Source organism: Lontra canadensis, unplaced genomic scaffold (genome assembly GCF_010015895.1).
Source record: "Lontra canadensis isolate GAN:19392208 unplaced genomic scaffold, GSC_riverotter_1.0 scaffold8, whole genome shotgun sequence".
In the NCBI taxonomy this organism is placed as follows: Eukaryota; Metazoa; Chordata; class Mammalia; order Carnivora; family Mustelidae; genus Lontra; species Lontra canadensis.
In genome coordinates, this window is record NW_022631002.1 from 6,024,261 (window position 1) to 6,146,156 (window position 121,896).

The following is a 121,896-nucleotide window of genomic DNA, read 5'->3' on the forward strand; positions in this document are numbered from 1 at the left end:
AGCATCCATCCATCTCAGCTGTAGCTTGACTTCCACAATCATACATGTTTCCTTAATACTTGATTTCCGCATTCTTTTTCTTTCTAAGGACTTCCTCCATCCTTCAAAAGGGTCTTTCAGGTTTGGACATAGTGGCTTCATTTGTATAAGCTGGTCATTTTTTAAATTTTTTTCCTTTTCATAATCCCCATGGCAACTAGCTTCTTAGGAAACTTCCATGGAAAGTCCAAAGATATATCTTTTAACTAAATAGAGTATTTTGAATAGACAGTACAGGAAAATAAGCTGGTTTCATTACCACATCTTTGGCCTTTCATTATTGTTTTGTTTTGTAAGATGAAAAAAAAAATTTAAATATCAATTCAGCTAGATAGAACTGATTAGGTGTTCTGGGGCTTACATGTTATTAAAGAATGTGAATAATTTTAAAGATGTTGTGTCACCCATTTTAAACAGCAGTTTTCACATATCCACTCAATAAGAATTAAGTATTTAACTGCCTGAAGCTATGAAAGATTCAGATTAACTATAAAACTCAGAACTGTCCTCCTGCACCTGCAGTCATGTTAGGTAACAATAAAAGGTAGTATAAAACTAAACCCTGAAACTATAAAACAGCCCTATCAGCATTGGAATGAAAACGGAAATGATCATTTTCAGTTGATGTAAGAGGAAGGCAAAATCTGAATCGGGTTCTGAGTAATGTTGAAAGACAACATTATTCTAGGCATCGTTCCAGAAATAGAAGACAGTAGGAATGTTTACATGGGGGCACGGGTACATATGGAATGTTTGGAGGCACACTGTCTAGATCAGTTTAGCTAAAGGGCAGTAAATTAAGGTATACAAGACAGGGTTGGGAAATAAGGCTAGAGGACAGGTATTGGAAGCCGTGACTATTAGCCTGGATTTTATCTCGTAATAGGATTAACTAGTTTAAAAAAAAAAATTAATCTAAAAGAAGTAAGAGTATCTAAAAGAATTTTTGAGATGACTTTTGTTTTTCCTTTCTCCATTTCCCTACTCCACTTTCAACCAGAGTGACCTCAAAAATGACATAACTCTATCGTACAATTTTAAAGTGTCTTTCTCCTCTTTAAAACAATTCAGTAGCTTCAGTGTCTTTGGAAATCCTACTGACTTAACATGGGGCATTTAGAGATCTGGCCCTACCTTGCCTCTCCAGACTTGTTGCTTATACCATGGGTATCATTCAAACCGCTTTCTACCTCCCTGAAACACTCCTTTGTCCTCTCAGTCCTTTCCCTTTCTGGTCTCAGCTTAAATGTCACTTCCCCAAGGAAGGCTCTCCAGGCTCTTCAAATCCAGATTAGGTTTCCTGCCATAACTCTTATCTCTTAGTCTTTAGGACCTGTATCTTGTCTGTGGCATATCTTCAGGGAAGAAGCAGTTCCCCTAGAACCTATCAAAGGGCCAAGAACAAAACAGATGCTCAAAAATATTTGTTAAAGAATGAAAAAGACAGGGGGTATAAAAAACAGAAGGAGTCTATGGCTATCACACAATCATTAGTAAAAATCAGTCATTAAGTTCAAGGATAGGCTTGTGACAATGGAAAAGAAAGGATGAATAGGGGCACAATAAAAAAGCTAAATGGAGAGTTCACAGACCTGGAATTCTGAGTTGATGCAATTTGGTATACACAATTAGAAGATTCACCTAATTCAGCTGTGTCCAAATCCTGACTGATCTCACAATCATCCAGGAATAAGGATGATTTGGGGTTTGATGTATTTTAATTTTTCCTGATAATTCTGTCATAACCACATCTAACCAATGTTTAGGAACTATTTACCTAGATGTCCTGCAAGGCAACTTTCAGCACTAAGTTCTAATCAAGATAACCACAAACAAGTAAGTGGTAAGAGGACTTGGTAAGTAACTAAATCTAAGAGCAGAAAGGATGTATTATACTAACTAGATTTTTTAGGGGACTGACCTAGTCACAATTTGCATAGAAAAGGCAGCCAATAAACACTAGCTTATCAAATGAGCCAGGTGAGCAGTAAGAGGAAGGGTAGAGTTGATGTTGGACTTGAGTTTCCCAACTGAGGCTCTACCAATTATATGTCCTGCAGGGCTATGTCAACTGAACTCCCTTCCTTCTTGCCACAAATGGGTATTTGTACTTGACACTGCTATTTTGGCCATTACAGACATTATCTCTTCTTTGGTTTACAGCACCCAGTTTCCCTTTAAAGAATTACCCTCCCCCATTTTGTATAGTCCTACAAGAACCATAATTGGGTCTTGACTCGCTCTTAGACTTTGAAAACCTCAGTGTTCTTAGAGCAGAGAAATCAGTTGGTTTTTCATTATTGCAGGGGCACTAAGTTAACTCCTGCTTCTGAGATCCTTGGGTTGCCCTGGTTTCTGACCTTTCAACTTGGCCTTGTTCTTAGACCATTACTTCTAGAAACTACCCAGTATCCTTCTAATAAATCCCCATTTAATAAACCATTACCAATTTTTGATAGTTGCAAAAGAAAAACTAATAGAGAGGAAGAAATGTAAGCCATGTATGTAATTTTAAGTTTTACCACAGCCTCATTTAAAAAAGATAAAATTTTCATGCTAGATTTAAACTAATACATCTGAGCCATTATTTCACCATGTCTTCGGTATGAAAAAACATTGAGATATTTTGCTTTTTGTTGTTCCAAGTCTTTGAAATGTACCATGTATTTTTTTAAACTTTTATTTTAAGATTTTATTTATTTATTTGACAGACAGAGATCACAAGGAGGCAGAGAGGCAGGCAGAGAGAAAGGAAGGGAAGCAGGCTCACTGCCAAGCAGAGAGCCCAATGCGGGGCTCGATTCCAGGACCCAGGGATCATGACCTGAGCTGAAGGCAGAGGCTTTAACCCACTGAGCCACCCAGGTGCCCCCGTACCATGTATTTTACACGTATAGCTCACCTCACCTTGGGACTCTAAATTTTCAAAGGTTAAAGTGAAATGCAGTCCTTCTAAAACTAAAATGTGTATAATGAGAAAATATTTCACACTGCTCATTCTTAAATTTAACTAAAATTAAATATTCAGTCACAATAGCCACATTTTGAGTGCTCAGCAGCTATATGTAACTAGAATTACTGTATTGGGCTGCACAGCCTTAGATAAGATCTGCTTCAAGAGTGAAGGGACTCAGGGGACCTTTTCTTGATATAACTGGAAGAACTGAAAAGTTTTTCACACTTCCAAAAAATTCCATTATGAACAGATCCAGAATTATGTGGAGACCTACAGAATTATCTCTTCCCCCAAAATGCCATTTCCTTGACTTTGTAAATAAAACAGGTCAACACATTGAGTGTGAGACTTACTCTCTGTATTCTATAATCTAGTAGCATAGAGCATTCAAGTTTTCTTTTCCAGTCAGGTGGTTTAATCCAAAGTTAAAATTACATTATTACTCTTAAGTCACTTCTCATTTATTACATTTTGATGGGTAGGAAGAGTCTTTGGTGACCAGTTTTAATTACAAGTAATTTCATTGTCAAATAAAAATGTAGAAGTTTGAGGGTCAGGTTGAAGAAATTTGACCTTTATCTCTCGGACAGTAAGTTAATATAAATTTTGGAGTTGGAGAGTGACATGAGGAAGGCAATGTCTCAAAAAATGAATCCAAATCCAGTCTGTGAGTAGACTGGTAACGAGGGGACCATGGGGCGCATCCTTAGCTGATGTACAGATGCTCTTATTTCTGCCAGAAACTGTTTTCCTCTTAAGTTGACAAGACATGTGCTCATCCTTCAAGATCTAGTTCATAGTCAGGCACTGTTTCCTGGACGCAGAGAGCAGACTGGATCACGTCTTCACATCTGCTCCCACAGAACGTCTTTCAAAATTCTAAACAGAAGTCAAATTCAGAGATAAAAAATAGAATGGTAGTTACAGAGGAGGAGGAAATGGGGAATTATTGTTTAGTAGGTACAAAATTTCACTTTTGTAGGTTGAAATGTTAGAAGGTGGAGCAGAGACAATAAAGTATCCCCCACCTTGAGAAGGCACTTTGAGACTGGAAAATGAAGCAGGTCACTCCACACAGTTTACAAAGAGTTTTATTCAGGGTAACTTACTGACAACGGGGACTGGGCAGAGAACAATTCATAGCAGCTGCACAGTTACTCTCTGAAAAACCCAGACCTTAATGTACAGATTTTATAAAGGTAAGAAACATGCAAAAGGGCACTGTACTGAGATCAAAGGGTTCAAACACACCTCAAAGGGCTCGCACACCCCTGACAGCTAAACTTTAGTTATCTTATGGCAGCACCTGTGTCAAGAAGGGGAAACTACATTACCTCTAACAAAGTCATGGGAGGACAAAACAAGCCTCTCCTCATCCTAGCTTTTGTTGGCATTTCCAAGACACGTATATTCATCTCCAGGGGTCCTGGAACATATAACCCCAAGAGAGGCCACTAAGGAAACATGGACAAGATGGAGTCAGAATTGTCAGAACTCCTACAAATGCGTCCCATGTATGTATGGGAGTGATGGTAGCACAAAACGAAGACTGATTGGAAGGCTATTCCCCAGGCTAAATCGTCCCCTTTCAGATCTCAACTACAATGTCAACACTTTTCAGAGTCCTTCCATTTTCCAGGCCAGAAAGGTTTAGGTGCCTTTGCTATATCCTCTCATGAACCCCATACTTTTCTTACAGGATTCTTATCACTATAATTGCTATCTATCACTAATGACATGGTATGCTAGCCCGGTCAGGCTACCATAACCAGACAGTACAGACTGGGTGGCTTAAACAAAACTTTATTTTCACAGTTCTGGAGGCAGTAAGTTCAAGCTCGGGTGTCAGCAGAACTGATTTCTTCTGAGGCCACTCTCGTTGTGTGCAGATGGCCACCTTCTATGTCCTTGCAGTGTTCCCTCTGGATGCAGGCAACCCTGGGGTCTCTCTGTGTGTCCAATTTCTTCTTCTTATAAAGACACCAGCAGACTGGAAGAGGACCTACACTGGAAGAGGGCCTTGTTTTAACTTTAAAGGCCTTCTTTAAGGGCCCTACCTGCAAATACGGTCACATTCCACAACAAAACTCTGCTGAATTTTGGAGGGACACGATTCGACCCAAACATGATTACCTCTATTGTCCCCACTTGGGAAATGAGGACAACTCTTGTCTTGCTCTCATTCCAGGGCCTTTCAGTCGCTATCCCTTCTTCTCAGAACAGCCTGTCTCCAGCTCTTCGCGGAAGAGGTTTTTCTCAACTTTAAGCGTTAGCGAGCACTATCGTGGGGACAGGAGCCAGCCTGGACCACCTTACCCGAAGTAACCCTACGAGTCACTCTATCACAGCATCTTCTCTTCTTCCCTGGCAGTGGCCAGTAAGGTCAGCTGCAGGAAAGCGAGGTCGCAGCCCACGGCCTCACACTCAGCTGTGAAGGAGCTTCTCCAACCACTTACCGTATCACAATTGCTTTATGGACTCCACTGGGAAAACCTGCCAGGCCAGGGCCACGGTCTGGTTTGGTTTTGTGTGTGTTTGTTTTACCACCAAGTTTCCTGACTCTGGGCTCTCACAGCTGTGCAAACGCTGGTTCAGTGCCTTAACCTCCCTTCCAAGGCCTCAGGGTCCCTAAGGACACGATGACAACACCACGGTGTCCCGATTTCTAAGGAGGTGTAGGTAAAACCACGCAGGCGGGACAGCCGGCGCCAAGAACACGCGTGGGGCGTCCGGCCCGGGGCTTTCCTGCGAACCGTGGGGACCCCGTCTTCGGGTGGGCCGCGCAGCACGGAGGCTGCTGTCCTCCTGGTCCTTCGGGACGCGTGGCCGCCCGTTCTCCGCCTGTGAGTCCGTGCCGCGCCGTTCCACCGAGCGCTCACGCACAGAGGCGAGGGTGACTCCAGCAGCGTCTTCCGTCGCATTTCCGGAGCCCGGACTGCCTGGGTCCGCCCCCGCCCCCTCCCTCCGACTCCCCGGCCAGCGAAGCAGCCCTCCCCAGCGTCAGTGTCCTCGGCGTGAGAGGAACAGTTACGCGGGCCGTGGTGCGGGGCCCGGGAAGCCCGCCGTCCGCGATGGAAACGCGTGACAGTCGCAGTCCAGTCGGGACAGTGGGGCGAGCATCTCAGAGGTCTCAGCGGCTCGACCCGGCCGGCGACGCGCGACGACACTCGCCACCGGCCGCTCCCAGGTGCCAGAACTCGGGCCTCCTCCCACTGCGGCGTCTTTAGACGTTTCCCTCCCCACATCAAGTCGCTCTCACCCCTGCGTGGGCGGCCGTGTCCTTACCCCGAGCTCCTCCGTGAGGCGAGCGCTCCGGCGCGAACATCCGGGGACGCCCGAAAGCGCGAGAGACGGTGAGGTTAGGGGGGCACGGGGCGGGGCGACGCGAGTTGCGTGACAGGACGCCGTGACGCACGCAGCAGTGCGCGTGCGCAGCGGAGGCTGGCAGCGGTGCGCGGCTCGGAGCAGGAGCCAATATGGCGGCCGAGCGCAAGACGAAATTGTCCAAGAACCTGCTGCGCATGAAGGTGCGGGGAGCCAGGGAGGCGGGCCGGGCAGCAAGGGTACTTGGGCTTCAGGACCTGGCCGGGGCCTTGGCGGCAGACGCGCGGGGGCACCAGGGAAGACACGGAGGGCCTCCAGCTCGGACATTCATTCATTCACTTAGCGCTTGCTCTGCCTCGGGCACTGGGAACTGGGTTATAAATCCGGCAGATTCCCTCATACACCCTGCGGTGGGATAGGAAAGAGAGACACGAAAGCAAGCGGGATGCCGTGGCACCGAGTGCGGTGGTGCTCGGAGCGCCGTAGCCCCGGGAACTTACTTGGCTCCTGCGGGAAGTAGAGATTGAAGGATAGGTGGGAGAGTGGGCGCAGCCCAGTCTGAGACGAAAAAAATTGGGATTTCCAAGAACTAAAGGTAATTCAGTATGTCTGGAAGGCAGGTAGCAAAAAGTGGAAAAGTAGCCAGTGGCCACAACATGTGAGGGATTTTAAGCTAGATTAAGGATTTTTTTTTTTTCTTTATCTTGTGAACACGGGGAAGCGATTGAGCACGGGTAACAGCATCTTAGCTGTTCTTAATTTTCGAAGTTACTTTACCTGCCCTGGAGAATACATTGGTGAAAGAAAGACCAAACTAGAAGTTCTGATGATCTGATCGCAAGGTCGGTAGGAATAGAATTAGAACAGTTATGGTGAATGTCCTCGACTTCAAGCAAACTGGATTTTTAGATTCGAAATTGAATCAATTTAACAAATAATTTTAAAGTGGGGGAAACAAACAAACAAAAAAGACAAGGGTAGATTTAAAAAAGAACACAGGATTTAAAACAGGGGAAACAACCAGGCCTTAAAAACTTGAAGAAGAAGAATAGCAAACTTGTACAGTTTCTGCTGTGTGCCAGACAGCTGTTCTAAGTGCTTTGCATATATATCAGCCCTGATATCCGCCTGGTAACTGTGAGGCAGTTAAGTTATTACACCACTCTTGCAGCCGAAGCACTGAAACAGGCAACAAGGTAACTTACCCAAAGTTGCACAATCTAACCAGTAGTGTAGACAGAACCAAACTCAGGCAGTCTGGCTCCAGAGCCCCACCCCTTAACTGCTGTTCTGTACTGCTTGTCACTAACCACTACAGCACAGTGTTAGATACCATGTTTAGAGGGGAATTTCCAGAAAAAAAGGAAGCAAGGCATAATGTTTGGAAAGATTGGAGAGCAGATGTTGCACGTGCCAGATTTGGAGTTGAGCCAGGGTGTGCCTAGGGATGAACAGGGTGAGTGAGGGAGGGTAAGTCATATAACTTGAAGTTTCTAAAGTACTTCTTTCATACATATTAGCAAAATTTGAATTTTTACCCCACAGAGTCTTCTTTTGACTCACGGTTTGTAATCAGAGAAGTAGAGTGGGTTGGCGAAGCAGGCACGTCAGATGAAGATGTGCTGAGTGATTAGCTAGGACTCAGACCAAAGATCTGACTCAAGACTTAAGAAAGAAGTTACCTTCAAAAAAAGTATCAGCCCCTACCCCAGTGAGGGGAAGACTCAACAGGACTTTGAAAGCAAAGGAGTGGGGGAAAGTTACACAGTTTTTCTAGTTGGGTTAGCAGCTTCAGTCATGGATGAGAAAGAGCTTATTGGTGGGATAGCAGGAGTTAGTCTACGTACAGAGGGAAGTGTCCTGTGAGAATGAATGGAGCGGCTACATTAGGTTGCCGTATCCCCTGTAGGTGTTCAGCCAAAGCTCAGTATAGAGCAAGAGTGAAAGAGCTGAGGATTTAATACTGATAACATTTGTTTTCAAGTGTACCCGAAATCCTCTGACTTGGTCACCTGTTGGGGTCTGGACAGTCATCCTGCTGGGAAGCAGGAAGTGAAGGATGTAGGAAGCATTTCTGCCGGTGTGATGAAATGATTGCAGAGAGGTCATATATGTGCTTATAGCTCTTTGGGGGTCTTAAGACAGGAGTTGGTAAACTTTCTCTGTAAGGGGGACAGATAGCAAATACTTCAGGCTGGTAGGCCAAACAACCACCATTGCACCTGCTCACCTCTGCCATTGTACCTCAGAACCATTGAGCATATCTTTGTTCCAATAAAACTTTATTGACAATAATTGATGTTCAGCCTAAGGACTGTAATTTGTGAAACTTGCTGTAGGCCCTCACTTGTGAGTAAAGCCAAATCACTGAGCTTTAAGAGAGAGTTCTTAAATGCTGTAGAGTCAGAAGAATTGGATTGCTACCTAAGTTTGGAGTCGCTTGATTCATATTCACAGGGTGTTCTAGCCTTTCTGTCTGTAAAGAATACACACGCATGTGTGCACACATACACACATATGTAGCTATTTGACTAAATCTTGACTAAATATAGGAGATAGTATCTACTTGACTAAAAATAGGAGATAAAAAGGCAGGTGGGTAGGATTGGTGAGTTGTGTCTCCAAGAATATAAGGTACGAAATGAGGCATCTGGGTTTAAAGAGAACCATCCAAGAATGAGAGTCTGGGAGAATAAGACCATAGGTCTGGATTTACATTCAGAGAACCTTTTTTTTTTTTTCCTTAAGATTTTTTATTTATTTATTATTTGACAGAGAGAAAGAGAGAGAACGCATAAGCAGGGGGAGCAGCAGAGAGAGCGGGAGAAGCAGGCTCTCCCCTAAGCAGGGAGCCTGACGCTGGCTGACCTGAGCTAAAGGCAGATGCTTAACTGCCTGAGCCACCTGGGTGCCCCTCAGAGAACCTTTATTGAACTCTCGTATAAGGCCTGCAGCCTGACTGCTAGTAATAAAAGATGGGCAAGAGACATGACCTGCTATTTCAGAATCTCTGTCTTTTGGGAGACACAGAAGCAGCATACTGAATAATAAGCCAGTGCTTATAAGACTCTTAGATGCAGGTAAAGATGTTCTTTTATGGGAACGGGTCTGTGAAGAGCTTGACCAGACAACAGTCAGGGAAGGCCCAAAGGACATGTGCTCTGGGCCTTTACAAGTGGATATTTTGCCAGGTAGAAAACGGAAACATGATGTTGAGTAGTAGAGGCAGAAGGATTGGGAAGTACAGGATATGCATTCCAGAAACTGCCAGTTCTTTCCTGGGTGAGGATAGAGACACAGGTAAAAGGGTGAAGACTACAAAAGATTTTAGGTAGAATGCAAACATTTCCTTTACATTTATTTAAAATAATGTTGGGTTTATAGGAAGTTGCAAAAAATGTGCAGGGTGATCCTATGTACCCTTTACTCCCTCTCTTTTATCACTAGAGTACAGTGCAAAGCCAGGAAATCCACAGAGCCGCCATTTTATGTCACCATTTTACTCGTGTGTGTGTGTGTGTGTGTGTGTGTGTGATCTTTCCATACAGCTTATCATGTACAGATTTATGTAACTACCACCACATTCAAGATATAAAACTGTCCCATCACCATGGGGTTCCCTCAGCCTCCATTTGTAGCCACACCAAGTCTTTTCTGCTGTCCTTAAGCTCTGGGAAATCTGTTCTCCATTCCTGTAATTTTGTTATTTTAAAGATATTCTGTAAATGGAATTGTACAATATGTAACCTTTTGAGACTGGCTTTTTTTTTTTCATTCAGCATAATTCACTTGAGCTCCATCTAAGTTGTTGAGTATCAATAGCTCTTCCCTTTTTTTTTTTTTTTTTTTTTCTGACTATTATTCCATGCTCTGGAACTATCATAGGACTTAACCATCCCCCTGCTGAAGAGTATTTTGTTTGTTTTCTGTGCTTGGCTATTAACAAATAGAGCTGCTGTGAATATTCCTGTATGAGTTTTTGGGTGAACATAGTTTTCATTTCTCGGAGATAGATGCCCAAGAGGATAATTGCTGGGTTGTATGGTAAGAGCATATTTAGTTGGATAAGAAACTGTCAAGCTGTTTTCTACAGAGGTCGTACCATTTTATATTCCCACCAGCAATATATGAGTGATCCAGTCTCACCAGTTCCTCATCAGAGCTGGATATTATCACTGTATTTTGTTTGCAAATTTTTTCAAGTTTTGTCATTCCGTTTCTTTGGTAAAGCCCTTGTGCTGAAAAATGCTTGTGTTTTTGGAAGGGTTGGAATGGAGGGAAAAGTAGTATAGAGCTTGGACAAGGGAAAGAAAGAGGGATAAATGGAAACTAGTGGAATTCTAGACTTAACTTCCATAGGCTCCTAGATGTTTTCTGAATTTATTTTTTTCCCTTATTAATACTTTATCATTTTGCTGTGTTCACTGGTCCCCTGAGGAAATACTGTTTCTGGAGGGAAGCAGCTAGCAGCTGGACTGCCCATTTTCTACTGGCCTATTTCGAATTGTGCTTCTGCACATTTTAGAATAAAGAGCAGCCATAGAGGTGGTCGGCCTTTCAGGGGACAAATATTCACGAAGAGCAGGCTTATGGATACAGCTTTGCTTCGGTCTGTGTTTACAGACCCCTTACTACATATCATTCATCATGCTGAAACTGAGGAAGCAGATCATCTAGACAAAGTCCTTGCCCTCAAGGTCTTCAGAAGAGACAGATGCTCAAAACATTAAGGTGCGGTGAGACTGCTTGAAGATGTCATAGGAAGGATCTAGGAGAGAAATGCCAATTTGGCTTGCAGGTGTCAGAGATGGAGTAGCTTTTCCCGTGTATCAGAAGAGCTAGGAGTTGTCCAGGTGGAGGAGCATGAGAAAAGGCATTCCGGACCAAGATCAGCAGGTGCAGAGACCAGCGGGCTCCAGCGGGTCATCCAGGGATTCGGAAAGTATTGAGTCTCTGCCCTCGCTTTCTGCTCCTCTCACTTTCCAGCTCTACCAGCCTGGCCTGATCTGTGTCTTTTGTCTTAGCCCTTCCCCACAGATTACTGTGTAAAACTGAAATATTGATGAGCTACTAACTGAATGCAGTTTTTTACTGTTTGTTTTTATTAAAATAGACGAGCTAAAGTATGGGAAAGATCTTTCCAAAGTCTTCTGAAGGCAGTCCACGTTACCTCTTTGTGTGCTCTAGGGGGCTTCCCTGCTAGTCTGGTGTGACATTGTCAAGGGCAGAGCTAAGCAGCCTTGGTCCTGGGGGCTCCACCCTCCCCCCTGAGATGATGGAGAAATGAGGGAAAGCATGTGGAGGAATAAAGTTATTTGAGTTTTTCTCAATTCTACGTCGAGAAAACTAGCTGCTGACACTGGTTTGGTTTGGTTTCAACAGTTCATGCAAAGGGGCCTGGACTCGGAGACCAAGAAGCAACTAGAAGAGGAAGAAAAGAAAATAATTAGCGAAGAGCACTGGTATTTGGATTTGCCAGAGCTTAAAGAAAAAGAGTAAGTTAATTGGAAATTATATTAATGATGCTTTGGGTCTTCAGAGGGAAATCCCTGTAAATGGAATTCATTCCAGCGGCACAAATCTTGTAAAACGGTATCTGTTCGGTTTCTTGAATTAGCTTTGCAAATAGTTTTCTAAAATTATTTATCTGTATAAGTTCTACTTGGATTGATACATTTTTACTGGCCACCATTTACAGCACTGTTCTTTTTTTTTTTATATTGAGTAAAGGTATCCAGCCGCTCATCTCTGGTAATAACTGGGGAGCGTTTTATGAGAATCTGGGTGTGCTCCCCGTCACATTAAGTTTGAGGATTAAGTTGGAAGGTGTGTACTTTAGGCCTCTCCAGTTTTGTTTGAATAATATAGTTCTTCGTTAGGCTGAGCTTCTTAAAAGCAAGTAAAGAGTTTCAGGTGTGTTTCTTTTTCTTTTTTTTTTTTTTTTTTAATTTTTACTGCTTTTAATACCAATCATCTTAGCTGACATTTATTGAGTCTATAGCATGTGCCAAGAACTGAGCTCAGCAGTTTAAATCTCTTAATTATTTAATCCTCAGAGCAGACTTAGGAACTGGCTACTGTCATTCCAATCATCTTATACCTGAGGAATCTGAAGCTTGAGAGAGTAACTTGCCCAGAGTCAGCCACCTGGTTGTGCCTAATGCTGGGATACCATACTAGACCATTCCTCTTCCACCTTTAAGCAGGGTCGGCGCTCCAGAATAATTTTGCATAAAGAAGTGGTAGATTCATATCACCCATTGATTTTTATCTAAATTCTTCTTAAAGCTCTCCTTTCTCTTTGGTACTTTTCTCACCTTAGTGAGCTCTGTGGTATTTAAACTTTGTGGTATTATTTAAACTTTCTCACATGATGGAAGATACTGTTTATTCAGGCACATTTATGTTTTTTCTTTCTGTACCTAATATTTTTTGTTTGTTTGTTTTTAACATGTTGTATTCCCTTGTTCATTTGGCTGACCTTCTCTGGTCTTTTCTGGAAGGAAAGTACTTTGTTTTCTCTGCTTGCTTCTCTGTTTGCTTTCCTCTGCTGCTTCTCAGAGGAAGCAAGATGGCCATGAAGAAGGGGAAGACAATGCCAGAGACGGTGTGGATTTGGGGGCAGGTGGTGTAGGAAGGGACCATTACTGGTAAAGACCTATCATTTTATTTTATCCCTTGACTGAACTTGCACAAAGTATTCCAGACTTTTTTTTTTCTCTTTTTTTACTTATTGAGAGGCAGGATAGTTTCTATCTTGTTTTCAGTATTTTTCCCCAAACATAACATATTCCCAGAAAAATGACCTTTAGATTCCTTTCCTAGGAGACAAATGTCTTCATCCTTTTGGGCTGCTAAAACAAAATACCACAGACTTGGTAGCTTGTAAAGAACAGAGGAACAGCTGGGTGGCTCAGTTGCTTAAACCTCTACCTTTGGTTCAGGTTATGATCCCGGAGTCCTGGATTCAAATCCCACATCAGGCTCCTTGCTCCACGGGTAGACTGCTTCTCTCTCTGCCTGCCACTCCCCCTCCTGTGCGTGCGCTCTCTTTCTCTCTCTCTGACAAATAAAAATAAATAATAGCTATTAAAAAAAAAACAGGAATTTATTTCTCATAGTTCTGGAGGTTGGAAATCTGAAATCAAGGGACTACCATAGTAGTGCTTTGGTAATGGCTGTCTCCCTGGTTCATAGCTGGCACCTTCTCACTGTGTCTTCACCCAGTGAAAGGGGCTAAGGGTTTCTTTTCTTTTCTTTTTCTTTTTTATTCAAATAAGTTTATTTATTTATTATTTGAGAGAGAGAGCCGGGGGGGGGTGTTAGGGGCAGAGGGGGAGAGAGTCTGAGCAGAGTCCATGCTAAGCATGGAGCTGACCCAGGGCTCGATCTCCATGATGCCAAGATCACAGCCTGAGGCAAAACCAGGAGTCAGAGGCTTAACCGGCCGTGCCACCCAGATGCCCGAGGTCTAGGGGATTCTGTGGCGTCTCCTTTGCAAGGTGCTACACCCATTTAGGAGGGCCCCACCCTCATGACTTCAGCCACTTCCCAAAGGCCTCATCTCCTGATACGATCATCTCTGGGGGTAATACTTCAACATACATATCTTGTGGGGGATACGAGCAGTCAGCCCCTAGCAGTGAATAATAAACCTTTGCCACCATTCAGTGCCTGTTCGTGTATAGATGTGTATATTAGGTAAGTCGTTGGCAGGAGAAGATGACACTGCCAGATTGGGTGATTTGAGAGTATGACAGAGTAGGGCGCAGGGAAGCCACCCGGGATGGTGCATACCCCGTAGCTTGTGTGGTGGGAGTAGTTTCCTCTCCAGGCCCAGACGATCAAGGGGAGGAGGGGGTGACTGAAACAGAAGACGTCTTACAAGAGCTGCTACCTTCATAAGAGGGCACAGCCACCCTGAAGTAATCCCACAGGAAGGAAACCTGGTTCTAGACTGCAAAGGACCCCTTCCATGTGTAACATCCAAATCAGCCCCACATTGTGCTCCCTACTCAGTGGGGAGCCTTTTTTCCTCTCTGTCTGCTGCTCCCCCTGCTTGTGCTTGCTCTCTCACTCCTTCTCTCTCTTGTTCTGTTTCAAATAAATAAATAAAATCTTTAAAAAAAAATAAAAAAGGAAAGATAACTGTTTCTCAAGACCAAAAAATGTTAATGACAAGAATGGCTTTATCTTAACATTTCTGTGCATCTTAACAGAAGTTGGGTTCATTCCTGACTAGGTTCTCTCAAGTTCTGCACTCAGCCTGCTGTATCTGTTGTTGAGGCACGTACAGAAAATCCACCCTGGGGCGCCTGGGTGGCTCAGCAGGTTAAAGCCTCTGCCTTCGGCTCGGGTCTTAATCTCAGGGTCCTGGAATCGAGCCCCACATTGGGCTCTCTGTTCAGCGGGAGCCTGCTTCTCCCTCTCTCTCTGCCTGCCTTTCTGCCTGCTTGTGATCTCTCTTTCTGTCAAATAAATAAATAAAATATTTTTTTAAAAATCCACCCTTACACAGGAGATGTAATTGGAAGGGGATGAGTATTATAATAACCTTTTCAGATAATTGTTTTTACACTACTCCAAAACCCAGTAACTAATAGTTTCTTTAATGGCAGTGTGGAATCTCACAGTGTCGGTACATTTTTCATAATCGTCAGTCTACCTTGCATTTGGAATAAATCTTTTATCCATGCATCATTTCATAACATGCATTTCTCATTTGGAAAATATTAGTTCAGTGAGTTGTATAGATTTTCTAAATGTTAACTCATTTCCTTATAGGATATCAAAAACCACATTCATTAATATTACCGTGGGTTTCATCAGAAAAATCTCCCCTAACTATTGAGAAGCTCTCAAGTCCAAGATGACATACACAAGCTATTCAGAATTCTCATTTTTGCTCGAAAGCTTGAATTCTGTAACTGGCAACAAGTACTGTCAGTTGTTCCTTTGAAGTGACAAGTTCATTTGATTCATTTTCAGAAAAACGTCTGCCAAGTACCCAAGTCTGAATAACCGTAGTTACAGTGTTCCATGAAAAAAGTGGCTAGTTCAGCTCAGAACTCAGTCACACAAGTGCATTTCCTCAAGATGGTCATCATGCCTCACTGTGCAGAAGCACTTACCATTTTACATGCGGAATATTCTTGAGAAGTATAATCACGGGCCGAGATTCATGAAAATTAGTAGTTTTTTCCTGCTTCATCAAAAGTATTCTTACTGGCTTCTTTCCCTTTTTTTAGACTTTGAAAACCAGCAGTGACTACTAGCATAGTACGGTGTCCTACTGTCATTCATGCCAAGATGAGCTCTTACTGACAATTGCTTTTGCACCCGCCCTGTAACTGTCAGCACAGTGAAGAAGACATCACCTTAGTGGCACCATGAAAATACCTTTGACTTCCTACCAGTGTTCCCTTTTGCCACTCCTTCCCGGTCATGAAGGCCTCCTCACTCTTTCTCAGATGGGCCCCTTCCACTCCCTCTGAGGGTCTTTAACTGGTCCCACAGCTCTTCTTCCCCAGGCCTCATGTTGTGTTCCTCGTTGCCTTCTGATCTGGGCTGATCAGATGTCATCTATCCAAGAAGCCCGTCCAGACCACTTTTTATACAGCAACCAAAGACAAATTCTTTAGATAAAAAGAATTTGTATGAATTGGATAGATCCTGTTTTCATTTTGTAGCGGAACTAACTTGAGCTCACTCCTTTGCCGAGTTACAGGTAAGGACTACAGACCCGTAGAGTGGTCCCACAAAGGAAACTTTTTGCAGCAAATAAAGAGATCATGGAGAATAACTTTCAAAGCCATGATTCTCCCAAGTGAGGGTGAGTGGGTTTCTTTTATTTAGGGTTAGAATGAATATTCAGAAAGGGGGGCTTTGTCATCACGTGTAAAGGCAGACATGAGGTCCTGTGGGCATACTTAAAAAACAGGCCTGCGATGAAAAAATAAAAAAACACGCCTATGTAAATGTATCCTGTGACCTTAACGTCACAGGATACGTTTATCCTTAACGAAGCTTGTGCTCCTCTGAGGGTGGAGGCTAACTTTACTCCGAAGCCTCCCAGCCACCATAAGGGTCCCTCCAGGGGAAGGGGCTAATGGGAGTGCTCTGAGAGCTAGTATAATGTGGATGGGGCGGGGTCTTGGGCTCCTGATGCAAGGTGTTGCTTTTCGTTTGTTTGTTTGTTTTAAGATTTTGCTTATTTATTTGACAGAGAGAGGGAACACAAACAGGGGGAATAGGAGTGGGAGAAGCAGGCTCCCGCTGAGCAGGGAGCCCCATGTGGGACGGATCCCAGCACCCCAGGACAATGACCCGAGCTGAAGGTAGATGCCTAACGACTGAGCCACCCAGGTGCCCTTTGCTTACTTTTGAAATCACACAGGGAATCTTAGCAGGGATTAATGGTCTCTGATTTGATTAGGCTATTTCCTGGCGGGTAGAGTGTTAGTTTTTGCTTTCTCTTTGTTCCTTTAAAATCTTTAACTACTGAAGTTTTTGCATTTCTTTGTGATTCTGATCTCCTAGGAAGCTGTGCTGGAAGTGTGCTTGAGCAAGTAAAGGCAGAGAGAGTTCCCTGACAATAGCTGGGGGCCTAAAATGACTTCTCTGGTGTCATGTTATGTTTTGTCCTTCTTTTTGGGGGGGACCCCTAACTCTTTCCACTTATAGTTTCTCTTCGGTAAAAGTGGAATTGCTGGGTCATAAGGTTGGCATAGAGTTAACTTTATGAGAAACTTTTTATGTGAAACTTTCAGACTGGTTTCCACAGTGATTGCACTGTCTTATTACAGATTCACTAAGGAAATAGAATAATTCTCATTTTTCCATGTCCTTCTAGCGTTTGATGTTACCTTTTCAATTTTATCTATTCTGTCATTCTAGGGGTGTCTCATTATGATTTTTTTAAAAAGACTTTATTTACTTATTTGACAGAGAGGGAAGAGCCTCTCAAAGAGCCAGAGAGGGAACACAAGGAGGGGTAGTGGGAGAGGGAGAGGGAGAAGCAGGCTTCCCGTAGAGCAGGGAGCTTGATGTGGGACTTGATCCCAGGACCCTGGGATCATGACCTGAGCCGAAGGCAGAGGCTTTAACCCACTGAGCCACCCAGGCGCCCCTCATTATGATTTTTAATTTGCATTTTCCTGATGACTAATAATGTTAAAGAACTCTTATGTGCTTATTGGCATTTCCGTATCTCCCTTTGTGAAGGCCCTATTCAAATCTGTTGCCTGTTTTTAAAAATGAAATGCTTCCTTTTTTTTCTAGAGTCTTATATTGCATAATTATCCATCCCTCTATACATCTGTCAATCCATTTTATTTTTAGTGTATTTCAGAGTAAGTTGCAGATACGCATATCATTAACCAGAAATCAGTGTTTGTAGGGTTTTGTTTTGTTTCTTGCGATAAAACTTACATCCTTCTATACAGATAAGAGTTCTTTATATTCTGAGCACAGGTCCTTTAACAGATATACGTATTATGAATATGTTCTCCGAGTTTGTGGCCTGCCTATTTCTTTCTTTCTTTTTTTTTTTTTTTTTTAATATTTTATTTGTCAGAGAGGGAGAGACCGAGTACACAAGCAGGGACAGAAGCAGGCTCCCCACTGAGCAAGGAGTCCAATGCTGTGATCCTAGGATGCTGGCATCATGACCTGAGCCAAAGGCAGACTCTTCTTTTATTTATTATTATTATTTTTTTAAGATTTTATTTATTAGAGGGTACCTGGCTGGCTTAGTCAGTTAAGGTCTGCCTTCAGCTCAGGTCATGATCCCAGCGTCCAGTGATCTAGCCCTGTGTTGAGCCCTGCTCAGCAGGGAGCCAGCTTCTCTCTCTCTCTTTTCCCCACTCAGGCTCTCTTGCTATCTCTTTTGCTATCTCTGTTTCTCTCTCTCAAAAGAAATAAATAATTCTTTTTTTTTTTTTTTTTAATTCACCAGTGGGGAGCCTGGGTGGCTCAGTCGTTAAGTGGCTGCTTTCGGCGCGGGTCATGATCCTGGGATCCTGGGATGGAGCCCTGAATCTGGCTCCCTGCTCGGTGGGAAGCCTGCTACTCTCTCTCCCACTGCCCCTGCTTGTGTTCTCTCTCTCAGGGTGTCTCTCTCTGTGTCAATAAATAAAGTCCTTAAATAAATAAATAGATATAGAGCTATATTTTAAAAACTTCACCAGTGAAGCTATCTGGGTCTAGAGTTTTCTCTGTAGAAAGATTCTTAATAATGAATTCACTTTCTTTAATAGATAAAAGGACTGTTCTGAGTTTTCTCTTCAGATATTGTTTTTTCTGTTGTTAACATTTCTATTTGGTGAGTTTTCATAGTTTCCATATTTTAATTCAGGTTCTCTATTTGTATCTTCATTACATTCCTGTGTTTCTTTAAGTCATTGAACGTATTTATAATAACTGTTTTGTTTTTAGGGGCTCCTGGCTGGCTCAGTTAAGCATCCAACTCTTGATTTCAACTCAGGTCATGATCTTAGGCTTGGGAAATCAAGCCCCACTGGGTTTGGAGCCTGCTTAAGTTTCTCTCTCTTTCCCTCTCCCCGTCTCTGCCTCTGTCCCACCCCACCCCATCTAAAAAAAAATAATAAGTGTTTTGAAGTCCTTTTCTATTAATGCCATCATCTTTTTTTTCTATTGATTTGTTTTTCCTCTGTGTATGGATCACATTTTCCTGCTACCTTACATGACCAGCAGCTTTTTACTGTGTGTTTCACATTACGTATTACCTTGTTCAGTGCCTGGATTTTGTTGTCTTCCTTAATGGAGTGTTGAATTTTCCCTTAGGCAGGTCATTAACATGCCAGTCAGCTTGGTCACTATTTTGTGTAGGTTTGACAGCCTGGACTTCTGTGAGATACCCCCTCCTTCTGGGGTGTGAGCTTTCTGCTCCGTGTCACAGGGTTCAGCGTTTTTGCTCCATTCTGGATAGACACAACTCGGACATTCCCCTCCTTTGTGCAAGGTCTTGTATTTGTTCAACATACAGTTTTAGAGTAAATTTTCTTTCTCAGGTATGGTATGCTGGAAAATGGTCCCCCAGTAATATCTAGGTCCTTGTCGCTGGAACCTGTGTTAGTTTATATGGCAGAATCGACTTTGCTGGTATAATTAAGTTAAAGATCCTTAGATGGGGAGATTATTCTGATAATTGTCTGGGTGGACCCTAAATACCATCACATAGATCTTTCTAAAAGGGAGGTTGAAGAGAAGGCAGTGTGACCATGGAGGCAGAGGTTGGGGTAATGCAGTCACAAGCCCAGGACTCCTAGCTGTCTACGGAAGCAAAGAGTGAATTCTCTCCTTCAGCCTCTGGAGGGAGCGCGGCCCTGCCAACACCTTGATTTTGGTCCAGTGAAACTGACTGTAGACTTCCAGAATTGAGAGCATACATTTTTTTTACTTTACCCACCAATTCTGTGGTAATTTCTTACAGCAGCCCTAGGAAACTAATGCACCAGGTAACTGTCCTCTGGAAATTGTTTTCCCCTGACACTGTTGGACTTGCCCTGCTCGCAGACAACCTAGTACTCAGCCAGACATTCAAGGGGACCATGTGTGCAGGCCCCAGAATGTCTTTTAAGTATGTCCCTCTCTCTGGTGTCTTGACCCATGTACTTCTGCCCCCTGGGCAGCCCCGAACTTCAGTGTGTTGGTCTCTTAAGCTCAGTGAGACTGGGCTCGGTTTGGACCCCCCTCCCGGCTCCACTGTCTAAAAGTCGCTTCCAGGCAGAAGGCGGGCATCCGTTGCCTTCAGTCAGAAAGCTTACTTCGGTTCTTTTCTTTCAGGCACCACAGCTCTGTGCTTTGACACGTTCATTGTTTCCTTCTGAGTCCCACTTTGACGTAGGTAGGAGGCCAGTTGGGTTCCAGCTGCTTTCTTACGGCCACGAGTGAAATAAATGCTTCCTTCTTTTTCACTGTACAGTACAAATCCTTCATGTATCATTCAGCACCGCTCTAGAATGGGACCCCTGTGAGAGCAGAGACTCTTACCCATGGCTGTCCCTCCAGCTTCTAGAACACTGCCTGGCACACAGTTTGCTTGAAAAGGTGTTGACTGACTGAGTGAGTGAATCTTGACGCAAGAAGTAGCGCCTGCTTTCTGCCACGAGGCCCTAAAGACCAGCTATTTACTTCCCTCGTGTGCTCTATGGCCGCTAGTTCTACGGTCTCGGGCTATAGTCACATATGCTCACCCACGACTGGGATAATAAACTGGTGACTCAGAGGAGACTTCCTTTTAGAGACCAAAATGTCACACCTGCATTCCCTTTCGGGGGCACCACTGGTCTCCCAGTGCCACCTGCTGTCCAGAGCTTAGCCCCCCTCAGTGCAATGTCAGTTTTACTAGGGTAGATTTTTTTTCGCGGTTTTGGTTTTGGGTCAGCGACCTAGCTACCCTTATTTCTGCCTGTTTTCCGTTCCTGCTCATCCAGCCTACCCGGTGACTCTGTGCGATCCTGGTGTCCTTTCAGTAAACTCCCACTCGTCCACAGCTAAGAGCTCCAGCTAATACACTCTCTTAAAGCTACCTGGGACTCCAGTTTCAGAGTATTTAATAAGAAAGGTGGCGGGCGGGGCTGGGACATGTAATCATCAAGGAAATTGCTTCAGATTAGAAAAATCCAGATTTATTATAAATAGCCTAGGTCTCTGCCTTGTGTAGGCATTTATGCAGATTAAATGTGTAATTTGGACAAGGCTGTGCCTGCAGGCTCCTGCTCTCATCATCTAATGCCTTTGCTGGCCAAGATAATCAATTTTGATTTTGACCCCTGTGTTCAGTCTTACCTTACTTTTACTCAGTTCCACTAAAAACCGTAAGTAAGATCGATTTTTCATTTGAAATGTTGACTTTTATTCGTGGTGCCTTGCTATATGTAGACACGCTATTAATACAGGTAAATTTTCCCACTTAGGTGTTTCATAATAGAAGAGCAGAGTTTCTTGTTATGTGAAGATCTTCTCTATGGAAGAATGTCATTCAGAGGATTTAATCCTGAGGTTGAGGTATTAAATATAATTGCTTCAAATTTTAAAATTTTCCAATTGAATTCTTTCTGCTAATAATTGGGTTTCGGTTTTTTCCCACCAGGTACCGTTTCTTCTCATTATATACAAAATAACAAGTCTTCAAATACCGGTGGAGCGATTTAAAGAAATTGCAGCCCTTTGCAGCCTGGTTTTGTGGGAGAGTTAGGAGGTGATTTCATGGAGCAGCACACGCTCCCAGACAGCGCCCTGCGAGTGCTAGAGTTTCAGCTCCGCTCTTTTCACAGAGACGTCCGGCTTTTGTGCATGTGATGCTATTATGAAAAATTATTTTGTGGCACCTGTAAATGTATCTTTCCTAATGGAAAAATATTACTTAAAAATGGAGCAATTTGACTTTTTAATGGGCAGGTTTTAATCCAGGTTTGTAAATAGATTTTTAAATGAACCTCTTAGAACGTTTGTTTGGAGAAGTAAATATTCACCTTCTAAGCTATTGATTTGAATTCTCCAGGTTCAGGTTTGTAGAGAAGCACAGACCTTCGTTTAATATTTATTAGAATTCTGGCGTGTGTACTAGAAGCTATCCTATCAGGTACTCCACCAGTGAAATGGAGCCTTATGATATAAAGCTTAGTTTGATCACTGACACTTGAAGCCAGGGTTTCTGAGCCCTGGCACCACTGACTTCTGGAGCCAGATAATTCTTTGAGCTGCTCCGTGCATTTTTAGATGTTCAGTAGCATCCCTGGCCTCTGCCCACTGCGTACCAGTAGCGTGCACATGCACACACACGTGCATGCCCACACACACACACACACACAAACACACCCCAGTTGTGACAACCAGAAATGTATCCAGACATTGCCAAAGGTCCCTCGGTGAGCAAAACTACCCCTGGTTGAAAACCACTTCTCTGAGGATGCCTGTAGAGAATCACAGTTTGTTTTGGAGGGTTTTTTTTTTAATAATTTTTTAGGTTTTTTAAATTATATATAATGTATTATTAGCCCCAGGGGTACAGGTCTGTGCATCGCCAGGTTTACACACTTCACAGCACTCACCATAGCACATACCCTCCCCAATATCCATAACCCCACCACCCTCTCCCTACCCCCCTACCCCCGGCAACCCTCAGTTTGTTTTGTGAGATTAAGATTCTCTTATGGTTTGTCTCCCTCTGGATCCCATCTTGTTTCCTTTATTCTTTTCCTATCCCCCAAACCCCCCACGTAGCATCTCTACTTCCTCATATCAGGGAGATCATAAGATAATTGTCTTTCTCCGATTGACTTATTTCACTCAGCATAATACCCTCTAGTTCCATCCACGTCATCACAAATGGCAAGATTTCATTTCTCTTGATGGCTGCATAGTATTCCATTGTATATATATACCATCTCTTCTTTATCCATTCATCTGTTGATGGACATCTAGGTTCTTTCCATAGTTTGGCTATTCTGACGTTGCTGCTATAAACATTCGGGTGCACGTGCCCCTTTGGATCACTGCGTTTGTATCTTTATGGCAAATACCCTGTAGTGCAATTGCTGGGTCATAGGGTAGCTCTATTTTCAACTTTGGGGTTTTTTTTTTAAGATTTTATTTATTTATTTGAGAGAGAGAGCATGAGAAGGGGAGGGTCAGAGGTAGAAGCAGACTCCCGCCGAGCAGGGAGCCTGACTTGGGGCTCGATCTGGGTACTCCAGGATCATGACCTGAGCTGACGGCAGTCTCCTAACCAACTGAGCCACCCAGGTGTCCGTATTTTCAACTTTTTGAGGAACCTCCATGCTGTTTTCTAGAGTGGTTGCACCAGCTTGCGTTCCCACCAACAGTGTAGGAGGGTTCCCCTTTCTCCACATCCTCGCCAGCATCTGTTATTTCCTGACTTGTTAATTTTAGCCATTCTGACTGGTGTGAGGTGGGATCTCATTGTGGTTTTGATTTGTATTTCCCTGATGCCGAGCAACGTGGAGCACTTTTTCATGTGTGTGTTGGCCATCTGGATGTCTTCTTTGCAGAAATGTCTGTTCATGTCTTCTGCCCATCTCTTGATTGGATTATTTGTTCTTTGGGTGTTGAGTTTGATAAGCTCTTTATAGATTTTGGATACTAGCCCTTTATCTGATATGTCGTTTGCAAATATCTTCTCCCAGAGAATCACAGTTTTAACCAAGTTAATTGCCAGAGTTTATTTAAAGATTATAGGTTTTCTCCCCCCCCCACACCTTTTTTGAGGGTATATGATAATTAAGATGTTCTATTTACGCAAGTCAGCACTAAAAGTGTTTGTTTATAATAGGTATTTTCCTTGGCTTAGCCTGCTTAAAGCTTTGGATTAGGAAGGGAAAGAAGGCATTGGGCTGAAGGGAGAGTCAGGGGGAAGCAAAGATGATGAGTGTGTGATGCCCAGAGACTAGGGTTGGGGTAGGCAGGCACTCCAGGGTCTGTCTCCTATGAGGGGAAAAGGATTCTGATGTGGGAGACTATTAGAAGATGGCTTCCGTGACTGCTCCTCTGTAACGCTGAATACGTTCTCTCTGGGGAAAGATTTTGAACTGTTTGACTTGCAGATCTGAGCTGTCACAAAACAGGAGAAGGGTTAGGTATATATATACCTGGTTTGAAAAGATACCAACTTGAGGGGCACCTGGGTGTCTCAGTGGGTTAAGCCTCTGCCTTTGGCTCAGGTCATGATCTCAGGGTCCTAGGATCAAGCCCCGCACTGGGATGGGCTCTCTGCTCAGCGGGGAGCCTGCTTCCCCCCCCTCTCTGCCTGCCTCTCTGCCTACTTGTGATCTTTCTCTCTGTGTCAAATAAACAAAAATCTTTAAAAGAAAAAAATAATAAAAATTTGCAAAAGAAAGAAAAGATACCAGGTTGAGAGCACTTACTTCATTATAAGGAGGATGTACTTAGAACACATTTTTATAAAAGTCTTCCTTTTTTAAAGATTTACTTATTTGAGAGAGAGAGAGGAGGGGGCAGAGGGAGAGGGAGAGAAAGAATCTGGAGCAGGCTCCCCACTGAGCACAGAGCCCAACACGGGGCTCTGTCCCAGCACCCTGAGACGATGACCAGAGCCAAAATCAAGAGTCAGATACTTCACTGCCTGAGCCACCCAGGAGCCCCGAGAACATGTTTTTAATATTGTATGTCTCTAGTGTCCCCCACTGTGGAGTTTATTTGCTCAGTAAAGACTTACTCTGTTCCTGAGGTTCACCAGCCTCTGGAGCACTGGAAATCAGCAGGAAACCGAATTCTGTGCCCTCACAAAGCTTGTATTCCCAGAATTGTTTTCTCTTCAGTCCTTTAAATGTTGGAAAAGCTAATGGAAACTGGTTTCTCCGTGGCTGTCCCTACCTCGTCCTGCCTTTGCTAAAAAAGAAGACATTGTACATTAAAAAAAAAAGATATTTGTCAGGGGGTAACAATCAAGAAAAGGTTAATAATGTGAAAAAAAGAAATGGAGGTGACTGTGGCACGTGGACATCATGTAGAATGCTTTATCCGCCCTCGTGTTCTGGAATGAGGCCGGTCCTCCCCATGATGTCAGAGCCAACCTCCCAGTCCTTCTGTCCAGTAATTTGCCACGGCCCCACCGCTACCACCAGAAACTGCAGTTAGTATCATCTTGAGTGTAGTTTTCTTCCAGTTGGCTCAAAGGTGGGAAGTTTGGAGGAAATCTGAAAGTTTGTTTTTTTCTTTCCTCATTCACCAGAGTGTGTTAGGAGTGTGCCTGCTTTAGTTGTAAGTAACCAGTGAGATTTACGATCTCAAATACAATTTAAATTCATTAATAGGTCCAATCTTGTGGGGCTTTATCTTACTATTTTTTCCATTCACAGCTGACTTCAGTTGGCACATTGTGGAGGAATGTATTACAGAGAACCCCTTGATGGGCACCTGGGTGGCTCAGTGGGTTAAGCCTCTGCCTTCGGCTCAGGTCATGATCTCAGGGTCCTGGGATCGAGCCTCTCATCAGCCTCTCTGTTCAGCGGGGAGCCTGCTTCCCCCCTCTCTCTCTCTGCCTGCCTCTCTGCCTACTTGTGATCTCTGTCAAATAAATAAATAAAATCTTTTAAAAAAAATTTAAAAAAAGAACCCCTTCATAAATGTTGGTTACTCCTGTACATTGTGACTTCTGTTTCTCTACCTTCAAATACATCCGATACCAGTTTCTTTCATAAGCCTGTTCCAGCCCTGAAAGCGTTGTTACATTTTTCAGAAATTAATGCTCCAGATGAACGCTAAGAACAAGGTGGAAGAAGTTGAAGATGAAGCAGTGGAGCTCGATGTGTCAGATGAAGAAATGGCCAGAAGGTAACAGTCACCTCAGAACCGTATTATAATCTGGGCCCAGCGTTCACTGGCTCTGCCATGGGCACTTCCACAGTCTTCCATGGAGTGGCCCACTGGGAAGATGGCTTTCTGCTTCCTGTACATTTGGCTGGGGTGGAGGGGTTCATACCTTTCAGAGGCGGGCAGTTGAGGGCTCTTGTCTGATGCTGCTTCTCAATATTTTAAGATATCTCACTTTATTTAGGATAGTGCAAAAACAAAACGGTGAAGAATTTAATCATTCATGGAAAAGTTCTTAAGTTTTCAATCAGTTACTTTTAATCATCATTTTGATTTTTCTTATTCGATGTTGTTCGGTTTGATATTCTCGACAACACTTGACTCCTCCCTTGTTTTTTGTTTGTTTAATTAAACTGCCGTTTACCGTCTTAACAGATATGAGACCTTGGTGGGGACAATTGGAAAAAAGTTTGCCAAAAAAAGAGACCGTGCCAGTTATGAAGAAGATGAAAATGGACACATAAAACCAACAGTTAAAGTAAAGAAGATGTTTCTAAAGCCCCAGGATTAAAGTAGATGCTTTGAGACAGAGCTCAGTGTAGCTTTGTGAGAGCATGTTTTGGAACTCATTCTGATGGCTTCTCTCTAATTATTAATACTATAATGTTTATCTGTAAAGAAGTAGACAATTTTGGAAAGATGCCATTTTTGAAACACGTGTGGTGGATGTTATACATCCTTTGCTTAATGGTGTTCCTCAGGATGGGATTTTTAGCCCTCAATCTTCAAATGTACAGAGGTATGTGGTTGCTTCCTAATTAAAGATCTTTTTGACCACAGATTTTTTTTTTTAACAGAGCTTTCTAGTCACTGACCTTGAATTGACATACATAAATTAATCCAGTGTTTAAGTTGCCCTTATGTTTATATTTTACTTTAAATTATTAATCATCCCAAGCCAATGTATCCATATATTTTGGAATCAGATGTCATGAGGACTTATCATATGTAAATTCATCAAGAGCAAACGTACCACTCCAGCCCAAAGTACTGGCATGCTGCCAGGTCATTGTTAGTTTGTGGAATTGTGGGGTTTTGTTTAAGGCTTTTATTAATAAAAATTGTTCTGTAATAAATAAGCTTTCGTGTACTTTTTCTCTTCTCTTATGCTTTCAAATAATAGTCTTAGTCTAATTCGGTATTGGAACTTTTATCCAAATGCTAACTTTAAAAAGCCAGTCATTAATTGAGAATATGATAATGTGTTAAATTGAACCATAAGATACTGGTTTTTATGGGTTAAAAACAATCATCAGTTTCTTACTTTAATCACTGTGAAAGTCATTAACCCATAGAAATGTACCCTGTTTAATTCTGTTTGGACAAAGAAATCATTTGCACAGAGAAGTCACCACTTTCCGAACCGGCAGCTCGCTTATATAACCTAGAGTTTCTTTCCATATTTTGCTGCTTTTCCTTGGAGCCCTGTGTTTTTACCGGCCCCAGGAAAGAAAATGCACTGGGTTTTAAGATACTCATTCTGAAGTAGGAATGCCCAGATTTGCTGGTACAAAGTCACGCTGTTTTCCCCAAGGCATATTAAATCTGAATATTTCCTGCTAGTGTCTCTTCCATCAGCATTGTATGGATGAGGAAAAACCTCTGCCTGCCCATGAGTAGCAGGGGTAGCTCTGTATTGTTGGAAAAGTGCGCCGGGATCGAACAAGACCATTTAGGTAATAGGGTAATCTGCAAATACTGGCAGACTGCGACTTACCGTGACTTCTCTCCCACTCACAGCAGGCTCTCACACCCACGTCCCCCTCTGACCTCTACCCTAATCATTGTTCCCGATAATCAGTCACTTCTTCGCGTGTAACGTCTGTGTCAAGTGGATTCTGTCCTCAAACCTGACACCTCTCTGCTCCTGCCTCTCATTCTTTTAACCTCATGGGGATGGTCACAAGTAAAAATGGGAGAACAACATGGGAACTAGTCTGCAGTTCAGCCCATAGACCTGGATTCCACTGTATCCGGATTCTAGATTCAGTGGTATCAGAAGACCTGACCTCCATCAAGAGCAGAAAACACAAACCCATACTTGACCACGCGGGACCCTATCTGGCACTTAATGTAAAGGAAAGCAGACAGTGGCTGGACCAAGATGTTACCTGGAGGAAAATAAAGCAACGCAGAAGCAGATCTGGTAAATATTCTCCAAATGAATCACCACTGTGACAGCCCTGCAGAGGGGATCTGCCCTTCAGTGTTAGCCAAGGGCCAGCGGCAGTTCTGACACTTGCTTGTTTAGCAAACACGGAGTTCTTACACTTGGCCACGCTCTGTGTTATGGGCAGGGGTCGTAGAGTATCATCTCTGCTTTACGCATGAGGAAACTGAGCTACAGAGACCTTCAGTAGGTCACCCGATGCCACACAGCTTTTAAGTGCTAGACCCAAGGTTCGAATCCAGATCTACTGACAAAGCCCAGGCTCTCTCTCTGATGTCACCCTGTAGAGGAAACCAGAAGAATAGAATTGGGAAACAGGCAGAACATAGCCTGGCCCCAAAATAAGACCATCCTTTTTTTAAACAATCTTTCAGAATCCTACAGTACTACCTATACACAGTATTGTTGTAGTACATTTTAAATTATTTCCTTTTTTATAATCTTTTTAAAGATGGTATGAGTTTAAATTCACATTAACCATCAGTGTTCAACACAAAAGATTAATTTTTTAAATAGGGTATTCTCAATATTAGCCATCCAATATTAAGAAAGACTGTACAAACGAATCTATGGTAGCAAGAAAAAATTGAAAAAGCGATTATTGAATGAGTGCTCACTTGAGATACAACCATATATAATCACATACTCATTTAGATCCTTCTATAAAATATTACGTAGTTTGAAAGCAGGAACCATGCCTCACTCTGTCTGGTTCCAACACCACATTCCTCATGCAGAGATTTATTAAAAATAGGTGTTTTCATAGATAATAGTGAATTGAATAAAAATGTTCTCCTATTTACCCAACCTCAAACATTTTTAGTGACTTTTCTGAGAATCTGCCTAACATATTAGACTCCTCAAAGATTTTGCAGGATGATTCTATCTGTAGGCAGATATTCACAAACTCAAAAATCTTCAAGCCTCAGGAGCAATGAAGTAGAATACACTGTTTTCCGCAGGAGATCTTAAATATAAAACCCTTAGTCTGTGATGAACTACTTGCTTCTTTCTTTAATCCAGGTACCAAATTCTACTCACTTCTGTCAAACATTAAGATACAAAGCATCCAAGGCCAGTTCTTCCCAGAAATGAATTCCAGGAGTCGTCCCATCTGGTAAAATCTGGCTGGGGAACTTGGCAGGCAGCACCTTAAAAGGGACAAAGGCTGCTTCTGGCTGCCTCTGGTAAAATACAAGACAGAGATAAATGACAGAAGGAACCGTTTCGTTATGTAGCACAGTTTAGAGAAATATTGAGAGCCAGGCTGGTCTTCCCTAACAACCAAAGGATTCTCAAAATTAGGAACTGTTAAGAGATCAAATCTGGAGTGTTCCCAATAAAATTGAGCCTTGGGTTAAATTTTGAAGTAAGCCCTCAAAGTCAAGATACTGCTGTAAAACCATTTTCTGGTTTTGAGATGTCCGGAGATATCAGGACGGTGTGTCTCCTAGACCTTCTTTGTTACAAGAGAGATTCCAAGAATCTTAAGTTCAATTAAGAAGTCACTAAGTGTTGGGGGTAGTTTGTCTTGTAGCAATGTATAACAAATACCAGTTTTAAAACGTTCGCCCCTCTTAGGTGCACCAGTGCAGCATCTCAGCGTTTATGTGCGCTTCTCTGGCCGCTAGAGAGCTCGAGAAGCTTTTCTTGAATACCTTTGATTCGCCTCACTGTCCTACCCCACCCCTGCCCTTGTAAATCAGATGACCAAATTTGAAAGGAGGAAAAAAAGTTTCTCCGGGTTAGCCAGGAGAAATCCATCAAATGGGATAAGTTACAATGTAGATGTCGCTGGAGAGAAATGTCAAGGGAAGAAAATCATGCCAGAATGTTAGGTTGCTGGCTGGCCCATCCCTACTCAGGACTGTGGTGACATTAGAGCTGCCTTCAGAAGAATTTCTTAACAGGTTATGGCCTGGATCCCCTTGATTCTGGAAAGTCGACATCTGGGTTTTTAGAAATGACAGTGCAAATGGTCAAGTGTACAGTTCTGAGGTTGCTCCTGTTTTCTCTACCAAAAGTGGCAGAAGCACCTAGAGGCCTCCAGCAGGAATCGAGCGCGTCCCACCGGGTGAGGAGCCTCAGTGGAAAAAGAAATGTTGGAACACGTATCCCCATGTTGAGGCAGAAACAGGTGGGTGAGAGCAGAGGGCTTCAAAACACCCTCCAGCACTCATGGATTGCTGGCAATTTTCGAATGAGAAATTAAGGATTTCCAAACTTTATACCTGAGAGCAGAAGAGCAAAACTAAGAAATGCCCGACGTGTCCCTGAGCTTGCGTCTCACAAATGAAGAGATCACAGAAAACGAGGTCATTAAGTAGACATCAGTGATTTCAGAGGTGGGAAGAAGTACTAATTAGGAAGCTACGAAGAGCTTTCTCATGAATATGAATCATGCAAACCAGAAGCTTACTGGCTTTAGATACTTAAGAGTCTTAGAATTAGGGGTGCCTGGCTGACTCAGCCAGCAGACCATGCAACTCCTGATTTTGGGGTTGTGAGTTCGAGCGCAGTGTCCAGTTTGGTGATTACCTAAAAAATAGATAGATAGATAGATAAGTAGATAAATAAATAAGAATTAGTATTGTCTTGTTCCAGAAACTCCAATTCATATTAAACCAACTCTGAGTATAAAAATTCTAATATAAACTCACTCTTCATTTCCTCAATGAAGGATAAATGTTCTTTCGTTCTTAAGAAAGGAAGGGAGGAGGGGCGCCTGGGTGGCTCTGTATTCTGCTCAGATCATGATCCCAGGGTCCTGGGATCAAGCTCTGAGTTGGGCTCTCTGCTCAGTGGGGAGCCTGCTTCCCTCTATCTCTCTGCCTGCCTCTCTGCCTACTTGTGATCTCTGTCAAACAAATAAATAAAGTCTTAAAAAAAAAAAAAAAAAAGAAAGCAAGGAAGGAAGGGAGGAGGAAAACTGGAAAGCTCTTTCTTTGCTGAACTTCCCCGAGAAGGGACCTAGGAAGAGATGAGCTTAAAACTGAGGAATCTGAAAGTAACTCCTTTCCAAGTTGGGAGCACCGCATCTTCCCTGATCTTTTGTTTCGACACTCCATCAACTGCTAAAACAAATCCTTTTAAGTGAGCCTAGAGGCCCAGGAGCTCCCCCGTCTTCAGTCTCCTGTAGTCAGTCACAGTGCAGAAGCAGATGACCCTCCTCGTGGGGGAGCCCAACGCTACACTACAGGTGCCTCTCTCCGCTCCATCTCATCGTGTAGGCGAGTCGTCTCGCACCATCACAAGGAGGGTAAGTATAGCCCAAGGCCAGAAGGCAAAGGAAAGAGTCACTACCAGCAGGAGTGACTCTCATAGACTAGCCCACAAGATTCTAAGGTTGCTGCTGAAGACTGGGGAAGGACAAGAGTATGAATGGTACTCCAGGAACTCACGGGACTCCCCCCGGTGCCTCCACATCCAAGGAGAACGATAAATGGACTGGACACACCATTACCTCTCAAGGCCATGGCAAGCAAAGGTTGACAGTCTTCAGAGCTGTAGCTCTGAGATACCTCACTGGAGAAGCAAGCTAGACCACCCGAAGCGGATGAGCGAGAGGGACCTCTAGAACCAGTGGTAGAAGATGGAAATAATGCAGCAGGGGCTGTAATTTGTCTCACTAATCCTCCGACTGTGAGTTTTTCTTTTTCACGCTGGGCACTCATGTGGAGCACAAGCAGTTCTGGATGGTGTATGGAGCGGCGCGCACTGGAGAAGATCCGCTTGGCGCCTGGCCCGTCTCCCTTACATCCCCACTTCCCCGTGCTCCAGCCAACGGGATTCACTTCTCTGTGGAGCTTCTCCAGAGTTGTGGGAAAATGCTCTTCCAGCTTCTGCCTAGACACAGCAGGCCACAAGTGCCAGAGACTGCTGCTTCTGGGACAAGCCTCACCCAGTCACTGGTCAGACTTGGTATCAAAACACCCGCCACCGCTCAGGAGCGAGCAGCTGGAGGTATGTGTTCAGCACCAGTTTGGAGATTTTTCCCAGTGGTTGAGCCCCAGTTGCCCTCAGGGCTGAGCTGTTTGATCAGACAGCTCAATGGCCGTTCTCCTTTCTCTTCACTCCCTGCAAGGGTTTCCTGTACCTCCCCAATAAACTGCTTATCCTTGAATCTTCATCCAAGGGTCTGCTTCTGGGGAACTCAAATTAAAGCGGCGGCTCTGAACCAGGCATGTAAACAAGGCAGGCAGGCAGACGGGTGATCGATAGATGGCTGTAGATATGTCTATATATTGTGACTGGCTGATATTTAAGTTTCTTTTATTTATTTATTTATTTTTTTAACGATTTTACTTACTTATTTGGGAGAGAGTGAGAGAGAGCACGAGAGCAGGGTGAGGGGCAGTGAGAGAAGCAGACTCCCCACTGAGCAAGGGAGCCTGATGCAGGCTTGATCCCAAGACCCTGGGATCACGACCTGAGCCAAAGGCAGATGCTCAATGGACTGAGCCACCCAGGCGCCCTTCCAAAAGTTTCTTTTAATCTGTATGCTCCCTACTCCATCTCCCCCTCTTTTTGTTGCAATACATTTGTGGAAAAATTACTTGACAAATTTTAATTTAACAAAACTTGGTCAAATCTAATGCAAATTACCCTTTTTTGCTTCCTGTGAGTCATGCAATTTATAACCCAGGGAAAAGCCAGTGCTTTGACATGATTCCTTCTTTTTTTTTTTTTTTTTTTTTTTTTTTTTTGCAGACTAATGCTGGGAACTTTTATTTATATTGTGAAAGGCGTTCTCAAAATGTAAATGCTTGGAGGCTGTGGAGGCAGACATATGTATATGAAATTAAAATCGAGGGCTCAGAGAAGCTGGATAAGTAAAGTGAAGGAGAAAGCCAGCAGTAAAGGCCAAATTAATATTTAATTCTGGGAATTGATCGTGTTTGAATTGAAAATGTTTCTATGGCTTCCCATTACACTGAAAATAAACACCCGTCCTGCATAATTTGGACCTGCCTTTGGATCTCACCTCGTGAGTTTCCTTCCTTACACCACTGGTAGGTTTATGCACATGCTGTTTTCTCTGCCTGGGTGGTGCCTGTTGCCAAATGTAAACCAGCTATTCCCCAAGTTTAAAAACACAAATCAAACCTAGAAACAAGAGGTGAAATACTCCAGAGGCCAGCAGAGGAACTTAGCCTCAGTAATAAGCAGAAATCAAAACTCTAGGGGCGCCTGGGTGGCTCAGTGGGTTAAAGCCTCTGCCTTCAGCTCAGATTATGATCCCAGGGTCCTGGAATTGAGCCCCACATCGGGCTCTCTGCTCAGCGGTCAGCCTGCTTCCCTTCCTCTCTCTCTGCCTGTCTCTTTGCCTACTTGTGATCTCTGTCAAATAAATAAATAAAATCTTAAAAAAAAAAAAAAGAAAAGAAATCAAAACTGTGTGGCCCAAGTGCAAAATGGTATAGCCACCTTGGAAAACAGTTTGGCACCTTCTTACAAAATTAAACTTACTCTGTATTATATTAGCATCATATGGTGACAGATGGTAGGTATGCTTGTGGTGGGCACAGCATAACATAGATGTTGAATCAATACGTTATACACCTGAAATTGATGTAACACTGTGTCAATATACTACAAAATTTTTTTTTAATATTTTATTTATTTATTTGAGAGAGAGACCGAGATAGTGACAGAGATGGCCAGAGAGAGTGCGAGCAGGGAGGAACTTGAGAAGTAAGCCCCCAGCTGAGCAAGGAGCGTGATGCGGAGTTCAGTCCCAGGAGCCTGGAATCATGACCTGAGCCAAAGGCAGAAGGTCAACCAACTGAGCCCCCTCAGGCGCCCTGAAAAAAAATTTTTAAAGAAAAAAAATTTTTAATTTCTAAAATTTTTTAAAAATTTAAAATTTTTTTTAAAGATTAAACATACCCTTGCCATATGATCCAGCAATCACACTCCTTGGTATTTTTAGGGAGGTTAAATTCTCTTAAGATCCTCATCTTATTCAAGAAAAGACTAGAAATACAAATTTATGTGAATATTTTTCAAACAGAACATTAAGTATACACGATAAAATTTTGAGTAACCATTAAAGGAATTGAAATAGAATATCACCAACTTACAAAGAAGAGGTAAAAAAGAAAAAAAATTATCCAATAAAAGACTTAGAAAAATAAGAAATTATAACTACATGTCAATGGTACAGGATAGATCAATAGATCAGTGGAATAGAAGAGAATCCAGGAATAGACCCCTATCTATATGGTCAATAACTTTTTTACAAAGGTGTCAGACCAATTCAGCTGGGAAGGTAAAGCCTTTTCAACAAATGGCATAGGACCAACAGGGTATCCATAGGGACAAAAGTGAATCTTGATTCCTACCCTCAGCAGTGTGGGCTACACAGGCACATTCATTTCTCAAAACTCATTGAACCATCTACTTGAGGTGTGTGTGTATGTGTCTATGTGTGTGTTTATCACACAAAACAATACTCAATTTTTAAAATCTGTTAGAAATGAGTATGTCTAATTCCTCCTCGACATTTGTTCTCACCCCAAATGTTCTGTCCTCAGAGGGGTTTTCCATAACTGCTCTAGACCTCCGGCACCTTCAGCATTCTGGATTGTTCTAGATTGTTCTAACTCCAGCTTGGAAGAGGTAAAGTGTTATGCAGCCAAGATTCTCCTCCCCCTGCTCTATAGCCCTCCCCCACCCCTCATGCTCACTCACTCTTCTACCCGTTTTGAGGCCCTTCCCCAGTATGTTTGCACCATTCCCTCCAAGGCCCTTCAGCACCTTGGCACCCATTCTCTCCTTGTCTTCCCATCCCAGTCTCCTCGTCCTCTTTCACCAGAAAAGCCTGCTAGGCTATATTTTGCAAGATGTTGAGGATGGCAAGGCAAGAGGTAAGAGCAACCATTCCTGGTCGTTAGTTTGGGCTTTAGAACCCCAAATTTGCTTGCCCTGCCTTCTGGGTGTCTTATCGGAGTCTGTGCCATTATTCCTTACCTGATGAATCGCTGCTCAGCACCCAGAATCATCCTTGCTGCCGCTAGAGCCGAAGGCCTTGCAGGCAGGTAGAGTCAGAGCTGATGGCTACATTTTCTTCTCCAGTAGCAACTGCTCATCCTCTTGAGTCTGGCGCTAACTGGAGCATCCCAGGATGCACTCTAAGGAAGAGATGATGGGAACTATCCTTGGAGACCATAAAGCTGGGCAAGGCTGACACACAGGCTTCTGCAGCTTGTGCATTTCCCAGTATCCCCTGCTTACGCAGTAACAGGGGCCTGCTCTCCAGCCTTCAGCGCCCTTACTAAGCTATGGATCTTTGGGACTGTGTCCGTCTGCCAGACAATGTTAAATTGTTTGCTGATTTGTAAAAGGCTCCATAAAGGCTAGTATCCACCCTGAAACATAGCCTGGGGAATACAGGAAGGGACATTGGCTTTGGCTGGATGCAGGGTCCTGAGGTCCCAGAAGGCGATGGCAGAGTTTTACAGGCTTCTCTGGGTAGATCTGAAAGAAGGCAGCCTAAAGGCATGAGCCAGTTTTCAGTGAGCCCTAGTATCTCATGTTTAGCAACAGTGTAAAATCAGTCACAGATCCTGTGCCCAAGTTCCATCATCCACTCACCTTTGGCCAAAGATGCCCTCACCCCTCCTTGGTCCCCTGTCTCCAGGATTGTGTCTTGGTGTTTCACAACCAATTCCTGGACGAAACTGATTCTGTAGCTTATCACCTCAGGCTAGAACACAGGTTCCTCCCTGTGACCCAGGGCTTGTGGACCTGGGTGCTGTGCCCCTACTTTGGGGCTGGCTTTAAGATCCAGCTCTGCAGCATCATGTGTCCCCAACAGTTCCCATATGGGTACTGGAGTTATTTCTCAAGAGTCTAGGAGCAGGAGACTTCTGAGCTAGAATGACTTGAGTAGCCTAAGATGTCAGGCAGTTATTCAGGGGAGAGTGGGTGCCTTCTTACACCTCCTGGGGCCCCTGTCAACAGACTTATTTATGGGCTTCTTTTCGGAAGAGCCAGCGGTGGTCGGCTTGGTGGTTGGAGCCCTGCTAGCAAGCAGTTAAAATCTAGAACCCTTTGTAATATATGTCTGGAACTCCCTGGGCACTCATACTTTAATATCACCAATCACACATTCACATCAAACAACTATTTATTGAGTTGCTGCTTGTTTGTCTTCGCCATCATACTGTCATTTCCCAGGACAGCAGGGTTCCATCTGACTTATTCCCAGATATGCCCTCATTGCCAAGGACCATGTCTGACACAGGTAGGAGCTCCGGAAAAATTTGCATGGGAGAAGGAGTTGCTAATGCAGTGGGTGAGAGATGAAAGAGAAAAACTAGGATTGATGTTGAATCAGGACACCCTCCTGCTAACAGTATGGGTTGGATGGACAAAGCAGACTGCGCAGATCAGAGGAGGCAGAGGAGCCTAGAGTCACAGAGCCAAACCGCTGGGCTCCAGTTGGGGTGTGTGGGATAGATAATGTTTGAAATACTTTTCCCTTAGAGTTTACTTTGGTATTAGTATAGTTACACTGAGTTAGTTCTGATTAGTATGTGCAAGTATTTTTTTCTTAATCTTCTTGCCTTCAGTCTTAGGATGTTTCTCATATCGATGCTGTCTCATTTTCAATGTCTTTGTGGACACTGACCCTCAGAAGTCCGAGGAAAGTCTTGATATAATCCTGTCTATCACACAGTGAGTTCTGGGAAGAGAGGGGCTGTCTCCTTTATTTTGGATCCACTCCTGCCTCCCAGAGCAGCTCACTCAGTGTTTTTGCTTCAGAATCTACCAGAGTGGAGCTGTCTCCCATCTCTCAACAAGGCAGGAATTTCATTGTTGGTTAACAATGAAGTAAAAGTCACAGGACACCAAGACAGAGATGAGCCACGTCTTCCCCTTTTCCTTGACTGTGTACAAATCAGGATGCGAGGTATCACATCCTCCGCTTCTGGTCTCTGCCTCCTTGTGCTTTTCTTCAATTGTCCATTCATAGCTGTCCCTAGAGGGAAATGTTCTGTCCCCTTTTATTATTTCACTCAGGACAGAAATAAAATACCCGAATGAACCCAAATGAATTACTGTTCTTTTTTTGCCTTATTTGAAACACAGGTGAACCAACTTTTTCCCAATTCTGCATAGAAATACATATATCAAGTGTAATTTTCAAGCAGGAAATTTTGACAGTTTAAAGTACACAATTATTATTAAGAAAGCATAATTACAAGAAAGAACATTTCAACAAAGGACACGGACACGCTGCTTAAGTCTTCTGTCTTACTACAGATGGACAAGCCTTTACTGGAAGAGCTGCATGGGCCCTGCTATAGCTCCCTTAGGAAATGCATTACGGAATAGTACCAGAAGGTCTCATGATCGTGCTGGGGGAGACACTCTCTGACAGCTTCCCATGGGCTTCAGTGAAACTTGACACACCATAGGTGACAATGAATGATTGTTTCTTCTCCTGGGTCCTACTCTTCCCATTTCTCTTGATTACAGCAGGTCCATTTACTAGACGGATGGACCATACGCCTCTGTAAGGTCACTAGCAGCACCCACCATACCTAAAAACAAATTCCCCATCCACTGCCACATTCCTCATGCATTAACATACAACTCTACACTCAATGCAGCCAAAACAACCCATCAACACGTAATAAGGAAACACAACTATCATTGTGGGAGACTGCCACCGTCACTCTTCATATGCCTCAATTGACATTCCGTGTCCTAGGAAGGTCAAAACATTCGTTCATTATACCCAAATCCTCGAGGCTGAGATGTGGGTAGAGGCAGCATTTAGATCTTCAGGCTGCTGTAGTTTGAGGAAAAGCATTGCTTTCCACCAAGATCTTACACATGGGGAATAGTTTCCAAATAGGAAAGCAAGTAGATGCTAGACAGCGTCTTTCCTCCTACAACCCCCTCAGAAAAAAGTCCAGCATTACAATGGCAATGACATGCATTGGCCTAGACCTCTTATGATTTTTCAGACAAGTTTTGTTATTTACCATGGGTATTCAGGAGGAAAGTGTGAAATTTTGAGTTTATCAATGAAATCGTTTTGTGCAAATATGTGAGTCTTACCTAGAAATCGTACCCAGACCAAAGACAAGTATGTTTCAAGTCAGGACCTACTCTCTATGGAATTATTCTTAAATAGTCAGGAGAGAGAAGACAAGACAATGCCAAAGAGAGAGGTTACATTCTATCTATCAGTGGATCATTGCCTAGTATGAAAATAGGAGGAAGCCCAGAAAGTAGATCTAAATAGGTAAAATTTGTGGGTGATTACCAGGTCACCGGAACACCCTGAACATGAATGGAATATCCTAAAAGTAAAATAATTTAGGACAAAAGCCTTGAGTTGGCTTATGAATCTTCCTGTTTCCCATGGTAAACTGGAATTCTCACTTTAGTCATCTTTACATTTACATCTTTACATTACATTTCATAACATGGTAAATAAGTTTTATGATAAACCAGGACAGAATGTCTTGTCACCCTAGCCACAATGTACCTTACACTGTTATCCTAGGCAAACATCATTCCTGTAGTTTGAGACTACCAGTGATCTGCTGAAATATCTGGTTTGTACCATGAGGCTCGGCAAGGATTTTGTTTCACCTTACTCCAGAGGGACTGTGCTCACAGACTGTGTGGATAAAACCTCAAAAGAAATTTTAATAGAAAAATTGCTTTTCTATGGGAGAGGGCCACTGAGTGGTAATACCCACTCTAACTCCTGTCTTATTTTCTTTGGTTTTATCCATTTCTTCCTCCTTTAGAACACTATAGCCATGCTTATTTTCTTTGTCAAACATTATTTTCCTTGTTCCTCACTGAGCTCTTCCCTAGAGTATGTATTTGTCAGGAATTAATTCTGTTGCAAAAGACAGAAAGCCAACCTGAAATAGTTAAAAGGAAATGTTTTGGCTCATCCAAATTGGAAATCAATCTGAATGGTGGATCTGTAGGTGTAGCTAAATCAAGGAGTTCAAGCTATGTTATCAGACCCTGGTTTTCATCATGGTTTTGCTCCATTTTCCTCTATCCTGGCTTCATTGTTGGTGGGCTTTTGATGGGCTCTAGAAGGTTCCCCTTTTCCCCATAGCCTTAGCAATTCTTCCACCATTGGGAGCCATGACTGGCTCTTCTTGGGTCAGGAGCCTACACTTGAACCAACCTCTGGAGACAAGCTTATACGTGGATTGGCCAGCCTCGGTCACATGACTACCCTCTGGTGGGGAGGTGGGATCTCTTGAATGACAAAATCCCCTAAAAAGGAATATTGGCAGTAGGCAGAAGAATATGCAAATTCAGACTACAAACATATTGAGATCTCTCTATTTTAAGCCTTCAAATTACTTCCTAATTTTTCCGTCCTTCCTTTTGATTTTTATTTCTTTTTTTAAATTTTTTATTAACATATAATGTATTATTAGCCCCAGGGGTACAGGTCTGTGAATTGTTAGGCTTACACACTTCACAGCACTCACCATAGAACACACCCTCCCCAATGTCCATAACCCAACCACCCTCTCCCTACACCACTCCCCCCAGCCACCCTCAGTTTGTTTTGTGAGATTGAGAGTCTCTTATGCTTTGTCTCCCTCCTGATCCCACCTTGTTTCATTTTTTTCCTTACCTCCCCCAAAACCCCTAATGTTGCCTCTCAAATTCCTCATTTCAGGGAGATCATATGAAAATTGTCTTTCTCTGATGGACTTATTTCCCTCAGCATAATACCCTCTAGTTCCATCCACGTCGTTGCAAATGGCAAGATTTCATTTCTTTTGATGGCTGCATAGTATTCTGTTGTATATATATATACCACATCTTCTTTATCCGTTCATCTGTTGATGGACATCTAGGTTCTTTCCATAGTTTGGTTATTGTGAACATTGTTGCTGTAAACATGCCCTTTTGGATCCCTACATTTGTATCTTTAGGGTAAATACCCAGTAGTGCAATTGCTGGGTCATAGGGTAGCTCTATTTTCAACTTTTTGAGGAACCTCCATGCTGTTTTCCAGAATGCTTGCATCAGCTTGCATTCCTACCAACAGTGTAGGAGGGTTCCCCTTTCTCTGCATCCTTGCCAGCCTCTGTCATTTCCTGACTGTTAATTTTAACCATTCTGACTGGTGTGAGGTGGTATCTCATTGTGGTTTTGATTTGTATTTCCCTGATACCAAGTGATGTGGAGCACTTTTTCATGTGTCTGTTGGACATCTGGATGTCTTCTTTGCAGAAATGTCTGTTCATGTCCTCTGCCTATCTCTTGATTGGATTATTTGTTCTTTGGGTGTTGAGTTTGCTAAGCTATTTATAGATTTTGGATACTAGCCCTTTATCTGATATGTCATTTGCAAATATCTTCTCCCATTCTTTCAGTTGTCTTTTGGTTTTGTTGACTGTTTTCTTTGCTGTGCTAAAGCTTTTGATCTTGATGAAGTCCCAATAGTTCTTTTTGCCCTTGCTTCCCTTGCCTTTGGCGATGTTTCTAGAAAAAAGTTGCTGCAACTGATGTCGAAGAGGTTGCTGCCTGTGTTCTCCTCAAGGATTTTGATGGATTCCTTTCTCACATTGAGGTCTTTCATCCATTTTGAATCTATTTTTGTGGGTGATGTAAGGAAATGGTCCAGTTTCATTCTTCTGCATGTGGCTGTCCAATTTTCCCAACACGATTTGTTGAAGATACTATCTTTTTTCCATTGGACATTCTTTCCTGCTTTGTCAAAGATTAGTTGACCATAGAGTTCACAGTCTATTTCTGGGCTCTCCATTCATTCCAATGATCTATGTGTCTATTTTTGTGCCAGCACCATACTGTCTTAATGATTACAGCTTTGTAATAGAGCTTGAAGTCTGGAATTGTGATGCCACCAACTTTGGCTTTCTTTTCAACATCCCCCTGGCTATTTGAGGTCTTTTATGGTCCCATATAAATTTTAGGATTATTTGTTCCATTCCTTTGAAAAAAAATGGATGGTATTTTGATAGGGATTGCATTAAACGTGTAAATTGCTTTAAGTAGCATAGGCATTTTCACAATATTTGTTCTTTGAATCCATGAGCATGCAAGATTTTTCCATTTCTTTGTGTCCTCCTCAATTTCCTTCATGAGTACTTTATAGTTTTCTGAATACAGACTCTTTGCCTCTTTGGTTAGGTTTATTCCTAGGTATCCTGTGTTTTTGGTTGCAATTGTAAATGGGATTGACTCCTTAATTTCTCATTCTTCTGTCTTGTTGTTGGTGTATAGAAATGCAACTGATTTCTGTGCATTGATTTTATATCCTGACACTTTACTGTACAAGTTCGAGCAGATTTGGAGTGGAGCCCTTTGGGTTTTCCACATAAAGGATCATATCATCTGCAAAGAGTAATAGTTTGACTTCTTCTTTGCCAATTCTGATGCCTTTAATTTCTTTTTGTTGTCTGATTGCTGAAGCTATGACTTCTAGTACTATGTTGAATAGCAGTGGTGATAATGGACATCCCTGCCATGTTCCTGACCTTAGCAGAAAAGCACTCGGTTTTTCTCCATTGAGAATGATATTCGCTATGGGTTTTTCATAGATGGCTTTGATGATATTGAGGTATGTACCCTCTATCTCTACACTTTGAAAAGTTTTGATCAAGAAAGGATGCTGTACTTTGTCAAATGCTTTTTTATCATCTATTGAGAGTATCATATGGCTCTTGTTCTTCCTTTTATTAATGTATTGTATCACATTGATTGATTTGTTGATGTTGAACCAAACTTGCAGCCCTGGAATAAATCCCACTTGGTCTTGGTGAATAATCCTTTTAATGTACTGTTGGATCCTATTAGCTAGTATTTTGGTGAGAATTTTCACATCTGTGTTCATCAAAGATATTGATCTGCAATTCTCTTTTTTGATGGGGGTCTTTGTCTGTTTGGGGATCAAGGTAATGCTGCCCTCATAAAATGAGTTTGGCAGGTTTTCCTTCCATTTCTATTTTCTGGAACAGTTTCAGGAGAATAGGAATTAATTCTTCTTTAAATGTTTGGTAGAATTCCCTTGGGAAGCCGTCTGACCCTAGGCTCTTGTTTTTTGGGAGATTTTTGATGACTGCTTCAATCTCCTTACTGGTTATGGGTGTGTTCAGGTTTTCTATTTCTTCCTCATTCAGCTTTGGTAGTTTATACTCCAGGAATGCAGCCATTTCTTCCAGATTGTCAAATTTGCTGGCATATAGTTGCTCATAATATGTTCTTATAATTGTTTGTATTTCTTTGGTGTTGGTTGTCATCTCTCCTTTTTCATTTATGATTTTATTTATTTGGGTCCTTTCTCTTTTCTTTTTGATAAGTCTGGACAGGGGTTTATCAATCCTATTAATTCTTTCAAAGAACCAGCTCCTAGTTTTGTTGATTTGTTCTACTGTTTTTTTGGTTTCTATTTCATTGATTTCTGCTCTGATCTTTATTATTTCTCTTCTCCTGCTGGGTTTAGGCTTTCTTTGCTGTTCTTTCTCCAGCTCCTTTAGGTGTAGGGTTAGGTTGTGTACTTGAGACATTTCTTGTTTCTTGAGAAAGGCTTGTATCGCTATATATTTTCCTCTCAGGACTGCCTTTGCTGTGTCCCACAGATTTTGAACAGTTGTGCTTTCATTATCATTTGTTTCCATGAATTTTTTCAATTCTTCTTTAATTTCCTGGTTGACCCATTCATTCTTTAGTAGGATGCTCTTTAGCCTCCATGTATTTGAGTTCTTTCCACCTTTCCTCCTGTGATTGAGTTCTAGCTTCAGAGAATTGTGGTCTGACAATATGCGGGAATGATCCCAACCTTTTGGTACTGGTTGAGACCTGATTTGTGATCCAGGATGTGATCTATTCTGGAGAAAGTTCCATGTGCACTAGAGAAGAATGTCTATTCTGTTATTTGGGGATGGAATGTTCTGAATATATCTGTGATGTCCATCTGGTCCAGTGTGTCATTTAAGGCCTTTATTTCCTTGTTGATCTTTTGCTTGGAGGACGGGAATGAAGATGGTGGCCTCCCAGTCTCTGGCCGGAGGAGCCAAGAGCTCAGGGCCCCACTGCTCAGTGCGCCCTTGGAGAAAAGCACTCAATCACTCACATCTCCCTGAACTCCAGCCATGCGAGCTCACCTGGCCTGTGACCGAGCGTTCCTGTCTCTGGCACAGAGCCCTGTTTGGAGTCTCCAAACCCAGCAGATTCCTGCCACTCTGCTCTTCCAATGGCCCCGGATCTGCCACTTGTGGGGTCCCTGCTCAAGGAGCAGTGGTCTGATTTGCCTCAGATCACAGTTTAAGGTAATCCCGAGCTGAGAGCTCACTCCTCAGCTCTGTCTCTGTAGCCGGTTTCCCCACTCCAATACCTGTGAGTTCTGCTACACTCAGATACCCCCATCCTGTCCCTTCGAGGGCTCCACCCCCACTTAGCCTCTGGAGCGATGTCCCTCAGTGGAGCACACTTTTAAGATTTCAGATTTTGTGCTCTGTTGCTCCACCACTTGCCAGGAGCCACCCCCTCCCCCCATAGTCTATCTTCCCGTCGCTTTGGATTCACTTCTCCGCACATCCTACCTTTCAGAAAGTGGTTGGTTTTCTGTTCCTAGAATTGCTTTTCTTTTTCTTCGATCTCCTGTTGGGTTTGTAGGTGTTCAGAATGGTTTGACAACTATCCAGCTGAACTCCTGAGACCTGATGTCATCTTGATCCGCTACACCTCTGCCATCTTGACTCCTCCCTGATTTTTATTTTGTGATGTAGAATTCTGAGCTAGGAATTGAACTGAGACTCAGAAACACCCATCCAGTCCTGCCATGGTCCTCCCCAAGCCTGAGATCCTGGAGGGAAATATTGGGTTCTGAGACAAATGGGTAGAGAAGCACTTTATTTTGAGCCACTCCAGAGCAGGTGTCCTAACCCCTGAGTGGCCCACTGTGTGTGACCTGGACTGAGGAATTTCACTGGGCAGGAGGTGTCACCACTCCACAGAGCTGTATACATGGAATTTATTGTTCTTCAGAATTACACTATCCAGAAGAGCATTCCAAAACATGGTCTTTACCACCAGTATAATGAAACTGATGCAATTTAATGTTCCATTCAAATAATACAGTAATGTTTATTTGTAGGCACTTATCAGCCCCTTATGTAATAAAGAAATCCCATTTTCCCTGGATGTTTTCTGGATTCCTCCCTCTTGCCCTATGTGTATTGTAAAGATCGCCCACTTTCCTGTTCCAGCATTGAGAAAATATAGAAAAGGAAGAGATAAAGAAGAGTGGGTGAGGTTTTGTATGCAATTTGAGTGTGATGCTGTGGGACCAGATATTACCAGTACCTTGTATCCTGCCCTTGAGCAGAAGAGCAGGACTGGGAGGATGAAATATTTTTACCAAGAATTCAGTTGTTGAAGCACCTGTTTGTTCATCATGCTGGTCAAATTGCAGGCATATTGTGCTAAAAATGAAATATGTTTGGGGGCACCTGGCTGGCTCAGTGGGTACAGTATGTCACTCTTGATCTTGGGGTTGTGAGTTCAAGCCCCATGTTGGGCAAGGAGCTTACCTTTTTAAAAAAGAAAGAAAAGACATATGTTTGAATGCTTATTGATCCTTTCAGGTAACAATCTCTGCTGGTTTAAAACAGGGCCTCCCCAATGAACATGCAGTAGAATGCAAGACTCTGTGCCCCTCCTTCTTTTGTCCTCAGAATCTGGGTTCCTAAGGGCTGGTGTATTTGCCCAGCACCAAGGATACAACACTGTCTCTTACTCCCTGGCCTCCTTTGGATTTCTCATCTTCACTTCAGCCCCAGCCCAAGGCTGTCCACCAAGTGGCCTCTGCTGCTGCAGACCTCCACCTGCCCCCTAGGACACCCTGACACTTCATTCTTAGCTCTTTTCCCTGTTGTCCCAGGAGGCTCAGTGACTTTTCCAGACCTCCCCATTCCCACCCAGACCCAAGGGACTTGAGATAGGAGAGGTGGGAAGAAGTTTTCAGTCTTTATCTGGCTAAATAGACCACCTTATGGTATAATTCCCTCCCAGGTAACCCCAAGGCAGTGGAAGCCCCCTAGGGGGAGCCAGTTAGGAGCTTCTCTGATCCAGGACTCTCAGACTCTCTGGGTCTGTATCCAGCACTTTCTCCCCATACTTCATGGAGTTTTCATCAGAACAGAAAGTGGCCCCCACACTAGGTTTCTAAGGGCTGGTGTATTTGCCCAGCACTACTTCACCTGATGTCTCCAGCTCCCTCCCACTGTCTTCAAAGAACTTTCCCCCTCCTTCCCCCTAGAGCAGGGGCTCTCAAACAGGGGTGTGCATCACCTGGAGTGTTCAGTACAATACAAGTTGCTGGGCCTACGCCCAGAATTTCTGATTCAGGGGATGTGGTCAGTAGAATACAGGTCCTTAGTAATGATCATGGTACATGAATCCCCAGAACCTGTGACTATGTGACCTCATATGGAAAAAGGACTTTACAGATGCAATTAAGTTAAAGATCTTGAGATAAAGGAGATTATTCTGGATTATGTGTAGGTCCAGTGCCATCACAAGGGTCCTTATTAAAAAAAGGAAGCAGAGTCAGAGGAGAGGAGATCACAGAAGCAGAGGTTGGAGTGATGCAGCCACAAGGAAAGGAATACAGGAGGCCTTTGGAAACAGGAAAAAGCAACAGGTGAATTCTCCCCTAGGGCCTCTAGAAGGAACGCAGTCCCACCACCAACTTGATTTGAGCCCATTTCAGAATTCAGACTTCCAGAACTGTGAAATAATAAATGCATTTTTTTAAACTCCTAAGTTTTTCATAATTTGTTACAGGAGCCATAGGAACCTAAAATACAATTGCGTTGGCTCCTGAGAATCTGCATTTCTAATCAGGTGATGCTGATGCTGTGGTGTAGGGATCACTTTGGGAACCACTGACTTAGAGCAAAACACATAATCTTCAGTCCTCCAAATTCTGGTTACACAAACCTTTTGCTCTCTCAAGATCTGAAGTATGCAGATGAAAGCTTTGACCTTGACAACTCTTATCTCCAAAAAGTATCTATTTTGGAAATCAGTGGTTAAACCCTGAATTTTTTTTTCTTTTCTTTCTCTTCTGCCATAAAGCAGTGATGGAGAACTAAAGAACTACCAGCATTTGGCATGACTAGCCATTAAAACTTTATCATATTAATAATTTCACAGCTATTTATCTCACCACCTTATTATTTATTATTTGGTCGGGGGGGAGGGAACCACAGAACATCATCAGTTTATTTTTCTTCTAAAATCTCCAGAAGATTGGAAAATAGAAAAAGAAACTACACATCCTAGAAAGGAAATGGGACAGAGAGGTTTGCAGTGTCTGGACCTCATCTTCCCTCATGTCAAGCTGCTATTTTTTCTAGTTCCTTTTATGGGCCCTGTTCATGAGCTCCTCTCCTTTTCCTCCCACAGGTGAACTTGACCCCACCTCTCTCGGTACCTGGCCTCGATCCCTTCAGCTGGCTTCTCCAGGTAATGATGCTGGCTTTTTCATCCTGGGATGTTCAGATGCAGGTGACAGCAATGGTTACTGTGGACACCAAACCAGCCACTCACATGCCCTGGGTCTGCCAAAAGACCTGCAGGGCCCTGCTTGAGGTGGAAGACCCCATCCTACCATCTCCAGATCTCCAGGTAGAGGAAGGGAGAGGAAATGCATGGAGCACTGATAACATACAGGAATCACTACCTTGTATACACAGTAGGTTCAGCAAGCTATCAGTTCCCAGTGGGAAAAACTATTTGACTGTGGTCCTAGTTCCTCCTCCTTTTTCCCCTTCCCTACCTCCTTTTTCCCATCATCTCTTTCTCTTCCTCTTCTTCTGGCAGGCAGCAGAGTTTCCATTCTAACCGCCTTTTGCTAGCAACAATGAACTAGCAACTTACTGTCTCTGATCTTTAATTCCTTTACCTGTTAAGTAAGGGTGGAGATACCTACCTTTGTTCTCTAAGGAGAACTAGATGAGAGGATATCTGAAATGTATCCGTGCAGAGCAGGGTACCACCCTTCATGGTGGTCATCTCCAGCCACCAGCCTTCTCACCACTAAGTCCTATTCAACGAACAGAATTCACAGGAAATGTAAGGTAGGAAACCACAACTTTAATGGGAAGTTCAAGTTGCCCTTTGGTTCCAAGAATAACACTTCCCACATATTTGCTCATGTGCCTTATTCTTCAGTTAGGCCTTCTTAGCGCTCTGGGCATGCCCCCTCCTAGGTTACACAGTTTTTTGCTAAAATAATCAAATATGCCAGTAGGACTAAAGGAAACCAAGCAGAGCAAGGAATAAGCCATTGCCCCCGGCGCATAAAAGGCAAAGGGGCTCTTAGCAGACACAGCATGTCGGATGTCCAGGAGCACAGGGGACATATCTGCATTGGCCTTCATGTCGATGAGCTTAAGATAGTTGCGTTGCTGAAGGATATAGTCCTGGCCATAGTCCTCCTGCACATCGGAGGTAAGGTGGTCCAGGATGTCCTTCTCATGCTTGCTCCATACTTCACTGGTGCCTGCGATATCTGTGATATGAGAAGAAGGGAGGCTCAGATACTGGGGAGGCCAGATCGGGCATGTCTGACCACTACCAGGGAAGCAGGCCCTTGTGAATTGGCTTCTATTGGGAAAGATGGGCGTTCCCAAATACCTTTTTTTTTTTTAATGTGATTTAAATGGTTTTTAATATATTTTTTTGACATGCATACAGAAACATTCACACATGACTGGGTTTCCACAAACTGTATGGCCCAGGCAGCCAGCAGCAGAACAAGAAGGCAAACCAACCGTGACTCACAGGCCCCTTCTCAGGAGCCACTGTCCCAGTTAACAGAATAGAGCAGTTTTGCCTGGATTTGGACATTATGTAAATGGAATCATACAGTACACTGTGAGAGCCCTCTGTGTACTGTGTGGTCATTCCCTTCATTACAGTTTCCATTGTGCAAATGTGCCATAAATTATCTGTCCAGTAGACTGTGATGGGTCTTTGGGTTGTTTCCAATTTGGAATCCTTACAAATAATGCTGCCACAAACATTCTGTGACATCCATGTTCATGATTATCACATACAATATAAAATGTAACATATACAATATGACATATATAAACCACACATGCACATAGAGGTGTACCCATGTATCCATCTATATATAATTTTTAATCTAAATTTTTTTAAAGATTTTATTTATTTGACAAAGAGAGATCACAAGTAGGCAGAGAGGCAGGCAGAGAGAGAGGGGGAAGCAGGCTCCCCGCTGAGCAGAGAGCCCGATGTGGGGCTCGATCCCAGGACCCCGGGATCATGACCTGAGCCAAAAGCAGAGGCTTTAACCCACTGAGCCACCCAGGCGCCCCTATAATTTTTAATCTAGAACTGGCACCTACTTCCATGTATAAAATTAAATATACAATGTTAACTATCATCTTAGCTATCTAATAAAGATAATTTTAAACAATATATAATAAGTATACCTTTAAATATACATTTAAATTTTAACATATAAGTTATATGTGATTAAATATTTAAGCATTTAATGTAGAAGCAATGGTTGCTTATCATATATAATTTAATTATATATTTATTTACCTTAAAATATAGTAGCAATGCCTATAAATAAATAAAGTAAATAAGGGGACGTATATGTTTTTAAAATTAATCTCCTCTCAGGTAATTTACAGTTTTGTGGGTCCTTCTATATTCTCTCCTTGTTCATACAAACATATACACACGTAGAAAGCTTTGGTTTAGTTTTATATTACCAGGAACAAACAGAAACCAAAAAGGATCATACTAGACATGTTTTCCAAAGATTTGATTGTTTGCTTAGTAATAAATCACAGACCTGCCTCTGATAGTCAGTGGCTACAGATTGAAACCAGAGCAGCAGAAGTTCCCATTGAACAGCTTTTAGACAACCAATTCTCTATCACAGGATTTTGCAGTCTTTCCTAAGTTTCAACATTTCGGGGATGCTGCCGTAAATCCCCTGCACAATTCATCCTTTTGTATTTCACTGTTGTTAGGTGTGCGACAGCCCCAATGTGATTAGCTAGTCAAAAGGTACCTGCATTTTGGATTTCAACACCTACTGCCAGATTACTTTACAGAAAGTTGGCAGTACCCCAGGCTCCCTCCAGCAAAGTGTGTGATTGCTCTGGGACTGCTGTGGGATGAGCTCTGGTTTACTAGCTTGGGTGACTCAAGGATATCAGGTCTGTGGGGGAGCTTGGTAGTGAAATGTAAACCAGTGACATCCAATTATACTCAACAGAAATGCAAACAGATTTCAATTTCTCAGTTCTTTCCATGAAGGCAGAAGACCACATTAAAGAAACAGTTACCCTGACAATTACTCTGAAGACTTCTGGGTCTTGAACAACATGTTGTGTGACCTGTCATTCCTCCAGCTAACTCTCCCCCAGTCTCTGCTTTCCCAGGCTGGGGGATTCCTTTCCTCTCCATTTTCTCCCTCTCTAAATACCTCACGGACTTTCTAACCACTTCTGTAGGTACTCTGTGCAGAGTCCCCAAAGCTCTCTTTCTTGATAAAGCCACCAGACTTTTGTCAACCTTCATCTGCCACTTTTGACACCCACAAACCCACACCCTGCTACTTTGGGGCCACACACAGCGAAATTCTTAGGGTGACCTGGATCTAAATCTCTTCTCCGACTCGTACCACCTCTGTGGCTCTTAACGTCTCTGAGCCTCAATTTTCTTCCTACCCGCCCTCCCCACTCCTGGCTGGGGTGTGTGGGACATTCCTCCAGGATGTTCCCAACTCTCTTAATGTTAATGCCTTACTAGAAGGAAAGACAACCTGAAATTGATAATGGCAAGACCTCCAGTATCTTGGAGGTCCTCTTTAGCATAGGAAAATCCTTATGAAACCTCCCTTTTCCTTACCTCCCCCAACTCCCCAGTATACTGTCCGTCACCCCTCACAAACCCGGTGCAGCAGCTCTTTCTGCCCACGGGTCCTGTCTTTGCGCTTTAATAAAAACACTGTTTTTGCCCTAGAGACAGCTTAAGAATTCTTTCTTGGCCATCGGCTCCAGACCCCACCCCACCAAATTTCATCTATATTCCAAAACCACATCCAAAGGACCCTCAGCACCCCTTTCAGGGTGAACACTGAGGGGCTCTTGGGCTTAGACACCTACTGGTTCTGAAGCCTCCAGGCTGGATGACAGAGACTTTAACTCCCCATTTGGAAAGCTCTTGTCTCATGACTGCTGAGAACATGGTCAGAGCTGCCTTGGATGCGCTATAGGCTGCCAGCTTTTCCATTGGGACCCCTCCTATGGGAATAACGAGAGAGAAAAAAAATCAGGTCGGCTGTTTTCATTCATTCATCCACTGAGTGGGTTTTTGGGGGGTTTTTTGTTTGTTTTGTCTTTAGATTTTATTTATTTATTTGACAGAGAGCATGAGGGCACAAGCAGGGGGGATGGCAGGCTGAGGGAGAGGGAGAAGCAGGCTCCCTGCCAAGCAAGGAGCCTGATAAGGGGCTTGATCCCAGGACCCTGGGATCATGATCTGAGCTGAAGGCAGACACTTAACCAACCAAGCCACTCAGGTGCCCCAATCCACTAAGTGTTTAAACAGGACCTACTGCATGCCAGGAACTGGTATCAGTGGTGACTAAGGCAGGTAAATGGCAGGCAAGGGCCCTCTGCACCCAGGTTAGTGCCTACGTGCCATGGGTCACAATCATGGTCTTGCGTCCCTTGCTTCTGCCTTCCATGGCAGCTCCATCACAGCTGGTCCAATGACAAACCAAGGTCACTCTAAACTAAATGTGAATCAAGTGAGATAAAGAGGGTCTGCCCCAGCCTCTGATCTTCCGGTTTGGCCAACCACTATTCTAAGGTTCTGGATGGACATATCTGGAGGAAGGGGCACCGGTCAGCCAATTCCAGCATCCGTAGTTGAACAGATTGGCTCGAATACTTGTCAAAACAAGGAGTAAGGCACACCATAGGGAACCATGGGGGCATCTCTGTATGAGGGAGTAGGAAAGGGCTTATTCTAGGAGGGCTAGCTGGGGCTGGGAGTGGGGGTGCTCTTTATCGCACCTGGACCACACTTAGCTTAGAAGCCAGGAGGAGCTGAAGGAAACTAATACAATGTTACATGTCAACTCTATCCCAGTAAAACTTGTTGTGGGGGTATAGGTAGAGCATAGGCATTAAAGAAGAGAGACCTAGAATAATATAATTACCACCCTTATTTTTAAATGATTATAAATGATTTTTAAATGATTATCAAAATGTTGGTTGGGCTTATATAATTTTGTTTGAGGAAATGCTCATCCTTACCTCCCTGTTTTTGTAGGAAGATTATCGATTCATGGATCTGTCTTTCTCATTGAAAGGGGCAGATTGGCCAATTACAGTGCTCCATTTCCTGGAGCAGCCCATCAGGTTGGGGCTGAGCGTGTGACCTCAGTTGAGCCAGAGTCCTGATGATGGCGGAAGGGAAATGACTTTATGGTTTATTCCTGGCTATGTAAGTATGATAATGGTGGAAAACCAGAACTCCCAGGGGTCATTTCTGCTACCCCATTGGAGAATGAAAGCGGAGGAAAGCGGAGGAGCAAGAAAGGCAGAGCAAAGATTGTAAGTGGGGGTTTGCGAAGGGAAACAGGAGTGGAGATGGGGGGAGAGCTATGATGATCCCATCTTAAGACTTAGTTCCAGTCAGGGCACCTGGGTGGCTCAGTCCTTAAGCATCTGCCTTCAGCTCAGGTCATGATCCTGGGATCCCAGAATCCCGGGATCCTGGGATTGAGCCCCACATGGGGCTCCCTGCTTAGCGGGAGCCTGCTTCTCCTCTGCCTCTCCCATAGCTTGTGTTCCCTCTCCTGCTGTGTCCCTGTCAAATAAATACAATCTCTAAAAAAAAAAAAAAAAAAAAAGACTTAGTTCCAGTCAGTCGGTGATCTAATAAATTTCTTTTCTGTCTTCTGTTTCAGTTAGCTTGAGGTTTGACCCAGTCACTTAAGAGTCCTCGGGCTTCACTGATGAAATTTCAATATACCCTCTGGCATAAAACATTAAATTGGGGGGAGTAGGGGAGAACCCAAAACAAACAAACCAACAAACCAATACACCAATACAGTGTTTCCTGTATTGCCTCCAATAACCACATGATTCTTTTTTAAGTAGGCTCCGCACCCAACCTGGTGCCCAACTCAGGGCTTGAATTCACACTCCTGAGATCAAGAGCTTGACCCTTAATTGACTGAGCCACCCAAGCACCCCAGCTAATTCTCTTTAAAGTTTTAGTTTCACAAAATATTAAGAGTTCCAAACCCAACTTTTTCCTTTTACTGGTGAGAAAGACCCAAGAAGTTAAAGCAGCTTGTTCTAATTATCAGCCTAGTTTGCAGAACCCCGCCATTCTCACTTCTCCAAGATTTTACAGATGAGGGGAGCTTGGCTGGCTGCCATGTCAGTTAGCAGAAGGCCATGGGGAAGAGCTCATTTTGGAGCCAACGCTGCCTAGGTTCAAGTTCCAGAAGAGTGCCTGGTACAGTCAGCCCCCCGTAAGAGCTTTCTCACGTTAGGGCTACTTATGGTTTTCCGATAGCCTTTCTCAGTAGCCCAAGTGGCTCCATATGTTTGGTGTTTCTTAGAGAACCGAGTGCACCTGTTTCAGACTCTCCCAACGGTACTTGATGGATTTCTAGGACCCACCCTAGATCTACTGAATCCGAATTTGCAGTTTAAACCAATCCAAGCGATTCTTTTGAATGCTAAGCCTTGAGCTATTACATTAGGGCTTGGGTCACATATTTCTGAACATGTGCTTGCATAGTGACCTACAGCGTTGTAGATGATACGACAGGTGGTAAGAATTGATCATATTACAAATTATCAATCTAAACAGAAAACATGCTTTGCACCAAACATTTAAGACACATTTGTCTTTTGTATGCTCTTGAACCCTGTGCAACTGCCATTATTAGACCATTTCCGACCTACAGAATGGCCATTCCGTAAGGTTCAACCTCATAGATTCAACCTTGCTGTTAACATTTCCTAGTAATGTCTAAGATTCCTAGGGACATGAGATGAAGGAAGTGCAGACGTCCATGTCTTGCTGACCACGAGCCTCACAGGGTCTCAGAGCATACTCCTTTCCTGGCTTTCTGCACTCCCTCATTGCCTGTCCTGTTAGATTTGTAATTTCTGCTTTTGCTCCATTCAGGTTAAAATTCTATTGCCAGAAGGCAGCAAGGGACGAGGTTGCCAAGAACTTGGTAAGTTTCTTTCTATTTCTAGGGGAAAACTTGACTTCCAAAATAGAGGGCTTATCATGGGGACGTGGGAGAACTGGTAAGGAACGCACAACCCTGGGTAAATGTTGGGCTATAGCTTTAATGACCATCCAGAGTACTGATGTAATTCCAAGAAGTTCTGAGTCCTGAGTGTGTTAGTAGTTACAGGAACCGCACACATAAATGACCGCAGATACAACCGGTGATATCTGAGTTTTGTGCATGGCAGCAACGTCTGTTACATGGTTCTTTAAATTTAAAAATTTCATTCCAAGAAGGCTAAGTCTTGGAAATTTACATACTCTTCCACTAGCTGACGTTAAATAAAACCAGAATGCTCAGAGAGACGAATGTACACTTCATGTTTATTTTTAAATTTTGTTTTTTCATTCCAGACCTGAGATCTATAACTCTGTAGGTACAGTAGAATCACCTTGGGGACATGAAAACACACACACACACACACAACTAATACCCAGGCCCTACCCTAGAGCAATGAAATAAAAAAATTCTGGCAGTGGGACCCGAACATCAGTATTAAAAAAAAACTCTATAGGTGGTTTTAGTGTGAGGACAGTGTTCGGAGGGTTGGGAGTCAGTGGTTCTCAACTTGGGTGAGTATCAGAATCACCTGGGGAGCTAATGAAGCACCCAGAGGTCAGGGTCCTTCAAGGAGGAATGAGCCTGGGCTTTTGTGGCGTTCCCACATTCCCCAGGGGTAAACCTGATTTACTCCTGTGACCCCAAATTTTGCGACCATCTATTGTAGCTAATTGTTTTAGAGCAATAGTTTTCATACTTAGTAGCTAGTCAGAACTGCCTGGGGAGCTTTAAAAAATAAAATCTATTCCTCCCCCACATTCCCACGTGATTTAATTGGTCTGCGGTTCATCATAGGCATGGGAATGTTTAAAAAGCTCCCCCAGGTGATTCTAATGTGCAGGCAGTGTTGTTAAACACTTCTAGAGAACATTTATGAAAATTTTCCGTGTATTTCTATCCTCTGAACATGTAAATGCTAATACCAGCTTGAGATCTGAAAAAAACCTCTTCGTTTTTTTGGCTGTAGAAGACGCATGTGATCCCAGAGGTTGGATAGAGAGCTGGCAGTGTTTACCCTTGATTTAAATCTCACAGATGTTCGGGGGAAAGATGTGTTTTGGGAACTGGAATGAAAGAAACTTCCTAATGTTATGCTGGAAGAAGGGGAGTTTTTTTGAACTGTATAAGCCTGGATCAAAATATACTCCTTTCAAATCAGTTGAGTGAAAGCCAGTTTCAAAAGGTTGCATACTGTATGGTTTCATTTCTAGAACATTCTGGAGATAACATTATAGAGACGGGGAACAGAGTCCTGGTTGTCAGGGCTGGGAATGTGGTGAGGGAGTGGCTGTGGCTATAAAGGGGTATCTTGGAGGATCCCTCTGATGGGACCATTCTGTGTCCTGACTGTGTTGGTAGTTACAGGAACCGCACGCATAAGGGACGGCAGATGTAACCGGTGAAATCTGAGAAATTCTGTGCGTAACAGCAATGTCTGTCACATGGCTCTTTACATTTAAAGTTAATTTAATTAATATAGACTGTATTATCCATTTCAGAGGTAGAATTTAGTGATGCATCGGTTATAGACAACAGCCAGTGCTCATTCCATCTCGGGGCGGGCATCTTTATTGCCCATCCCCCCAGCCACCTTCCCTCCTGCAACCTTGTTTGTTTCCCAGAGTTAAGAGTCTTACGGTTTGTCTCCTTCTCTGCTTTTGTCTCATTTTTTTTTCCTTTCCTTCCCCTATGTTCATCTGTTTTGTTTCTTAAATTCCACACGAGGGAAATCATATGGTCTTTGTCTTTCTCTGATTGACTTATTTCGTTTAGCATAATACCCTCTAGATCTATCCATGCCGTTGCAAATGGCAAGATTTCATTCTTTTTGATGACTGAGTAATGTTACACACACACACACACACACACACACACACACCCCACCTGTTCTTTATCCACTCCTCTGTTGATGGAAATCTGGGATCTTTCTCTGCTTGGGCTCTTGTGGACGTTATTGCTACAAACACTGGGGTGCAGGTACCCCTTTGAATCACCATGTTTGCATCCTTTGGATAACTATCTAGTAGTGCAATTGCTGGGTCATAGGATAGTTCTATGTTTAACTTTTTGAGGAAACTCTATATTGTTTTCCAGAGTGGCTGCGCCACATTGCATGGTTTTGATATTCTATGATTATGCAAGATGTTATTAGGGGAGGTGGGGTGAAGGGTAAACAGGACTTCCTTGTACATATCCTTGCAACTTCCTGTGAATCTATGATTATTTCCAAATAAAGTTTATATATATATATATGTATATATATATATATATACTCCTTTTAAGACAGGCTTAACATGGGAGAATTGCTCAGCTCCCATGTAGGTCTTTGGCTGAACAAAGGTCCATGAAGTCTCCTAAAATTTTGGTAAAATTTGGTAAAAATTTTTACCAAAAAAAATTTTTTTTTTTGTAAAAAACAAACTGAAAATTTAAGTTTTTGAAGTTTGGCACTCAAGGTCAAAAAGTAAGGCCTGGCTTATTTGAAATCTTAAAGGATGAGAAATCCTCCCAGACAAGCTAGAGCTTTAGAAACTTCTGCCACGGCTGCAACCACATTTAAAGTGACAGTGTACTTCTTTCCTGATGATGGAGCAGAAGGCAGGCTGAGGACAAAACACGAGCTGACACCCCACAAACCCCCCACCCCACCCCCACTCCTGGCTGGGATATGTGGGACATTCCTCCAGGATGTTCCCAACTCTCTTAATGTTAATGCCTTGCTAGAAGGAAAGACAACCTGAAATTGATAATCGCAAGACCTCTAGTATCTTGGAGGTCCTCTTTAGCGTATGAAAAACCTTATAACATCTCCCTTTTCCTTACCTCCGCCAACTCCCAAGCATAGAATCAGCCACCCCCACAACATCTGCCCATGGGTCCTGTCCCCATGCTTTAATAAAACCACCTTTTTGCACCAAAGTCTTGTCTCCAGAATTCTTTCTTGGCCATCCACTCAGGACCTCCCCCCACCCAACCTCACCTATATTACAACACTATATCATTTCTCACTCCATCTCATGCATACCCCCATCACAGATGCGGCTAATGTAAAAACAAAACTTTGCCCTTAGCACAGTACTTGCTTAGGACATATCAAAATTGAATGTTAGGTTCCCCCACAACAGACTCAAAGTAGCCAATTCTAAATAAATACTTGGGGTGATTTACTTACCCAGTCAAGAATGGGACTTATTTTAACCAACCGCGGACAGACCTATGGACTCTTTCTGATGTGGGAAACAAAAGCAGAGGAAGTGTAGATAAAATTAAACGTCCTTATAAATGGCAGTGAACTCACAAAGGCTTGAGGCAGGAGGAGTATAAATTTCTTACAGGAAGCGCCTGACTATCTTAATGTTAAGCCTTGCTAGAGGGGAAAAAACAACCTTAACTTGACACTGGCACGGCCTCCAGTACCCTGGGAGTCTTCTTCAGCATATGAAAATCCTTTTGGAACTTCCCTTTGTCTTTACTTCCCCCCCACCCCAAAGTATATAATCAGCTGTCCTCACAGTCCTGAGATGGTAGGTCTTTCCGCTCTTGGGTCTAGTCCCCCTGTTTTACTAAAAACCACCTTTTTGCCCTGGAGACATCTCAAAAATTCTTTCTTGGCTGTCCACTCTAGACCCCAACGCTACTCCAAATTACATCATTTCCACCCCTCCTATTTACAGACTTTCTATGCTTATTTAAGGGATCCATCCCTCTTCCAGAAGGTTCCATATTCCCCCATCTAGTTTGTTTGTCTCGGGAAATATTCAGTGACTTTGTTCCCTGGCAAATGAATAAACCCAGGATTCATGGTGTTGATATCGTTGATGTAGTGTAGACCCTCTCTCTCTCCTGAGTGTGCTCAGACATGGACTTTTCCTGACTCCCTGGGCATGGCGTAAGCAGTAAGTTAGTAACATATCCTAAGGTTCTACCAGCCAAATGGCCTTGATGTCCTCTGAGATAACACAGGACCTCAAAAATTCTTCAGCACTGTCTGATCAATACCTACATGGAGACGGTATATGGATACATAGGAATTATGGGGGTCAAAGGGTTTGCAAGTGAATGCCCTAACAAGACAGCAGGGGCTGGAAATATTGCAACCTTCCAGCCTGAGGCTGTGCCATTCTGTGATTGAGAATAAGATCTATATTTTGTCTTCCCCCAATTTCTAGCACAGAACTCCTAAAACCCTTGGAATTTCCTAACCGTGGCCACAGAGAACTTTCAGTCCTTCCCCAAACCCCCAGGTCCTGGGAGAGGAGAGGGACTGGAGATTGAGATCAATCACCAATGGCCAAAAGATTTAATTACTAGTGCCTACGTGATGAAGCCTCCATAAACACCTGAAAGGAAGAGGTTTGGAGAGCTTCCAGGCTGGTGAACATATAGATTCGGAGAGCATGGAAGTTCCCTGCCCTTTCCCTATGCCTTGTCCAATGTATCTCTTCATCGGGCTGGTGATTTGTATCCTTTAATATTCTTTGTAATAAACTGGTAATCTAGGAAGTAAGCAGGTTTCCCAGTTCTATGAGCCGCTCTCACAAATTAATTGAACCCAAGGAGAAGGTCACTGGAACCTTCATTCCACAGCTGGTGGGTCCAGAAGCACTGGTGACAGACTGGTATCTGACGTGGGGGTGGAGCAATGTCTTGTAGGACTGAGCCCTGAACCTGTAGGGCCTGATGTTATCTCCAGGTAGATAGTGTCAGAACTGAGTTGAATTATAGGACTTCACAGTGGCAATTGGGTATAGAACACATTGATAAGGTGGCAGAAAGAAAAACCAAAGGCCCAAAATAGAGTCACTTATGCTAGGCCACATCACCCAATGAAGGCTTAATACCTAGACTAATTACAGTTTGAACCTTCTCCAGAAATGTAGTCTTAACTGGGTCAGTCAGGAGTTTTCTGGTCAACAATAATGAAGTAATCTGTCTCCATTTCCCCCACCACCACCCCAGAAGGAAAATGAAGTCTATTTTTTTTTAAGAATTTTTTTTTTAATTTCATTTATTTATTTGACAGAGGTCACAAGTAGGCAGAGAGGCAGGCAGAGGGAGAGGGGGAAGCAGTCTCCCCGCTGAGAAGAGAGCCCAATGCAGGGCTGGATCTCAGGACCCTGAGATCATGACCTGAGCCGAAGGCAGAGGTTTAACCCACTGAACCACCCAGGTGCCCCAGAAGGTGAAGTCTTGATAAGACCCTCTGCTCTTCCCTCTCAGGGAAAGTGAATTTATCTGAAACAATCCTTTCTTTTGCTAATAATCTCCATGCCCCACCCTCCTTCCTATAAAAACCTTCCGTTTTGTACAGTTCCTCAGAGCTCCGCCTTACTTGCTGGATGGGGTGCTGCCTGACTCATGAATCAGTTAATAAAGCCAATTAGGTCTTCGAAATTTGCTCGGTTGAATTTTTGTTCTTTAATAACAAGGGGTCCCAAAGTCCCATGCCCACAGCAGCTGTCTCATTCTCTAAGAACTTCCTAAACCAGAATTCAGATGACCTCATTTTAGGAAAATGTAAATGAGGGGTCCCACCCGGTTTCTCCCTCCTTCAAGGTCATCTAGAGTCAACTCCAGTAACAAGGTCCATTCCCTTACTGAGCTTTCCCAAGCTGAAAATACAGACCAAACCCATGGCCCCAAGAGAGGCAGGTTTGGGGATTAAAGGTTTTAATCTCCTTTAGGCATGGTAGGCAGAAATTTGAGACTGATAGTATTTGGTTGTTCCTTATAATCCAGTAGTCCCTGGGGATGTGACAAACCATTTGAATGATCAAAGTCAAAGTCTGGGAACTTGTTACTCAAAGTTGGAAGCCAGGAGCAGCCCAGAAGCTTTTAGAAGCACAAATCCTCTGGTCCTACACCCAGAGCTATTGAATCAGAAATCTGGGAGTGGGCACAGGTTTTTTTCTTATTGTGCTAAAATACAGATGACATAAAATCCACCATATAACCTTTTTAAGGTATACAATTCAGTGGCATTCAGTATATTCACAATACCATGCGGGGCGCCTGGGTGGCTCAGTGGGTTAAGCCTCTGCCTTCCGCTCAGGTCATGATCTCAGGGTCCTGGGATCAAGCCCCGCATCGGGCTCTCTGCACGGCGGGGAGCCTGCTTCCCCCTCTCTCTCTGCCTGTTGCTCTGCCTACTTGTGATCTCTCTCTCTGTCCAATAAATAAGTAAAAATCTTAAATATATATATATATATTCACAACACCATTCAACCATCACTTGCATCTAGCTCATTCTCATTGCTGCAAAAGAAAACCCTATAAGCATAAGGGACACAGTTGGTTAAGCATCTGGCTCTTGGTTTCAGCTCAGGTCATGATCTCAGGGTCCTGATCTCAGGGTCATGACAGCGAGCCTTGGGACAAGCCTGCGTCAAGCCCCCAGTTCAGCCCTGCATCAGGCTCCACGCTCAGCACTGAATCTGCTTAAGTTTCTCTCTCCCTATCCTTCTGCCCCTCCCTGCCATACTCAACCACTGGCTTGCTCTCTCTCAAATAAATAATCTTGAGGGGCAGGAAGGAAGGGAGGGAGGAAAGGAAGAAGAGGGGCTTGGAGAGGAAGAAAAGAAAGGAAGAAATCCATAGCCACTAAGCAGCCCCTTCTTATTCCCTCTCCTCCTGCCCCCGATAAATACTAAATTTCTCTCCATCTCTCTGGACTGGCCTCTTTTGGACACTTCATATAAATAGGATCATCCAATACGTGGCTTTTTGTGTCTGGTTTCTGTCAGTTACCATAATCTTTTCAAGGTTCGTTCATTTCTCTACCACGTGTCAGGGCTTCATTCATTTTTATGAATTTGTAATATCCCACTATATGGATATATGACATTTTGTTTATCATTTCATTAGTTGATGAACATTTGGGTTGTTTCCACCTCTGTTATGAACAAGGAATGCTATAAACATCCGTGTACAGCTTTTGTTTGAACACCTGTTTTCTGTTCTTTTGAGTGTATGTAGGAGTCAGATTGCTGGGTCATATGGTAATTCCGTGTTTAAATTGTTAAGGAACTGCCAATGTTTCCATTGAGGCTGGGTCATTTTACGCTCCCACCAGCAACTCGTGAGTGTTCCAGTGTCTGCACACCCTTGCCACAAGTGTTGTTTCCTGGGTTTTGTTCCATTTTGTTTTTTGTAGCCGTCCCAGTGGATATGAAATGCTATCTCGCTGTTTTGATTGCCTTCAGTTGTTTTTAAGAAGCCCTCCTGGTGATTCTAATGCATCTGAAATTTGAAAAAGTTGTCCAGGGACCAGTAGCATTGACTCAGAAACTAGTTGTAGAAATGCAAAATCTTACACCAATTAAGTCTCCTCAGTCGAATTCTGCATTTTAATAAGATCCCCAGGTGATCCCACACACCTTGGTGTTTGAGAAACACCGGGTAAAGGAAACATCCCTAAGTTGTTAACGCTCCCTAATCATCATTTCAATTTTCAGGAGTTGGGGTCTGTTTTTAATGCCCCGTTTATCTAGCATATTCTTGTTGGACAGTCTGGAAAAGCGAGAGGAACATAGAACTTGGAGTAAAACAGGCAAACCCAGTTTCCACCCCTGACTATCGTTCCTGGGTTGGGCGAGCCCAGGCTAGTGTGCTTGATCTAGAGAAGGAACTAATATCTAATATCTGCATCCCACCCCCATTAGAGTTCAATGACTTTAGCCATGTGCGAGCATCTAAGACAACTCAGCACAGAGAATTTCACTCAGTCTGGTTCTACCTCCTTGCCTTGCCCTACGCTAGCCCTGGGTATTCCATGAGAGTTTTAGGGAAGCAAATCTCAGCTTTGGCCTCCTGTTACATCAGTGAGGCATGGAACGACCAGCTAAATGTTTTGCCAGATGATTTTCTTAAGGCACAAAGTTCAGGATTGATCCCACAGTCAACTTCCCAGGACTAAGTAGGACCTCGCTGAAGGCTGGAACTGTGAATTCTGTGGGATCGCTATAATTTATAGACTTGTAAGAATCTCTCGGGCCACTCACTTGTGGTGTAAAGTAATTTTAATGCATTTTCAATCGCTTGATGGGGGCTGGGGGTGGGCAACTATTTCTGTCTCTCCGTAGAGACATCTCATTACTAGGGTACTTCCTATGCACCAGTAGCTGTACTTCTAAGCACTCAGAACCCAAAATGCATTTATATCTCCTGGAAAGGGGTGCCTGGGTGGCTCAGTTGTTATGCGTCTGCCTTCAGTTCAGGTCACGATCGATTGTCCTGGGATTGAGCCCAGCATCGGGCTCCCTGCTGAGCAGGGAGCCTGCTTCTCCCTCTCCCTCTGCCTGCCACTCTGCCTACTTGTGCTCTTTTTCTCTGGCAAATAAATAAATAAAATCTTTGAAAAAAAAATAAATGAAATAAATCTCCAGCCAAGACCAGAGGTTCTCAACTAAGAGGGATTTTGCGTGCGCGCGCACACACACACACACACACACACCTCCCTCAAGGAGACATGGGGCAACATCTGAAGATTCGTCATCACCGGGGATGGGCCTTCTTGCATCCACTGGGTGGAGAACACAGACAGTCACTGCTCAACCTCCTGAGTGTATCAGGCGTCCCTGCATGGAAAGACTTCGCCTCTCCCCAAATATCAATACTACCAGGGCTGAGAAACCGCAACCCTAGACTCAAAGGCCACATCAGCCTGTCATGGACAGATGATAAAATGGACTCTTGGAGAAGTGTGGTGACCTGCCTGTGGCCACCCAGCTACTAACAGAAGAACAGGATTCAAACCACGACGGGCTTACAACCCTGAGGCCAGAGTTGTTTTCTCCTGTTTGTTTTCAGCCCTTCTTGTTCAAGCACAGCTTGCAACTGTTTACTCTGCAGTTGAAGAGGAAAACTGGCCAGAAAAGGCTTTTAGACCTCTCAGAGATTTTTCCACTGCCCTTTGTACAATCAATCAGAGCCACCTCCCAATTCCTCCCAGACTTGCTTAAATATTTATCCAGCTGCCTGGCAGGGACTTGGGTTAAAGAGCTATTCCATTTCTGTGAAAGGGATGTTACGCACACTGACGGGGTTAAGATTCTCCCAGAGCAGGTGTAGACTAAGGGGACTAGTGGGCATTATCTGCCCAGGGGCGAGTGAAGGCCAGGGAGCAGCAGGATGGAAGGTAACTCAGTGTCACCATCAGGAGCGGCGCCAGGATGTGGCAGCCTAGAAAGCCTCAGGCACACAAACGGCCAGCGTCTCCCCAGGAAAGCCCCTCAAGCCTGCCACCTGCCAGGTGTGGGGCTCCTGTCGTGTCTGTGCCATTGCACGTGGTGTCACCACAGCCCTAAGAAGCAGCAGTTCTTCCGCCCATCGTCCTTTGAGGACACATCCACCTGGGGCTCAGGACCTTGTTCTGGGTCACTCCGCTGCTAGTGGTAAAGACAGTTTCAAAACCTGGCCAGTCTGTCTCCGTGCCGTGTGGCTGGCTTCCTCTCCTCTTTGAAATCTGATTCTACCTGCATAGCTGTGTGTCATCTCTCTCACTCTGCCTGTTTCTTGTTCCTTTCTTCAGGGATGGGAGATGTGGGAGGGAATGGTGTATTTACAATGTGGTTAACCCTTCTGGGTGTCTCCTAGAAAAGAATTTAAAGGAGATGTATTTCTTCCCTGCCCTGATCCTGGAACTTGCCATCCGCAGGACCAGATTTAGAGGGAGGCCCTGTGACCTTACTCCCTCCTGGGAATGGGAGTGAAGCTGGAGCGAGCATCCAGCAGTGGGGCTAGTAGGAGGAGGAAGATGGTGGGGGTGACCTTTGGGAGAAGATCCGTTGAGGCTCTTGGCCTTGTGGTTGGCATGGTGGTAACACCTGCCCCAGTGGAATCTGCAGAGGAGGCTGAGGCTTAATAAGTAAGAACATGAGGCCAAAGTCCAAATTCCAGGTCTAGCTGCAGGGCCACTCACATAACTCTTCTGCGCCTCAGTTGTCACAGCTGCAAAATGGGGGTACCAATACTATTCAGGGTTTGGGGGATCATCTATCTGGTAATACCCAACAAATGCCTGAAGCCCAAGGAATGCTTCGTAACTATTATTAATGTTTATTAGATATCCACTACAGGCCAGAGACTGGGTTCTGAGTATTTTAACATCAGTTCCAATGGTCACGACAGTCCTGTGAGTAGGTTCAGTCTTTACCCTCATTAACTCTCTCTGAGAAGATGAAAAAAAAAAATCTAAGTGCAAAGAGCTTCACCTGACACCCAAGGTCGCAGAAAGTGATAGCAATGGCTAACTCTTAGGTAGAATTTTCCGTGTCCTCACAAACACTGGCGCGTGAATGTTCGTTGCCACGTTACTCACAATAGCAAAAAAGTAGGAACAACCCCATGTCCGTCCACTGATGAATGCGTAAACAAAATGTGGCCTGTCCATGCGGTGGGAAACTGCTCAGCTCTAGGAAGGAATGGAGTTGTAATATATTCTTATAAGACAGGTGGGCCTTAAAAAGATGAAGGAGGAAAGATTATGGAGCCAGCAGGAGGAGGGGGAAACGCAACCAAAGGAGAGGGGGTTAGCAGCTGAAGATCTTGGGGAGGAGAAAAGAAGCATCTAAAAGGGTTTGCATTAAAATGAGTTTTGTGGGGCACTTGGGTGGCTCAGTGGGTTAAGCCTCTGCCTTTGGTTCAGGTTGTGATCTCAGGGTCCTGGGATCAAGCCCCGCATCGGGTTCTCTGCTTAGTGGGGAGCCTGCTTCCTCCTCTCTCTCTGCCTACTTGTGATCTCTGTCTGTTGAATAAATAAAATCTTTTAAAAAAATAAAATAAAATGAGTTTTGTGGGGGCAGTAGCTCTTTCTGCCCACAGTCCTGAATAAAATCACCTTTTTGCCCTAAATAAATAAATACAAAATGAGTTTATGGTATAGGATATAACCCTTTCTTCAATCTTTGCAAAAAATCTTTTTCTAATTTAAATTTTAGTTAGCTCCCATACCATGCAATCTGGGTTTCAGGAGTAGAATTCAGTGATTCATCACTTCCATACAAAACCCAGAGCTCATCACAGTAAGTGCCCTCCTTAATACCCAACACCCATCCAGCCCACCCCCTACGTCCACCTCCCTCCATCAACCCTGTTTGTTCTCTATTTTTAAGAGTCTCTCTTTTATTTTTTTATTTTTAAGAGTCTCTTATGGCTTGTTTCTGTCTCACTTTTTCCACCCTCCGTCCCATATATTCATCTGTTTCTTAAATTCCACATATGAGTGAAACATATGGTATTTGTCTTCCTCTGACTTACTCATTTCAGTTAGCGTAATACGCTCTAGCGCTATCCGTATCATTGAAAATGGCAAGATTTCATATTTTGATGGCTAAGTAATAGTCCATTGTCTACATATACCACATCTTCTTTATCCATTCATCAGTTAATGGACACTTGGGCTCTTTCCATAGTTTGGCTACTGTTGGTAATTCTGCTATAAACATCAGGACGCATCCCTTCGAATCTTTATTTTTGTATCCTTCGGGTAAATACTTAGTAGTGCCATTGCTGGATTGTAGGGTAGTTCTGTTTTTAACTTTTTTTTTAAATATTTTATATATTTATTTGTCAGAGAGAAAGCGGCCTGCAGAAACAGGGTAAGTGGCAGGCAGAGCAGGCAGAGGGAGAAGCAGGCTCCCGGCTGAGCAAGGAGCCCAATGCGAGACTCGATCCCAGGACCCTGGGATCATGACCTGAGCCAAAGGCAGACACTTAATGGACTGAGCCACCCAGGCATCCCCTGTTTTTAACTTTTGAAAGAACTTCCGTACTGTTTCCACAGTGGCTGCACCAGCTTGCATTCCCACCAACAGTGCAGGAGGGTCCCCCTTTGTCCACATCCTCGCCAACATCTGTTGTTTCTCGTGTTGTTGGTCTTAGCCGTTCTAACAGGTGCCCAAAGTCTTTAGTAAAAATCTATGCTGAAGATCTGAGCCAATCTGATGATGGTTTTGCTTTTGGGGGAGTGCAAGAAAGTGCTAAGTGTGGATTTCACACGCTAAGAAGGGTGAGGAGAAGAAGCTGTCCATGAGGCCCTGGGTTGCATAAGTGTGTTAAGGTTTCAAGAAAGTAAAATGTTTGCAATAGGAAATTAGGTGCGTATGGTAAGTTATTCATCAGATTTCATCAAAGTTTGATAGAGAAAGACCCAGATTAGGATTGTAAAGCATGTACTTATTGCTGCAGTAGAATTTGGTGTATTGGTGCCAGAGCTGAATCACAGTTTGCCAGTTCTTCAGGCATTTCTACTGTAATATTGGAATTGAACACGTTGGCAAAATAAAGTTGAAATTTTTTAAAAAACATTAATTTTTAAATTTATTTTAAAATTTTTATTTATTTATATTTATTTTATATTATTCTATATTATATATGTTATCTGTGATATATGATATATTAATTTCATTTATTTATTTATTTATTTATTTATTACAAATAATTTTCCCAGCCTTACTAGGAAGGCTGTCTGTCTGGGAATTCAAACTGCCAAAAGATAGCCTCCAGGAGTGCTTGGAAGGCTGGGGGCACAGTGAGTTTTGACATGATAGCCCATGCTGGGTATTAGAAAGGAAGGTCATCCCTACAATCTCCCCCTCCACCACCATCTCCCCAACCCCACTACTGTGGGGAAGGCAGGGAAGAGGGGTAGATGTACCTCCATCTACCTTTAAAGAAACTGGGATGGGCCGGAAGGTATTACTTTCCTACTGCTGTTATGGCAAATCACCACAAACTTAGTGGCTTAAACAATAAAAATGTATTATCTTATGGTTCTGAAGGTCAGAGGTTTCACTGGGCTAAAATCAAGGTTGCGTTAGGACTGTGTTCCTTCTGGGGTCTCCAAGTGAAAATCAGTTCCCCTGACTTTTTCTGCTTCTGTAAGTTGCCTGCATTCCTTGGGTCTGGGTCTGTTCCCTGGTCTTCCAATCTCTCATTGACTCTGACGCTCTTGCCTCCGTCTTGTAAGGACTCTTGTATTGGAACCATCTAGATACGGCAGGATAATCTTTCCATTTCTAGCTCCTTAACTCAACCATACCGGCAAGGCCCCCCTTTGCCAGGTAAGGTCACATATTCCAGGTTCCAGGAATTAGCACGTGCATGGATCTGAGGAATCACTATACTGTCTAGCAAACTGGTTACCTACCGACTCCCACCAGCCTGAGACACTTTATTTGGGGTTATTTGTTATGCAGCAATGGATAACTGGAACAGAATGGCCAATTCCTGCTCAGCTTCTCCTGGCTGATGCAAACTTCCATGATAGATCTACCCCACTGAAATTCTTGTCATGCGGAGGGTGGTAGGGGTATCAGGCTCAAGACAACCTGATGGGTCAGGGCTACCATGAGCTCCTTTAGAGGAAACTTAGTAGTGACTGATTGCCTATCTCTCTTTCTCCATGACTCCTACTTCAAAATGAGAAAAACACCAGGGATCAATTCCCAGACAAGCACGTTTCCCAAAATCGCCATTGTATCAAATTTGCCAAGAGATCTATCAAGTTGGCATTAAATTGGATGCTAATTTCTACAGATCGGTTGCTCATATACTGTCGTTCATACATGCTTTGACCTTCCCTGATCCTGTGTTACACTCCAGCTCCTTATGCCCTGCTCAAAATCCTTTCCATTGTTTTGCAAAATTCTTGTCAGCCAAGCACTAGGGATTCCCTTATTTTGTTTTCTGCTGAATTTCTCTGCTCCTCATCACGGAAGGAAACTGTAAGCACCATTTAAGAGTTTTGCTCCTATCTTTTTACAAACACCTGCTCTGTCAGGTGCACATGCTTCCCATCTGTCCTGACTTCTTGCTACTGCTTTAACAACTTTATAACATACCTTAGGTGGCTTCCGTGTCCTACAAATGAACTTACTTCTGGAGTTTCTTTGGGTCATAAGCATTTAAAACTGGGTATGATAAAGGAAGACTGCATACATCTTGGTGACTGACTGGGTGGGAGAAAGGAGGGAAAGGCAGAGGGAGAAACAAATCTAAGAAGGCTCAAAGCTCTGTAATTCAACAGCCGAGGAGGAGAACTGAAAGAAGGGGAGCCAGCTTTGACGTGCTGATAACAACTCCAGTTTCAGACATGTCGACTGACTGATGACGGTGAGATGGTGGAATGGAAATAGTAAGGCTGGATGTAAAGAATTTGCACATCCACGGTGAGAATAAGAGGGAAGGTATGTGATTTATTTTAACACTCCTGTTTCCCTCCAGTAGAAATACATGAGAAGCGTACTGAGTCTTGGCTCAGAAAGTTTTAGAGGGGCGCCTGGGTGACTCAGTCGGCTGAGCATCCAACTCTTGATTTCGGCTCAGATCATGATCTTGGGTCCTGGGACGGAGCCCTGCAGTGGGCTTCATGCTCAGCGGGGAGTCTCCTTGGGATTCTCTTTCTCCTCTTCTTCCGCCCCTCCCCCACTCACACAAGCAGGCAAACTCTCTCCCTCTCTGAATACATAGATAAAATCTTTTAAAATTAAAAAAAAAAAGAAAGAAAAAGAATAAAGGAAAGAGCTTTAGAAGCCAAGTTGAAGATGTATGAATGGGCTTCCTGGGCACTATAAATTTTTCACTCCTTCATTCATTTATCCATGTTTTATTAATTCTCGCACTTGCATTTCTTCATTTCTTTGTTGAGCTTCGTGTATGCCAGACACCAGTAGCAGATAGGGTGCATACTAGGTGATAAGTCAAGTGAAATCTTCTGAATGAGCTGCTCCAAGTTGAGAACAAAGAGAGAAAACAGAAAAACCGGGCCACCTGGGTGGCTCAGTCAGTTAATCGTCTGCCTTTGGCTCAGGTCATGATCCTGGGGTCCTGGGATCAAGCCCTGCATCAGGCTCCCTGCTAGCAAGAAACCTGCCTCTCCCTACCCACGGTGTAGCTCCCCTGTTGTGCTCCCTCTCTCTCTGTCGAGTAAATAAATAAAATCTTTAAAAAAGAGAGAGAAAAACTTTCTTGTCCTTGTGTCAAGAAGCAGGCAATGATCAGTTATTTCAGTAAATATTTGTTGAATGAGTGAGGCAAAGAACATGGGAGACATTTTCAGAAGCACCAGTCTGTGCCAGGGCACTGAGAAAGGTGAGGTATTCACAGAGGTAAAAATCTGAAGGTGGAGTTCAGAAGAAAGATAAGGGTGAAATTTTGCAAATGTGTTTTTCCAGCATTTGTTTGCTTGCGCAGGTGGCAAGAAATTGGAAATACCTCAGGGTCCTCATACAAGTTAAAACACAATACTAATCGCTCTTAACCACCTTAGACTTCTCTATCCCCATTCGCCTTCTCTTCCTCCCCTGCTTCCTTCCTCTTCAGGCCAACCTACAACTTAGCGACACACACTCACACAGCAGCTAAGTTCAAGGAAGTTCCTGAGTGAAAGCCAGGAAAGGGAGCATGGCACATAATGATAATTGCCCTTAACTCAAAGAATATCCCCTCAAAACAAAAAACAAAAAACAAAAAACAAAACAAAAAACCAATAAAACAAAATAAAACAACTATCAGATGCCTCATTAAAAAAAAAGGAAAGAAAGAAAGGGGCACCTGGGTGGCTCAGTGGGTTGGGCCTCTGCCTTCAGCTCGGGTCATGATCTCAGGGTCCTGGGATCGAGCCCCAAATCGGGCTCTCTGCTCAGCAGAGAGCCTGCTTCCCCCCCGCTCTCTCTCTGCCTACTCATGATCTCTCTCTGTCAAAAATAAAATAAATAAAAATTAAAAAGAAAGAAAAGAAAGAAAGAAAGAAAGGAAGAAAGAAAGAAAGAAAGAAAGAAGAAAGAAAGAAAGAAAGAAAGAAAGAAAGAAAGAAAGAAAGAAAGAAAGAAAGAAAGAAAAAGAAAGGGGGTGCCTGGGTGGCTCAGTGGGTTAAGCCTCTGCCTTCGGCTCAGGTGCTGATCTCTGGGTCCTGGGATTGAGCCCTGCATTTGGCTCTCTGCTTGGCAGGGAGCCTGCTTCCCCCATTCTCCCTCTGCCTGCTTGTGATGTCTCTCTGTCAAATAAATAAATAGAATCTTTAAAAAAAAAAAAAAAAGAAAGAAAGAAAATACTCTTCAGAACCAACTGATGAAACAGAGAAGACCAAGGTTCCTCTATGCAAAGGCAGGATGCTGGAGTCCACGCCCTACCCCTTTGGTTTCCCTTTCACCCATGCAGCGTCCTGAAACACAACACCATGGATATTTCCAAACCTGAGTCGGGATCTGAGGAACCCCAGCTGGAAAATAAAACCTGTCCTAGAAGAAAGGATGTGATATGGCCTATCTGGACATTGTTAATGGAAGGCAGATTGTTAAACCCTGGACTCAAGTTGTTGACTCTCTGTTCTTTGAAATGGAAAAAGATGAGTCATCTAGTATCACACATGACCCAACTGCCTTGAGATTGCAAAATGGTGGGAAGGATCTTAGGGAAAGCTCTAGGAAAGCTCTAACCAGCCAAGACATGGAGCTCTGGTGGTGTCAACGGTGCGGACATTTGCTTACTCATTTCACAGGGAACAACAGAGTGTTCCCAGTTCAGAGAGGGTTGAAAACAGATTATCAGTAACTCTATGAGGGATTTCCTGTCCAAATCTAGGAAGCTTATGTGCTATGAAGATATGTAAAACCCTAAATCCCCAGGAATGAATATATGAGTTAAGAGGTAATAGTTTGTACATGAAAGGATCTGAAAGCAAGGTTTTATTGTATTAAGATCAACAGTAAACAGACAATTTGACTAAGCTTGACCCAGCTCTGCAGGAGCGTGTCCTGCTTTCTTGTTTGGCCCACAAAGAATGCTACGAGCCTCCTCTTGCACAACAGGCATCGCACAACCTTGTAGGGAAAGGCAAACTCACCTGCCATGCTACTGATGTTCACCAGCCTGCCCTTGGATTTCCTTAGAAGAGGCAAAAATGCCTTCGTGACCTCCACAGCCCCGAAGAAGTTCACAGCCATGCATTTTTTGTACCCAGTCATGGGAATGAGCTCACCGTCTGCTGGCAAGCCGAGGATGCCAGCGTTGTTGACCAGAGCCCACAGTCCTGAGGACAGAAAGGAATGACTTTGATGTCCAGTCATGCCAAAGAATAGGAGGACTTTTAACACTTGACACTCTGGAGTCTTAAGGGCCCCTTTGAGATTTAGGATCTAGGCAGACCACTCAAACTCTTGGACGTTAATCTCCTTGGATACCTAAAACTACTTACTCTGAGGCAATGTGTGGAGAGTAAATTTGAAATATTAAGTGATGGGTTTTGGTAGGTATTTTCTTTTCCTTAAAGCACTTTCCTAGATACAGCTAGATATTTGCGGTATCTGGGGCCAGAGGACCCAGCAAGGGGGAGAGTAATAAGAGCCTATGTCCTGTTTCTCCTCAAAGGACCATGCAGAGGCGGTCTAATATCTTGAGGCCATGCAGGATGATATATGTGCTTTATCCCTAGGCTAGAAAAGATCCCCTAATCCAGGAAAACTAGAGAGGCGCCAAGAACTCAGGAGATGTGAGAGTCCCTGAGCCCCAGTCCTTTCCCCAACCAGCCTAATCCTGCTGATTGGATCGGAATCACCAGAAGTCTTGTTCAAATGGATGGCTGGGCCCCACCTCCAGAGACTCTCATTTAGGGTGTCTGGGATGGCGCCTGAGAATCTACATTTCTACCAGGTTCCCAGGTGACACTGTTGCTGCAGTTCTGGACCATACCTGGAGAGCCTCCATCCACAAGAAGTGGTTTCCAACCTTGACTACATGTTAGAATCACCTGGGGGGCTTTTTAATGTCTCACCCTGACCCCCAATGCCCAGCCACATCAGAAATCCCAATGCCCAATTAGATCAGAAATCCTGGGGTAGGGGAGAGAAGTGACCTTGGCATGGAATTTAAAAATTCCCCAAGTGTGGGATGCCTGGGTGGCTCAGTCATTAAGTGTCTGCCTTCAGCTCAGGTCATGATTCAGCACCCTGGGATGAGTCCCACAACAGGCTCCCTGCTGAGCGGGGAGGCTCCTTCTCCCTCTCTAGCTTCCCCTGCTTGTGTTCCCACCCTCGCTGTCTCTCTCTGCCAAATAAATAAATAAAGTCTTTAAAAACAAAAAATTCCCCAGTTGGTTCCAATGTACAAGCAAGCTTGGGAACCATGGCCCTAACAGGCAGGGAAAGAGGTCATTCAAGATCTCCAGATATTTTTCAGGGGGCAGGATCTGTAGCAGAGGGGAGGGCCCTGGGTCCTCTTTACCCAACAGAGGGGACAGAATCTGGGGTATGTTTAGTTGGGCAGATCTGAAGCAGATTCTCTGAGACCCCTGAGCTTCCACATGGTTTAGAATAATGATTCTCAAGATGTGGTTCAGAACCAGCAGCATCAGTGGGAACTTAGAAATGCAAATTCCAGGGGCACCTGGGCAGCTCAGTCAGTGAAACATCCGACTCTTGGTTTCTGCTCAGGTGGTGAGCTCAGGGTTGTGAGATGGAACCCTGATTTGGGCTCCGTCCTGGTCGTGGAGCCTGCTTAAGATTCGTGGAGGCTGCTTAAGGCGCCTGGGTGGCTCAGTGGGTTAAAGCCTCTGCCTTAGGCTCAGGTCATGATCTCAGGGTCCTAGGATCGAGTCCCACATCGGGCTCTCTGCTTAGCGGGGAGCCTGCTTCCCCCTCTATCTCTTCCTGCTGCTCTGCCTACTTGTGATCTGTCTGTCGAATACATAAATAATCTTTAAAAAAGAAGAAGAAGAAGAAGATTCTCTCTCTCCCTCTCTGTCTGCCCCTCCCCCTCCCTCTTGCAGGTATGCACTCTCTCTTTCTGTCTCTTTCTCAAAATCGAAAAAAAAGAAAAGGGACATCCTAGAACCCCACTTCAGACCTGTCAGATCAGAAGCTGGTGATCAGAAATTGCTGTTGAATCTCAGTGTCTGTGACAGAACATGTCCGCTCCAGTGTGAGAGCCTGTGGTATGGACCGAAGCCAGAAGAGCGTCGGTGTTAACAGACCCACAAACAGCAGGAGGTCCAGCCCCTGATGGCCCCAAGGAGGTAGGTGGCAGCCAGACTGCACAAGGACCGGACAGAGCACTGGGCATCCCTGCAGGCACCAGCCAGAAGCACTGGTGATCGAAGATGAAATGTCCCGTCCCCAGGACCTTAGAGGCTACGCTGGGGAAATGAGATGAAGCTCAAACTGAAAGATGCTCGTCGTGTGGCAGAAAGATGGCTCAAAATAGAAACAGAGCTGAGTTGTGGAAGCTAAAACTGCACTTCTCACGCACCTGAGCCGGGGGTCCGACACTGACACGCGGTAATGACTGGGAGCACTAAGTGAGAGAATGGCGAGCTCGTAGGAAGAGCTCGCCAGCTGTCGGGAGGATGGTGATGGGCACAGAGGAGGCCTGGGCTAGCCCCTCCAAGGGATGGTTTTAATTCCCTTGGCCTGATGCACACCTCTGACAGGCAACATGCAGGAGCAGCATGAGGGTGCACTAGAATGGGGGTGAGAAACTTGTTCTAGGAAAGGCCAGAGAGTGAATATTTTAGTTGTAAGCACTCCTGTTTCAACTCTGCCGCCAGCTGTCATCTGTATGTGAAGGAAAATGGGAGTGGGACTCCAGTAAACCTTGATTTATGGACATTGACATTTGAATTCCATCTAATTTGCACTTGCCAAAATAATATTCTTCTTCTGACTGTTTTAAGCATTTAAAAATGTAAAAACCAGGGGTGCCTGAGTGGCTCAGTGGGTTAAGCCTCTGCCTTCGGCTCAGGTCATGATCTCAGGATCCTGGGATTGAGCCCCGCATCGGGTTCTCTGCTCAGCAGGGAGTCTGCTTCCTCCTCTCTCTCTGACTGCCTCTTTGCCTACTTGTGATCTCTCTCTGTCAAATAAATAAATAAATAAATCTTTTTAAAAAAATGTAAAAACCAAGGCGCCTGGGTGGCTCAGTGGGTTGAGCATCAGACTCTTGATTTCAGCTTTGGGGTGGAGATCTCAGGGTCTTGAGATCGAGCCCCGCCGTAAGCTTCCCAGGGCGTGGAACCTGCTTAGAATTCTCTCTCTCTCTCTCTCTTTGGCCCTCCTCCCTAGACCTCACCACCTGCTGGCATGCTCGCTCTCTCTCAAATAATATTAATAATAAGCAAAAATAAAAATGTAACATGAGAGAGCTTGGTGATGATGGAACAGTTCTGTGTTTTGATTGTGGTGTTTTTGCACAAAGCTACACACACACACATACACACACACACACACACATTTGTATATAGAGCTGCAAATTCTAAATAAGCCCCATGGATTATACCAATGCCAGTTTCCTGGTTTTGATATCATACCGTAGTTAGGCAAGAAGTTAACATTGAGGGAGACTTGGCAAAGCAGGCACAGGAACTCTCTGTACATTTATTTGCAACTTCCTGTGAACTGACAGTTCTTTCCAAGTAAAATGTTAAAATAATAATAATAATAAAACAGGTCCATAGTTTGCCAACTCCTGCCCACAGAATTTTAAGCTGGCCAATAAGCTCATTATACCTGTGGGGGCTTATAAGTTTAAAAGTAATATTAATGAGTTATTAAAAATATATAAATACTTATGTAATAGTGTGTACGGCTTAGAGACACAGGGCAGGGCTAACCCTCTTACAGGATACAGTGAGGTTTTGTCATTCATCTACAGGTCCCAAAGCGTACTTTAGGAAACCTCCTTCTTGGTGATTTTTAAACTACCCTGTTTAACAGCTACCTTTTCTCTTAGACTTGAGAGGTTGAGGTTGAGAAAACCTCAAGGAAAACAGGTAGAAGTTGTATTGGCAATTCCATCTCGGAAGAGGATTGCTCTCAGGGTGCCTGGTGGCTCAGTTGGTTAAGCAACAGCCTTTGGCTCGGGTCATGATCCTAGAGTCCTGGGATGGAGTCCCACATCCGGCTCCCTGCTCAGCAGGGAGTCTGCTTCTCCCTCTGACCTCTCCCCTCTCATGTTCTCTCTCTCAAATAAATATGTAAAATCTTAAAAAAAAAAAAAAAAAAGAGGATTGCTCTCCAGAATTCTGACCCCAAAACAGCATGGACTCACTCACTGGAAAGTGTACTCACCACACCCCATCATCCCTAGACGCTGGCATGGTATTTCCATATCTAGAACCCATTGCTTTATCACGCAATATGGAATATGGCCAATACTGACCCTCTGGGCCTCACTAGAGAGGTCTGTATCAAATATCTCCTGAGTTAGACACCATGAAGTCACATTCATAAGAGGGATAAGCATCATGCCAACAAGGGAGAAAGCAGAGCCAAGAAGCAGAGACGATGACAGATGACATTGCTTAAGGATCCAGACATGCCTGAAGCCAACAGGTCTTCTCAGTTAAGCATATTCATTCCTTTATACATTAGCAGTTTCGAATTGGGTTATGCTGCTGGCACCTGGGAGAATCCTAATGCGAACATGGATCTCGTTCTCAAGGAAACAAGTGGTGAGTCGTGGGAGATGGCCAGATGGTTATAATAATGCAGCAGTACAGGTGTGTGCGGGACCTAACAAGTGAGTGTCCAGAAGAGGAAGTGAAGGATGTAACCTGGATCACCAGGAACGTCATGGAAGAGATGTTATGTCTGCGCCAGGTCTCCCGCGAGAGTAGAGTCTGCAGCTAGACAAAGTCAAGTCTTAGAAAAAGGGAGTAGAGGCAAGAGGGAAATTTGGGTAAGAGGACATGAATCTGCAAAGTTATGGTACATTTAGCACATTCTGTTCTGGAAACCCATCAGAATTTACTGAGGGGACCATCAGGTATTGCAAATTAAGGGTTTGGCCAGAGCCATTATCCTGAAAGCCTTCAAATCCTTGTGAATATGTTCAGATTTTATTTGGTACCGGACAGAGAACCACTGAACCATTCAGTGAGACAAAGCAAAACAACTACCACAGGCCTGGCTCATAGGAGGACCCCAAGACATAGAGGGACTGTATGCCCAAGGGTTTTGAGGAGGTGGGTGACATTGTAAGGTGCACATTGTAAAGATTACTGTCCATTCGGAAAGTTAATGGGAGAGGAAAGCTATTGAGGGGAAAGTGAGGGCCTGCACTAGGTCACGGCAGCCTGGTGATGACAGAAAGGGACTAGGATGATAAAGATCTAGGAGACAGAACTGAAGGACTTGGGACCCATAGGATTCAGGAACTGAGTGTAAGCTGCAGGTCTCAGTGCCTCCCCAACCCCGGCTGCTGGCATAATTGATGGACTAGATGGCGTTACCAGCATCTGAGCTGTGGGGTGTACCAGCGTTAAAGCTCATTTGCGGACCGGCAATAAGGGAAAAGGTCATGAGGTCAGGCTTTGACAAAGTGAGGTGGGATGCCCAGCAGACAACTTTATACGTATTTAAGTCCAGATGTTGAGAAGAGTACTCAGTCGGTATGATTTGGAGAGAGACTGGTGAACGTCTCGCGGTTTCTGCGTTCTAACAGAACATTAGCACCACCTGGGGAACTTTCGAATATACTGACACCTGCCCCCCATAGGATTCTCTTTACAGCTGACGTTCCTAGCAAAAGGAGAGCAACAGTAGCAGCCCCCTGATTGCAGGGTCAGCTGAGCCCTTGCAGGTAGACACTGATTTAATTGGTTGGGGAGTGCATCAGGCTGGGTGGCACCATGAGTGTGCCAGCTGTGTACCCACATAGGGCCCTGTGCTTCTGAAAGGCCTCAGGCCTGTTTTAACTCTCAGCTAGCATCACCTTAAAGTCTTCATCATTTTTTTTAAACAAGGTGCCCCACATAATTTTCAGCTGGGCCCTCCAAGTTACATGCGCCATCTTGGGCCCAGGCATGGGCATCTTCAGACATTCCCTGGTTGATTCTAATGTGCAGCTGGGTTGAGAGTCCTGGCACAGAGAGACACCACCTTAGCCCAAATAATGTGAGGTGGGTAGTTTGGGGATGGAGCCCTTGGAAACATTCACATTTACGGGAGGAATGGAGGAAAGGGTTCATGCAGGAGAAGCAGAAAAATGATCAGAGAACTAGGGAGGCGGGGTGGGTGCTGGAGACCCCAAAGTTAAGACAAGGGAAGGTAATGAACACATTTAAATGTTGCTGAGAGATAAAGAGCTCCGTGTTCAGGAAGATACTCATTAGCTCGGCCAGACCAGTTAGCCAACGCGGGATTGAAGGCGAAGAAGTAAAAACAGGGTGATGGGGTTCCAACGAGCTTGACCACAAAAGAAGGGGAAGGAAAAGGGCTGTGGCTAAAGGAAGACAGTGATTGTTAAACTTTCTTTTTTCTTAAGTCTGTTTCTTGTTTGTTTGTGTTATTTTTAAGATTTTATTCATTTATTTGATAGAGAGATCACAAGGAGAAAGAGAGGCAGGTGGTGTGGGGGGAAATAGGCTTCCCGCTAAGCAGAGAGCCCGACGTGGGGCTCGATCCCAGGACACTGAGACCATGACCTGAGCTGAAGGCAGAGGCCCAACCCACTGAGCCACCCAGGTACCCCTGTTCCTTGTTAATATTAGTGGGAGAAAAGCAATGGGAGTTGTGGGCATGAGGGTAGGTAATGGGAGAGTGACCAAGTAGATGTTGGATGAATGAGTTCAAGAATTCTTCAAGTTCTGTGAGGATGGGCCATTGCTGACTTACTCATACCATCTTTATATCTGTAAGAGGCCCTGGCATGTGACAGGTGCCCAGTACAGGTGTTCTCAACATGTGGTGGGCAGCCAGAATGGACTAGAGGGCAGCGGTAAGGAGAGGCTCGAAGTAGTGTTGGTCATTTGTGAGGAGGGTGGGGGGCAGTTGAGGGCATGGACAGACAAAGGCAGTACCTCTATTCTGCACCTTTTCCACCACTTTGCTGTGGGCATCTTTTATCTGCTGTGGGTCGGTGATGTCCATCTGGAGCACAGAGAGACGCTTGGAGCAGATTCTTCGCAAGTCCTCTGCTCCGGATCCCTTTTCATCCAGAACTCCCACAAATACCGTGAAGCCAAGTTCATCCAAGTATTTGGACAGAGCATGGCCAAATCCGGAATCGCCACCTGCAGGGGGTTAAGGCAATACAGAGTGGGTTCAAAGCCAAGTGGCAGGAGAAATTACTTAATAATACACTGCGTACTACATATGATTCTCCATGTTTTCTGGAGAGAGTGGGACTTGAGGAAGTTTCTTTACCTCCTATGTGGGAAAATGGGCAGAGAAGCCAAAACAGACACATTTCTCTGTATAAAAAGAAGAAAAGTGAGGTAGAATCTGGAGTGGGGCATAAGTGGAAGGGGAATTGCTGGTGGAGGGATGGTCTAGGAGTGGTTGTTGGTCAAAGAACTAAGGAGGAGGGAGAACTGTGACATTTGCTGGAGGTTTCTCTATTAATCTCTGTTGTGTCCTATTTGATATAACCTCCATCACTCCATAAAATCTTCAGTGAATCATTCATTACAAATCAATACTTCAGAGTTGGTTTAGGGTTTTAGAAATCTAACAAAATGTCCTGCTTCATAGTGGACACAAGTCAACAACAAGAGGCTTCCCAGTTCCTTCTACGTTGTGAAAGATGGTGGCTCATAGCCACCTGCATTTATCAGCTCCTCAGAACTTTTTCCCTCATAGTGACCTTCTCCTAAACCATTGAACAGAAATCCCAACCTTGGAAAGAAGCTTACAACAGAAACCAGATAGAAAGCCCTAAATGTATTGCTTTGCATAAATAAGTGGATGGCATAATATGTAAAATATGTCTCAGAATTTGAGATGGGAGTTTACCCAACCCAGTCTGCAGGACATTTAGAACCTGGAAAAATTCTTTTATGCCCACAGGTGTAAAAAGTAGATATCAGAAATTCTGAATGAAGGCAACATAGACCTAAAAGTCACCCATTGAGCGTTGGAAGAATAAACATGTAAGAGTTAATATGTCCCCAAAGCTCTAAAGATGAGAAATCATCTTCACATTGACTATGTTGTGTCGTCTTTCCTGTAAACCTTGAGGGGTCTCTCTTATCAGAAGTCGGGGCTATAGTCAGGCATCTACCTAAGAATTGGAATATATAGGGAATCAGAGAGCACACTGACAGTCAACTCAAGTCTCAGTATGGAAGCCTTACTGTCCCTAAGAAGAGGATGACCTTCTTAGGCAAAAGGACAAACTCAACACCGAATAATCAAACAACCTGATTTAAAAATGGGCAGAGGCACTGAACAGACATTTTCCCAAAGAAGCCATACGGATGGCCAACAGACGCGAGAAGATGCCCAACATCACTCATCACCAGGGAAATGCAAGTCAAAACCACAACGAGATACCACCTTCTACCAGTTAAAATGGCTAAAATCAAAATGACAAGAAATAACAAGTGTTGATGCAGAAGTGGAGAAAAAGGAACCCTCACACACTGTTTATGGGAATGCTGGTTGGTGCAGCCACTGTGGAAACAATAGGTTCCTCAAGGGATTAAAGGTAAAAATGCCATATGATGTAATAACTCTGCTCTTGGGTATTTATCCAAAGAAAATGAAAACACCAATTTGAAAAGATACACGCATTCCTATGTTTATTGCAGCATTGTTTAAAATGGCCAAGAAATGGAAGTAACCTGAATGTCCATCAGTAGATGAACAGATAAGGAAAATATGTTACACACACAGAATAATATGACGCAGCCATAAAAAAGAATGAGATCCTGCCATTTGAAACCATGTGGATAGACCTGGAGGGTTTTTTGCAAAGTGAAATAAGTCAGACTAAGAAAGACCAATACCAAATGATTCTACTCATAAGTGAACTCTAAACAAACAAACAAACAAACAAGCTGAAAAAAATGACAAAAAAAACAGAATCAGACCTGTAAATATAGAGAACAAACTTAGGGTTGTTGAGGTGGGGGGGGGGGGGCGCTTGAACAAAATGGCCAAGCCAGACTTCTAGTTAGGAAATGAATGCATCATGGGAATAAACCACAACATAAAGAATGCAGTCAGTGATATTTGTAACAGGACAAATGGGAGCTACATTTGTGGTGAACATAATTTAATGCATGAACTTGTCAAATCACTAAGTTGTGCACCGGAAACCAAGGTAACATTGTGTGACCTATACTCAAATAGTAAATAAATAACAAATAAGAAGACTAAAGGATAGAGAAATAGGCATTCACACACACTGCTGATAAATGTTAAGGACTAAAATCTATGACTGTTTTCAATGTGTAAATCTTTTGCCCGAAAGAGTCTCACGATCTGTCCCAGAGAATAAACACATATATTCAGAGACACATTCACGATGTTTTCTTTACAGCACTGGGTATAATAGCAAAAGAAGGGACTGACCTAAATGTTCATGAATAGGAAAGTGATGACATAAATTATGGTCCCTAAAATGGGATATAACATAGCACTTCAAAAAAGTTGGGGTAGAACTACATGAACTAGCCTAGATATTGCTCCATGATATTTTGTTAAGCAAAATAAGTTACGGTATAACACTCATTACATAGACTCCAACTTATGCCCTCCAAAAAGGGAGGGAGCTAATTCTCTACCTGTCTGTGCATGGAAATATACAAGAAGGAATTTGGAAGGAAAGACACCAAAATGCTAACAGTGGATGCCCTTAGCAATAGAGGCACGATGGAGGGGCCTGATTTAAATGTCTTCCATTTTGCTATAAGAAAGCACTTATCTTTATTGTATAATTGCTCTTCTTTTATTGTTTTAAAGATTTATTTATTGGGGAGAGAGAGAGAGCATGCACACTCAAGTGAGGGGGAAGGGCAGAGGGAGAGAGAGAATCCTGAAGCAGACTCCCTATTGAGTGGGAAGCCCCAGGTGGGGCTTGATCCCAGAATGCTGAGATCATGACCTGAGCTGAAATCAGCAGTGGTCCACTTAACCGACTGAGCCACCCAAGCACCCCTAAATTCTCTTCTTTTAAAGGTCATTCCAATTAGAATGGAGATGGGCCAGCCCCATAAGGGTAGAAAATGGTACAACAGAGAAGCCACTGTGGCTCATACGTGCAAACACTGCCCAGGAGAGAGTGTCAGCCTTAGCAAAAAGCGTAGGTGCTCCTGCTCCTTGGGCACCCCTACTATGACATGAAGGCATCTAGTTGTCATAATTGATTACATTTAACTTTTTAAGAATTATAGTTGCAGTCTTCCTTAGTTTCGGGTATACGACATAGTGATTCCATATCTCTATGCATTCTGCTATGTTCACCACACGTGTAGCCATCATCTGTCACCACACAGCGCTATTACAATACCACCGACTGTATTCCCTCTGCTGTCCCTTTCATCCCCATGACTTATTCATTGTATAACTGGAAGCCTGTACCTCCCCCCCCCCCCCCCTCCCCTTCCCCCACTTTGCCCATTCCCCAACCCCCTCCCCTCTGGAGGCTGCTACTCTGTTCTCTGTATTTATAGACCTGTTTCTGGTATTTAATATATTCGCTTGTTTTGTTTTCTAGATTCCACATAGAAGTAAGATCATATTGTATTTTTCTTTCTTTGTCTGATTTATTTCATTTAGCCTAATACCCTCTAGGTCCATCCACATTGTTGTAAATGGCAAGCTATCTCTCTTTTTTATGGCTGCATAATATTCCAGCATGTACCTGTGGGGTGTCTGTGTGTGTATACCACATCTTCTTTATCCATTCATCTATCAATGGACACTTGGGTTGCTTCCACGTATTGGCTATTGTAAATAATGCTGATTGTTTTTAACTTTTGCTGTGTCTCCTTCCTGCTTGTATACCCATGTGCATTTATGCTCAGGAAAAGGCCTCTGTGTATACATGTTTCACCACTTGGGCCTGGCCAGAGGAAGAGACAGTAGCATTTGGAACACACACACACACATCTGGGCCACGTGACAATCTCTGCCTCGGTGTAAATTAACATATTAGAATTACGGTTCTTCTAACATATAATAATATATGTGTATGACAGGTTTGTGAGCCCAGTGAATGTGGCTTTGCCCTGTAGAAATAGACTTAGAGTAGGACAAATCCAACTTCTGAGTCCACAGCGGGGAGACCAGATCCTGGACAATAGCAAGTTCATTAGATAGTGCGTACAGTGTGTGCAACCCTTTTCTGGAAGCTCCATATGGCACTGGTGATCAGTAATGTCTTCCAAAATTATTCTCCAAATGTCAACAGTCAAGATTACCTTTCCCATTTTACATACGGGAGACCGCTGTCACAGAGACAGTAGGAACGGACATGGACTGTTTGCCAGAGCCTAAAACCAAGTCCCTGCTTCTTCATCATCCTGGACCAGCCACCTTCTCCTTTATCTGTTTAGCTAGAGAGGTGAGCTATGGGGAAGCCAACTCCAGAATGGTCCTCTTCTGGCCCAGCAAGGAAGGGTGCGATTAACCTTAAAAATAACTTAGAACCCGATCGAAGAGCAGATCTGGAGCTGGATTATACATGCTGTGCTGGGTGAGGCCAGGTGTGCAAGGACGACCCCTCCCACTTGTAAAGCACCACACCCTGGGCTTCTGCTTCCTGTTGGCACAGCTGGCTATATTGGGATTAAAACTGGATTAAAGCTCCCCACTCACCTGAGAGGTTTGTGTCCTCTCAGGTGCCAGCACATTCCCTCTCTGCACAGAGAATCATTCTGCAGGGCAGAGGTGAATGCTGTGGCCCTCGGTTCCATGCAGCAAATAAACTCAGCCGGGGATGTACAGAGGAAGGTGAGACAATGTCTGTCATCCAAATGTCTATCAATTAATGGTTGGATAAACAAAATGTGGTGTATCCAAACAGTAAAATATTTTTCAGACATGAAGGGAGTAAAGCTGTGATACACACTACATCAAGGGTGAATCTTGAAAACTTCCTGCTAAGTGAGAGAAGGAGACACAATGATCCCCACCCCATGTTCTCTGAGCAGAGAACAGTCTGGAAGATATTTTTAAAGGTAGTGCCTTTGACGAGCTTCGTGAATCCAGGACCTAACTCTCTCTGGAGAAAGGTCCCAGGAAGAACCTAGCATATGGTAGATGCGGGCAAATCACAGATGTGTTGTTGGTTCAGTTCCAGGCCAACACAGGAAAGCAAACCACAATAAAGAAGTCAAATGAATGTTGTGGTTTCCCAGTAGATATAAAAGTTATATTTATACTATTCTGTAGTCTATTAAATGTACAGAAGTATAATGTCTAAAAAGAAACCCAATGTGCATGCCTTAATTAAAAAATGATTTAATGGGGTCGTCTGGCTTTTTCAGTCAGTAGAGCATGCGACTCTTGATCTCAGAGTTGTGAGTTCAATCCCCACACTGGGTGTGGAGCCTGCTTAAAATAAATTAATTCATTTAAAAAAGACTTTATTGGAGCACCTGGGTGGCTCAGCGGGTTAAGCCGCTGCCTTCGGCTCAGGTCATGATCTCACGGTCTTGGGATCGAGCCCTGCATCGGGCTCTCTGCTCAGTGGGGAGCCTGCTTCTTCCTCTCTCTCTGCCTGCCTCTCTGCCTACTTGTGATCTCTCTCTCTGTCAAATAAATAAATAAATAAAATAATTTAAAAAAAGACTTTATTGATAAAGAATGATAACCATCATCTGGGCTTTCCGCAAGTCATAATCTTTTTGCCGGGGGAGGTTCTTGCCTGGAAGCTGATGGCTGCTGACCAAGTAGGATGGTGGTTGCTGTTGCAATTCCTTAAAATAAGATAACAGTAAAGCTTTCTACATCGATTGACTCTTCCTTTTGAGAACAATTTCTCTGTTTCACGTGTTGTTATCGCATAGCATTTTACCCACAGTAGAACTTCTTTCAAAATCGGAGTCAGTCTTCTCCAACCTCGCTGATGTACTAACTCAGCTTATGTACTATGCTGAATCCTCTGCTGGCATTTCAACAATGTTCAGAACATCTTCACCCAGACTAGAAACCACTTTCACAATGAACCAATTTCTCTGCTCATCCATAATTAGCAACTCCTTACCTACTGAGAGTTTTGTCATGAGATTACAGCGATGCGGTCCCATCTTCAGGCTCCACTTCTGATTCTGGTTCTTCTGCTCTTTCCACCACAGCTGCAGTGACTTTCTCCCCTGAAGTCTTGAACCGCTCCAAGTCATGCCTAAGGGTTGGAATCAACTTCTTCTAAACTCCCATTAATGTTGATAATGTTGACCTCTTCCCGTGAATCACGAATGTTCTGAATGGCATCTAGAATGGTGAATCCTTTCTGAAAGGTTTTCAATTGACTTTGCCCAGATCCATCAGAGGAATCACTAAAGGCATCGTTAGCCTTACAAAATGTATTTTTTTTAAAGATTTTATGTATTTATTTATTTATGAGAGAGAGAGATCACAAGTGGGGGACAAAGATAGAGGGAGAAGCAGACTCCCTGCTGAGCAGGCTGCAGAATGGATGTTGTGTTAGCGGGCATGAAAACAATATTAATGTCCTTGTCCACCTCCATCAGAGCTCTTGGGTGACTGGGTGCACTGCCAATGAGCAGTCATATTTTGAAAGGAACTTTTTTTTTCCCTGAGCAGTAAGACTCAACACTGGGCTCAAAGTATTCAGTAAACTGTGTTGTAAGCAGATGCACTATCATCCACACTTTGTTGTCCCATTTATAGATCACAGGCAGGGCAGGTGTAGCGTAATTCTGAAGGGCTCAAGGATTTTCTGAATGGTAAAGGAGCCCTGGCTTTATCTTCAGGTCACCAGCAGCATCAGCCCCTGATAAGAGAGTCAGCCTGGGGCACCTGGGTGGCTCAGTCAGTTAAGCTGCTGCCTTCGGCTCAGGTCATGATCCCAGGGTCCTGGGGTCTAGCCCTGCATCAGGCTCTTTGCTTGGCAGGGAGCCTGCTTCTCCTTCTCCCTCTGCCTGCTGCTCGACCTACTTGTGCTCTCTCTCTGTCAAATATATAAATAAAATCTTAAAAAAAAAAAAAAAAAGAAGGAAGGAAGAAAGAGAGAGCCTGTTCTTGGCAGCTTGAAGCCAGGCGTTGACTTCTCTCTAGCTATGACAGCCTGTTGTGGAGCGACAATCTGTTGTTCTGTGTGGCCGCCTTCCTTGTCTCAGCTCCCTCTCTGAAGAACTTGCTGCGGCTTCTGCTTCAGCCCTTGCTGCTTGACCACGCACTTTCAGGTTCTAAAGATGGCTTCTTCTCTTAAACCTCCTCAAAGAACCCCTGCGAGCTCCAAACTCTTCCCCTGTGGCTTCCTCACTCCTCCCAGCCTTCGCAGAATTGAAGAGAGTTAGGCCTTCGCTCTGGAGTAGGCTTTGGCTTAAGGGAACGTCGTGGCTGGTTTGATCTTCTGTCCAGATCCCTGGAATTCTCTCCCTATCAGCAATAAGGCTGTTGCCCTTTCTTAACATTGGTGTGTTTGCCCGAGAAGCACTTTTAATTTCCTTCAAGAAATTTCCCTTTGCTTTCATAAGTTGGCTGACTGGTGCAAGAGGTCTGGCTCCAGCTTATCTCAGCTTTCAATGTGTCTTTTTCATCGAGCTTAATCATTTCTAGCTTTTGACTGACAGTGAGAGATGGGGGACTATTCCCTTCACTTGAACACTGAGAGGTCATTGTAGGATTACCAACAGGTCTAATTTCAGTTTGAGTTTCAGGGAACAGGGAGGCCTGAGGAAAGGGGGAGATATCTGGGAGCAGACATTTAATGGAGCAGTCAGGACACAAACACCCTTTATCAATTAAATTCATCATCTTGTATGAGCTCACTTTGTGGCACCCCAAACCAATTACAACACTAACATCAAAGATCACTGATCACAGATCACCATAACAAATAAAATCATAATGAAAAAGTTGGAAATATCATGAGAATTACCAAAATGGGACGCACAGACATGATGAGAGCGGATGCTGTTGGAAAAAAGGCACCAAGAGACTTGCTCGATGCAGGAATGCCACAAACCTTCAGTTTGTAAAAATCCCATTATCTGCAAAACACGCTAAAGCAAAGCTCACTAAGAGGAGGTGTGTCTATACTAGATGCAAACTGCGTGATGACATGCTGATCTCTGCCAGGCTCTGGGATCCTGGAACACGGCAGACAGAAATGTCCCAAGCAAAGAAGTCACCTTTCCCATGTGACAGGTAAGACTCACGGATACGCGCTTGTTTACAAATGATAAGGCCAGACCCAAGCCTTCCAAACTTCCATTCATTGCTTCATAAGTGACTAACCGAACTGCCTATTGCCAATGATTCACTGGAACAAAACACTAGTTAAACTAAACTTCGTACAGATTCTCTGCTTTCCCAGCACCTGGCCAGCCCTCAGCCTGAGCCAGCAGACAGCCCGTCCTGAGAACAAGCTGGTCTCAGGGGGCAGCATTCTCTCTTCTGTTGTCTTGTCAAGGCACTCCTGTCCATCCCAGTTCCCCTCACCTGGTTCTGCGGGGACACGTTTACTTCCTCCTATGAAAGCAACATTGTTTTTTCGCCTAACTCATGAGATACGTGCCAACCTTTGGTCAGAGTGTTTCCCATACTGCGACAATTCCCTCCCCCACAATGACCCTTTCAAATAAAGTCTCTCCTTAGTAAATCTGTATTTACTTGTATTCGATGGTGACTTAATAAAGCCAAAGTTCATGGGAGGCCACCTGCTTGTCCTTACCTGTAAGGAAGCATAGCGTAGAGGCTTGGGGGAGAGCCTGGGTCCCACCATCCCTACCTGTGCAAACCTGGACACTTTATTTAGCCTCTCTGTGTCTCAGCTTCCTCATCTATAAAGTGGGCTTCATGATGGTACCTATATCAGTTAATATTTGTGATGTGCTTAGCAGTGCCTATTCCAAGTAATTATTATCTAGATTTTTTTTTAAATAAAGCTCATCCTTCCTGATTTTCAGGCCTGTACATGCACAAATTGATAGATGGGGAATGTGTGTCTACCGAGAATCAACTAAACATCTTGGGTAAGACCCAGGCTGCCTCAACCTGCCTCTTCCAGGTTTGAACCTTGGGGAATGTTCCATGGAGTTCTGTAGGCCTCCACTTCCCCATATGGGAAGTGGGGTTGTGACAGTAAGTCCCCCCTCAGGCTGATGTTGTGAGGTCACACACAGAGGATGTCTTACACAAGCCCAGCGTGTTGTCAGTGGCTGTTATCAGTAGCGTGGCTGGGACCTGGATATCTCCTGTGATTTACAGTGTTAAAGATGTCTTAGTCCTGGTGTATTAAGGGTGTGGGCCTGTGCAGGTGTTAGAGGACCTTGGGAAAACATAGTCTGGGGAGCTGCTCCCTGTTGAGATAGGATAACCCTTATGTACTCTGGAAACCCAAAGACAAGGCTGGGGCCTTCTCTGTTTACCGAATTCCAGCCAGCCTTCCACATACAACTCATTAAATCCTCCCAACCACTCTGAAAGGGAAGTCCTTTCATGGTCAACAGTAACAGAGCAGGAAACTGAGACACGAAAGGGTTAAGTCGTTCAGTTGGGACATGGCAAAGTGAGGGTGGAACCGAGTCAGGGTTCAGGATATAAACACCGGGGAAGTTTTCTCAGAGTGAAATGTGACTTCTAATAGCAGAATGCACAAACACAAATGGAAAATCTGCTAGGTATGGATAAGAAGACATGGTCTGAATATGTGTTTTGCTTGCACAGGGTATTTTGTAGAAATCTAAATGCACAGCTAGAATCAGGTTATTTCACCTGGGAATCCAGGTCTATGGTTTCTCATGGTTCACCAGGAGGTGGGCCAACTCCAGGCCTGCATTCCAACAAGGAGCCCATGAGTTCAAGCTGAGGATCTCGATGGCTGCTGCCATACGCTCAGAGCAGGGCTCCATGGCGGGCACTGGGCCACTGCCAGCATTCCTCACTAATGATACCGACCCCACCCCTGTAGGCTTTTGAGCCCAAGACCCCTGATGTACTTTGTCGCACCTACAAAGATCACCTGGGTCAAGAGCTATTTTTCTTAAAACCTGCAGAAAACTAAGGACGAAAGGACTTTCCTCTCCCTGAAGACTTAAGCAATCCATCAGATTGCCACTCTCAAGTTGACACTGCCTGTTCCCTATAAAATAGATCAGGGTATGATAAAATGGTAGATAAATAAAATAAGACTCGAGTGCTCTTAAGACTTCCCTGAGGGCCATTGAAGGCTCAGCTCCAAATCCAAGAAGAGCAAATACTTGACAATTGTACCGCGAACACCCACCTCCTTTGCCCGTTGCGTTCTCAAAGGGTAGTAACTGTTGGGTGGTGAGGCTCTGGGAAAAGTCCATTTTCTACTGCAAGTAAATGCATTTTTCCTGGAATATAACCTTTATGAATAAACACTATTATTATTCCTATCTTAAGGTAGGCAACTGAGATGCCAAAACGTTACAGCTGGGTTATGCCAGAATTGTGTGTCAGTCTTTCTTTCTTTCTTTCTGGATTTTATTTATTTATTTGAGAGAGTGAGTGAGCAAGAATGAGAGAGGGAGGAGGAGAGGGAGAAGTACACTTCCCACTGAGCAGGGAGTCCGACATGGGACTCGATCGTGGGACCCTAGGATCATGACCTGAGCCAAAGGCAGATGCTCAACCAACTGAGCCATCCAGGTACCCCCAGATTTGCTCTTTCTAAAGCCATGTTCTTTTACTACTATGAGTTGTTGTCTCCTTGAACACCTTGGGCAGGGTGGGGAGAGGGGGAGGAAGATGCGCAAAGTGGGGACACCAGTGATGAGAGCTGTCTGCCAGAGAAGGATCCCCATCATTGGTGCCAGCTCCCTTCATCATCTGTGCAGCAGCACAAACTACTGACAGCTGCTCTTCCAGGAAGGGAAAATGCAATGATTTGTTCTCAGTGGTGCATGAAGGAACAGCTCCTAGCATGGTTGCAAATAAGAAACCAATCCAAATAACTCTGCTGGGTTTGAACAAGAAATTGTATTCTTGGGCTACAGTCCAGTCCTGACCCCTCTCCTGGACTTCACTGGCTCTACCCCAGTCCATCACCAACTGCTTCACCTTCTGGAATTCCTTATTCAAACTATTCGAACTGGCTTCCCCCTTCTTGCAGTTACCCAACACCAATGCCTTCTCTCTCGATCCTCACTGCCATTCGGTACCCTTGCCTTCCATCCTAAGATTTTGACAACTGTCTCCTCCATATCTCCCTTTGTGCCTCTCGTGACAAAAAAAAAAAAAAAAAAAAAAAAAAGCCAGGTCAGCTCAGCTCAGCCTACCATCAGATCACTACCAAGTTGGGAATCTGCTTTCTCAGATGTGGCAGAGGATGACATCATCATTGTCCCAAATTTCATATTACATCTGTTGAGATTATACCAATTAAGAAACAGTGGACACGACTCTCAATACTGACATCCCAGAAACTGATGGGGATGGGGATGATGTGATCAGAATTTCTGAAATCCTTGGCCAAGACCAGAAGCCATTAGAAAAAGGTAGCTTAAGTATCTGGATGAGGGTGAGAAACTCCCTGTAGACAGTACTAGGGGATGCAGCCAAGACTTCTCAGTCCCATTTCCTTTAAGGGTGTCTTTGCAGAGGTTTGGAGGGTATTTTTTTTTTTTAAATCCCTACTTTGTGCCCACTTCCTCATGAAGAAAGAAAATAGGAAGAAAACTATCCAACAGATGGTACCCATGATCATAAGAAAGATGGTATGCAAATGCCACTTTTAAGTTCGGACATGTCTTCCTGTCTCTCTACACATTTATTAATGTGTACATACATCATTCATTCAGCGACCACTGTGTTAGGTCCTAGAGACACCACCATAAAAGAGAGACATCTCCCCACCTTCATGGAGCTTACTGCCTGGGAGACAAAGCTTCTCAATCCTGAGTCCCATTAGAATCCCTGGAACACTAAAAGAAAGGTCAGTGTCCAGGTCCCATGTGTACACAGTCTTGTTTACTCTGGGATGGGGCGAAGTACTGGCAATTGTTTCTAAAGCTCTCCAGATGATTCCAGTGTGCAGTCAGGGTTGAGAAACGCTGATCTGAGGCAGAGAGCTCAACAGGTGGTGACTTCAGTCTCCTGGATATTAGGCAATATTGGGAGGCATTTTTGTTTGTTGCAACTCTGAGGGTGTTATTGGCATCCAGTGGGTAGATGCTAAGGATGTTTCTTGACCTACTGTAATGCACAGGGCAGTCCCCACCACAAAGAACCATCCTGCCCCAAATAGCAGTGCTGCTGAGGCTGAGATACACTGACCTAGGAGGAAGACAAACGTTCGGTAAATCATTACAATACAGAGTGATAAATGTTATATAGAGAAAGTTCTAGGAACTATGGGCCATAGCTTCTATTTAAAGGGAACTCCAAGTCCCTTCTTTAGTAAACATTCCATCGGAGAAGAATACAGGCAAGAAAGAGAAGGAATGAGATCACGTCCAGCAGGCGGGGACTGTCTTGTGATGTCTAGTTCACTGTTCTATGCCCTGTGCCTAAAACAATGGTGGATGTGCCATAGCTGCTCAGTAAATACTTGCTGAATGACTAAAGGCCCATCTGATTAAATGGAGGCCTCAGGCACAGTCACCTTCTTTGTCACCTTGCTGTGTATGGGTTTCCGGGACTCATTGTTCCTCCTCCGCATCCTGCTAGCCCCTGCCTGCCATCTGTCTGGCCCACAGTGCCTGCTTCTGTCCGTGAGCTTACCTTTCCTCTGCTTCACAGCCCCAGACATTTCAACTGATCGTAGGATAAAATTCAAGTTCTTAAGTCCAGCGTCAAAGACTGCATGATCTGATTCTAATCTACCTTCCCCAGTTTATCTCCCCAATCCTTCCATGGGCATGTCAAATGTCCCAGAGAACCATACCTGGAGTGTTCTTTGTCCTTCCTTATCCACATCTTTGATGACATGGGACTTTCTGCCTGGAATGTTCATGTTTTTACCATTTCCTGCCATTTTAATTTTTTTAAACTATTCCCTACCAAAAATATAGAGACTTGTATAACGGATTATGTAACTGTCTTCCATCAACAAGAATTATCAATACTTTGTTTTATCTATTTCCTTCCCACACACTTTTTCTCTCTTTCCTGCATTTTAAAGCAAGTCCCCCCCCCGCTTAATATGTTATCCACAAACCTGTGAATATGTCAGTATACGCAAAGATCAGACACGGACTTTTCAAACCCAACCATATGGTCATTATCAGCCTACCAAAGTGAGCAATTCTTCTCTAATGTTATCTAATATCCAGGGCGCATTCAAATTTCCCTGTTTATTTCAAATTTTTTTTTAAGTTGGTTTCACTCAAGGTATAAACAAGTGCCACACATCACACTTGGTTTTCACATCTCCTAAGTCTCATCTACTCTACAAAATTCTATTCCCTCTTCCCATGCCATTTATTTGTTGAAGAAACCATGGTGTTTGTCCTTTAGAATATCCCACATCCTAAATTTGGTGAATTGCTTCCTTGTGCTGTCAGATAATTTGCTCCTCTGTCCTCTGCATTTCTGGTAATGTTGGAGCTACAGGCTTAGTTCGATTTGGGTTCACATCCCCTCCCCACCTAGGACTGCCTTATAGGCGATGTTGGGGTGTTTCCTGTTCCATCACCAGCAGATGCAAGGATGAGTCATGTCCCGCTTTTCATAATGATGATTGATCAGCGAATTCAGACACTGTCAACCCAACCATATAATTCAAAGTTCCCCATAGACCTTTCACACAAGGCTGCGCCTACATTAATGACAGTAATGACTGTTGCCTCCGTTCACATTTCATTCAAGATTAAAAAAAAAAACAACACAATGATTTTTCTACGTCTGTCATTTCTTTTGCATGTGTTAGCTAAAATTGTGAAGACTGACACAAATTTTAAATTGCGTTCATTAGCCTTATTACTATTATTGTGATTTCTTATTATTTTGAACTGCCATATGTATATTAAGAATAAGGCAAATGAAGTATTATGTTAATTATTAGGAACCAAGATGTTTGGCATCGAAGGAGTTTAGTAAAAGTCTTGTCATCTTAAATTTTAATTGAGGGGCACCTGGGTGGCGCTGTCAGTTAAGTGTCCACCTTCAGCTCAGGTCATGATCCCAGGGTCCTGGGATCGAGCCCCATATTGGGCTCCCTGGTCAGCGCAGAGACTGCTTCTCCTCTCCTTCTGCCCTCCCCCCACCCCCCACTCCTGCTCAGCTCTCTCACGCTCTTGCTTGCTCTCTCTCAAATAAATAAATAAAATCTTAAAATTTGAATTGAAAGTCTCTGGACAAATTCATGATTGATTTTGCCCGTTCTAAACATCACATAGTCTTTAGCTCTGTCCCCTCAAAAAGCTTTGAAGCAATAGCAATCCCCCAAATTCATATTTTAAACCCCTAATCCCAGTGTGATGGTGTTAGGAGCTGGGGCCTCTGAGAGGTGATGAGGTCGGCAGGTTGGAGCCTGCGAATGGGATTAGTGCTCTTGCCAGGAGAGGCCAGAGAGCAAGGCTGCTCCCTTGCCGCCGGGGTGGGATGGGGGGCAGGATACGAGGAATATCAGCAGCCTGCACCCTGAAAAGGGCCTTTCCCTGAACCCGACTATGCTGGCTCCAGAACTGTGAGAAATACATTTCTCTTGTTTATGTATGGTATTTTATTACAGCAACCTGAGCTAAGACAGTTAAGCTGCCAATGGTTTAACAATCAGCTCCCCAAATTTCTCAATATTTAACAATTGCCTCTCCAACACACCACTGGAAGCACACAGCAGCTTGAGAAAAACCCAGAGTTAGTTATCAGGAACCTAGAAAAGAGGTACCTCAGGGAGGAAAAAGAGATATCAACTTATTTTTCTTAGCGGCTCAGGTCAGAGGTATCCATACTAAATTCTTTCCTACCTCAGGACCTTCACACATACAATACTTCTCTCTCTCTCTCTCTCTCTCTCTCTCTTTTGTTTTTGTTTTTTGGCCTTCTGGGCTCATTCTCATCCTTCAGGCCTTAGCTTAATGCCCCCACCTCAGAGAGACCTTCCTGACTATTGTGTTTAAAGTAGATGTCTCCGGGTTACCTGGGGGGCTCAGTTGGTTAAGCAGCTGACTCTCGGTTTCAGCTCAGGTCCTGGTCTCAGGGTCATAAGATCGAGCCCCGTGTTGGGCTCCGCGCTCACCACCGGGTTCTGCTTCTCTCTGTCTCCCTCTGTCCATCCCCCCTTCCTCTCTCAAATAAAGCAATAAAAACCTTTAAAAAAATAAAGTAGGTGGATGTGGTGGATGGTCCTGAGATGTACCACCCAGATGCCCTTCAAGAAGGACTCACTGCAGATGCTGGGACTGCTGTCAGCAGACCTCCTTCAGAAGTCAGCTCCCCCACAGGGATTGTCTCAGCTAGCAAGAGCCACCCTCCCCAGTGTGGTCCACACCCCATCATTGATCAGTGTAAGAGCCTAAGCCAAGTCCTGGCCACTTTAACCCAACCTGAATGGAGAAATCCCAAGGAATTGACCATCCTGCTTCCTTCTCCCCAGGACACTCCTTGGGAAACACTTTGCATGCTCAACTCTACCACAGGGTCTGTTTCCGGGGGGACCCACCCGGTATCATTCCCCACCCCAAGTCTCACACCACATTATTCTTTATCGCAGCCTTTTCACTGGTTCCTTCAATTCAAAAGTGATTGTATTTGTTGATTGACTTGGTTTTTAGAAAATTCCCTTTGTAGACAGGCACCGGGGTGGCACAGTCGGTGAAGCGTCTGACTCCTGATTCTGGCTCAGGTCATAACCTGAGCGTCTGGAGATGGAGCCCTGCACTCAGCAGGGAGTCTGCTTGAGATTCTCTCTCCCTCTCCTTCTGCCCCTCCCCCCTCCAAAATAAATAAATAAGTCTTTAAAAAAAATTCCCTTAGTAGAATATAAAGTGACAATTTATGCACAGGAACTGTTTGTTCTTATATCCCTATGCTATCACAATGGTCAACGTGTAACAGGTATTCAAGGACTTTTTTAAACCAAACGCTCCCCGTATAACCAGCGATGCACTGATGGGCCTCAGAAAGACACCCCCTTCCCCAGCTCAGATCCTTTTTTAGTGACCATTTATCCATTCATTTTTTGACATACCCCTAACTTATTAAAGGTTTCTCAAATTTTATATTAAAAAATGAAATTAGAGTACACAAATGACTCTAATTCAGCATTCTACTGAGATCTGGTTGAAAATCTGCTTTGCCCCTAGGGCATATAGGAACCAATAAAAAGTTGGTAAGGCAATGGGTAGAGTAGACAGGCCCTAATGAATTTTGCGCCATCTAAGGGAACCAGGTCTCAAAGGTTTGAGAGCCTATATTTATTATCAGGGTGCCTGAGTGGCTCAGATGGTTAAGTGCCCACCTCTTGTTATCAGCTCAGGTCTTATCTCAGGGTCATGAGTTCAACCCCTGCCCTGGGCTCCATGCTGGGGGTAGAGCCTACTAAAATAAACAAACAAACAAACAAACAAAAACAACTGTTATTTCATTTCATGCCTCAGATCTCAAGGTAAAGTGGCTCTTTTTAAAAAATAGATTTTATATTTTTGAAAGGCCTCGCTGGATCGGTCAGTGGAATGTGTGACTCTTGATCTCAGGACTGTAGGTTTGAGCTCCATGTTAGGGGTAGAGAGTACTTAAATAAAATCTTTAAAATAAATAAAAATAGATTTTAATTTTTTAGAACAGTTTTAGATTTACAGAAAAATTGGGAAGATCAGTATGTGACATGTTCTACAGGCTGTGAACCGATATGGATACGTTACCATGAACCACATCCCATATTTATTCAGATTTCCTAACTTTTTACTTAATGTCCTTTTTCTGTTCCAGGACATTCCAATATCGTGTCAGGTCTCCTTGGGTTCCTCTTGGCCGTGGTGGTTTCTCAGCCTTTTTATGTTTTGGGTATCTTTGATGGTTTTAAAGAGTACTGGTCAGGTGTATTATAAGACACTCCTCTCCTGGAATTTGTCTGATGTTTTTCTTCTGATTAGATTGTGGTTATGGGTTTGGGCAAGGAGATCACAGAGATAAAGCGCCATTCATCATATCACACGAAGAGTATGTACTATCAGCATGACTTATGACTGTTCATGTTACCCTTGATCTCCTGGGTGAAGCAATGTTGTTGGCAGGTTTCTCTACTATAAAGTTGCTCTCTTCCCTGTTCTGTGCTGTGCTATTGGGAAGGAAGTCTCTGTGTGTAGCTCTCATTGAAGGAGTGAGGAGTTATCGTCCCTTCTTTTAGAATGAAGTATTTGCAATTATTAGGAACTTTTCCACGTGGAGATTTGTCTTTTCTCACTTATTCATTTATTCCATTATTTACTTATGTCATTATGGACTCATGAATATTCATTTTCTATTTTGGGTGATAATCCAATACTATTTTATTGCTCATAAATTTTTTAAAGATTTTATTTATTTGCAAGAGAGAGCGCGAGTGTGAGAGAGAGAGCAGGAGCATGCACCAGCACAGGGGAGGGGCAGAGGGAGAGGGAGAACCAAGCTCCCCACTGAGCAGAGAGCCCAACGCAGGGCTCCGTCCCAGGACCCCGGGATCATGACCTGAGCCAAGGCAGACACTTAACCAACTAGCCACCCAGGCGCCCCATTTTATTGCTCATATTATTCCAGCTTTGGCCATCTGGAGTTCTTTCAGTTGGCTCCTGTCAAAGTATATATTTTTATTCCTATTTTAAAGGTAAGGAAACCGAGCTTCAAAAAATGTAATGTTTCCACCATCACTCAGCTAACAAGAGTAGAGGTATAGTGAGAATCTTAAGATTCTATGGCATGCATTTTTGGTTTTGTTTTCATTTTGGTTTCCCTATTTATCATGTTTTATCTGAATATAGTCCACATTTATAAATCAGTAACTAGTGTGTATTTTACCTGATGGAGTTATTTAAGGCAATAACAGTTTTGAGACTATCAATGTTCTGCATACATTAGAGGGAAAGTGTCGTAGCTACTTTTTGACTTTTATAGTGTACACCTTGATGAATTTTCACAGAGTGAATCCACTCATGCAACCAGCACCCTAGTCAGGACCAAGATCATTACCAGCTCACCAAAAACCTCCCTGTGCCTCCTTCCAGTCATCTCCCATGGCCAAGGTTGCCACTATTCTGACTTCTAACAGCACAGATCAGTTGCGCCTGATTTTTGCTTTCTATAAAGGGAATTATGCATTAGTCATTTTAGAGGCTGGCTTCTTCTGCTCATTCTCCTGTTTTTGTGTGTTTTGCTAATGGAATTTTTTTCTTAAGTTTCCAGCCATATATTTCACAAGAAGGGTTACAAACAAAGTTATACTTGTAGAAACATGTTAAGCAACTACATAAAAAAAAATCCCACACTGTCACATAAAAAGTAAATTTACTTAAGAGCAACATAACACAAAGAAGGGGAAACTACCTAGAGATGTAGTTAAATTGCCCCATTATCCTGAGGTGGCTTAGTTCCTCCTCCCTGTCATTATCTACAGTTTCATCTGCAAAGAGCTGCCTTAATAATGTCTCCCTGGGTCTTGTTCACAGGAAAGGTGTTTCCTGAGTGACAGGATAACATTCTTGCCAACATATAGCCCAAATCTCATCCAGCTGCTTCGATCATGTAATGGTGCAAGACACTACCTGCTAAGTTTGACTAAAGTACTGTGCAGAAACCCGAAAGCTCCCTGATTTAGAGTTCTCTGTTTTCTGTCCCAATAACAATCACCACCATGGACACATTGATATGGTTCCTGGATCCAACAGGGGTGGCATTGATGCCTGTTGATGCACCCCTTGATGCCTCTGCCACCATGGACATTGTTAAATCGAAGCAATCTCTCCCCCAGAACCTACTCGTCCCAACACTCCGAACCAAGCAGAGATGGCACAAGAGCGAAAACTCAGGTGTCCCCTTCCCCCTCTCGCCCCTGCACAAATCATTATGTGACTTTCTAGTTGGATCCAGGTTTTCATTGCATTGTTTTCCAGTCAGACTCAGGCGTCTAATCTCTACTCCATCCCCATCACATCTCTCCCCTCTTCAGGAAACCACTCTGGCTCCTACTTATGTGATAGGTAATAGAGGAAATTCCCCACCCGGATTTCAACAGCTGGATTTGCTCACACCCAACCAAGCCCAACTTCCAGACCTGCTTCGATTCTAGTTCAGCTGGTTTCTTCCCCATCTCAGCGATATCCTGCCTTTTCTATCCTGTGTGTTCCTTCCTACATTTCTAATGGTCACACATCCAGGCATTAATTCATTCTTTCGAACTTGTCACATTCTTTCAGTATATTTGGTGAGCGCCTCCTATGCGTCACACACTCTTTCAGATCACGGGGGACAGCCATGCATACAACCAGCTGAGTCCCTGTTCCTGTGGAGCTGACGTTGTAGAGGAAGATGCGATGCATTCGATGTACAAGCAGATGCATAGGGTGTTGAGTGGTGATGAGTGCTAGGAAGCAGAATGGGAACTGGGGAGGAAAATGTCATGTTCTTTATGGAAGTCAGGGAAAGGAGCCTGAGCAGGGAATAGTTGAACAGATATTCCAGGGAAGGCTTCTCCAAGCACAGGGAAAGGGCAAGGAAAAAGGCTCTTCGACATAGCGTTGGATGAGGAACAAGGAAGCCATTTTGGCCAGAGGAATGTAAGTCAAAAGAGAATAGTTGAAGGTAAATCAGAGCAGTAGCTCAAAGCTAGTTCATGTGGGGCCTTTAAGCCAAGCACTCTCGCAGGTGTGAGACCAAATTACCTCTAAAGGCCCCACCTCCAAATGCCATCTCACTGGGGTTAGGGCTTCAAGAGATGAATTTTGGGGCATAATTCAGTCTATAGCATCATCCTCACAAAATTTACAATCCAATGTGGGATATAGACAGTAGTACAAGCACGATGTAAAAAAGAAAATCATGAATTCTGGTAAGAGCCACAAGGAACTATGGAAAGGAAAACAAGTGTCGTGAAGTGTTGGGGAGGAGGTAAATCATGGGGAGTGACTTCCATAAGGAAGGGACATACAAACAAATCATCGAAAATTCAGTACCATTAAAAAAACCTCATTAAGAACTTTTATACTGATTATGTGTTGAAATAATATTTTGGATATATTGTGTTATATAATATAGACTATTAAAATTAATATTACCCCTTTCTTCTTTACTTTTTAAAATGTGACTACTAGAAATTTTTAAATTAAATAAATTTAAAATTTAAGTTAAATTTAAATTATGTGGCTTGCACTGTGTTCCTTTTGGAGAGAATTGCCATATACTATTCCCTTCCTGCTAAAAACACCGTTGTGGTAGGAAAGAGTGATTTCCCCAAAGAGACAAGGTAGGGTGGGAATGGTGACCAACATGGCAGGGGAGGTTGGGAAGTCAAGTTGGCAGAATTACTGACATTTTAAGAATGGGTAGTCTGCTCATGGTTACAGGTTTCTTTCGAGGGTGATGAAAATTTGGAATTAGACAGTGGTGATGGTTCATAACCTTATAAATATACTAAAAACTACTGAACTGTACACTTTACAGTGTTCAGTTCTAAAGGGTGAATTTCATGGTATGTGAATTATCGCTCAAAAAAAAGCAAAGTATAAAAAAGAATAGGACATTCGAATATCTACAGCATCTGCTGTCACAGAAGACCCTTGAATTTTTAGGAAGGTTCTACTTTCAGGTGGTGTGTGTGTGTGTTAGGGTAATTAAGAAAAAAGGACTCTTACATATTTGGGCTGAAAGCAGGGAAAGAACCAGAAATCACCTTCACATCAGAGTCAGAAGTGACTTAGAGGAAAATGAGCTTGGGAATTTGCAAACGTGTTGTGTGGGCACCAGAGGACCTCTCACAGGGTATATGACAGGGATTCAAGCAGATAACATAGAGAGACTAATGGGGCAGAGGGACTTTCCTGATATCTGAGTCACTTTGATTATTAGGAACAACTGTCTAAGTAAATCAAAACACAAACTTCTCTCTATGATTATATGTTCTAGGTTAGAACCTCCCTTGTGTAATGTAAAAGGGATACTCTGCCCTTTGGGGACTCTCCATATCTAGCAGCAACCTGAGGTAAGCTTCCTGCCCAGGGGCAACAGCACACATGGTCAAGAGTTCTCTGTGCACAGTCTCAGAGTTGATTCAGAACATCTTCAGAAGCCTGCTCCAAGTCTTGCTCATTAAGTCACTGAGCTTCTCTGTGCCCCTCGTTGGGCTTGGTACTAGGGTTCACATGATGACCGAGATGGACCCAATCCCTGCCTTTAAGGGTCTACAGGAACTCAGAGTTTATGACTGGCACTTTGAACTTTTCCCAACCCTGTTATATTTCTTACTGGTTATACTGGTATTTGTCTGAGTTGGCAATCTCTGTCATTGTGTTTGTTTGTTTATTTGTTTTAACCCAGCAGAATGAAAAAATGGTAATGATTTCAATGACCTCTTATCTCCTCTGTAGAGGGTGTGTTCATATTCACCTGTGGACTGTGTGTCTCTTCCAAATCTCCCCTATTATTGATATTTTTTTGTTTGCCTTTTCTCTACAGTCCAGATACATAACTCCCTAATTCTGCTGGCCACTGTAACTCTGCTATTAGGAAAATGAGTTCTTAGAAAGAATATTTAATCAAGGAATATTGATAATGTAGCATGGAAGTAACACAGATAACTGGAAGTCATGGCAAGGTCTGTCATTTAGTAAAATGTTTATTTAAAGAGGAAATAACAGGAGAATGAACATTTCTCAGAAGTGTAGTGGACACCTGTTCCTTTTCCTGATGCATCAGCCAGTATTCCTAGAGCAAGGACACAGCATAGTGGGTGATTGCACGAAAATTCAGTAAAGGGTGTAGTAGGGGTTTGAGTACCCCAGGGCACATGAAGAAGTCAGGATACATTTTCCTAGGCCTGACAGAGCAAGGGAGGGATTACTGGAAACGGAGTTGTTGGAATTTAGAAAGGGTAAAGAGTGACCTTCAGGCAAGGGATTTGAGCAGTCCACAGTGACCCTGCAGGAAGGGTGCCAGGGGGAATATTCTGATTTCACATTTCTCCCTTTCTACAACTTCTGCCCCATGCTCTCCATTGGCTGAAGTTGAGCTCCAGAACTGAGAGCCGAGAGGGGAAGATGAATGGGGAAGGGAGGGTACAGTATGGATTCACCCAAAACCAGCACATCTGCTCATCTCCCATCCCCTCTTCTGGTAATGGAAACTTGCACTGGTTTGGGAGAATGTTATAAGTTAATTGTGCCCCCCCATTCCCAAAAGATATGTTGACATCTTAATCTCTACTACCTCAGAATGTGACCCTATTTGGGAATAGGATAGTTACAGATGGACTCCCCTAAGATGAGGTCATAGTGAAGCCAGGTGGGTCCTTAATCCTGTGTAGCTGGTGTTCTTGTAAGAAGAGGGACATCTGGATGCAGCCACCAAGGGAAGAAGGCCATACGAAGATGGAGGCAGATATTGGAGTAATGTGGCCACAATCCAGGGATCACTGGGGTGACCACCAGAAGTTGGAAGAAGCAAGGAAGTAGCCTCCTCTAGAGGTTTCAGATAGAAAGAAGCCCTGCCTGACACCTTGATTTTGGAGTTCTAGCTTCAGAACTCTAGAACAATGTGAAACAACTGTTCTGTTGTTTGTGGGCCTTTTTTTTTTTTTTCAGGGACAGATTCCATTTTATTTTATTTTATTGTTATGTTAGTCACCATACAGTACATCATTAGTTTTTGATGTAGTGTTCCATGAGTCATTGTTTGCATATAACATCCAGTGTTCCGTGCAGTACCTGCCCTCCTTAATGCCCATCACTGGGCTAACCATTCCCCGCCCCATCTGAAACCCTCTGTTTATTTCCAAGAGTCCATAGTCTCTTGTGGTTCGTCTCTCTCTCTGATTCCCCCACTTCATTTTCCCTTCCTTCTCCTAATGTCCTCCATGCTATTCCTTATGTTCCACACATGAGTGAAACCATATGATAATTGTCTTTCTCTGTTTGACTTATTTCACTTAGCATAATCCCCTCCAGTTCCATCCATGTCAATGGAAATGGTGGTTATTCCTCCTTTCTGACCACTGAGTAATAGTCCATTGTGTATATGGACCACATCTTCTTCATCCATTCATGAGATGACCATGAAGGTCATCTCAGTTCCTTCCATATTTCAGCTTGTGGATATTGCTGCTGTGAACATTGGGGTGCATGTGACCCTTCTTTTCACTACATCTGTATCTTTGGGGTAAATACCCAGTAGTGCAATTGCTGGGTCTTAGGGTAGCTCTATTTTTAACTTTTTGAGGAACCTCCACACTGTTTTCCAAAGTGGCTGTACCAACTTGCCTTCCCACCAACAGTGTAAGAGGGTTCCCCTTTCTTCACATCCTCTCCAACATTTGTTGTTTCTTGCCTTGTCAATTTTTGCCATTTTAACTGATGTAAGGTGGTATCTCAATGTAGTTTTGATTTGAATTTCCCTGATGGCTAATCCTCTCCCCCCCCTCCAAAAAAATCTACTGAACTTCACAATCATACACTAACTAAAGAAAGTACCTATGAAAAAGTCCAGCAGAAAAGACACAACACACTGTGGAGCAAAACCAGTCAGATCTTGACAGATAGAGGAGGGCACGACAAACAACTTGCTTGACCCTCCTCACCCCTGCCCATGTGGCACAACTCCTAGCCAAGAGATACCTTCCACCCTGTGATTTCCCCAGTGGAGGGAAATGAGAACATCTGAAAGACCACAGGACTCCCCAAGCTCCAGAGGATGCTGCCAAAGAGAATCTTCTTTCTAGACCCATTCAGAATACTGAGGTGTACTGCTCACTGGTGAGTGGGGTGCACCTAGCAGAATAGCACCTAGGGCTCTTGGAGGGCAGTAAAACAACATGGACCTTACAAATCACCATATAACCTGCAACAGGAATCTGTCCATGAGCAGATGACATGAACAGGCACTTCTCCAAAGAAGACATACAAATGGCTAACAGACACATGGAAAAATGTTTGTGGGCCTTTGCTGAGCAGCCTTAGGGGCTCCCCCTTCTCTACCACATATGGTCTTGTCTCTACCACACTGGACAACCCTGCCCAGGCTGGGGGAAATGATGCTTTTCTCCCGGAATGTGGATTTGGAGCAAGAAAATAGGGAGATGGACAAGACCTAGATTCAGATCCCGGCATTACCTAGTGGAAGTGGAATGAGCCAGTCTCAAGGGAAATGCACACCCCCGGGACTAACCTCCTCTAGAGGTTTTCTGAGCAGCTAGGACATCTCAAAGGGATGCCGCCTGAGAGAGCAGTGCTGCAAGCAAGCTGGAAGTCATTGTCAGCTCTGCTCTGGGAGAGTTGTCATTGTCATTGTCAACCCTGCAACGAGAGCTTTTTGCTTGAACCATTTTGAAGGTATAAAGCTGAGCTTTTCTGACCAAAGCCTAGAGAAGAGGAAGGAAATAGAGAGGTAAGAAGACCCTGGCCTAGCTTTCTAGTTTCTGCAGGAAGCCAGAATGCCCACCTCAACATAGACCCACAACAAAGAGGGCTGTGGCCTCCTCAGCACCATGACCCAGCAAGGAGGGGCTTGGGATTGGGCATTTGCCCCAGGGATGAACCATATAAGAATCATCTCTGCAGTCTGGCCATGGTGCTGTTATTAAAGCACAGATACCACTTGACTCCTGGTCATGCTCTGCAGAGTTCATTGGCTGAGCACCTACAGTATGCTTAGGCACCGCAGGAACGGTGTTGATTCCCCTCTTCGGTGATGGTGAGCTCTGATGGAGACCTGCCCCGGCAGCCAAGGGCATGTGAAAAAGCATCAGAATCACCTAGGATCTGAGAGAGAGCAGGAAGGACTACACAGCTGATCAGATGCTCAAGGATAGCACCCCCATCTCACAGATGACTATAACTGGAGCTCTGAGAGGTTAGGTAAGCTGTCCCAGATCACACAGCCAGGAAGCCAGAATTCAATGGCTCCAAAGTCCATGGTCTTTCTGCCATGCTAGATCATCCTCTACCCTGGGGACGAGGCACTTGCCTGCCCAGCAGTACCAGCTTGTTCATTCATGCATGCATCTGTTCAGTGAATGTTTATTGAGTATGAGCTCTATGTATCTATGTTAGATGCTGGTAGTACAGAACTGGGTTAAATAGTCAAGGTAGTCTAGTGGGGGAGAGTGCAGACACAGACACTTCCTAGAGAAATGAATGTATATTTCACTTCAAGGTGAGAAGAGTGGTATGAAAATTAAGAATTCCTGCTGGAGACATAAAGCCTGGACACCAGGGAACACCTCCTCCAGAAGGCAGTATTTCAACCAGCAGTGTTTCAACTGGTCAGCAATTTTGCCCACATGGGACATTTGGCAATGTCTGGAGACATTTCGTTTGGCTAGTGAGATGCTACTAGCATTGAGTAAGTAGAGGCCGTGGATGTTTCTAAACATTCTACAATGCACAGGACAGCCCCAAAGGATTTTCTGGCCTAAAATGTCAGTGGTGCCAAAGACTGAGAAACCCTGATTTAACATGAAAACGAAGAAGCCAGCCCCGTAAAGGGCATCTCCACCCGAGCATTCCAAGGGAAAGGAACAGCAAAGGCTATTAATTCCCAGGAAAAGCTTGGTGTTTCAAGTTAGTGAGTACAGGAGAGGGGAGTGGGATGAGAGAGACCTCGGACCTTGGGCAGAAGTTTGGGTTTTTACTCTGTGGAGTCGAAAGCCTTTGATGGCTTTTAAATCAGAGTGGGGTGCTCTGTCTAGTCTGTAGAGAAGGGGTTGGGGAGGCAAGAGAGAACTTCCAAAAGCCAGGGTAACCCAGGAAGAAATGACAGCAGATCTGAGTAGCACAGAGGCCTTGAAAAGGAGAGCAGTGGGTTTATCAAGATGCGTTCTCAAAGTACCAGTTACAGTGCCAGGAATGAACTAGATATGGAGAGGGAAGGAAAAGAAATAGGGATTAAGAGTGACTCTTGGGGGACGCCTGGGTGGCTCAGTTGGTTAAGCGGCTGCCTTCGGCTCAGGTCATGATCCCAGCGTCCTGGGATCGAGTCCCACATCGGGCTCCTTGCTCCACGGGGAGCCTGCTTCTCCCTCTGCCTCTGCCTGCCTCTCTGTCTGCCTGTGCTTGCTCACTCTCTCTCCCTCTGTCTCTGACAAATAAATAAATAAAATCTTTAAAAAAAAAATTAAAAAAAAAAAAAAGAGTGACTCTTGGAAATCCTGCTCTCTGCAGGGTGCCGGGTAGAGTGGCTCACCTACACGAAGTAGGAGGGGGTCCCAGATCAAGATCTCAGTTTGAGACAACATAAATTCCGAGAGACACTCGGCAGAATTGGGTACACAGGTGATAGAGAGAGGAATTGCTCATAGAACACTTTGAGCTGTGGTTCATTCCCAATGTGGGGCTTCCACTTTAGTTTCACCAGGGGTAGGGGTGCTTTATAAACCACCAGGGCTCAAATACACACCTTAGATCAGGTAAACCTGGGCTCCAGGACCTGGTGCTCGAATATCAGTATGCTTTAAAGGTGCTTCCAATGCACAGTGATGGTTGACAACCAGCAGACTCCCAAGATGGAAATTTTCCCTCTGTGCCTAGCAGCCCTCAGTGGGCTGAGACGCCTCACCTTTGTGCATCACCCAAGAAACACTCTCTATTTTGTGTCTATTTAAAATTCTATCTCTGCTGCTTCAGTGGTTGGCTGAATTCTATCTGTCAAAACAACGAACTGTTCATAGTCTTGGGTATTCTTGTGTTACCTGTGTTCCAGACCCTTTGTTCTGTGACTCTCTTTGTTTATAGCGATGTCAGTCTCCTGGTGCAGCCCCAGGGCTGTTCATCTTTTCCATCCCTTTGAGGATAGAATATTTTCAGTCTCTGTTGTGAACTTTCTTCCCAAGTAAGTCCCGGGCACCCTCTGCCGCTGTATACTCAAAGCAGAAGGAAATACATTCAGACCTTGTCTTTTCTGCAAACTCCAGTCCAGTCCCCATTTCCTTTTATTATTACTGGGTGCCCAGCATGGAACTTGCTCTGTACCTGGCACTTGGGGATCGCATGATCAATGAGAATGAAATGGCCCCTGATCTAGGGAACTCACCCTCTACGGGGTTTCATCTCAGCAGCATTGACACCTGAGATCAAATAGTTCTTTGTGGTAGGCTGATCTGTGCACTGTATGCTGTAGATAACAGCGTTGCTGGCTTCCACCAGCTGGATCCCAACAGCATGTTCTCATGCCTCCCGAAAATATCTTCAGACAACGCCCATATGTCCCCTGAGAAGCAACATTTCTCTCAGTCAAGAACTGTTTTAGGAGAAAGGAGATTTTTTTTTTAAACCAGCAAAAATGGATTTATTCAAGAATAGCAAGGAATAGCAGAGAAGGGTAATCTGGGACAAGCAAGCTACAGCAAAGCCAAAGGCAAGTCCCTAGGAGGAAGAAGATATTAAGCAAATGCTCATAAACGTTGGTAAAGGTAATGAAAGGGGCATCAACAGGAGAGACCTAATTTAACTTGATAGAGATAAGAGCTCAACATGGAGACTACCTGTTCCAGCCCAGGAAATAGATAATATTATTTCCACCGTGATGCTTTCTCTGATTGCTTATTGGCTTTTGTCTCCTCCAGTCTACTAAGTAGCAGTCACTGATTATGTCCTATGCAGCCAGGTGCCATATTAAGCATTTGGCATGCCTTATTTCACTTTATTCTCATCACTACCCTATAACCGTAATGGGCACCACAAACTACTTAAGATTCGCTGTGTAAGTAAATTGCCTTTTTAACCAATAGTTTTGCATATTCATCTTGTAAACTAACTAGAATAAAAGCTGAGACACTCATGGCTTCTATTTTTTCTTTATCCCTTCGACAACAGCCTCCTGCTTCATTAATTACCACAATCCCTTTGGCACTGCCATTGCCTTCTTCATTGAGTCCTTCCTTTGGGCCCTCCAAAGTCACATCCCCAAAATTTCTCCATCTCTCACATTTTTTTCTTTTGATCTTACTGTGCCCTAAAGGTACTCTCCCGTCCTGCTTCTTGCTTTTTCTACCAGTGTTGTTAAGACTCCAGAGTTGCCCACTAACACCATCTCCTCACCATCTTTGCACTGGAGCTCCTTCTCACACCCTCTACTGAAGCAATCGGTAATTCTCCAATCAGTAATTCCCAGGGCCCTGAAGCCAGAGATATCCTGTCATCCCATTCAATCTCTCCTCCATGTTGAATGTTGTTCATCACTCTTTTCTTTGGAAATCTTCTCTTCCTTGGGATCCTACACTATTGCAGGTCTACCTTCTGCCTCTGATCCTGTAGACTTGGGAGGACTCCATTACCCAGTTCCTCCACTCCTAAGCTCTATCTGTATTTTTCTCTCACATGTCACTTTAGCTTCCAGAGCTTCATTTACCCCATCTATGTGGAAGATTAAGCCACTTGTATCTCCAGTCTTGAGCTCATTCTTGCATTTAGACTCCCTTTCCCAAATCCATCTGGACACCTCCAGCTGGATACAACCATGGCATCTCAAATTTAACATGTCTCCAACAACAGTTTTTATCTTTTCTTCAAAGTCAGAGTCCTCCCCACTCAGTCTCTCAAAATCTGTTGTTTCTTAGTTGTAAGAATCATTCTCAGACCCTCAGAATTATTCTCTACATTCATTTGTTCATGAATTCATTCCTTGAGTCTATTGTAGGCACCATACTTTACACATTGCTGTCCTCACAGAGTCCACAATCCATCCAGCAAGACAGATGGGCAAGAAGAACTACAAAGGGCTCTGATGAGTATTATAGGAGGGAAAGTCCAGTTTGTGGTGGATCTTTTCACTTCTACTCTACCTAAATCCAACAAGCTAGCAAGTCCTCTGGTTCTTTTACCATGAAGTCCCTTTAATTCACTGCCTGTTCTCCAAACCCATGGCCTCTGCCCCAGCCTCCTGGGTGGTCTTCTCTCCTCTCACTCTGCCCACTTCTCTGAACACTCACATGCTGCACTGCCTTGTAATGTCCTGGTTTCTTTTTATCTCCGCCACTACACTACAAGCTTATTCAATGTAATGAATGCATGCCATTTGTCACTGTATTCCTAGTACCTGGCACAGAGCACTCAGTGATTATTCATGAAATAATGAAGGAATGGATTCTAATCCCCCTTCCACACTACCAAAAACATCATAAAACTCAACAATACACAAGGTAGGTTTGGAGCAACAACCTGAAGGTAGCCAAGTGACAACCCCTGGGCACAGCTGGGAATGTTTGGAAGACAGGGACTGACTCCATGGGAAATGAGAAGGCATCTTGCATGGGGCACCCATGGCTTCTCATTGGACACATAATAGCCCTGCTCATGGAGGGCAGATGCGGGGAAGTCCCTGGTCATTCAGTCCTCAGGGTTCTCTGGAGCTACCAAGGCAAGCATTGCTGGGTGACAGAGTTCTCCTTTTATTGCTGAAAGCCAGCTTTACCATAGGACCCTGGGTCTGAATGTGAAAGCCAAAGATGCTTGGGGCAGCTTAGCAGAAATATTTGGCAGGCATTGCCCCTATCCCTCAGGGGGCCCACCTGCCATTTCCTTGTCTGCATTATATGTGGGTTCCTTGAATTCTAGCATGGCTGCTTGCTTATTTTATGTTATATGATCTTAGTTATCTCTTGAAAGCCTCAATTTCTTCATCTCTGAATGGGATGAGTAATAGAAATTATCTCATCGATACCTTGATCATGATTGTTCTAGAATATGTATATTGGGCATGTTGTCACTATTCATTCTGCTTTTTGTATATTTAAAGCTTTTCATATTTAAATGATCTGATAAGGTGTCTGTGAGAATTAAATGAAATTAGGCATGGAAATACTAATCACAGGGCCTGACATATAGAAGCCTCCAATAAAAGGTAGCTCTTTGTAGTACAGTAAAATGGCTGTAAAATCATTACCCATGCCTTCAAAGTCTTTCAGTGCTGACAGTATCTCCCCTATTTACCGGTGTGTTTGTTGTATGTCTTATTCCAGTAGAACGAAGTTTCATGAGGGCAGAGACTTCATTTATCTTTACTTTCTCTTGTATCTCAAATGCACGCAGTAGACAATCAACAAGTGGTTAGTAAGACATGAACTGTGTCAGCCCCTGTGAGAAGGGCAACTGTAGGGCCCATCTCTGTTGCTATTGCTACAGGCCCTCAGTCATTCCAGTTCTATAAATAAGGCATTTATTATGATCCAGACTGCAGCAGCAAAGAAAGACCCGGATCCTGGTGTTCTGGTCGTTGGCTATGGCTTTGAAGGAACAGATTCAAATAATAACAAATTTTGGATTGTCAAGAACAGACGTGGTCCAGAATGGGGCTGGAACAGTTCCATAAAAACAGCTAAAGAGCTGAACAAGCACCGTGGAGTTACCACAGCAGCCAGCTCTCCACTGTGTGAGCCGATGAACTGTGTTATTGGATGACTTGAGGTCAGCATATCTGGAGCAATTTTGTCTTGAAACTGACCAAACCCTTATTGTGTAAGACAAGACACTTGAATCATTGAGGATCCAAGTGGTGATTTGAATTCTGTAACATTTCTATAAGGGTCAAACAGCACCACTACTCTCATTACAGTTTTAAATAGCTTTATAATATTAAAGACTCATTACTTAATTCCATGACTTTTGAATTATCATTTTTTTCAAAGGATATATAAAACGTTAGCTTTTAAATTAAATTCTAACACAATATGTGAAAAATAAATAAATAAATAAAACGTGAACTGTGAAAACAAACAGCTGTGTCTCCCACCACATGTCAGATCAGTTACACAACCTCATCCCTTAGCACCACCACCACCACCCCCACCACGACCTGGACACAGATGTAGACTCAGAGGAAAGGTTGCTGCTAAACATTTTGCCCAAAGCAAGATCCTTATAACTCAGTGCCCTCAAAAGACTCTCTCTCCAATAGAAAAACTGAAAAGACAACTCAGAGTAAAGGGTCAAGACTGAGAGGAATCAAGGGAGAAAATTCAAAAGACCAGAGTGGTTACACAGGGAACACTCAGATGAGGCCAGAGTTTAGAAGGCAAGAGCCTCAGGTACACATAGCACAGAACAAAGGGTCTCAATACAGGAGAAGCCATACACTCACCTGTAAGAAAAGCATCTGTAGACAAAAAACTCAGATTAAGGGTTCCTGGGTGGCTCAGTGGGTTCAGCGTCTGCCTTCGGCTCAGGTCATGATCTCAGGGTCCTGAGATTGAGCCCTGAGTTGGGTTTGCTGCTCAGCAGAGAGAATGCTTTGCCCTCTGCCTCTGTCCCTCCCCCTGTCTGTGCTCGCTCTCTCAAATAAATACAGGAAATCTTTAAAAACAAAAACAAAAATGCCCAGATTAGACTGGCCTGCAGAAGCCAGTTAACCACAGAAAGAGGAAGAGGTAGTCAATGAAAGGTCATAATACAAATGGACAAAAGGGGCAGGACACCAATGAATGAGGCCAGGGAACTGGCATTCATGATTAGTACAGAAGGCAAAACTACCAAACTCCTCTTTTGTTTGTGTCTCCTTTGCCAAGATTATTAGACAGGACAAGATGGGGAAAAGGGAAAAATCATTATATTTCACAAAGCATCTACTATGTGCCATGCAGCATACATATATCATAATCTTATTTAATCCATAGAACAGGTACCAGTCATGATTCCTGCTTTACATATGAGGACAGTTAACCCCAGAGAGTGAAGCAAGGTGTTCAAGGACCCAGAGCCAGTGAGTGATCTAATACTTTCATTTAGATACTGTGCATGTTAAGAGTGAAGCTTTGTGTGTGAGAAAAAGGGAGAGAGAGAACGAGTGGGGGAGGGGCAGAGGGAAAGAATCTGAAGCAGACCCCCTGTGGAGCACTGTGGCTGACACAGGGCTCCATCTCACAACCCAGGCAATCACTATCTGAGGTGAAACCAAGAGTCAGACGTCTAATCAACTGAGCCACCCAGGTGCCCCTGTGTATGTGTTTCTCTTGGGGGGCATGGGGGCCTTGGGGAGAGGAGGTTATGGGCCAACAGCTCACTGCTGACCCCATTTAAGTTTGCAGTCAGTCACATCTCCCTGGACCTCTGTCATACAAGCTGCAGTTTTAAGACGGCATTCTCCATCCAGAGAGCTGGTTTTCAGAGCCTAATAGAAGGGGGACCACTTCTTTCCCGCTTCCTATGTTTCCTTCAATATGGAAGAATATCTGTTAGTGTGACACTCCTGGAGGCTCTCTGTCTCCTGCTCTCTCCTCCCCTGAAGAGGTGGGGTAAGGGGACTGCCGAGTTTGAAGGAACAGGACAAGAATGTTTCAGTCGACGCAAAGCTCTCTTGTCTCTCTAGAAGAGGAGCCAAAGGACAATTCAGAGCAATTCACAAACTCACCATCTTGGAGCCCTCAGGACTGAGAAGTGAATCAGAGGACCCAAGAGGCCAGAGTTTCAGCTTTCTGCTCTTCTTCAGGATCTCCCAGCTGGCAAAATGCCTGTGCTCTTGGGCTGGGATGGCATAGCCATTCAACCCATGATCTTCCCTATGGGTGAGCCTTGAGACTTTTCAACCCTGTCTTGAGAGGATGCACCATGAGCACCACATATCCAAGACACTTTCTGCAATGCTTCTTTGGGGAATAAAGCTGAGGACTCTGTCTCCCCCTGCCTTGCTTCCCTATCTCAATCAGTTCAGAACTCCGCTGGGGGAAAAAGGGTGTTATGGATTGACTCCACCAAACAAAGCAACAACATCCAATGAACTTTGTGTTTATTCTGATTTCTTTTCAACCCATGAGCTTCAGTCTTGTTTGCCTTGCTCATACCAAGATGCACATGGTGTTAAGTCTGAGTCAACATCTCAAAGGAAGGACAAGCAACTGGAAACGGTCCAAAGAAGACCGAGTAGAATAATGGAAGTTCTGGAAACCCATCCATGGGGGGAATGGTGAAGGGAATGAGAAGATTTAGGTCAAAGCAGACTTGGCCATGATGTGATAGAGTCTTTGCCTCTTTCAAGGGCTCTCATGCAAAGAGTGCTTTAGTTAGATTGTGTGACTTCCAAGGGTAGAACTCAGTGCATTGATGAATGTTCCAAGGAGGCATATTTTGGCTCTTTAGAAGGAAGATATTTACAACTATTAGTATTGTGCAAGAGTGGAATGATTTTCCTGAGGAAGTAGTGAGCTTTCCATCACCAGGGCTATTCAAACAACCCCACTGGATGAAGGGGATGATCCTGAAAAGAGCAAGAGATGATTGGTTGTGTAAACCCCACAATGGCAGAATGGGATGTTATCCCCCTCACCACTTCCCAACCCAATATCACAACTGACCTGTAATAAGGGGAGTGGGCCAGGGGAGACCCCTGGCTTGTGCCCAAACCCTGCCTAGGCAATAGGATGCAGTGAAACCCCAACCCCTACACTTTTGCCCTAAATGATGTTCCCTTAAGATGACTTATTGGTTTACTATCTGTGTGTGAACACATACTTCCTGGGGCTTACTCTAAAGTTTCTCTCAAGTCTAAGTGAGAAAAGATGTGGGTGTTGGAAGGGAGGATTCCGAGGGAGTGATTTCCTCTGTCTCATATCCCAGGGCCTATTGCAATCACACTTACTCTTTCTTCTCTTTCCGGAGTTAGGGGCTCTTTCAGCAGCAACGTTGTCCTCTGACTATCTGATCAGCTCCCTCAGGCAGCCCTGTTTGGCTCAGGATCAGAATTACCATGTACAGATGGTCCTTAATGTGTGTTATTTTGTTCCATGCTGGCAGTAATCCCGGGGAGATCAATCTTACGATTAGCTCCATTTTACAGATAAGGAATGGAAGTTCAGAGAGGTTAACCCACTTGTCCTATGTCCAAAAGCTGGTGAGTGGCAGGGCAGGAGTTGATAGCCAGATTGGTCACTGTCTTAAGTGTATGATCTCAACCAGTGTACCTTCCTTCCCACCCCAAATGACAGTGACCAGACCTTCAATTAGGGGCACATATGTTATGGCTCTGTTCTGAGAAAAGAATGTAATTATGGTTTTGTTTCTAATTGCATTCTTTTTTTTTCTTTTTTTTTTTTTTAAAGGAGAGGGACAGACAGGGGAGGGGCAGAAGGAGATGGAGAGAGAAAATATTAAGGAAGCTCCACAGCCAATTTGAAGTCCAATGTGGGGCTCACTCTCATGTCCCTGAGATCATGACCTGAGCTAAAATCAAGAGTCAGTTGCTTAACCCACTGAGCCACCCAGCTACCCCTCTAATCACTTTCTTCATCATGCCTGGATTTGGTTTGACTCTGTAGGCCTCAGGACTTCAGTAAACACAAGTCTTTAGAAAATAGGATTCAATGAAACCCGGTTCCTCTCCATTGTTTCATTGACCTGTCAGAGGCTTTGACTTATAAAAGTGGAATTTGGGGGCACCTGGGTGGCTCAGTGGGTTAAAGCCTCTGCCTTCAGCTCAGGTCATGATCCCAGGGTCCTGGGATCGAGCCCCACATCGGGCTCTCTGCTTGGCAGGGAGCCTGCTTCTCTTCCTCTCTCTCTCTGCCTGCCTCTCTGCCTACTTGTGATCTCTCTGTCAAATAAATAAATAAAATATTTTTTTAAAAAAAGTGGAATTTGGGTTCTATTCAGTCTCAGACCATGTTGCGCACTGCCTTGCATTAAAATGCCCCTGGCTCAGGACCTTGACTCCTCTGCACACAAAGGGCATTCAACACAAAGTTCCTAATGGCTCCTGTTCTTGAATTTTAAAATTGTGTCTCAGTGGACACATTTCTTTCCAGTGTCTGTTTATGGCATGAAATTAATGGGAGTTGGTATTTCTGGGCGCAGAGGAAGGATGTCATGATGGGGAGGAATCAGGCAATGCCACAGTTTTACCTGTAGTGAATCCTGTGTTTAAGAGGAGACAGCACTTTGTGATGACAGGTGGGATAGAAGTCCCGGGGTCACTGGATCATCTAAGCTGGGCAGCTTCCCCCACTCCACTCCATCACAGTTCTCTGCTGACTTGGCCCCCAACTTGTCCTCTTTGGGACCTGATTTACTGACTTCCCTCATTCCAGATCATCTGCTTATGTCTATTTGGTTCAGTACAACAGAACTATCTGAACTTCTACCCAATAACCTGATGCCAATGGCTTTGCCTCAGAACCTTTTCCCACACTGATGTCCTAACACATACATATTGACACCTTATGATCTAATCTAATTCTGGACTCAGTCTAGCATCGAACACCAAAGTCAAGAAGGTGGGAGATGGGCAAAGGAATAGCACCTAGAAAGGATTCATCTTTAGGAGCATCAATAAGGAATTCCACAACCTGCAGGGTAATTTAAGGTTGAGATGCTGACATAAATTGACAAGGCAGTTATGGCCTTGAGGATATAGACAAAGATAATCTTGTCATTTTTTGAGATAAGAACTTGTTTGCACCTGAAAAAACTCAGGTTTTACCTCCCTGGCAACTCTTGACCTGTGTCTTAAAGGTAGTAATTTTTTTTTTAAGTACAGTGGCTTGGATAGCTTACAACCTTTGGAAGGTTAAGAGATATCCAGAACTATCCTGGAAATTGAGAGGTAGTGTATGATATGACCTCTACCATCAAGGACATTTGCACACAAAACATCCAGACTTTATAGGGAAATAGAAGGATTTTAACAGGGACGTGTGGACTGACTAGTTTCACATTTTAAAGAAGTGTTATTCTGGCTACAGGATGAGGATGGAGAATGAGGGGCAGTGATAATGACCAAGACACTGTTCAAGAGTCCTCTTGAGAAGCTTTGAACACAGGGAGTCTCAATGGAAGGAAAAAGAAGGGGGGGATTCAAAAGGCAGAGAAAGATGACCAAGTTATGAATAAAGCCTAGTTGGATGAGGTAGAAAGAGAGGAAAGAGTCAAGGAGAACTCTCTGGTTTCTGATTTGGGTGGATTGATGGAAAGATTCGAATGTGGCTGTGAATTCTCTGACTCTGGCAGATAGGTGGACGGTGATGTGAATTCAACAGAGTAGGGAGTATTGAGCTAATGGCAGGATTTCAGGGACAGTTAATGAGTGCAGTCAGGAATAGGTGGACTCTTGTACATTTCATGAGAGATAGGAAAGACTGGGGCATGTGTTGCAGAGTGCAGGAGACAAGTCTGGGCAGGACACAGAGATTGATCATCACCCGAATACAGGTGGCGGGGAGAGTCATACATGAAAACTGCAAGAGAATATAATGTGTAAGTAGGTTCTAAAGGGAAATGCAGAGAATTGGGGGGTGTAGGGATTGCTGGCACATAGCGGGCTAGACCAAGGAAGATGAGCTCATGAAGAAATCATCAGTAAGGGACAAAAAGAACCTATAGGAAATGGCAACATGAAGATGGGAAAACAGGGATGGGAAAGAGGCAGAATAGACAGAATTGGGAGAAAGACGGGAACCAGAAAAGTTAAGAAAAGGAAAAGGATTAGGGGAGCACATGATAAGTTTGCTTTAGAACATGCTGGATTTAAAGTTTTAGCTTAACATCCTGCAAACATGAGCCAGGAGGTCAAAAGTGTCAGGTGCACAAACCACTGAGTCACCAGGCCTCACAAAGAGACTGTTGAGAGCACAGGAGCAGGTGGGAACTCCATTGTAGAGAGTGTGGTGGGTTAAGATGGACAGATAGAGCCATAGGGGCCATCTTATGGGAGAGGCAGGAAGAAAAACTTAGAAGAGTCAAGGGATAGAGGAGTGGGGGAGGAACGTGGAAATGCAGCATCCTGGAAGGCAAAGGAGGCCATGTGAAGAAGGAAAATACGGTCAGCAGCACTGGTGTGGAAGTCAAGTTCCAGCGAGTAGGACACCCGTGGCACTTAGGAAAGCAGTTTCTGTAGCCTGGTTGGGACCAGAGGATGTTCTGTGTGCACCATATCCTGCGTAAGCAGGAGCATGCTTAGAACAAAGTCATCACAAAGCTCTGTCCAGAACAAGCCAATAGTTAAGTTACTGTAGAACAATGGGGCCTTCAGAGCTCCGCCACGTCATGCTTTCCTTTCTACACAGGTGATCCTACCAGAAAGAATGAGCAGAGTTAAGGATCGAAGCTCATGGGCAGATTGGGGCAGTGCCATTGTATCCAGCCAATGACCACAGAGAGGAAAGGACATTATACCAGCTTGGTTTGTTCACTTACAACTCATTCGCTCCTTAACATTGCATTAGTTCTCCTGGACGCAGAGACTGAGAAGAAGGAAAGGGTCATGAAAGAGACCTGACCTGTGCCTTCAAACAGCTTACAATACATGGGGGTGGGGGAGGGATTTTCATTCCCCTGGTCGAAACAATCCATCCAGAGTGCCCAATAAAATCACATTCCAAACTTTACAACTTTACCTTGGTTAGCAGTACCTTTTTATGCCTCTTTGTAGAGGGCTAAAGTAAAGCTTAAAGTGAATGACTGGGGCACCTAGGTGGCTCAGCGGGTTAAGCCTCTGCCTTCGGCTCAGGTCATGATCTCAGGGTCCTGGGATCGAGCCTCACATCGGGCTCTCTGCTCGGCAGGGAGCCTGCTTCCCTCTCTCTCTCTGCCTGCTGCTCTGCCTACTTGTGATCTCTCTCTCTCTCTCAGTCCAATAAATCAATAAAAAATCTTAAAAAAAAAAAGCTTAAAGTGAATGATAAAGCAGGATATGTGATCGTATTAAAAAAATTCCATAGGCTCAGTGGATTACAGGCTCATGGCGGACTGCATTGATTTCTTCCTATAGACTTCAAAAAGCTCTTCCCTCATGGCTTCAACCATTACTAAGTGGCCCATGTTTCTCCAGGCTCCTTCTCTAAACCTAACCAAGGCCTCGTTTTGTATTTCCAACTGCCAGTGACTTTCCACCTGCATTGCCCCCTCCCTGCCCTCAAAATCAAACCTGAAGTCAGATTCACCATTGTGGCATTTCTGAAATCATCACCCTTTTCAAACAGCCCCATCCCTCCATGGTCCCTTCATTTTAACTTGTCATCTGGATCTCTTGCTTCCAACCAATTGCCAGGTTCAACATCAAGCAGAGTCTTGTACGCAGAATAGATCTTTAACATTTACTTGCTGATCAAACGAACACATTTTATATCCTAGACCCCATGACCAGTCAGTAACACAGGTAATGACAGTGGTTCAGATCATGGTTTTGGGTGGGTGGCAGGTGGGTCTGATCTTAGTAGCTCAGTAACTTTGGACACATAGTGCCCTTGCTCACAAGATGTAAGTGATTAGCGTTGTGAGAATTGAATACAAAATGTAAAACTCTGAGCACGGAAATGTTATTTCTTAGTCCCATGCCCCACTGTCAATATTTCGCCATCTTAGTAACCTAATGTTAGATCGAAAGGAGCCCAAAAGGATGCCAACAATATTGAGTTTTAGAACCACAATTGAAAAAAAAAAAAAAAAAGAACCACAACTGGACTATTTAATAACTCCCAGAAGGGATAACCATCCACCTAGGACTTCTGTTTGAAGCCTAAGATAAGGACTTCCGTATAACATAGATCCTTCTTCCAGCCCTTCATCCATCCCTCATTGTACACTGTTTTGAAAATTCCAGTTAAAAATGACCCAACTCAACAAGTTTTAATGAGTACTAGTTGTACTGTGTTGTAGCTGCTTTAACCAATGAGCTTGGAAGACCTTTCTATTTTCCCTGTAGAAAGCTACTTTTTAATACCTAAGGAGGTCCCCTTTGGGTCAAGCTTTCCCCAGCCTCCAACACAGGAGCCTCGCCCACCCCTGGGCTCCAGGCACTTGGGAATCCTTCTGGAGGCCCCTCTGTGCCCCACCGCACAGCCATGCTTATATCTCTCCCAGCAGACTGTAAAGCCCTCAAGTGTGGGCCCTGCACCCAACAAGATGATGATGGAGGTGGCTGGAAAAGACGGAGGGGCCAGGATGAAAAGCCCAAGGGCAGGAAATCGGTTACCTTTGTGTTTTCCACCTATTTCAAAGGGTAGGCTGAGAAGGAAAGTGCACCACCTCAGAGGAGGAAGAAGCCCAGTGGTCAAAGATCAAGGGAAACTGGGAACCCTGACTTGACAATGTAAAAATTGCATGGGTTTTAATTTTCTTCCCCCACTGCTTCTAGATAGTACGCCACATATCCCCAACACTCAATAAATAGTTGTTGCATGAATAAATGGATGTTTCTTCTCTCCATTTCTTTTTCAGACTTCTTTTTTCTTTGTTCTAACCAACTCTGCCCTTCAACCTTTCCCCTCCCTACCTGATGTGCCAAAATCACCTCCTCCTCCCCCCTCTCTCTTTTCCTCCTTCCCTCTTTCTCTCTCCCTCTGTCTCATCCACCAAAAGTCATCTATAAGACAGAGAGTGTGCATACTGTCATTTCTAGTCTATGGAGGAGAAAACAGAAATTCAAAAGGCCAAAGCTGGGTACCAATGGTCGCACAGCTGCTAAGAGTTATATAACAGGTAATGTCGTCCTGCTCCAGATCCTTTGGCCATTCTGTGTGCTCTAATCCATGGAGTTCTCCACTCTCAGCAGCCAGCAGATGCGTCTTTGTCCCAGGACTGCCCAGGACACCAGAGCTCACTTTGCCAGTGAACATGGAAAGCCACAAGTGTCAGGAGTTAAAGCCTCCCCATCTCGCCACCCCCGACAGCCCTTAACTAATGACTGACAGGTGTGAGGGCATTGGGACTACTGCTTCCTGGCCCCCAATGGGGACAGCTCTCATGTGTTCATGAGTGACCCTAACTGCCTCCAGATCCACCCAGGAGGTAAAGCCAACATGACCCTCAGCCGGGACCCCTGGAGGGTGAACCCTGGCTTGGCTTCCACCCCATCCCTGTCCATTCTGTCCTCTATCCCCAAACCAGTGTTGCTTGGAAACCTTCCTAAAAAACCCTTTACACACCCATCCTCATCTCAAGCCCTGCTTCTGGAGAATGCAGCCTAAGTCAAGCTAAATGCAGGATTCAAACCCAGGCCTGTCAGACTTGAACATTTTTTTCACATTATGTTGTGCCTGAGATGCTGTTGCAACCACATAGGCCTGCTCTGCACGAATTTCACTGCCATTTAAAAAACTGAATGGCCACTGTAGCCTTGAAGACATACATGATGTTTCAGAAGCTCTATGCTTGCCTATTTTTTCTCACCATAATTACAGATCTCCGAGACAAAAGACCTTTGAATATCTTAGCAAAATGACATAAGGGACCCAAAGAAAAAAGTTACTGTTTTCCAACTTGTCTTTGTAATTATCTTACACTTGGGTCCGTAATTAAGTAGGCACTGAAATGGACTCTATCCTTTTAACATGATCTCTTCTTAAAATGTTTTCATTATATAAGGACTAGAACTGCACTGGAGGAATTCTGCGGGGCAAACAAATACAAGTGCTCAAACCCAGCCATTCACGACATCCTTCCGTGTTTTCCTATCCCTCTAACATGGGAACAGTCTTATTCAAACACACAGAGCCCCTGGGTCTTCCGTCAGCCCAGTTTTCCATTTTGTGACATAGTCCTATGGTTGTCATCTTTAAGGCAGGTCCATTGTTACACCCAGAGGATAGACGGTAACTTATCACCATTTTTGTTGCTTGTGATAGTTCATGATTGTAAATGATGCTGCTGAACAACGTTGTGAGCATACCGTGTTTTATTGCATCTATCCTTTTCCCATATTTCAGATTATTTCTTTCAGACAAGTTTCCAAATCTTGACTTCTCCGATAAAGGAATAAAACCTATGGCTTTTGATATACAGCGTCACAGGTCTTCAACCACACTAAAATGCGTACCCATTTAGAACATAAGCTGACCCGAAACAAAGATTACTATTCCGAGTCATGCTGCCTTATTTGTAATGAGTTCTGGTCTAACTAGATGAATTCATTTTAAATTTCTCCATTGAGTTCGAAGGTCTGGAAACCTCTGGAATCTCTGGAATGTTGCATTCCCCATGAAAATGACTAAGAAACGTAAAGGGGACATTTCAGTCACCCTTCAAGGGATGTAGCTCCTTTCTTAATTCTAAGCTGTCTAATTGCTAAACATTTCATGGAGGGATTAGTCACTGGGTTTGAGTTCCTAATTGAATCAGTCATTTTACACGCAACAAAACACAAGTCAGGACATTTCAACGGCTGATGTCGACTCACTGACTTGGGTGTGTATTTTGTGCATTTCTGCATGCCTCCATCTTCAAAAACAGAGGATAAAGTACATTGACAAGAAAAATAAACAAGCACAAATTCCCATTTTCTCAGTCACCTTGAAGCCTGTCAGAGTTTACTCCAAAGTTTGCTATTTTTACTTATTAGCCTGAGAAGTACTGCTCCCTGAAATCGACTTTCCAGGACTAGCTGGACCTCCAAGAGATCGTGTCCTATTAGCGTCAAGCACAGATTTTTTTTTTTTTAACGTACTTAATTGTTCCATCTTCTTTCTGGCAAGTAGGAAAGTACAATAAATAAAAATCTGCAATTCTTCTGAAGACCGTGGGTACCGATACTACACACAGAACAGGGGATTTTCCACTGCTGTTACAGCTTTTCACTCAGCCCCCGGTAAGAATGCTAGTGATAAGTGGAAAGCCCACCCTGTCTTCTAGCTGCATGATTCCAGACGATACTAAGTATCCTTCAGGTTAACATCCCACTGATCGACTCTATTTTCTACCTTTGAACTGTTTGGGTTGTTCCCTGCCCCCTCCCTGCAACACACACACCCATTGGAGAAGCTTGTTTTCCATAACATTCCAAATCTCTCACCTGTGTTTTATCTTTTTTTTTTTTTAAGATTTTATTCATTTATTTGACAGACAGAGATCACAAGTAGGCAGAGAGGCAGGCAGAGAGAGAAAGGAGGAAGCAGGCTCCCCGCCAAGCAGAGAGCCCGATTCGGGGCTCGATCCCAGGACCCTGAGCCGAAGGCAGAGGCTTTAACCCACTGAGCCACCCAGGTGCCCCTCGCCTGTGTTTTATCTTAAGAGAGAATTTTATTATTGGGTTAACGTCAAAGGCAAAATGGACAGGTCACTCGACAGTCCATTTCTCAGTGAATCGAGAAGAGCCCGGTTTTGCTGCCATCCACACGCCAAGTTTGCCTTCATCCCAGCAGGGGCAGTGTGTGGGGTGATGACCTTGGGGCACATGCTTTGGCAGCTTATGCCCCACCTTGGCATGCCGTTCTGCGTTAGGATAAAGGTGGGTAATCCTAATTACAGCCCGGTCCAAGCTCGAACTTCACAACTAAACAAACCAGTTTTACAACACAGAAGAATTTAATTTGGCCTCACACTTGCAGTGGAAAAAGAAACACAAAGAAGAAAAAAACTGGTCACTGAGCTAACAGGTAACTGCTTTCCAGACACACAGCCAACCTGATTCAATTAAGAAACATGAGAGGTCTGATGACAGATTTGAAGACAAAAGACACAGTTTCTTGACAGCAGCAAACTGCAAAATTTCCAACCTGGGTAAGAGTCCCTTCGATATTTCCAAAACACAGCAGAGTCTAAGGAGAGGCTGACTTTGCAAGCTTTCTTGCACATCTAAGGAATAAGAGCCCAACCCCAGAACATAGCCAAACACTAATCTCAAAGCAAAATTCCATTTAAGCCTAAAGTAAACCAATGCAGCTTTCCTGGGTGCAAGAAAACACACGAAACACTGGAGGTTTGCTGCTGTTTCTTTATCCTGAGAAACAAACAAAATCGCGGCTTAGGTGCCCTTGACCTTTTCCGTCCGTCTTCCCCCAGCCCCTTCCAGTTCATCTCATGAAAAAAAAGCAAACCAAAACCCTGCGGCGAAAGACACTTGGGGATGCGCTTTCATTTACTCCATGCCAAGTATTTTATCGTGAAACCTAATTTGAAAGAGTCCCGCTGCAACAAAGCCAGCGCCAGATTCCGCCCTAAGTGAGAGCGGCAGAGCCGTCCACTTACCTGTGATCAGCACCGCCTTTTGATCCACAGGTAGCAGCTCCTGACCAGACAGGTAAGTGTACAGGAGGAAACAGGACAGGAGGCAGAGGATCAGGCTCCAGGACAGGGACAGGCTGAGCAGCAGGTAAGCCCCCCCCCAGAGGCCTGCCAGCCAGACCACCTTTCTGCCAGCCTGCCCCGGGTTCTTCCTGACACTGCAAAGAGCTATGCCTCCCAGCACAACAGTGACAGTCAGGCAGAGCCACACGGTCTCCGAGAAGGTGCTCATTCTCAGAGACGCGCTGCACCCTTGCGTGCTCAGGACCAGTGAGGCAAGTGGGCAAAGGGTGGCTGGAGGCAGACTGGGTTATATGAACAGAGGAGGCGAGAAGGGAGGGGGAGAAAGCTGCTCTGGCACACTTCAGATGAGCAGGGATTAAGCACACTCATGCCGGCACGTTTTTTTGGTGGGTCATTGAAACCGGAGAGCAGTTTCATATAAGTATCAGACTACTTCCTATTCAACAGCTCCCCCAACACCACCTGCACTCATGACACACACACAGACTCACCCACGGCAAAGCACACAGGTTATTTTTTCATGACCCCTGGAGAGATAACTAGTTGGGTAATAATTGACAGAATTCAATCCAAACAGTCATTAAAAAACCTTTAGCTCACAGGAAACGTCTTCTGCTTTAGGGGCCCAGGTGTTGCTGTCAAGTTCTTTTTTGGACTGGGAGTGGGGTCTGGGGGGTTTGGGGCATGGGGATTGGGGTGTGTGTGTGTGCCCCCCACGTAAATGCAGGCAACCGGTGAGGTCTGGAAGATCTGGAAGGGGAAGAGCACTCTGGCTCTGTTCGTGTCTGCACACCATCTCCCACATGCGTCGGGTTGAAGTGCTGGATGGAGAGGGAAGATAAAATACAGGGGAAGAGATTCTTGGCTGAGGACAAGCGCGCTGGTCTTGCCAGAAAGGAGGTATGCCAGGCAGAGATAAGAACAACTATAATACAATTATAATGGTCAATATCCACGGGTACTTACTTGTGCCAGGAGCCACGTTCTGCTACTTATTCATTCATTCATTCTCTTTTTCAAGCCATCTTCTCTGCCATGCTTTCCTCCGGCCATGGGGACTCAGCAATCAATATCCCCAGTCACTTTGAATACGGTATCTTTGTGAGGGTGTTTCTATCTTTATAGTGATTTTACAAGGGAGGACACTGAGGCACAGAGAGGTCAACAGACTTGCTCAAGGGGCGCCTGGGGGGCTCAATCGGTTGGGTGTCTGCTTTCGGCTCCGATCATGATCCTGGGGTCTTGGGACTGAGCCTCACATAGGGCTTCCTGCTTGTCAGGGAGTCTCTTTCTCCCTCCTGCACTTCCTGCTTGTGCTCTCACGCTCTCTCTCTCAAATAAATAAATAACATCTTTAAAAAACAAAACAAAACAGAGACTTGCTCAAGATCCCACAGCAGTGGAGTCAAGCAGCCTTGTTTCTGTGGCTCTGAGCCACCCTACTGCCTGCTTTAGGCAAAAAAATAAAACACAGTCAGAATGTTAGGAACTAGCTTCCCTGATGCCTTGTTGGAACCTCGTGAACTAATTCATGGTGGAGCCCTGTGCTTGCTTACAGAGAGGAAAACCTCGGCTGGGAGAGGGTCCATTCCTTAGGAAAGTACTGACCACCAGGGACAGCACCAACAGCCCCAGAGGGCATCCCCGCCCCTGCCGCTGGGCTTAGGGGATATCTTACCGGTGCT

General features: G+C 44.0%; 2 protein-coding genes, 1 long non-coding RNA gene and 1 pseudogene across 5 annotated transcripts; 1 reads left to right on the top strand and 3 right to left on the bottom strand.

The window, feature by feature from the left end:
- Positions 1-3,434: 3,434 nt before the first annotated feature.
- Positions 3,435-6,313, bottom strand: LOC116865606. Its single transcript, XR_004382241.1, has 2 exons — positions 6,281-6,313; positions 3,435-3,874 (listed from the first exon to the last, which is right to left on the bottom strand). It is a non-coding gene; the product is annotated as an uncharacterized LOC116865606 (long non-coding RNA).
- Positions 6,314-6,442: 129 nt separating this feature from the next.
- MPHOSPH6 (M-phase phosphoprotein 6) lies at positions 6,443-26,246 on the top strand. Of its 2 annotated transcripts, XM_032853875.1 has the most exons (6): positions 6,443-6,522; positions 10,943-11,050; positions 11,702-11,814; positions 21,259-21,349; positions 25,563-25,657; positions 26,072-26,246. In XM_032853875.1, exons 3-6 carry the CDS (start codon positions 11,705-11,707, stop codon positions 26,205-26,207), a joined length of 432 nt encoding a protein of 143 aa, XP_032709766.1. In that variant the 5' UTR covers positions 6,443-6,522; positions 10,943-11,050; positions 11,702-11,704; the 3' UTR covers positions 26,208-26,246. The 2 variants fall into 2 exon arrangements, with proteins under 2 accessions (XP_032709766.1, XP_032709765.1); XM_032853874.1 differs by lacking the exon at positions 10,943-11,050 and having other exon boundaries at positions 6,472-6,522.
- A 20,732-nt stretch (positions 26,247-46,978) lies between these two features.
- Positions 46,979-120,687, bottom strand: HSD17B2 (hydroxysteroid 17-beta dehydrogenase 2). Of its 2 annotated transcripts, XM_032853876.1 has the most exons (5): positions 120,152-120,686; positions 77,072-77,284; positions 70,124-70,309; positions 50,057-50,194; positions 46,979-47,415 (listed from the first exon to the last, which is right to left on the bottom strand). In XM_032853876.1, exons 1-5 carry the CDS (start codon positions 120,417-120,419, stop codon positions 47,072-47,074), a joined length of 1,149 nt encoding a protein of 382 aa, XP_032709767.1. In that variant the 5' UTR covers positions 120,420-120,686; the 3' UTR covers positions 46,979-47,071. The 2 variants fall into 2 exon arrangements, with proteins under 2 accessions (XP_032709767.1, XP_032709768.1); XM_032853877.1 differs by lacking the exon at positions 70,124-70,309 and having other exon boundaries at positions 120,152-120,687.
- LOC116865925 lies at positions 82,836-84,803 on the bottom strand (annotated as a pseudogene).
- Positions 120,688-121,896: the final 1,209 nt, after the last annotated feature.

What these genes read in the sequence shown, in the direction of transcription:
- HSD17B2 (XM_032853876.1), bottom strand. Translation starts at nt 120,419, where the DNA reads ATGAGCACCTTCTCGGAGACCGTGTGGCTCTGCCTGACTGTCACTGTT. An exon ending in GAACATCAGTAGCATGGCAG is followed by an intron (nt 50,195 to 70,123) that starts GTGAGTTTGCCT and finishes TTATTCCCATAG; the next exon opens with GAGGGGTCCCAATGGAAAAG. An exon ending in GCCTGGAGGCTTCAGAACCA is followed by an intron (nt 47,416 to 50,056) that starts GTAGGTGTCTAA and finishes CTCATATCACAG; the next exon opens with ATATCGCAGGCACCAGTGAA.
- MPHOSPH6 (XM_032853874.1), top strand. Translation starts at nt 6,472, where the DNA reads ATGGCGGCCGAGCGCAAGACGAAATTGTCCAAGAACCTGCTGCGCATG. An exon ending in GATTTAATCCTGAGGTTGAG is followed by an intron (nt 21,350 to 25,562) that starts GTATTAAATATA and finishes TACATTTTTCAG; the next exon opens with AAATTAATGCTCCAGATGAA. An exon ending in GATGAAGAAATGGCCAGAAG is followed by an intron (nt 25,658 to 26,071) that starts GTAACAGTCACC and finishes CCGTCTTAACAG; the next exon opens with ATATGAGACCTTGGTGGGGA.